Source organism: Perissodus microlepis, chromosome 7 (genome assembly GCF_051167445.1).
Source record: "Perissodus microlepis isolate ML-2025 ecotype Zambia chromosome 7, ASM5116744v1, whole genome shotgun sequence".
In the NCBI taxonomy this organism is placed as follows: Eukaryota; Metazoa; Chordata; class Actinopteri; order Cichliformes; family Cichlidae; genus Perissodus; species Perissodus microlepis.
The window spans coordinates 24,603,973-24,727,025 of NC_140467.1; the positions used below are offsets into that span (position 1 = coordinate 24,603,973).

General features: G+C 39.4%; 2 protein-coding genes and 2 long non-coding RNA genes across 10 annotated transcripts in view; 2 read left to right on the forward strand and 2 right to left on the reverse strand.

Moving 5' to 3' along the window:
- pard6a (par-6 family cell polarity regulator alpha) overlaps positions 1 to 5,748 on the reverse strand; it is a 16,553-nt gene extending 10,805 nt beyond the window's left edge. Inside the window, exon 1 of the mRNA XM_084934319.1 lies at positions 5,639 to 5,748. Coding sequence (XP_084790445.1) covers positions 5,639 to 5,716 — 78 coding nt within the window. The 5' untranslated portion in view covers positions 5,717 to 5,748. The remainder of the gene's footprint in view (positions 1 to 5,638) is intronic.
- A 161-nt stretch (positions 5,749 to 5,909) lies between these two features.
- On the forward strand, positions 5,910 to 13,619 carry LOC146383142 (uncharacterized). Of its 5 annotated transcripts, XR_014800728.1 has the most exons (5): positions 5,910 to 7,068; positions 7,824 to 7,938; positions 11,604 to 11,655; positions 12,690 to 12,833; positions 12,939 to 13,619. It is a non-coding gene; the product is annotated as an uncharacterized LOC146383142 (long non-coding RNA). The 5 variants fall into 5 exon arrangements; XR_014800725.1 differs by having other exon boundaries at positions 11,604 to 12,833; XR_014800727.1 differs by lacking the exon at positions 11,604 to 11,655.
- Positions 13,620 to 23,407: 9,788 nt separating this feature from the next.
- LOC146383143 (uncharacterized) lies at positions 23,408 to 30,279 on the reverse strand. Its single transcript, XR_014800729.1, has 2 exons — positions 26,559 to 30,279; positions 23,408 to 26,435 (listed from the first exon to the last, which is right to left on the reverse strand). It is a non-coding gene; the product is annotated as an uncharacterized LOC146383143 (long non-coding RNA).
- Positions 30,280 to 30,849: 570 nt separating this feature from the next.
- ntrk3a (neurotrophic tyrosine kinase, receptor, type 3a) lies at positions 30,850 to 109,242 on the forward strand. Of its 3 annotated transcripts, none has more exons than XM_084934320.1 (19): positions 30,850 to 31,106; positions 49,908 to 49,982; positions 56,036 to 56,107; positions 62,101 to 62,172; positions 67,904 to 68,058; positions 73,452 to 73,594; positions 76,451 to 76,592; positions 80,091 to 80,203; positions 81,620 to 81,800; positions 83,162 to 83,176; positions 84,422 to 84,436; positions 84,587 to 84,633; positions 85,082 to 85,187; positions 91,095 to 91,283; positions 93,161 to 93,291; positions 94,951 to 95,123; positions 96,472 to 96,715; positions 99,278 to 99,436; positions 103,320 to 109,242. In XM_084934320.1, the coding sequence occupies exons 1-19, from the start codon at positions 30,850 to 30,852 to the stop codon at positions 103,503 to 103,505; spliced, it is 2,475 nt and encodes an 824-aa protein (XP_084790446.1). In that variant the 3' UTR covers positions 103,506 to 109,242. The 3 variants fall into 3 exon arrangements, with proteins under 3 accessions (XP_084790446.1, XP_084790447.1, XP_084790448.1); XM_084934321.1 differs by lacking the exon at positions 30,850 to 31,106 and adding an exon at positions 54,148 to 54,282 and having other exon boundaries at positions 49,920 to 49,982; XM_084934322.1 differs by lacking the exon at positions 30,850 to 31,106 and adding an exon at positions 54,148 to 54,274 and having other exon boundaries at positions 49,920 to 49,982.
- Positions 109,243 to 123,053: the final 13,811 nt, after the last annotated feature.

Genomic DNA, 123,053 nt, shown 5'->3' on the forward strand with positions numbered 1-123,053 from the left:
CCCCTCATAAAAGCCATCCTCAGTAACCACCTTTGATATGGATGTAAAGGTACAGTGCCCATTTCATGAATGGAAACACAAACAAGGAAAAATCACAGGGAACTGTAGGGACAGTACTGGTACAGGAGTTTAAACATATTTCAAATATTATGGAATATTTGTTATTTTTATGTACTGTAGTAACAAATCTTAAAAATTATGTCATTCTATCAGTCTTCTTGTATCGTGACATCTCCAACTTGCATGATGTACTGACAAGGCACATACTGTTTGTGTGCTGTTTGGGGCTAGTGATGCCTGGCGAAAGCAGAAATGTTTAAAAATTGTTTAATTAAAACTGAGACATCACCTAAAACTCAAACTCTGGAGTTTAATTTTTGTCCCAACTGTATATTATAACAGAAACTTTCAAACAGTAATTACACAATGAGATCCACGCTGACTTTGTTTTGTCTCCCAACATTATGCTTCTTCCGGTGGATATTAACACAAATACTGTGTCTCCCTTTAGCTCTATAATTAACAGCACAGAGTATTAGACCTCTCACTGGCATGTTTGCCTTGAAAGCTATACTGGGCGTACTCAGTGTGAAGAATGTGTGCTTTATCAGAGCATTCATCTGTATCTTGGACTCTAGGGTGGCATGCTACTTTACCAGTACTGTCATATGATATATGGAAATGTTGACGTTGCTGCATTCAGGGCCGTAATCAGGTTTTAGGGATTAGTGGGGTACAGAAGAGTCACACTGGTGCTCTTTGTTTAAGTAAAACAATAAGGTTATTTTTAAAGTGCTTTTCACATATGTGTTGGCATAAAGTGCTCACATGTTCTTATGAATAATAACAACACGATTGAATGGAAAATGGAAGCAGAGTTAACAGGAATATAAAGCCAAGTTCAAACACAGCATGAAAGAAAACATTATAAAGAAAGTTATTAAACAATAAGAATGAGTCCACAGAGTTGGATAAATGAAGTCAAAGTGGGACTTCAGAAATCCAAAATTTCTTTTGCCACCGGCTGAAAGGCTCCATCCCCACCCCAATCTCACACGAGTAACACATTCTGAGATAAAAGATTGCTGCATTTCCATTTAGTGCTCTGTATATAAGTAGCCGGTGTTGAGTATAAAGCAGGAGTAATATGAGCTCACTTAGGAGAAAACATAAGTATTCTGGTGGCAGCATTTTGTATTGCTTGAAAATTAGAAGGAGATGATTTCCTGGATGGGATTGAGCAGAAAAAAAGCTGGGATCCAAGGAAAACTGAGGCTGTGCTCAGTGACAATGCATCTGACCACTTGTTCCCTTGCGTGCCCCACTGACTGGAACTTCTCATCTATAGACTGATTCTCCGGGTCGTGCTACCTCAGGCTGCTTCACCCTGTCTCTCCTTGTCAGCTGGTCTCTGATCCTGCAGTCCACAGCATTCACTGACGACTTAGAGTCAACCTGCGCTTTCTCTGCTGGCTGCTGCTGTTGATAATTGTGCAACTTTACAGATGGCACTCTGTCATTCTGGAGCCAATAAATCATTTGCATTGAATGATTTTGTTGGTTTCATGAAGTTTGACTTTTTTATTTTGAACTGAATCCTGGTAGTGCAGGACAGACTACAGAGGCCTCACTGGGGTCGGTTCAGATGGGTACTGGGACCCTGGCAGAGGAGGAGGAGAACTAATATTAGTGTTTGGAGTGTTTCACCAGTTAGCATCGCAGTGGATGCAGGACAATTTTATATCTTTGAACTTCAGCTTGTTAGAGTTGGAGGTAAAAACTAATCTACCAACCACCTGGTTCTATCAGCCCTGGTCAAAGAAAACAGAGCTGTCTATTTTACAAGGCTGGCTTTTAACAGTCAGCACAATCCAACATTATTATTTGATACCATTACCATGATCATATCACCTGCTTAACCTGCTCTTTCTGTTTTTTCTGATGACAATAGCAAAAATTTTCTTCATTTTTTTTTCTTACACAGGTGCAAATGAAAAATACAATATGTTATGCACTGGCTCTCCATCCATTCTGTCCCAGGCTCAGCATAGAAATCTCTGTAGTTTATACACCTGTGGCCATGAAAGTGATTAGAACACCTGAATTCAATAATTTGGATGGGTGAATACTTTTGGCAATATAATGTATTTATATCTGTTCCTTTTTATTGGCAACTTTGTACAAAAGAGGAATTTGTTGCTGTGTCATTGTGTAAAACTGTTCTTATGCCATGACATGTTGTTTCTAAAGGACCACAGCCTCCTTCCAAAGGGCAGTGTCACAAACAGTTTGAGACAGGCAAGCAAGATCCATGCCGACCCCCCACTTCATAGAGTCCTGGAGGTGTCCTAGAGGTCCTGGAGGTCTACAAGTCTTGTAGGGAGGCAGATTGCTGCCAATCACCTTCTCAGTGGAGGGAATGACATGCTGCAGTCTGCATTTGTCCTTGGCAGCAGCATGGTGATGGAGGAGGTGAGAATAGATTCATTGATGGAGAAAAACTGCACCATCACTGACGTTGGCAGGTTGTATTTTCTCTGTTGTGTCTTCTTGATGAGGAGGCTGATGTTTGGGAGGGGTGTCTGGTTTCCACTGTCATCTCCACTGTTTTCACAACATTTAAACTCCAGGTTGTTGTCACTGCACAATGTCACCAGTCAATCTCGCTCATATAGACGGACTCATCTCCACATGAGATGAGCCCAACAGGGTGGTGTCATCTGCAAACTTCGGGAGTTTACAGACTGGTGTCTGGAGGTGCAGCTGTTGGTATACAAGAAGAAGATTAGAAAAGTAAAGACAGAGCCCTGAGGGGAACCAGTGCTGATGCAATGAAAGACAGGAAGTCAATGATCCACCTGCAGGTGGGAGCAGACACATTCAGCTGGGAGAGCTTTTCCTGAAGCAGAGTAGGGATGAATATATTGAAAGCACAACCAAAGTCCACAAAAAGTAGCCTAGCATAAATTCCTGCAGAGTCCAGATGCAGTGCCATGTTAACAGCATCACCTACTGACCTGTTGGCTCTGTAGGCGAACTGCAGGGGATCCAGGAGGGGGACAGTGATAGATTTTAGATGTGATAGTACCAGACGGTCAAACTCTTCATGACTACAGAGGTCAGAGCAACAGGTCGGTTTGTGATCCCTTTTTTAAAAAAATGGAACAGGAATGATAAGTCCTGTGGAAGCAGGCTGGCACATGACATGTCTCTGATCAGCACAGGGCTTCAGGGTGGATGGAGACACTGAGCCTGGTCCTGCTGCTTTCTGGGTGTTCTGTTTTGAGTTTGTTTACATCTCTTTCAAGTAGGGAGAGAGGTTTCTAGGGAGATGGAGAAATTACTGAAGGGATGAGCATTTGAGTCCAGATGAGGGGAGCAGTATTGCTGAATAACAGTCACATCATTACACCAGCCACTGTAAGCAGAAAAACAGATACCTCCACCTTTGTCTTGCCGGAGAACTTCATGTGGCAATCCGCTCTGAATAGTTGGAGTTCTACCAACTGCACCACAGAGTCCAGTATAGATCCACTCAGTCAAGTTTCCATAAAACACAAAACAGCCAATTTAGAGCAGTCTCTGTTTTTCCCCATCAATAGCTGGAGTTCATCTATTTTACTGCCCAATGAGCTTATGTTCCCTGTAGTGGAGTATGGAGGCGGTGGAGATGCAGGAGCGTACCGGGTTGCTTTCCTCTCCTACAGCGTCTCACTTCATGAACCTGAATGGCCAGATCAGGCAATGAATGATGGAAATAAGTCCTCAGGAGTTGTAGCCCTGTCGTTCATCAGCTCATTTCTGGTGTAAAAAGTTCTGGTTGTATGGCAAAGCACAGAGTAAAGCTGAAAGACTGCGCAAAATATTCACGAAACTGTTCCCACTAAAAATGTAAACAACAAACCGGTTGCAGCCAGTACAGCAAGGCTATGAAGGCATCTGAGCAGGAAATATGATCAGCTGGTGACGTGTGACCCAAAAGTAAACAAATGACTCAGCCATCATCACTGGACCAGCAGCTAGTTATACTCCATACAACCAAATGACAAATCACAACTGTCATCTTGAGCTGACAGTTGTTGTGAGTTGGTGCTATATAAATACAACTGAACTGAACTGAATGACAGGAAGAGCATAGATTGGACAGTGGGTAAGTTACTGATCCATTCTTCAGAGGGTAAGTGTGTGACTGATAGACAAAAGCACTAGGTGAATGTGTGTGTGTGACTGCGTGAATGAGACAAGTAGTAGAAACTGTTGTAAATGATGAAACTGAGGAGAAAGATGTTGTATAAGAACCAAACCATGTACTGATTCTAATAGGTGATAACACCGTCCCGCGTTACTGAACTGTTAAGTTACTTCAGTTACTGCTAAAGAGTTAAGCAGTGTTCTTACATTCGACTCACTCTTTGTCACTGTATATAATGCTGTGTCACTCTTACTGCACTATAATGTGTCATCACTGACAGTAGCACACTGGAATAAAAGGAAAATCTCCCTCTTTTTTTGCACTAATCAGTGCTGCTGTCTGCAAGCTGCACTCTCTGATAAAATGTTCATTTAGAACATCATCAAATTCATATTATTGGATTTCCTTAAAAAATGGATATCATTTTGAGGCTATGTTGCCCATTCTAGTGTCAATTCCTTTGGATAATCATGGGAAACACAACTTGCTTATAAAAGATGAACGTTGCCACTGTGACATGACCCACTGGTTAGTAAATCCCATTGTAAAGCTAAAAATGTTCCCTAGCGCTATCAGTTTGCAGGCGGATGTCATGAGCACGGCACAAACCTGACTGTGAAGCAGAGGAAATCACAGAATTCTCTAACAGGAGCTTCATTTACTAAACTGCCCTTCGTGTTTTTTAACTTTAAGCACGTCACAGGACACAGACTTCTACAGAACCACAGGTGTTTCTGACACACCCCCTCCTACCTACTAAAAACTGCGTGGGTTTGAGCACTGACTCAGTCTACATATTTCTATACGTGGACTGGTCCACATTCTTCATGTGAAACCAGTCTACAGTCTGTGCGAGGCGGCTGAAGGGCCTGTGGAAGGTTTTATCTTTAAACTATTTTTCAGGCTCTTCAAACATTAGCAATAAAAAGTACGTTGAAAATGCTGCCAATATTTGAGTTTATTTGAGACACAGCTTCACCTAAAAAATATTTTGGTTTTCATCTTCATGAAAGCACTTACTATTACAGACTAATCACACTGTAATTTTATGTGTTCGGTATGCTTATTTCTCATTATTTCTCTTATTACAAAAGCTAAACCTCAGAAACAACTAAAATGTAAACACCAAAGAATAAGCCAACAACAGCTTGGCACCACACACACACACAGAGAGATCGAGTTAAACACAGGACTGGGATTATCGAGGCTGAGCAGGCTGACACGATGTGTTGGTGGTGTTGGTGGGGGGGCTGCGGGCGGCAGCAGCCAGGCCGCTGTCAGCTGAACCCGGTCGGATTTCGTTTCTTCTAAATATCGCGTGAATTTGCAGCGGCCAGATATTTGTGTTTGTTACATCACGATCTGGATGAGAAGAGCGGAGGGCTGGGGTCCTGATAACGCACACCCTGCATCGCTAACAGCATCAGTCAGCAGCCCATCACTTACTTTGCTCTTGACCTCCACCAGGTTGTCCGACAGTCTGAACGAAGTCCGCTGCTGCTGCTGCTGCTGTTGCCTGGACATTGTGCTCCTCGGTCGGCTGCTTGTCTGAGGCACTGCGGGTAAAAATATCCGCTGGAGGTCTGACAGCCTGGCAGCTCCCTCCTCTACTCTCGAGCGTAAAGCTGCTGAGGGGCTGCAGCGGTAATGGTGTTGTCCTCGGACAGGCTCCTGGCTGCCGTGCTGGTGCGGGGCCTCCTTTCGTTCCTCCCGACGCACAGAAACAAACCCGGCTCCTCACAGGTGCAGTCCGGTAAATCCAGTATGAGATCTGAGGTACCAGCGAAACCCGCCCTTCTGCTCCCCACCCCTCCTCCTGATGAACACAGGGGGCGGGACGTGATACTGGAAGAAGAAAACACAACATGACCTGTCTATTACTCTCTCTCTCTCTCTCTCTCTCTCTCTGTGTGTGTGTGTGTGTGTGTGTGTGTGTGTGTGTGTGTGTGTGTGTGTGTGTGTGCTGCTCCATACTCCAGTGGACAGATTCATATTACTCCTTCTTTGCTTTTGCTGGCACAAGGACAGAAAGGATAATACGCTGTTCTAATGTCAAATCACTTTTACTTATAGCCTGGTGAATATAAAATGTTATATTTCAGAGAAAAACTCAACTAGTGCAAACAACGCACTTTTAACCAGTGTGGAAACACCAAGACAGAAATAAAGAGGGTATTAGACAACCAGCTGTAACAACCATAAGTTATGTTGCAACCATATAATGTTAGAGCACAATAGTACAGTGCTGTGACAAAGTATTTGCACCCTTTATAAATATGCATAGTTTTATGCATATTGGGTACATGTTTCAGATCACCAAACACATTTTACTATCAGACAAAGATGAGAACATTCAAAATGCAATGTTTAAATTATGATTTCATGATTTTCAATCAAAGAAGGCTATCCAGACCTACCTGACCCCATGCAAAACAGTAATTCCCCCATAAACCTGAGTGTGCTGCACTTGGCAGCTGAACTGCAATCAAGTGTTTGTGGTAACTGGCAGTGAGTCTTTCACATAGCTGTGGAGGAGTTTTGGCCTCTTTTTTGTTGAATTGTTTTAATTCAACCACATTGGATGGTTTTCTAGCATGAGGTCATGTCAAAAGCATCTCAGTCTGATTTAATTCATTTGATCATTGGTTTTTTGAGCCATTCAGAGGTGGACCTACTAAATGCATGTGGATCATTGTCCTGCTGCATAACCCAAATGTGCTTGTGCTTCAGTTCATGAACTGGTGGATGAACATTCTCCTTCAGGATTTGCTGGTAGAGAGCAGAATTCATGCTTCATCAATTACATCAAGTCATCCAGGCCCTGAAGCAGCAGAGCAGCCCCAGACCATCACACTACCACACCACCATGTTTATCTGTTAGTATGATGTTCTTTTCATGAAAAGCTATGTTAGTTTTATATCAGATTTAACAGGACTCAAACTTTCCAAAAAGTCCAGCATGTGTCTCCATTGTTCAAGTTTTCTCCATTTGTGGATAATAACTGTAACCATAGTTACCCACGCCTTAGCAGTGGCTTCATACCCCCTGTTCAGACTAATAGATGTCAGTGACTTTGTTTCTCAGCTGTTTCCTTGGATTAAAGCAGAATTTTAGACTATTTTACTTTGTTGGATAGGTTCTATTTAAGTGATTTTGTCTGTCAAAAATTCTGTCAATAATCAGGCCTGGCTGTGGCTAATGAAACTGAACTCATCTTTCCAAAAAAAATGTGGTTAATCACAGTTGATTTGTGATTCAACAAGGATTCAATCCAATTTTGATTATATAGAAGCAAATCACAACAGCAGTTGCCTCAGTGCCCTTTATACTGTAAGGTAAAGACCCTGCAATAATACAGAGAAAACAAAGAAATCCCAACAATCAGATAACCCCCTATGAGCAAGCACTTTGGCAACAGTGGGAAGGAAAAGCTCTCTTTTAACAGATAGGGCTACCTGTGAAGACAGGATAAAGAATTATAGTGAGTGAAGAAGACTGTAACTACAATATATGTAAATCACCAAAACTAGCTCAATTAAGGCTGAAGCCATTAGTGAGATCTTGTACACTGTGTTTGGTAACCTAGCGGAGAAAAAAAGTTCTGCTTTTGACATCACTGCATCTCTCCAGATTGCCAAGTAGGACCAGATGAGAATGCTATTTGACAGCAAAGGCTACAGTAAGGACACTTCGCCGATGTCTCCCTAGTGTGAATTGAAGCAACGGGTGACCTGGTGGGATTCTGGTGAGTATTAATATAAAGCTTTGTCTAATCAGTAAAGTCTTAAACAAAATGCAATGGAAAAATTCATTACATGAATCAGCATAGCAATTATTCATCTGCTTTGGTGGGAGTAACTAATTAATAATTATATATATTAATAACCATTAATAATAACCAATGATGAGATTCAGAGCCGTATATAAACACACAGTGCATCATGGGAAGCCTCCAGCCAGTTAGGCCAGTGTGTTTGTGTGTGTGTATCATGGCAGGGCCCCTGCTTATATAAGAGACTGTTTGCCCTTTAGCCTTTAATTTGGTTCGGTGTCTTGCTCATGGACACTTTGGCATGTGCATTTAGTGGACAACCCACACCTCAGAAATGCTCAGAAGGACAGAGAGATGGACAGAGAGGTGGACAGAGAGATGAATGGAGAGATGGACAGAGAGGTGGACAGAGAGATGGACAGACATGTCTAATCCTCTCTTGTTTTCTGTGCATCACCAACTTGCCACTCCTTTAGCATTATGGTTTGCTTTAATGTTAGCCTATGAGTTAGGGTCATTCAAATAAGGGTCATAGTTGGAACATGTTGATCAGAAGGATTGTTGAAGCAGGGATATCATGGTTATGTAGTTCATATAAATATATATGCCCCACAGGAGATAGCATGAGTATTAAAAACTAAAACTGTGAACACCAAAAGATCATGATTTTTGTCCCAGGTTTGAGTCAGACAAAAAATATAAGTAGAAGTTGCTATTATAGAGTGGTTGGTAATAGTGGGGTAATAATTTGGAAACAAGAAAGTATCAAGAAGGTTTATGCTGTAGTCTATGTACAAAAGCTTGAAAAGCTTTGGGAGACAGTGGTCCCTCGTTTATCGCGGGAGCTGCGTTCCAAAAATAACCTGCAATAGGTGAAATTCGCAAAGTAGCCAACTTTACTTTTTACAATTATTATAGATGTTTTAAAGCTGTAAAACCCCTCACTACACACTTTATACACTTTTCTCAGACAAGCATGAACATTTTCACACTTTCCTCTATTGTTTAAAGTTCAAACCTTCGTGGAAAAATAAGTCCAGTATTATAGAATGAAACCAAAGGCACCTGCAGGTGCTTTTGGCGGTGCAAAACGCTGAATCAACATTGTTGTTATTTGTTGGGGAGAAAACTTACCAACATACAGTACAGCACTTCAGAGTCACACTGCTAGTGATCGAAGATTTATGTCAATTTGACAAGCTGCACGCATTCTGTGCTGTACAGAAGACGAGATTGATTCACAATGGTCTACAGCTGATCAGGACGCAGAACACAAACTTTTATTCTTTATTCCCATTAGGCCCTAATGGAAATAAAGAAGAAAGGTGTTTATAGTGTGCCACGTTTTTCATCTATTAACCTGCAGCCACACCCAGGAAACCAGATGAGTCAGGTTTAATGAATCTGAGCTCAGTGAGAGACAGAGTGAGACTGAACCAGATAAAAGTGTGCATGTGATCAGGAATGTCAGCTATGTGAGCTGACCTGCAACTGCTCTTAATCCAAAGCTCTTCTTTATGCCTTCATATTTCATGTCTCTCTGCTTTTCATTTTCTTCCTAATTCCACGTAACAAGTATTCTCCTTTGTGGCTCATTTTTATTCTTTCCTTTTAAGTTTTACATTTCCATGTTTCTCTCATGAAACCTGTCTGATTACTAATACACACTTCTAATCTGACCTGCAAACACTTCTGATTTTATTGCTTTTTTTTTCCGCTCAATTACACAACTCTTTTTTACTCCACTCTTTCCTTCTCGTGCTTCAGCCTCAGGGGTTTCAGTTTAATGTGTTCTTCTGTTTAATGGTTAGTGCTTTTCCTTTTTCTTCTTCACATTCGTCTTTACTATGGAGACAACTTTTTTCCCCCAAAGATAACATCTGGCATACTTTAGTGAAGTAAGACATGCTTTTAGCAACACCTCACACACATTTTTCTGCAGGTCCTGCTCTTGTATGTCTGATATGTGTGGTATGTCCCAGCTTCAAAGGTAAGTTCGTTTTGTGTATTGAGGTGTGACAGGTGGTGATGCTGTAGAACAGGTTTTTATCTGTGTCACGTGGTTTTCTGGTTGGTTTCCAGTGTAACAATACAGGGTGGAGGTCATACGCGCACACATTCCAGCATACAATGGGATGTCACTCAGGCCTCTTGACTGCTAGTCACAATAGGATCTGCATACCAGTGTCTTGTCCTACGTCAGATGATTTTATGATTGCTTTTACTTTACCCTACTGTTTGTTCAAAAAAGGAAAAATCTGGATGACTTTCAGCCCATACTTCAAAAATCACTGATGCAAATCAAAATGAGAATGAGCTTTATTTTTTGTATTGTTTTTGTTTTTTGTTTATTTTGAAAATTTTTCCATTTTTAATAAGTAGATTCATGTTACGACTCTGAATGAAGCAGAAATTGAGACTTTTCAATGTAAAATGAAACTGCAACTTCACAAGATGTGATTTACTTTTACTATGTAAGCAGTAGCCTAGTGAAAGTTCTTCATCTTTGTATTATAATTCAGTAAAAAGGACTAGATGTTACAGTCCCTGATAATGCATTGCTTTAGATGGAGAGACTCTTGAGGGATGGCTGTTATGAGGAAAAGCAGCCCAGAAACTTTACCAGCAGCACACATCGTTGTGTGCATCAACTTTCGGTCTTTTCCCCAGGCTAATTTTCCTTGGTTAGGTTTAGGGATTAGAGATCAGATCTAGATTAGATATTAAGATTTGGGACACATCGTCAGTAGTGGACCTTGGATTCATCGGGTGTTTCGGCCATTATCACTAGACACCCTCATCCAAGGAGGCCCTGCCAGGGTTGATCAGGCCCTGGAGTGTGTCACTGGTTTATGTTAAATTGTTATTTCTTCTTCTTTCTTCTGTTTAGTTTTCTACAGTTTATTCTATCTATTCACTACAACTGAGCAATAATACTTACCTCTTTAGCATTTATGGAGTCTCACTTCTTCAAAGGGATAGAAAAGGTGATAGAGAGAAGTAAGACAAAAGGGACAAGATAGGAGAGAGCAGAGAGGAGACCCGGAAGGGCCATTAACATTAACACAGCAGTGTTAAAATAGTAGTAACAGTAATTTCCCTGCATGTGCAAACTTATCTTTTTGGAATCAGAATCAGAAAACTTTATTAATGCCTGAGGAAATAATGCAAAAAGCTGGCAATTTATTGTCCAAGCTGACGTGGTTGAAGTCACCCAAAATAGAATGAAGGCACTCGGGTGCGCAGTCTGTTACTGGGCCATGGCAGAGTGAACAGTGTCACATGCAGCTGTGGGGCTAGCAGAGGGAGCAGCATAAACAGCCACCATGGGTAAATTCCCTGGGCAAATAACATGGCCTGAGTTCGAGAGCGCACGGTTCAATGTCAGGGCAACAACTCCGCTCTTTCATTGTTATGTGAACAGGGTTACACCACCAGTTGTTAACAAGAATAGCAAGCCCGCCTCCTTTCTGTTTTCCGCACGTGAGGTGTGAATTCAACAAAAGTTCCATTATATTTGAACATAGTAGTGAAAAACATTTTATACTGCTACAACCTCAGCTAATCTTAGCACAACATACCAAAATGTCATAGACTGGTCCATCTGTGGCACAGTCACTTTTATATTGTCATTTCAGTAACAACATGGAATCCCTGAAGATGACGAAGAAGGACTTTAGGGCAAAATGTGTAAGTGGCTGGTGATTAGTTCCTCACAGGAGCTAGCAGAACTCAGTTGTAAAGAGGGTGCTGCAGCAAAATCCTCCTTGTGAGAATCCTCCATCCATGAGAATCCTCCATCTGGTCTCTACACTCATCACACCTGTTACCACCACTTGATTAAATGCATTACTGCAAGAGAAAAATTTATTAAGATACATCTTCTAAATTGCAAACTTTATTTTGTTAGGTTGTGTTGACTGAATAATTTTGAGAAACTCCATCAACTTAATTTTTTATTTAATTTGAAATTAAATCCCAATTTTAATGGGTTTAAAGTGAAATTCAAGGTGCAGTTAATTAAATCAGGTAGATAACTATGTGTTGCATGTTTAAGGTAAGTAACATTTGTTTTACAAATAACAGTTCTACTAAAGCAATGTTATGAGCAGTAGTGGATTTGTTTATGATGTTACGCTCAAGTTACAAATGTACCATACCACATGTAAGTAATGCTAATATTTAACACTGTATATAGTCATTCTGAACTTCAGCATAGAAGTGGATAATACTTATGAGAGCAAAGCACGATTAAAACGTTGCTTTTTAATTATATCTAATTTCAGTCACAGACTCTTTTTTGTTGTTTGTGTGTTTAAAAGTTAGAAGCCTTCAAACTGTGAATACTTCTGTGAGAAGGATACCTGCTAGACATGATATTACATTGTAAATGATTTTAAACAGCTGCGTCTTGTTCTTGATCTTAAGAGCTGTATGTATCATTATTACTTTTTTAACACATCAAGTTTTGTGAAATATTGTTGATATGATTTTGGCAGTAGCATCCTGGCATACAATATGTGAATGCCAGGACTTTAAGACTTTACGTAAGCAATTTGCGCATAGATAAACATTATTTAATATTTTAAAAAATATATTAAATTATAACTGTGGTGGATTATCTGTCTGCAGTTTTAAGCAAGTTTAAATTGTGAAGCCTGACATTTGTTTGTAATAATGGTTAACGTTTCTTACAGCAATTTTTCTGTATGTGTTGTCTACAGATAAAAGAAGAGTTCAAGAGAATAACCACTGTAAGCTTTGAATCTACCTTCATGGCTAAACTTGACCATTGGACCCAAAAACTGATGGATGCAGTTTCATCAAGGGGAGGACCTAAAGGAGTGAGAGTCAGGCAGGTTCCTGATGTATGATAACTGTTTAGACTTTGGTTAACCTCAAAATGCAGTTTGTTGGCAGTCACCCATATAGTTTATACTCATTTCAATACTTTGTCTATTTTTTCTTGACAGCTATGATGGCATTTGAAACAACTTTTCCTAGATTATGAAGTGTCTGTGGTTTTCTCATCCACTTAATTTAAACTCCACGCACCCAGTCAAAGAAGAAGAAGTCCAGACCACAAAAAGTCATCACAGATTCATTTTGTTGGACAGTGATTGCTTAAGGTTTGCATAATTTATCCATTCTGTAGCAATATTTGTCACAGTCTTTACTTATATGCTAATCCAACTGTGTTTTGACATTTCTAAAGAATAATAAAGTAATCAAAAACAGAATAAGTGGAGACCCTAGCTTTGATGAAAATACAGTTTTGCTCTATTTAAACTAATGTCAGTGTATAAGGCCTTGAAATTACATTATTATCAACAGTGTGACAAGATTTTTGTGTCAAGATAAAGTCGTTTTTCCTCTTTCCTCATGCACATATACAAACCAGATATGCAGTTTGAAATCAAACCTGTACAAGTGATACATTTCCTGGCCTCTGGAGGGCACCAACACCTCAACTAAACAACAGAGGTGGAATTTGAAAAGTGGTCATGTATTTGTTTGCTTGTTTTGCTTCTTTTGTTGGTTATGAGTCCAGATTGTACACCATGGTTTTTCTCCATGTACAGCACTTCTGTCTCTCTCCAGCATATCTGCCTGCCTGTGTTCCTGTATTTTAAAAAAAACTCATCCTGCTTTGAGATGTATTTAAGATTTGTATGTCTCTCCGGTCCAGGAACTAAGGTTCCAAGGAAGTCTGTTCTGTGTCTGTGCACTACCTTTAATAGAGGTCCTGTTTGAGCACATTGGCATGGACCTCATTGAGCTGTTTCACTGGAGTGCACAAGGTTATCACATTGTATTAGTTTTGGTGGATTATGCAACTCAATATCCAGAAGCAGAAAGCAGCTAAAAAAGTTACAACTCTGAGTTAAGCAAAAAAAAGTTGAAGGGACTGTAAATAAACATTGATTGCAGGTGTGCAGTTGGGACATTCTACTACAAGATCATAGTAGCATACAGAGCACTGACTGAAATGAAATATTTTGAGATGAACAAGGTTTTTCATGTTTTTCTACATTTATGCATAAATATTAGGTAAGATATTATCAGATATTAACACATCCTATAAGTAAATAAAGATGTATTCTGTCAAATCCTAAGTATCATAATCAGTCCTGAGCATGATGTCTCTCTTCCTTTTTTCCTTCAGCCTACACTGATAGTGAATTCATGCAATCAATTCCCTAGATATGCCTTCAGTGCAATCCAGTCTGTTCTTAGCATTGATTCTTACTTTTGGAACTGGATAGCTGAAACAAATCACTCTGTAACAGATGGAGAAGGTCAAGGGCCGAGGGTTCTCATGTGAAAAAAGCTCAGTGATACTTTTATAGTTAGCTTATCGTCTTTTTGGTGATCTGACAGAGTGTGAGCAGCAGTCCTGACAGATGCTGGGGGTCGTGGTCTCATGGCTTTCAGGACATTGTCTTGATAAATTGAATCTGCACTCAGTAATAGGCTTCTCTAGACTGCATTTTGTCTTTGAGTGTTGAACCACACAGTACATTGAATTAATAACTGTGACTGTCTGCATGTGGATTGCAGTGCAAAGAGCACTTTTAGTGGTAAATAAGTTTAAAACAAAAAGAATGCAAACATCATTTCTGATTTTTTATTACATTATTCAGTTTAAATCAGTTTTATTGACATGGCACTAATTCACAACAAAAGCTGTCTTTATGCAATATAATTAAGAATCTGGAGGATGTCTGTCTCCTGAATAAAACTGTGAGCTGGTTTTAACAGGAGGGGCCTGAAAGCTAAAGGCTCTTCCTCCCAAAATCTAATAACCACAAATGCACCAGCAGTCTGAGAGAAAAGTGCAATATTGGCATAAAACGATACCATGGAGTCTTTGTCTGAATCTGTATTATTGTAGGGTCTTTACATTATGATATAAAAGCAACTGTTGTTGTGATTTGGCACTATGTAAATAAAATCAAATTGAATTTTTAATGAGATGGGATCTGGTCATTCAGGACTCTGCCAGTCAGTGAAAGGATTTCAAATTCAAATCTAGATGTAAAAGTGAAGTTTGTATTCCCTGTTACTATTCTCACTGCACCCTTTCAGATACACCTAAATAAAGACTTTCAGGGAGTTTTTAGAAAAACTTGATAATAAATGTTGGCATACATAAATCAGTGTTTGTAATTAGTGTTGTTTAAAAAAATCCAATTGGGCATGCACAGAAAGTCTGAAGGGAGAAAGAAGTTAATAATAATAATAATAATAATAATAATAATAATAATAATAATAATAATAATAATAATAATAATACATTTTATTTGAAAGCGCCTTTCAAAACACTCAAGGTCGCTGTACACAGTAGAATAAAAGCAACATAAAAGCAAGAAGTTTACAGAATCATAAAAGCATAAGACATAAACAAATAAAATAGGAGAGTGGAAAGGTTATGTGGGATAAGCTATTTTGTACAAGTGGGTTTTGAGTTTGGACTTAAAGAGAGAGAAGGAAGAGATGTTTCTTAAATCAGGAGGTAGGGAAATCCAGAGTCGTGGAGCAGAGCAGCTGAAAGCCCTGCTCCCCATGGTTGCAAGATGGGGGGAAGGGACGGAGAGTGAAAGGGAAGAAGAAGATCTGAGACAACGAGATGGGGCGGTGATCTTAACCAGGTCAGAGAGATATGGAGGAGAGAGATGATGAATAGCCTTAAATGTGTACAAGAGTATTTTGAAATTGATGCGATATTTGACCGAGAGCCAATGAAGCTGCTGCAGGACAGGAGTGATGTGGTGGGCAGAAGGGGTCCTGGTGATGATACGGGCAGCAGAGTTCTGGCAGTTAATGACATAATGTGTCATTCTAGACTAGAATAAAAATATATAGATAAACTCAAGCAGCACACAGACAGTTTCTACAAATGTTAGTGAAAAATGGGTTGCTCTCAGAGGCTCAGTGAATTCCAGCATTGTACTGTGATAGCTTGTACCAACATGTCTTGTGTCTTCATCACAGCCTCACTAACTTCCTCTTTGCTTTATATTATTACCACTAGATGGTGCTGTCAGCTGACTGTAAATATATGCTGCTTTTGTTTGTTCAGAGGAGGTTGGTTGCTGCAGCCATTGTTTGCATCTCAGCTGTTCTTCTTTTGATCCTGTTTTGTGCTTCTGTTTGCATTTCTCTCCTCATGTTGAACTTCATTGCATCTCACTTTCCCTTTAAAGCCAACTTTTTAAACAATCAATCACCATTTGTCACCTTCATATGCTGTCATCACAGTGACAATAAAGGCATTATATGTGTGTGTGTGTGTGTGTGTGTGTGTGTGTGTGTGTGTGTGTGTGTGTGTGTGTGTGTACATAAAATCACTGAAAATTCCCATAATCCATTACAGAGGATTCCGGACTCTGTTGTTCAGCTGGATGTCGGCTGTCAGCTGCGGCAGAGAAATGAAAGATGTGCACAGCTTCAGAGAAGAAGAAAAAAAGCTGACCGACAGTCAGCAAACGGTCGGCACAGTGTATTGTGGGACATCCGACTGTTTCTCCAAAGGTGCTAAATTATATTCAAACAGCTCAATAACTGAGAACACCTTGTATTGCCACAATGTGGGCCTCTTGAAATAAAATCAATTACGTTCATGATTTATCAAATGAAATGTCAGTATCTTGAAGAAAAATGACAGAATTCGCCAAACACTGCCTAGACTCTAAGAGAACAGTGGTGTTTTTTTTATGAAACCTGCTCCTGTTACAGTGGTTGTAATTTATCTCCAATAAACAAGAAGCAGTGGTGATCTGGATATGTCCCTGTAATAACTTTAATAAGACAAAGGCCCTGTGGCATATCCATTTAGCGCGCACACAGCACACACCACACACCACACACCAGATGTGATTTCTGTAGTATAGAAGGAGGCCTTTACTGTTATAATTTCTGAAATCTCTTTCTCGTTTTTTGGCTCTGGGTCCTCATGGATTCCTTCCTTGATGTCTCTTTCACATGACTCCTACTGTTTTACTCCACTAGCTCTCCTTTCCTTCATAATCCAGTTTCTTTGTTCAGTTTAGTATTGTCTATTAAGCGTCTGAGCATATTGTATTTGGTTGCCAGAGTGTTTCCAAAGTAACCTACAACATAATTTGTCAGGACATTTGTCAAGGTTCTTTTTATTGGAAAAATGATTGCAACATTTAAGTCTAACATAGACATGATATATAACTCATTCTCTAAGCTCACATTCTATGCACAAAGAGGTTTATACACAGCTTCTGATATATTTGTACAGTATTAACACTGATGAAGAACATTTCGAACAGGCTGTAGACTTTGTCGAAGAACAGAATGAAGTTTCTTAGAATCTTCAGCAGTCTTCAGATTGCAGTAACAGGCTGAGGCTTGGATGGAACTCTGACTGAGGTGTCTGTGAGCTGGAGATGGGACAGAGGTGGGCTGCACAAACAAGAGTCTGAAAGGGAAAATGACAGATAGCACAGATTAAAACCTTGTAGAGTGGAGGCTGATTGGCTCCAGGGGTGGATGATTGGACTACTGATGTCTTTTTCTCATTATGGGATACAGTGTGTAGAATTTTAAGGTAAAAAAAAAAAAAAAAAGGGAATTAAATTTTTTTTGGAATTTTGTAACATGGCAAACTGTGGGACAAGTGAAGCACTGTGAACACTTTCCAGATGCACTGTAAGTTTATCTAAAAAGTTGCCACAGCTATGAGTTGTTTTCTTGTTTTTGTTCTTTGCTAGAGAAAGAAATCAGCTTGTTTTTTGTTTTGGAATTAAAAATTTATTTCAAAGTTTTAAAGTGTCAAAATCAGTTTCATTAAGGCCGTACTGGGAAAATTGAATGTCAGTCATTATTGATCACTCAAAGTGCCCTTACACTTACAGGCCTATTACCCATTCACAGTGCACTTTATCAAGTTTATTTGTCATATACAACGGCACATCATTACTGGGATCAGAGAGGCTTCTCTGGGCCTTCCACCTACAGCTGTCGGGGGCATGGTCTGTGACCCAGCTCTTTGAGCTATTTAGAATTGTTGATGTCTTTTGGTAAAGTATTGTTTAGTTCGTGTGTTGTTCTTAGTTGAGGTTGAGTTGAGAATTTTGTATGTTTGATTACTTATGAGTATTATTTTAGTTTTCAGTATTATTATTTAGTGTGTCTTAGTTGAGTCTGGTCTATGTTTCTTCTAGTTCTCCGTGTTCTCCGAGTCTTTTACTGTCTTCTGTGTAGTCTGTCTTGTCCCCTGTGTTAATCGTGTAAGTTATGCCCGTGTCTTCATCTATCGATGTTTCCTGTGTTATTTTGAAAGGTCTAGTGTTTCCATGTTCGCTGTGTTTAGTTTCACTTCCCTTGTAGCATCATGTTCATTTATGTCAGCTGTGTTTCTCCAGGTGTTTCCACTTCCCTCTTTACCCTTCTGTGTATTTAAGTCCTCTGTCTTCCTCTGTTCAGTGTTGGTGCGTCTGTTTTCCTCCCTCCCTGTCACGTCAGGTTTCAAGTGTTTCATGATTCTGTTCTGTTCTGTTCTGTTCGGTTCTGTTCATGTTCATGCTTGTGGTACAATCTGCTGCTTTCAGTTCATGTGCAGGAGGAGGAAAATAGTAAAGCAGTACTGTGATGCAACTTTTGAGGAGTGTGTATATGGACATTACATTTATTTTTATTCTACAAAAGGACCAGAGCAAGGGAATGTGTGTCCAGGACAGAAACAACTGTATTATATTGCTAACATAACTGCTGCTCTTTGCAAGGACGTGTACAGACAGGAAGCTAATGCAGAGCTAGCCAAGAACACAGGGTAATGATAAAGCTGCCCGTATGTGACCCCAGTCCAGCAGCTAGACCCTGTGTGGTGCCCAAATTCTTTTGAACCCCTGAAAAAGGGGGACTATGTATATAAAAAAAAAATTCCTAAACAGCTTATGTAATAATTTTGTTTCCCACTGAATTCAAGCTTCAGTCACAGAGCCCAAAGACACCCAGCCCAGGGCAAATACCACATTGTGTCTTCTGTAAAAACATGTACAGGTAATTCATTTCAATTCAATTTTATTTATACAGCGCCAAATCACAGCAACAGTCGCCTCAAGGCGCTTTATATTGTAAAGTAGACCCTACAATAATACTTACATACATAGAAACAGAGGCTACAAACCTCACTGCTCATCATTACCATGCCTTGTACCATGTTGAAGATCAGGCTCTGGCTAATGGGCTGGGCTTTTACATCACTCTGGATACTGGCTTTGTGTTACCGTGTTTTTGGTGCAGATTCTTGTGCCAACAGTTTAATGCAGGTGTTTCTGTTCCAGGCACAGTTTATGCTTACTATGCTTACTTACTATGCTTGCTCTTGTCCTTTCTCGCAATAAAAATGACAGTGAAAATTTCATTTATATTGCACTTCCAATACATGAAAACTCAATATGCTTAACACAGGAAATGAAGAAACATTGCAAAGAACTGTACAGGTTTAAAGTAGTAAAAGGGTAAAACAGCACAAATGTAAAACAATTTTTAAAGGCAATTCTATAATGATAAAGGATAAACTAATTTCTCAGAGTCAGTTTCAGATTTTTAAGTGATAGAAAACAGTTCTGGTAACATTGTTGATGTGATTATCGAAACTGAGGTTACTATACTTAAATCACAAAATTACAAGAAAAATGTAGCTGTAATTAAAGCAATTAAAGTCAGCGACAGCATATTTTTTTTCTTGAGTGAAGGAAAATACAGTGAAACAATCTTTTCAAAGGACAATGTATGTCCTAGCAGGACTGTTGCCTACATTGTTAGGACATAAAACCATATCCACATAGTATTACATAGTCAAAGACAGAGAAAAAGAGAATGCAGATGAAGCAGACAGAGTGACAAGTATAGATGTTTCCAGGTAACGGTCTGCAATATGCTGTAATATTGTGAACTAGTGCATTAGCAGTAGTTTTTGATGTGAAATGTGTGGTGAGACTTAGAGTCTTACAGGGTAACTGTGGAATGCTACTTTGGTGCCATGAAGCCAGAATAAGCCACCAGAAAGAGGCTCTAATGCCACTTAATGGGCAATCGTGGTTTGTGTGTGTGAGTGTGTGTATGTGTGTGTGGGGAATAGGTTGTTGAGGTCTGCTGACTCGTGGGCTTTTGTGGTGAAGGAGCATTAGTAAAAAGGAGAGGAAGCATTTGTGAATCATAAGAACTTCGCAATGGGATTTAAAACAGCACTGGATGTGTGGTCTGCTTCCATTAACGTGGCTGAATGGGTAGAGATCAAGTCATAAAGTTGGTTTGGGAGTGTATGTGTGTATGTGCTATGAAACAGGGTTATGAAAGTGTGTGTGTGTGTGTGTGTGTGTGTGTGTGTGTGTGTGTGTGTGTGTGTGTGTGTGTGTGTGGAGGTACAGGAGGACTGCTGACATCAATATAACAACATAAAATCATAAACAGCAGGGATAAAATGCCTCTTATCGATGACTTAAAAGATAAAGTGACCACAGGTAATTGGGTTGTCCGGGATTGGTTTACACCTTCATCTGCACTTTGAGCAGTTTAGTAAAAAAACAAACAAAAAAAGATCAATTTAAACGAGGCAGATTGTTTGCCATCTTATCTGAAAATCAGCAAGAAACCAAATACATTAATGGATACAAATTAGGAAATATTGTCCCGTAATGTGCTGAGATAAGAGGAAAAGCCATTAGAAAAGATTAAGTTGTATTTATTTCAAAACCAACTGGCATTGGGTGTGCTAAAATGCTTGTTTCTCAACTTAAAATGAACAATCATAGTCTGCAGTGAGTGAAGTCACTGAGGCAAAACATCAGATAACACATGGAAATGGGGTAAAATATAAATCTTCTGGCATCCAGACAGTTTGTGCTATTTATTCAGGTCCACATGATGGACAGCAGTCTAAGCAGAGATTCTCAGTACTTCATCTTTACTGCCACCTCCTCCAGCACCTCCAGGGAAACACTGGGGCATTCTGAAGCAAGCCAAGACGTTTTCTCTCTCATGTGGCGTGACTCTGTCTCAAGGCCTCATCCAAGCCCTTGAAACTCTTCACCTGGTAGAAAGGTGAATTCCTCACATTATTTCAACTTCTCCCTGATGCAAACTTCACATTTTTTGGCTGGGAACTATGGCCTCAGAAAAATTAGTATTCCTGCTGCTTCACACTTGGCTACAAACTTCTCTAGTGAATCTTACAGTGCATCTGAGATGTATTCACAGCACTTCACTTGTTCTTTTTTGTCATGTTGCAGTCTTATTAAAAAAAAAAGATAGGTTAAATTCGTTTTTTCCTCAAAATTCTACACACAATACCCAATAACAACTAAGTTAAGTGTTTTCTTGAAATTCTTGCAAATATTTTCCAGAGGTGCACTGTTCCATCACGCTGCCTATGCTCCACCACTATTGGGCCAACACCTCTATCAGTGAAGGTACAGGTGTTTGTCTGGGTTGCTGGTGGTGCCCATCCTGTCAGGTGTGTCAGCAGGTGAACCAGCTGGCCATCCCGGGAGTGCCACAAGTTACTGCTGATGGAGAGTCAGTTTGAGCGCATGGACCTCAGGCCATTTTACAAGAGTGCACGTGGACATTGCTTGATATTAGTTATGTATTATAAACTATACTATATTAGTGCTGGACCTAAATAAAGAAAACTGGGAGGAAGGTTTAAGCCCAGGGAAAAATTAAACTGACACATAGGTGGCCTAACTTAGGTTGGACGGCTACCGAGCCTAAGTCGGGCAATGGAGGTATGCGGTGGGCTGTGGTCTGTGGCTTGGCTACAGGAAAGGGTGGTGCAGTGGGTTCAGGGGATAGTTCGAGGGGAGGCTGGCCGACTAGAGCTAGGACAACTAGAACTAGTGCTCATTATTTCAGCCATGTCGGAGCAGCCAAAGGGGTGGGCTGAGAAGAGTAACATGGCAAAGCTACATAAAATGTGTACTGTTCCACAACGCAGCCTATGCATCAGTTTCTTTTGTATCACAGATGCTACAAACTTGGGACCCCCCTTTGTGTGCGGTTTCTGTCATTCTCTCTCCTCAAGCTCCATCAGGTTGAATGGGGTGATAAATTTTGTAACACTTGTGGCAACTCAGTTGTAAAGAGAGTGCAGCAGCTGAAACCTCCTTCTGGTTGATCTGTGCTCTAGCAGTTTGCTGAGGTCACCAGTATTTTACATGAAAAATCTTGATTTTCTGTAATAAATAAATTACCCCAGGTCATGAACAGCATTTCTTACACAGCATGTCTCTTTAAACACGACTGGTTTAATTAATGCCAAAAACTTAATTTTGGCCTCATCTACTCCACAGCATTTTCCCCTAAGGCTTCTCTGAATCATTTAGATGTTCACAGGCTAATTTAGATTAGTCCTGTACTTGAGCCTTCTTGAGCAGTAGGACCTTACACACACTAACTTTTAGAATCACCAATTAACACTAACAGAGTGTCTTTGGACTGTGGGAGAAACCCAGAGTACCTGAAGAGAACCCATCCAAACATGTAAACTCCACACAGTAAGGCCCTGGTGAGGTGGTGGAGTTGAACTCGGGATCTTCTTGCTGTGAGGAAACTGTGCTAACCACTGCCACTGTGCTGGCCCTCAACTGAATACTTTAAAATATTTGCTCAAAAGAAAATGAGAGAGGAGATGAGAGAACAAGCATTTAGCTAAAACATCTAAAGCAATCTGAAATTGCTTTTTCAAAAACATAGGGAAAAAAGCTAGACCTGGAGCTAAAGTGCATGAAAATGAAGCACTGAATTTTTTTTGAAACCACCAGTTAAATGCAGGCTGTTTCTGATTGGTGGCAGTTTTTTTTAACACCCCCTCTGCCCCAAACATACCCACAAACACACACATATATAAACAGGTACATGTCCCCGAACTATAATGTGTGCATACACATTCAGTGATGTGGTGAATTGCCTTCAGTTTGACGTGTGTGAGATTTCACAGTATAAGATTTGACTGTAGCAAATGGTTACAGGCTTGTTACGTGAATATGTGCCTTGATCATTAAATCATATTGCCCTATGTATATGTGCTGCTGTTCTGTGTGGCCTTTGACCACAGCACAACAAACCACCATGGGGTTTTTTGTGTTGTCAGAAATTGTTGTGGGACTGAAACATATGTTTTGAAGTTATAACTGGAAACAGCCCGAGGGAATAGTGCACAAAGAGGAAGAGGATGCAGGAAGACAGGAGTATAGGAGGCTGAGGTTGGGATATACAGTCAAATATGAAATAAATGAAGATGATCCTGGTGGGCATTAAGAACATTAGATGATTTAGTCTGTGAGAAGAGGAAGAGATAGGCAGTAAGAGCTCTGGATGACGGAGATGCTGATGTTAATTGGTAGATAGAGGGGGAAGGGGCAAAGCTAAAAAAGGAAAGAAGCGGATATAAAAAGGAAAGATGTCAAGTCACATGAAGGCTTTAATGGAGCACAAAGATTGCTGGTGAAACTCCTTTGCAGAGATAACATGATTATTAGATAATATTACAGATATTACAACAATAATATCACAAGATACATTTAATGGAAGAATGTGTATAAACTAATATCTGAATCAAAGACACAACATCGTGAAAGCTATCCATTATTACAAAAACAAAAGGCTAAAGAAAAAGGACGGACTTATTGACAACCATGGGTTGAACTGTGCATTTCCACTTGAAATCAGTGTGTATTTCAGTCTTGATACCAGTGTGGAATCTCATTGTTGTAGTTAAAACATTAACAGCTGACACCTGATTACCTAACACTTTCTTCTCATTTTTGACCTGCTAATACTTTATCTGGTGTTTGTTCTGTCCTTCAAAGCCATTTCCAAGTGCTCTCCCATGCTCTCACTCTCAAATTCACACACTTTTGAAAAGCACTCATGCCGGACATGAGCATCACTATTTTAGGTATTTTATGGTTAAGTTAGCATTTTTTATAGTGTACTACATCTGGTAGATAGGCTTGGGTTACCAGGTTTCATTAGGATGCACAGTTACGTATCATCTGTGTAACATCTGTATGAAGAAAAAAGGAAGTGGTCCATGAGTACATGTGTCTGTGTTTTGATTTTTAAAGATTTGTTTGTGGTCTGGTCCTTAAAAACCTTCTTAATGGCTAAAGGCTAATGGGTTATACTGCCAGGGGCACAGCACAGTCTGTAATGGTGTAATAGTGTAATTGTGTGTGTGTGTGTGTGTGTGCGTGTGTGTGTGTGTGTGTGCTTGTATGTTTTGTTTTTCATAGAACAAATAGGGACATTACTTTCCTAAATGGACTCATCTGTCCTTCAGCTCTGTGAGTCCACAGATAGAGGGTGAAATAATTCAATAGGGAGGACATAAATATATTTGTTAGGGCTAAAATGAATATTAAGAAAGCTAACCAGACTGAAAGGAGAATTTGTAGCTTTATCTCACTCGTCAGTTTATAGCTGCACTGTGACACTCCCAGTCTAGTGGCCCACCAGAGGTAATACTGCTCAGTTGTTATGGGCTGAAGCTATGGATAATGTACCATAACTACTGTCTTTATTAGGTATAACTTTTTGGAATAGATTTTGAGTGTCTGCAATAGAGTGAGATGTGAAGATTTATGATAAACAAACATGAAAGCATATGACAGACTGGGGAGACAAAGGATGAAACACAAGGAGAAGAACATGGGAACAGACGAAACCCAGAGACAAGGAGGGCGAGTGAGCAAGAGACACAGAGTAAGACACAAATGGGAAAACAAACATGGTACAGAGAGGGAATAAATAAATACATGACTGAGGAAACACACAGAGGACATGACAGACTGTCACAGGAGACACGGGGATGAGACTGTGGCAGAGGTGTGGTCCCGGGCACGGCTGCAGGGGAGGAGTGGTGCAGTGAGCTCAACGGGGCGGTGCTGGAGACGCAGGTGAGAACAGCTGATGGCGTTTGGACTGATGATGGTTTCCTTCCCCTTTTATAGTGAGACGGGAGAGGAGCGGAGGGGAGGCTGGAAATCAGCTGAGACCGGAGCTGTCAGACTGTGGACTATCATAATAAATGAAAACTAGAAATAAACGTGGCATCTGGCGACAAACAACAGTGCGTGTGTGTGTGTGTGTGAAGTGCATTTCACAGAGACAAAGACAAGAAAACATAATAATTGAATAGTTGGTTGAGTCAGCGTGTATTAAATAAGTTGATAGGTTTGGATGGAGTTTGATTGGCCCATTCTTTTTATGGACAAGGTGACAAGCAATACACCAAAAGACAAGCACACAGTTTAAAGGAGCCAGTATGGCACAACAAAAGCAGATGCTATGAGGCCAGAGATGGTAAAGTTTAAAAACTGAACTAAGTACTGTCATCATCATTTCATCATCTTTAAGGTTTTATTCCTGCTGCTTAAAATAAAAAAAATGATAAGAAGAAGAATTCCAGTTGCACAGGTGTTTGATTTCAGTACTCAGTATTCTGTGTCTTCAACCTTTAGGAAGCACATAATGTTTGATGTTTTCTATTTATAGTTATATGAATTTTACTATAAAATATAATAAATAACAATTAAAATGTGCAGTTATCAAGTGATGCCCTCAGTGTTTCAAGAGTCTAGCAACACCCCTGTTTTTGCAAAACATATTGCAGGCCTGTGTTGTGTGTGTGTGTGTGTGTGTGTGTGTGTGTGTGTATAAGAACATGACAGAGGCGCTGAAAGACCTAAAAACAGAGAGGTTTGTTTCTATCCATCTATCATGAAACCACAGCCTGGTCACATGCTCTACTTTAACCAGCCATTAGGAATCAATGGCTCATCCATAATGCATTATGGTCATAGGTACATTAAGAAGTCATGACATTAACATCTGATTGATTTCATCAGAATGGGTGGCACCAAACCCTTTTAGCCCAAAACCTAAGTGGAATAAATATAGATATATAGTGATTTACAGTAAGAACAAACTAAAATTAAATTAAATTAAAACAAAAAACAGGTGCACAGCTTATAGTATGACATTAGCAAAGACAATTTTTCTTTTCTTTTCTTCCTCTTAATTTTTCAAAAGCCAGAAGCCGAGCAAAAGAAACAGAAACAGGAAATTCTACTAACGTGTGATTTAAATTTAAATTTAATTTAATTCAAATTTTAAAAACTCCTCTTTAGAAAAATAATAACGGTGAAACAACACCAAAAAGTCAATAATACAAATACCTAAGACTCATAATACACTAAAATTATCAAGGCTAATGGGCAGGTGGGACTCAGATGCAGGGTTTAGAAGACCACAGTTCAGGGCTTTTATTTCCAGTGAATAGATATTTACACCGTGAACAATGCAACAGGGGAATAGTGCTCCAGGCGGGTCCAGGGAGGTAGGGAATCCACACATTCAATATTTACAGGTAATACTCGCTCTCATACTCAGCGACAAGCTCAGCACACCAGAGAAGGGAATCCGGGGATCTGTACAGAGTAAAACACATGGTAAGAATTCGTGAGACACGAGAGGCAGACACACACATAGAAGTAAGAGCCAGTGTTTAACTGAGTAGTTCAATGATGCAAAGCATGACTGTCAGCTACTACCTTAAGTAGTGGCTCCCTGATGCGACCTTCAGGAATGGGTGGTTGATTGTTGCATTGAGTCTCGCCCACAAACACAGACACAAACAAACGAGCACAAAGAGGAAAAAAATCAAGGGGGAGAAATATAAAGAAGACAAACCTGGAGGACTGAGGGACAATGACAACAATAAGGTATCAAAAACTCCATCCATCTATCGATCCATACATCCATTTTTTTCTTATGCTCATCCAGGGTTGGGTCGCGGAGGTAGCAGCCTAACCAAGGACGCCCAGACCTTCCTCTCCCCAGCGAACTATTCCAGCTTATCGGGGGGAAACACCAAGGCTTTCCCAGGCCAGCTGAGAGATCTAATATCTCAAGCCTGTCCTGGTTCTGCCCTGGGGCCACCTTCCAGTAGGATATTCCCAGAGCACCTCAATCAGGAGTTGCCCAGAAGCCATCCTAGTCAGATGTCCGAACCTCTTCAACTGGCTCCTTTCGATGTGGAAGTGCAGTAGCTCTAATCTGACCCTCTATTGAATGACCGCACTCTTCATCCTATCTCTAAGAGAGAAACCAGCAATCCTGACTAAGCTCATATCTGCCACTTGTATCAGCAATCTCATTCTTTCAGTTGCTACTCAGAGCTAATGACCATAGGTGAGGGTGAAGATATAGATTGACCAGTAAACCAACAGCTTTATTTTATGCTCAGGTCTTTCTTCAACAGGAAAGACTGGTGCAACATCCACATCAGACTTGGCTCCAATCTGTCTCTCAATCTCCTGCTCTCCTCCCCCTCACTCGTAAGCGAGAGATCCAACAAGATCCAACTATTTGCAGCAATGTGGGCCTAGTCTTGCAATGGTTATACAGTGACTGAAAGGCTCATAGCAGTTCAGTGTCTTCTCCAAGTCCACAAAACACATGTAGACTGGATGGGCGAACTCCCATGCATATTTGAATATCCTGAAGAGGATAAAGAACTGGTTTACATTCCTCAACTAAGATGAAAATGACATCGTTCCTCCTTAATCTGAGGTTTGACTAATTAGCTCTCCTTTCCTGTACCCTACTATAGAGCTTCCTATTAGTAAAACAGAGTGATGGTAACAAAATTAGTTAATTTTATTATTTCTAGGCTGAACTATTATAATTGATTATTATTGGGTTGCCTTAAAAATCACTAAAAGCCTTCCCTTGATCCAAAATGTTGCACTAAGAGAACTGAAATAGACTAGAAAGAGAAGAGTATATTTCTATACGGGCTTCTCTTCATTGGCTCCCTGGTAAATCCAGAATAGAAATTAAAATCCTACTTCTTGCATACAAGGCCTTGAATAATCAGGCTTAATCTAATCTAAAAGACCTCATGGTATCACCCCAATAAAGCACTTTTCTCTCAGACTGCAAGCTTACTTGTGGTGCTTTGGGTATTAAAAGGAGAATGGTGGGCAGAGCCTTCAGCTTCCAGGCTTCCTTTTGTGAAACCAGCTTCCAGTTTGAATTCACAAGACAAAAACCCTCTCTACTACTCTACTCAAAGAATAGGGTTAAAAACTTCCTTTTTAATAAAGTATATAGTTAGGGCTGGATCAGGTGACCCTGAATTGTCACTTATAACTTTTTTTCCATTAGTACCTAATGGCTTGACACAGTTTTTAGGGTTTTCCATTTGATGATAGTCCCTCATACCAGCTACTTTTTTAGTAGCTACTTAAAGTGGTTTGAACGATCCAAAAAACGTGACATTCACAGCCTACGTGCCGATTGGCTAGTCAGTGATGTCACTCGATGAGTCATGAGAGCGTGTCTTTGAGAAAAATCAAACCACCATTTTTGAAACTCGGCAATGAAGGAAACAGCTGCACAAAAACAACACTGTGGTCATCGAGCCTGACCAAAAACAACAGACCAAGCAGCAGGTATACCGTTGCCTCAACATCCACCTTTGTTGCGGCATTCATGTCGCATACAAATATTTCGCCGCATTGCTGTAACGAGCCAATACACATTAGATGGTACTCGATTGTAATGGAAGACAAGTCAAACTGACTCGACTTGTTTTTAAATGCGAGTAAATTGGGCAATAAGTATGCTTTCAATTCTTTTGCATTCACTTCATGTCTGGAAATTTGCTTCATAGCTGCAATGAATCCACTCTTTTAAGAGCAAGACAGATATTGAGGTTGTCCTGTAAGGCCAGAAGAACTCCTGTTGGTAAAATAAAAACACAAATAAAATTCTGCTACATGCCTTAGTCTGTGCCACAGTCTGTTATCCAATCTGGCATCCAGTACTTTACTGAGACAGTGAGACCTGTGGTTGTGCCTGCAGAGCAGAACTCTCCATCCCTTCACTGGCCCTAAGCTCTCTTTGAAAGTATTTTGGACATTAAAAGATACACTATGGCTTCACAGAAATTCATCACACTCGTGATTATTGCATGAACTGGTGCTGCACTTTTCCTCCAGAGTTGTACTCTTCACCATTTTTAGCGTCCATACCAATAACAGACCAGTTGAGCATTGAGAAACTGCCTATGGAGGTCAGGCTCCCCCAACACTCACACGCACTGCCCTGCCTATAGTTGTTGTTGAGATATTTTGATCAGAATTTATATCGTTGATACTCTATAAAAGAGAGAGAAAATTAATTTCATAAATGATACTGAGATTTGATAAAGATTTATTCCAACCAGGTTGTTTTTTTAAAATATCTTTTTGACCTCCTTTATATCGATCAAAAAATAGAAAAGGATTAACAACTTCTTGATAACTGGACCAGTTATCAATGCCTGAGATCAGTTGTGTACCACTCCAGCTGAAGTGCAGGATGATACAGGATGCATCATCATTCTGTTTTGTCTGCCCCTGATATCAATTGCGAGTATACGTGGAATATATTGATATACAAATATACACCACTCCTAGTGTTGGTAATTTTTTCAAATTTTATACACATACCAGTGAACATGACTGTGCCATCGGGTAGACAGAGCCCACTAGAGACACTGTGGTGGCTCCCACACAAACTCTTCCCCCTGTGTAAATTTGCCATCTGTACATAAAACTAGTGATAGGTCTCAAACAGTCATTAAAGTGGATATCCTCCTTATGAGTCCTTTTAATATTACAGGCCAAGTGACTATGAGATGAAAGTCACATTTTCAACTGATATCCCTGGATGGAGGAAAACTGACTGACAATCAGTTTGATAAGCTGTGATTAAACTGAGACAGAGGAAAACATGAATGGAAGAATAATGGTCAGCAGGCGAGGAGAATCTGTGTAACATCTCCTTGGGATCCAACACGTATGCAGACACATACACTTACACGTAGATCACAGTATGTTCCAAAACTGGAGCTACACATTATGTTAGAAAGGAAAACTAAGCCTGTATGATCCCACAGCTACACTCTGTCATTCAGCGACCTCTAGTGGTCACATAATGCTATAGTTTCAGTCAGGCCAAACAGGGAGCGCTGTGGCTCAGCGGTCACAGCGCAGCTGCCTCAAAGGCCAGCTTTCATCCACCTAACAAAACCTTTACTCTTGCACCATCACCTGAGAAAGAGTAGCTGCTCATTTTACAACAGTTCGAGAGCTTGATGGAGATAATATAACACACATATGTGTCTGATAATCGCGAACTCGGCGTCATATTTATCCCAATTGCTATTTAAACTGTTCTTTACTGTAACTCAGCCTGATCAGAGCAGTGTGAATATCTCTCTCTTTCTCTCGCTCGTGTGTGTGCGTGCGCACAAAAGCAAAGCTGACGCGTGTCCACTGCGCTCCTCTGCCCAGCAGGTGGACTCAGAGGATGTGGTCTCTCTCTCTCTCTCTCGACCCCTGGCGGAAGAAACGCCACGGGGAGCGAGAGAGAAAGAGAGAGAGAGTGTGTGGGAGAGACTGAGAGATGGACAGATGACTCAAAAAGGAGATGAAAATGAGAAAAATGCTCACTGCGACGGTACACATCAAACAGCGGGAGAATATTCTGGATTTTTCTTATTTTGTCCTCTTTGTTCCATCCAAACGTTGTTGGTGTGACGAGCAGGGAGGGGGGCGTGACTGGCATCATTAAAACCTCTGATACCCCCACAAGCACGCGCACACTCAGACACGCGTGAACACACGGAGGGAGATGTTTACAGCTTTGACCGTTTGGACTCCACTGAGCGGAATAAGGCGAGCGCAGCGTTCACACGGCTTCAGACTCTGACGGACTGAGTCATTTTCATTTTTAGTCATTTTCATTCTCGTTCAGCTTCAAAGTTGGAATCTGGGACTGAATCGTGACAGCATGGATTTGTTCGGCGCGCGTCGCCTTCTCGGGATCCGGTGCTGCTGGAAGGTTTCTGTTCTGCTCAGCGTTTTCTTTCACAGCTGCCCGAGCTCCTTGTTGGACTGTCCCCCCACCTGCACCTGCTCTCCCACTGAAATCTTCTGCAGTAAGTCCGATAACAGCCAGTTCTTCCCGCTGCTGTCCTTCCAGGGCACCGGGAATGCTGGGAATAATACCGGGAGCATCGAGGATCTTTTCCAGAACATCACCTCCATGTGAGTGCTGCTTCTCTAGATCAAAGCTTTAAGGATATTTAAGAGAAGTTTTGTCCTTTTAATTGGTGAATTTATTATAGTATTTTTTATTTTTTATTTTTAACAAGTGGACTAAAAACCCACGATAAGATCCAGCTACAGAAATGAGTGATGGTTCCTCGGTTGGGGCAAAAAGGCTAGATTCCTGGTTCAAACAGTTCTGGTGTTTTTCTTTTCATAAAATAAAATTGAAATCACAGAATTGTTCAAAAAATGTAAACTTTTTGAAAATCTGGCAAATTTTAAATATAATACTTAAAATATATAAAAAAATAAATAAATAAATAAAATGAAATAAAATAAAATGATTCTTCTTCTTGTTAATGATACTATTAATAAATATTACTATGAATAACAGCAACATCAATAATGATCCAGATGACTCAGGGATCCAGGCTCAGAATACCGAAGAATGATTATGCAAATAAATGTCCCACTTGACTCAAATAATAAATGTACCTGCTTTATTCAGGACTTTATAATGAACCATCTTAAACATCCTCTTAAACATTTTTTGAGAAACTTCAGTCTTCTCCAAAACTTCCCTTCATCTGTGCACACGTGCAGTGGTTCCTCACTTTCGGGAACCGTACACTGAGATTAATGGTGATGGTAAAACCCCATCAGAACAAGCAGAGCTGGCAGGTCTGGAGTTACTTTAAAAAAAAAATTACATTCTGTTATTAATTTCTTGTAAAATAAATGAGTAATCTAAATGTAAAAGAATTGAGCAGGTCTAAAAAGATTAGAATGATGATGAATATGGTTTATCTCACATGAGGAGGCTTGATCTTTGTCTGTGTTTAGGGTAATATACAGGTCTTTGGTATGCCACAAGTGTTCAAGTGTTCAAATTCCAAATTCCGAACTGATCTAAAAGATGTGAATGAATCGATTTATATAGGAAATGGAAATCTGAAATGCATGAATATATTTGATACTTTTAAACATAGCCATCTGTTGATGGAAAGTGTGCCTCTCCCTTAGCTGTTCCTGCATAACATTGCTAAATGCCATGGTTTTATACACTAGGAAACAGTCCAGCGTGAGAGGTAATAGGTCCAGATGTTTCCAAATAGCTTTTTTATTGCATTATAAGAATAGTCATGACTCAGATAATATTAAGCAAATTTTAGTGCAGAAGTCTGTTTCTTTAAGATGAAGAGCCAACCAGCCATCCAGATATCCATGAAAAATGTTATCTGGGCAGATACTGAAAACTGACCACATCAGACCACAAGTGAATTTTTCTCAAAAACTTTCTTCTTGCTTTGGAAGAGAGTGGCAAGCAGTCCTCAGTATATCATAAGGTTTTAATATAACTAAATTTATATTCATTTCTTTGGTGAGGAAATGTTGTGGGATGGGGCAGCTGGAGGCAGTTCAGGTTGTCTGCTAATCAGAAAGTCAGTGCTTCAATCCGGCTTCTTCAGTCCGCAATTCAAGGTGTCTTTTAGCGAGATACTGACCTCTAAATTATTTGAATACGTCAAATAGAGTGAGATTGTTAAAAAGCTCTTAAAGGCATTGACTAAATAATAATAATAATAATAATAATAATAATAATAATAATGGATTGCATTTATATAGCGCTTTTCAAGACCCTCAAAGCACTTTACAATTCCACTATTCATTCACTCTCACATTCACACACTGGTGGAGGCAGCTACAGTTGTAGCCACAGCTCCCCTGGGGCAGACTGACAGAAGCGAGGCTGCCATATCGCGCCATCAGCCCCTCTGGCCAACTCCAGTAGGCGGTAGGTGAAGTGTCTTGCCCAAGGACACAACGACTGAGATGTGTGTGTGAGTGGGTTAATGTGGCTTTTTGTATAAATAAATAAATGTAGCACTCTGTCTAAGTTTAGGGATAGTGTTTAGTTACTGGTCTGTGACTAAACCAAAGTCCAGTCTTCTTCTGAGCCTTTAGTCTCTTGTTCAATATTGCTCGTGCTCTTTTTGGTCGCCTGCTTAGTTCAGCATATGCCATGGCTGCATTTGTCAAATCACACTGACTTTCGCTGTACAGTATGTTTCCTTACTGTGAACTCAATCAGTCACTTTGCCCAGGAGGTAGACCAGATCATCCATTAGCTGGAAGGGTGGTGCTTTAAATCCTAAGTCATTAAATCAAATATATGTTGAAATGTCCGTGGGTGACATACTGAACCCCAAAATGGTGTGGTCAAAGTCCTCTAAGGGTGAGTGTGGTTGTAGTGTCGGGGTTAGTATATAAATGGCCGTCATTTCCCTGATGCTCTGATAATTTCTTCCTCATTAACTACAGATTGGTTTTATCTGAGAAGATGTGGTGTCTTCTCTCCTTGTCATATTCTTCCAGAGCCTCTTTGAGAACGTAGGTCATGCTGAGTGGACATCCTGCTTTGGGAGTGGCACTGCAGTCACTTTGATCAGAAGATCCAGATCATTACTTCCTCTTGTCTCCTGTAGTTGTCAGGAGTGCACCTGCTGCAGCACTGACAGTTTATATTAGAGCTTTGCTATAAACCCTTTCCTTTTAATATAAAGTCCACTCTAGTATTAGGCAATCGTAAAGTTTACGTGGACAGTCCTTATCTCAGTGACCACTCAAAGTGATTTTAAACTACAAAACCTCACCCCGCCATTCACACACATACACATGTGCTCAAGGGCTCAGGGATAATGCACATACACATACACGCGTGCGCACAGGCTGTGGTCCATCATGTTGTTGTTGTGGACTGAAGTGGACCTGACTGTCACAGCATCTGTAGGTTCTTTGTTTTTATCTCTTATGTAGCCAACAAAACACACATCTTGTACACACACTACAGTAAAACACACAGTAATTAATAAGAACGGGAAGAGTTTGTAAACTGTGGCCAGTCTACAACAAGATGGCAGAACACGTTGCTACACGCACAGATTATTTTGTGAGCACAAAACCTCACTTCATTATTAACCTGGTTTTCTGAAAAATTATTACTGATCAAAGGAGCTGCTGAACATCGAATTCCCTCCTCCTTCTCCAACACTGATCGCTACACCCAGAAAAATAAGAGAACCGTGTAAAAAAAGCAGTTTTACTTGCAATAATAATAATAATAATAATAATAATAATAATAATAATAGCCAGGAAGCCTAAGCAGAATAAGTGAAGCATGTGTAGTGTCAGATGTCAGCTCCATTGTTCCGTGTGCTCATCAGCACAATAGTGGAAAACTGGTTGAAAAACACAGGATTGGTTTCAGTTGCATATCCCACACAGTTAAGTGAGGGGTTGAGTTTTAACATGTAATAATATGAGATAAAGTGTGTGTAAGTACAGGAAATAAAGTTTATTTGAAGTCATGTCAGGATATTAACGTGAATAAAAGCATCTTTTCATTTCTGAAAGGAGCTTCGTTTAACTACGAGACCACCAGCATATCCTGGGTGGTTACGGTAACTTGATTAATAAAATGATCAAATTGGCACAAATCATTATGAATAATTGTATTTATTGTGTAAGAATGTTCCTTTTAGTAGGTTTGGGTTATCTTTAATTTGAAGTAAATTCACGATTTAATATATTTGGCTTTGAATTTAAATTTTTGGGGGGATAATTTTTACTTTGGATTTTTGTCTATTTAATTTTAAGTTTAATTTCAGAGAAAAAGTATTTAAGGTTTAATATAATTCGTTGCCACTAAATTATCATGGTTTCTGGCACTTTTTCCCCTTTAGCAGACATTGTTTAAAGTTAAAATAAATTCAGTGGATATATATAGTAGATTTCTGAAATTTATGATGATGGAAAAGTGCCAGGAAAATCAACCAAAGACTAATTTAAAATCATTAATCATTTGCTGTGAACAAACCAACATGCTGACTTTAAGAGCTGTATTCATTAAACAGTCATGCTGACAATAAACATGTGACTGTGTCCTCTTTTTCATGTCTTTATGTATTTAACTGAGCTGTTTTTGAAAGACATTATGACACAACATCAATACCTGAGGATCAATACTGTGCTGACATCAATATTAAAATGCTGTCATTTATGACCATGAAGATAAAGTCAATAAGTTCTTCACTAATGCACTAACTGAAATTACAGATTACGCAGAGAACAGAGAGATGTCTGATATGTCACGGTAAGTCAGAGAGTAAATAAAGTGTCTGTTATCTGGAAAATATATATTTTTTTAATTGAATTGTGATTTAATAATAATAATGATAATAACAGTAATATCTTGGCATGAGTAGGATGGATTAGGCTTCGAGGACTACAGACTGGAATGTACAATGTGGCCCACATAGGGAGTACAGTTTAAATGTATCAAATTCTGTGAACATACCATCTTACCAACCATGGCTGTAAGACAATTTAAAACAATTAAAAAAAAATAACTATAATTTAAGATATTATTATTATTTTAAGAAGAAAACCTGAATTTCTGAGGATGGGGACAAACTGAGGAGAGCATAGTACGACCTAAGGGTGAAACTGAGCACTCCTGCAAGAGGAAGCTGGACAGTATGAGCAGAACAGTGTGAGGGATGTGTGGAGTGAAATGAAGAAAATCACTGGTTTTAAGGTGACGGACAATAACCGGCACCAGCAATGAAACCTGAAGGGAGCAGAAAAGCTGAACAATTTTTAAAACACTTTTGGTTCACACCCCTCTGCTGCTTTTCCCCATAACACACTCTACACACATTCATTGCCTTCAGGGGTATTAAAAAAATTAGGCTAGATTAATGCTTGCCATCCCAACCCAGTACACACTCACAAAGGACATTCTCTGTCTCCAGATATTCACTTCCTGATTAAATAAAGTTTAAAAAAAAGAAGTGGATTAGCAGACTCTGTTTCCTAAGTACACTGAGCTCCTTTAATGTAAAAAACATGGCTATTTCCTGTCAGTCAGTTGTGGTGTGTATACAGTGTACTCACCAACAGACTAATAAACTGATCAGGACAGCTTTTCTGTGATTGGCTACAAACTGGAGACTTCTGAAGTTGTGGTGTAAAGGAGGTCACTGAACAAACTGTTATGCATAGATAGTTCTGATCACTACCAAATATTTTTACTATTGTACACCATGTTTTCTTATTTATTTATTTAATTTTTTATTATATTTCAAGTTTTAAGGTTAAGTCAAGTAAAATAAACTAAGCCATAAAAATTACCTGAATTTGTTCTTCTTGGAAAACTGTCTTACATTAATAGGAGCAAAAAGAGTTCTGACAGTGTTGTATTTCCTGGATGATGTGGATTTAGTGTGTGTGTTTCTGCATATTTAAGTGTGTAAGTGAGTTTGTGTCTGTACGCCTTTAAAGGAGTATGTGGCGGCTGCAATAAACAAAAGCAGCATCTGAAGTCTGCCTGGTGTTTTAATGCAACATTTTTGTGCTGAAAACAGACATTATGTTGGTGTAGATGTTAGTAATTAATGTTAATAATAGCTAAGTGTCCAACCCAACAGCCCTGAGTCAGTGGCCCAGAGTTTTACTGATCCATGTAGAATTTTATTGGCCTGTGGAAAAAAAAAGCTTATATTTTTGAATTTTTAAAATATTAAAACAATTTAATAAACGTGATATTTACATTATTTTACTTTATATCTGAAAAAATGTTTCAAAAGCTTTGAAATAAATATGGTCTAGTACACCCAGTGCTGCCGTTTATACTCACTCCTCCTTGTTCTGCTTGCAGGTATCGCTGCCATGTAAAATGCAATTAGGCATGCAAGCTGCCTAATTTAAATATTTTATTAGACTAAAGTTAACAGTTCTGTATATTTTAATGTAACTTCTGTAGCTTTACTGTAGATTTTTGCTGTGTATAACAAATGAAGTTCACTTTCCTTCACATTAGAGCTTATTAAACAGGTGGTGTGATGAAGCTAGCTTTTTCCAAGTAAACATTTTAATGGTGATAGCTGTGCTGCTCATTGGGAAAAAACTTTTCTTTCACTCCGCCTGAAGTGACTGTCTCAGTAACAGCTCTGCGTCTTTGCTTTTTACGGGGTGTGTGCAGACACACTCTGGCTCCATGTTCAACTATGACGGCATGATTGTCACTGCTGCCGTTTTATCTGTGTTATCCATCTTTTTGTTTAAAAACTGGGGGCTACATGGGCCTAATGTTGTTCACACACTGCTCCTTGATGCATGTCTAATGCACATCTCTTTTTAGTTGCAATGGAAAATGAAATGATTGCATTCACATGATGATATAGAGCTGTCCGTTTAACAAAACATCAAAGCAAAAACATTGTTGAGGATTCTTTATAATTGAGTTATTCCAATGACTCGATAAACGGTTGCAGTCCTTTATAGTTCTAATTCACATTTTGTTGCTGACCCTTGTGCTGCTGTAATGTGAATATCCCCAATATCCCCATCGTGGGATTAATGTCTAAAAAGGTCAAGTCAAGTCAAGTCTATATACAGGGAGTGCAGAATTATTAGGCAAGTTGTATTTTTGAGGAATAATTTTATTATTGAACAACAACCATGTTCTCAATGAACCCAAAAAACTCATTAATATCAAAGCTGAATGTTTTTGGAAGTAGTTTTTAGTTTGTGTTTAGTTTTAGCTATTTTAGGGGGATATCTGTGTGTGCAGGTGACTATTACTGTGCATAATTATTAGGCAACTTAACAAAAAACAAATATATACCCATTTCAATTATTTATTTTTACCAGTGAAAATAAATTAACATCTCCACATTCACAAATATACATTTCTGACATTCAAAAACAAAACAAAAACAAATCAGCGACCAATATAGCCACCTTTCTTTGCAAGGACACTCAAAAGCCTGCCATCCATGGATTCTGTCAGTGTTTTGATCTGTTCACCATCAACATTGCGTGCAGCAGCAACCACAGCCTCCCAGACACTGTTCAGAGAGGTGTACTGTTTTCCCTCCTTGTAAATCTCACATTTGATGATGGACCACAGGTTCTCAATGGGGTTCAGATCAGGTGAACAAGGTGGCCATGTCATTAGTTTTTCTTCTTTTATACCCTTTCTTGCCAGCCACGCTGTGGAGTACTTGGACGCGTGTGATGGAGCATTGTCCTGCATGAAAATCATGTTTTTCTTGAAGGATGCAGACTTCTTCCTGTACCACTGCTTGAAGAAGGTGTCTTCCAGAAACTGGCAGTAGGACTGGGAGTTGAGCTTGACTCCATCCTCAACCCGAAAAGGCCCCACAAGCTCATCTCTGATGATACCAGCCCAAACCAGTGCTCCACCTCCACCTTGCTGGCGTCTGAGTCGGACTGGAGCTCTCTGCCCTTTACCAATCCAGCCACGGGCCCATCCATCTGGCCCATCAAGACTCACTCTCATTTCATCAGTCCATAAAACCTTAGAAAAATCAGTCTTGAGATATTTCTTGGCCCAGTCTTGACGTTTCAGCTTGTGTGTCTTGTTCAGTGGTGGTCGTCTTTCAGCCTTTCTTACCTTGGCCATGTCTCTCAGTATTGCACACCTTGTGCTTTTGGGCACTCCAGTGATGTTGCAGCTCTGAAATATGGCCAAACTGGTGGCAAGTGGCATCTTGGCAGCTGCACGCTTGACTTTTCTCAGTTCATGGGCAGTTATTTTGCGCCTTGGTTTTTCCACACGCTTCTTGCGACCCTGTTGACTATTTTGAATGAAACGCTTGATTGTTCGATGATCACGCTTCAGAAGCTTTGCAATTTTGAGACTGCTGCATCCCTCTGCAAGATATCTCACTATTTTTGACTTTTCTGTGCCTGTCAAGTCCTTCTTTTGACCCATTTTGCCAAAGGAAAGGACGTTGCCTAATAATTATGCACACCTGATATAGGGTGTTGATGTCATTAGACCACACCCCTTCTCATTACAGAGATGCACATCACCTAATATGCTTAATTGGTAGTAGGCTTTCGAGCCTATACAGCTTGGAGTAAGACAACATGCATGAAGAGGATGATGTGGACAAAATACTCATTTGCCTAATAATTCTGCACTCCCTGTATAATGGCTGCAGTAACCACTGCAGTCTCAAAGTGAGATGGAAGGAGGTGATTCAAATATATTATGTAAAAAAAGGTAAATGCCATCCATCTATTTTCTTTTGCTTATCCAGAAGCAGTTTGTGATGCCCAAATCTCCCTCTCCCCAGCCATCTCCTCCAACTTATCTGGGGTAACACCTAGGCTTTCCCAGGACAGCCGAGATATGTAATATCTCGGCTGTCCTGAGGCTGTCCCAGGACACCACGGAGTCCTCAATCCAGGTTGGTCCTTTCAAATTCTCCTCCCTCCAGTTAGCTGGGGATTCCAAATCGGCACCAGCCTGCATTCTGTGTACCTATGGAGAAACGGAAAACAAAGGCAGGGAGAAAACAAACAGTCTGCAAGACACATGCCCTTACAAGTCCAAGCAAGATGAGATCAAGATCATAGGGCACATGACAGTGCATCAGCCAAGACTCACCCTGTACAAGTTCCTCGGGCTATGGGTGGACAAAAAACTGAACTGGTCATGCAACACACTGCACCTGTATTAAAAAAGCCCAAAGCAGACTGTACTCCCTCAGGAGACTGAACTACTGCAGGAAGCTCCTGAGGATGTTTTACCAGTTAGTGGTTGCCGGAGTACTATTCTATGTTGTGGTTTACTGGGGGAGCAGCACAGCAAAGAAGGACTCATCCAGGCTGGAAAAACTAATCAGGAAGGCTGGCTCTGTGGTTGACATGAAGCTGGACACTCTGGTGCCAGTGGCAGAGCAGAGGACATTGAAGAAACTGCAGGACATTATGGAGAAAGCTGGGCATCCTCTGCATATGGTCATAAACAACCAGAGGAGTCTGCTCAGCAACAGGTTGCTTCTCCTAAAGTCTTGGACCAACGGACTTAAAAACTGCTTTGTCCCATCAAATTGACGCCATCAAATTGTTTAACTCCTCGCTGGAGGGGAGAGAGAGGGGAAACAGGAGGACAAAGGAGGGTCGGAACAACCTCTTGAAAGTAGCAAGGTGGTCAGCCCAATGATTGGAGTGCACGATGACCTCATAAAGATATACTCTGCAGTTTGGCACATCACACAGTGCTTTGTTTACAAGCTTGCCAATATCCTTTCAACATGTCAAGTTTACTGATATATGTGGCAGGTCCAATGTCATCAATGCTGTCAAGTGACATTTTGCCCAAGCTTGTGTCAATAGGTTCTTGTATGGATATAGTGACTTGATTAGTACTAAATTTGGAATCATGTGGTAATAATACCCAAGAATTTTCTCACCAGCAGCTCTTAGAAGCCTGTGTGGAGGGTTGCTGAAAACCAGCACTGGACAGCTCTGCTGACAGTGTTTCCTGTGCAAAGTAATTTTAGAGAACAGCTGATCCCAGGCTCTGTGGGTGTGTAGTGGTTGCCGTGGCTACTTTGGCTTCAGCGCTTGGAATTTGTTTGGACCACCAGCCTTTTAAATTTAATTTTAAGTCAGACCACAATGCTGTATGTAATCTTGTGAAAATATTTCAAAAGTAGTGAAATAAACAAATTTGCCTTGTTTGGGGATTTGTGTTCAGTTGTATGGGTGGATTCTTGAATCTTAAGACTTTTTAGTGAAAACACTATGTTAAGTGATCTTGATGACCATGTTATCATGGCTCATACAATTGAATGCCACAACTAAAAACTAGAGGTGCAACGATACACAAAATTCACAGTTCGGTTCGGTTCGATACTTTGGTGTCACAGTTCGATATTTTTTCGATACAAAAAAAATGTTCATGCCTTTTTAATTTGTCATTTATTAAAATTATAAATATATATTTTAACTCAAAAGTACAGTTTTTAAATTTAATGTTGCTGAAACAAAAAAGTAATAAAAAAAATAAATATATCTCAGGGCTCGCAAAATTTCAAAATCCCTGGTAGCCCTTCGGGCAGGGACTCTTCAGTTTTTGGTAGCCCAAAATAAATTTAAGTAGCCCGAATAAAAAAGAGAGCAATTTTTTGATTGATGTTTTGTTTCCTGTTTTGTTTCCTTTACAATATTATACTTTAATGTATAATATTGTAAAGGAAACAAAACATTAATCCAAAAATTGTTGAAACACAAATTACAACATTGTATAAAAATTACAATCATCAACTCAAATACTTGGTTCTAATTGAACAGCAATTTCTATGAACTTGTAAGAACTGTGTAGGACATGAATCAGTCTGTGTCAGATCCTGAATTTGAAATTTCCACTGAAGTCACGGGTAAGAGGCAAGTGGAACCAAGATCGAGGCCATTTGCTTTTTGAAGTTTGCAAAGACTGCTAAATTGTGCCAGTGGTAGTTCACTCTTTGCAACATAGTACGCTGGTCTAAACAGATTTTTCAGGTTTATTTTTAGTATGTTATTTGCAATTGGTGTTTGTTCTGGGAAAGATATTGCAGACTGAGCAATAATGCATTTCTTGCATTTCTCATGGGTTCTAATGGGGGCCTTTCTTAAAATGACTGGTCCCAGTAACAAAGGCGCTTGTCGACTCAGAAATCGAGGGAAAACCAATGACACACCCGGCAGAACATTATGTTATTTACACGGGTGCACATAAGTGGTCCGCACGTGCGCATTTGCTGTCAAAATAAAAGACGCGCACCAGATAAGAAGTTGCAACACGCGTTTGCGTCCATATAAAAGACACTGTTTTTGTCCGCTAGAGTGGGATTTTCACAGCACATTCTGCACCACATCTCTGTGCGTTCATCATTTGTTTGAAGCCAGCTCACCTCCTGCAACCACTTTTCCGAGAATACGTGCTTCTTTTGTGGTTCGGACTCCTTCTGACATTTCTTTGGAGGTGGAGGAAAACCAAAGTAATTGCTTAAAGGAGCTTGCTTCTTCGACATCTTTAAGAGTTCTAAACAAATGTCTGTCCTCCTCCAGAAAATCCTATGTACGCAAACACGCGTTGCAACTTCTTATCTTGTGCGCGTTTTTTATTTTGACAGCGAATGCGCACCTGCGGACCACTTATGTGCACCCCTGGTTATATAGCTCGTCATATTGCAGCCACAGAAATTCTTTTGTCCATGAAACTATGAAGCTGCACTTTCTTTTTGCCTTATAGTCTGATTTGTCATAACTTTTCCGTTTTGTGGTAAGCTTTACTTTGGCTGTCCCTTCTTCACCCTGACCTGTCTTATTTGGCTCAGCAGAACTAAAATATATATCCTGCTGCTTTTACACACGCACTCACATAACGCTCAGCGATTCTCTGCGCGATCAACCTCTCACATGTTTAAGCTTGCTGCCGGAGATTTCACTTGTCATGTTTGCATAGTAAGCTAACGATTGATAAGACGATGTCAGAGGAATTGGTGCGCAAATTATCATCACTCACCAATCAGTGCTGTCGCTCTCTATACACAGTTCGCGCGATTGCAAAGTGAAAGCAAAAAACAAGCTCAAATTCAAACGCGATTTCAATATGTCACATATTGACAGTGGCTCACCGATGCCAATGACATAATTACCCAGCTACATTTCCGAAAGAATGCAAAAGCATTGACATATATTTTTCCTTCCTACGATAGCCCGACGGGCAGGGCAGAGATAGATTTTGGTAGCCCGACTGGAAAAATCGCTAGCCCCGGGACGTCGGGCTAGCGATTTTGCGAGCCCTGTATCTGATTGAGGAATCACTCATCTTTGGAAAAGAGAGTTTATTACAGAGAAATGGCTCTTTCCAAAATAAAAGCTATACTATACACTTCTTCTGGGCTATATTCTCAGCAGCATATTAAACATATCAGGTCCCCATAAGGAGAATCATGTGCTAACGGCTGTCTAAATGACTCGGGTAAAGTTTGTAGCAGGCGTGCTTGTTGTTTTTGTCTGCTTCCACTTGTCTTTGCACTAGGATGATGTTGGCGTAAATGTGCAGTCATATTCGTTGTGTTCCCACTAGTGCTGTCAGCGTTAATCTCGTTGAAATGACGTTAATGCCACAACACGGCAAATCTCCGTTAACGAGCTACCGCGGATCGCCCCATGCATGGGGCTGGATGGCCAACACGTTAACGAGCTAACTGCGCTAACACACTAGTTCCCACCCATGTAATTTAGCATTGCGTGGCACATCCAACATACTGTTTTACTTTAGTCCATGATGTGCTTACCTTCAGGGTCATACTTCACATGAAAACCAAAATAGTTCCAAACGCCAGATCTGAATGAGGGTGGGGGAGGTTCAATTTGCCATGTTGCAAGGAGAGCTTAACTTCTGTCTCGCTAGCTTGCCCTGCGCTCAGTGAATCTGCGTTCGACTACTCCGCCTAGGCTGCACTGTCGAGCACAGATCCACTGAGCGCTCAACGCAGACAGCATCGTCAGAAGGAAAGTTGATAAAATAAATTAAAAATTTTGTATTGTTCGATACATATGCGTACCGAACCGAAATCACTGTATCGAACGGTTCAATATCGATACGAGTATCGTTGCACCCCTACTAAAAACATATACCGTGGCCTATAACTTTTCTCGAGATTATGTGATGGAGATGTATCTGAGAATGCAAATGGGTATTAAATGGTCTTCAAAATCACTATGATATTCAATTTGCAGCAGTGTGATAATAGATAAGATAAGATAGATCTTTATTGTCACTGTTACCAGAACAATGAACACAGTTTGGCATCTCTCCATTGGCAGCTTGTAGGTTTTTACATTCACATTCTTCAGATAAGAGTATAAGATAAGTATAAATAAAGATAAAATAAGTGCAAGTTACAGTCCAGAGAATTCATGCATGTTATTTGTAGCTCCTGTCTTATGTCTTGCCCAGTCTATCCAGGCAGCACTTTTGCCTAAAATAGACAAAGTATTTCCAGGAGTAGGAACATGACTATTGTGAGCTAAGTGCAAAAAAAGGCAACTTCAGATAATGTTCTAGCCTAGTTTCCTCTAATAGTCATGTGTGAAAAGACCTTTAGAGTCTTGTTAAGCTGGTGAAGTCGGATGAAGTCTAAACAAAATCTTTAAATTAATACTCAAAGCAAATGTATCTTTCTTTAGCATACTGATGACCATTTACATTTACCATTTACTGTGTTTTGAACATTTGTCTTCTTCTTCTCTTCAACCCATAATTTAGAGCTTTTTAATTATTAATGGAAATTATTGATTTAAGTCATTAATCCCCTCTTCTGCTTTTTTGTTCTTCTTACTCTGTTATGTGATCACTACCTGTCAACAGGTAAGATAATTGACACTCATTTCAAAAATGAAAGTAAAACAATGAGCAATGGATGAACCCATAATATTTTGGTGTCAATCGGGATAAAGTTTTTTAACTTTGTGAGTCAGGACTACAGCGATGGTGGATGATATACTCTGAGATGTTTCATTGGTAATTGATATCTAATGCTAAGAAAAGACCGCTGCCATTTTATATCACTTTATTAGTGATCGGATTTCCGGCTCTTTTTAGAGAACCGGCTCTTTCGGCTCGGCTCACTATAAAGAGCCGGCTCTTTCATCTCCCATCCGGCTCTTCAGGTTGTTTTGTTGCTCTAATTAATTTATTATTAACAACAATATAAAATTATGCACAAAAGGAATTACTAATGTAAAAAATGCGGTTTTATTTATATATGTTTATATATAAATACATATGGTGTCCCCTAGAGACAAAGCACGTACAAACTCCGAAGCACGGAGTTTGTATGTGCTTTGTCTCCCATATAAGAGACTTTTAGTTTCTTACATGGGGAAAAAAAATCACAAGATGGGATCACTGTGCATGTTTCTGATGGAAATGAAAGACACACTGATGTATTACATATTATGTAAACAGACTGATTTTTTGCTAAATTAGCTCTAACAGGACAGAGGTAATGCAAACATATAGCATCCTTGTGAAACATGATATAGAGATAGATTAACTTACCTTAAAATTCATACATGATATGAACATCTATAATATGTACACTATATTGCATTTAACTTAACATGAGTTGGCATCTTATTCTTAATCCATTGGGTTTAAAAGGATGTCAGCCCACCCTGCAGCTATAACAGGTTTAATTCTTCTGGGAAGGCTTTCCACAATGGTTTAGGAGTGTGTTTATGGGAATTTTTGACCTTTCTTTCATAAACATATTCGTGAGATCAGACAGTGATGTTAGACGAGAAGGCCTGGCTCACAGTATCCACTCGAATTCATCACAAAGTTGTTCTATAGGGTTGAGGTCAGGACTCTGTGCAGGTCAGTCAAGTTCTTGCACACCAAACTGACTCAGATGTTTATGGGCCTTGCTTTATACACTGGTGTGCAGTCATGTTGGAACATGAATGAGCCATTCCCAAACTGTTCCCACAAAGTTGGGAGCCTGACATTGTCCAAAATGTCCTGGTATGCTAAAGCATTAAGAGTTCCATACACTGCTAGTAGGGAGGTGAACTCCTGAAAAACATCCCTCACACCATAATTCCACCTCCACCAAACTTTTAACTTGAGACATTGGGGTTAGTATCTTGCCCTAGGATATTTGTCATAGCCAGGGAGTAGCCAGGGATCGATAGTAGATGACTTGCTGAATTCTAGCCTTCATTACTTTTTCCTTAAGTTCTCTGATGAGCACTGAGTGTTTTAATTTTTAAGAATATGGCTTAATCATTTATTTCTTACAGTTTAAGCACAGAGAGTCATGCTGACAGATTTAATTCACCGACTACAGCAGCATCCTTTTTATGATTTAGAAAAAAATAGACATACTCGTGCAATTATTTCTTATTCTGAGATATCACGGGGATTAAATGTGTAATTGAAGTTTAAAATGACAGACAGGGAAGTTTCCGATCTTTCCCAGTTGGCACTGTATGGATGATCAAAATCTGACGGTACCTGTCTGTGTATATAATTACATCAATTTTCACAACGCTGACTGAAATTCAGCCCAAAAACATGTCAGCGCCTCCATCGTGTTTTACAGATGGCTACAGACTCATTGTTCTACCTTTCTTTTGAACACCTCCGTACTAAATAACAAATTTTTGAACCAAAAATTGAGAAGTGTTTTTGAGATGTATATGCTTATTTGTATATTTTGCACTTTATTTATGCTGATACGTGTGAATAAATAACAATTCCACAATTTTAAAAAATCTCTGCCCTGTTTGACCCATTCAGCAAAAATCATGGTTATGATATGGCATGATTCAGCTTTCTAACAGGAAATAAAGGTATATTTAATGTATCAGTGTACACTTTATTTTATCACAAACATACAATTGATCACAGCTTGTAAGTGTTCTTTTTAAAGTCATGTTAAATAGAATTTTCTTGAGTTTTTACTGAAGCTCGCTATTTGAATTCAATTTCACTACTGTAAATTTAGAATTAAAAATATTTCATATTATAATACAATAAATGTTGACCATATGCTAATGTAGTATATAATACAACTGTTGTTTACTAGCTAATACTAAAATAATAATAATGGATTATATAGCGCTTTTCGAGAAATAATAATAGAGTGAAAAAGTCCAAAGAAAAACTTTGACAGACCTGGAGGACTGTTACTCAAGATCACTTGAATTATTTAATTAAGAGTCTGGCTCCATGTAAGTAAAATACAAAGCAATGGGGATTGCTCAAGACTTTTGCACAACACTGTATGTGCAATAAAAATGTGCTTTTTAAAACAATATATTGATATATATTTGTTGTAATTACATCAAATAAGAAGGGAAACGAATAAAGACTTTAGCAATAAACTGCTCTTTCAGCTCCACACTTGGCAGTCATCATCCCTACGACCAAAACAGATGACATTCGGTCTGTGAATTTCTTTCCAAATTTGCTTTCCCTCTCTCTACGGCTGTGTCTCTCACACTTTGGAGGCAGAGTGTGTAGGAGGCTGCTGTAACATTGCAGTTCCTTCTGGCAAGCAAACATTGATGGTTTGTTTGTGACTTTTCAAACAGTGCCAAGTTGAGGAAGGAAAGAGGAGAGGGGTAGAAATAGAAAGGAGGACTAGAGAGAGGAGGAGGAGTAAGGACAGGCAGTAGTAGTACTGTTGGGCACAAAAATAGTTGGTTTGAACATTTTCTGTTATATTTAGTAACCTCAAGACTACAGTATGTGCATGCTTTACCTGGGGTTACGTAATAGCACTACTGCTCAAAATGTGGTTGACCACTTTTTTAACTGTCTGCTGTAAATATGCAATATGGAGAGAAATGCTCAGAGATATCTGGACTGGTGTTGTGTCTAGCTGATCAATTTCTAGAGTGCAGTATTCACTGATCTCCACCAAATCTTGAACAAATATTCATCTCTTTAATTAAGTCTGTGTTCAGCATTTTCTCTTTCTATGTGCTATAGCTTTGTAATTACAGGACAGTTTGGGCAATGAGCTACCAAAACTTCTTCTGCAGTTTTACACCTTTATTTCTTAAAATTAAAGCCAAAAACATCAAACGGACACTTTTCATTAACTAAAGCAGTATTTTCTAATCTTTTGGAAGAACTGAGACAACCAATTGAAATTAAATTTATAAGTAAACTTTAAAATGACAGAAAGCAGAGTTTCACTGGTCCAGTCAGTCTACCATGGTGAGTCTCATCAACACCGGCTTAAATCAGTCTCAGTTCATCTAATATGGTGATACCCATAGGGATATAGAGACTCTGACCCGTTAGATGGAGAGCTGGTCCAGACCTCCTGTACAGGGGTAACTGGGATCTAACCGACTATTTAAGATCAAAGTGGGCTGTATGTGACCTACCATGTAAAATGAGTTTGATATCCCTGCTCTAATGTATTTATACCATGTCATATGGCAATCATCAGTTCAATCACTCTGCTCAAAGTTATCAAATATTTATTTTGCTACAGCAACGTTAGAATCATCAGTCAACTTAACATGTCACACTTCAGTGTCCTTGGACTGTGGCAGGAGGCCAGCATAACTGGAGGAAACCAACTGGGCTACAGGGCTAACTATCTGACATGTTATAGAATAAACTAAGGTGACCATATTTTGATTTCCAAAAAAGAGGACACTTGGCTCAGTCATGAAGAACTTGCTTAAAGAAACATAAAATCGTCCCCGGCATTTTGACTAGAGATCGGCCCACCAGGTATTATAGGAAAAGCCATAAAGCCTTTGAATAAAAACAAACGCTGTTGTCACAGTGATGTACGGTGTCTTGTTGGTATATGTATGATTTCTATACATTTTACATCAGATAAAAACTTTGGTTGTAAGATTCAGATAATTATTTAATAAAAGTGAGAGATTTTAAATGAGAATAAGAAAGAAAAGTATTTCTCTGTGCCCCCCTTTCCCTGTTAATGCCCTGCCTGGGCCCCTGGCAAAACTTTGCTAGACCCGCCCCTGCACAGTTACAGGATCCTGGTGTTATTTGTCTCTCAGAAACAGTTCATAACTTCCCTTCAACTCATTCATGTCACCTAAAAGGTAAACCTGTTTCTCCATCACCTGTTCAGCTCTGATGATTCAGTAAGGACATCTCCTGGTTTCATCTTCATGTTTCCCTCTCACCAGATAACCAAACCGATATCATGACCAGCAGCTTTTACAGCTGTGGCTCCAGCAAACCTCAGCTGATACTAGAAATTAATGTTAAATAAATTCTAACAACAGCTTAAACGTGCTGCTGTTGTTTAGCGCGACATCTGCTGGTTTCCTCTTTCTGGCACAAAGTGGGCGATAAACAAACAAGAGAGAAAAGCCGATCAGCTGATCATTGATCAGTTTCATGATTGAAGGAGCAACAGGAGAGAGAGGGGGAGAGAATGAGAGGAGAAGAGGCAGCTGTGCAGCGTAAGGAAGCAGAATAACTCCAGCTTTGTCTTCTTCCATTCTAGCTGAAGTCCGGGACAAACTGTGTTCCTTTTCAGCTCAATACGAAACGCTTAATATTTTCTCTGAATACGGGACGATTCCGTTTTTTACAGGACGGTTGGCAACTCTAATAACTAACCTTATGAATAAAGTTCAACATCAGTAACATCAAAGCACCCACCCAGCTGTAGAAACTCCGTCATTCTAGCTAGTACGCAGTATGAGTTATTGTAACTGACTGTAAAAGGTCAACATAATGAAAATAATCTCCACCTAAACTTGGTTTATATCTGACTCAGATACACTGCAGGTCATAACTTCTTACCTGAAGTTCAGTTCACCTGACACTCGGACCGGCGGCCGCCTCGGGTCTCTCCCCCTCTTGCCTCCCCTTTCCCTCATCCACCTGCTGGCCTCTGTGGAAGCTCCGCCACAGCCACCACCAAACAACTGAGTTATTTTTACACATCGGCCAGCATCTGGCCAATCCACCACCTTTCATTGTTTACACCGTTACAAAAAAAACCCATTGGCTCATAAAAACGAAACATCACCATCGGGCATACCGGGCAAATGCCCGGTATGCCCGATGGCCAGTCCAGCTATGGTCGGTACGAGGGAAATTTCTTTTGCAGTTCATCTGAAAGATGGACTTGTGCTTTGGGATCTTTTAAACATCATTAGGTGCATTGCTGCGCGCTGTCTGTCCTGTCTGTGAGCGCAGAACAAGCGCTCACAAAGCAGCAGTTTGGAGGTGATGTCACACACATGGGTCCTCTGTCAGAATATAGGAAAAGAGGACGGTTGGTCACCCTAGAATAAACAGCCCAACAAATCTGATCCATGAAATAAATTGTTAGATTATTACATATAAGAAATTTGTAACTTGTTACATTATACACCCTACTACAGTGTCTTGCCTGTATTCCTTTACAGACACATCGAGAATTGGACTGGTCTGCAGACCTTGAGGGATTTCGATATGGAGCTCTACACCGGCTTACAGAGGCTGTAAGTAGTAAGGCATTTTCTACAACATGTTATCGCTGAAATGTCTGGCCAGTGAAATTTAACTTTATTCTTGGGGATCAGACCAGTGCTTTAAAAACACATGTGCAAAAGCAAATGTTTCCTCTAAAGAGGTTCAAGCTGCCCTGCACACTTCAAAGATCCACTGACCCAAGCATGTGGTTCTAATAATATTTGGACCCAGAGATATCCCAATCTCAGGAACGAATCTGTTCACAATTCACAGTTTAGTCTACAGCAGATGAAAGGAAGCACCTCAGCATACTTTGGAGCTGGACCACTTGGGAAGTAAACAATATTGTCAGTAAGGCTGTTAGCAGTGCTTTGATACATAGTTGTGTGTTGAATTTCAAATCCTGTTTCTTATTAAATATCTTCAATTTGTTTTAATCTTTATGGAGTCCCTTAGTGTTTTCCAGCCTTTCCCTTCTGTGTTGATTCCCCCATGTTTAGTTCTGTCTGTTTCCCTCACTTCCTGTTTTATTGTGGTAGCAAAATAATTTGTGGTGCAGATTACGTGCAGAATTCAATGCATACATGCACACAAATGGCTAGTCTGGAGTTGCCTTTGTCATTTATTTCAAATCTAGGTAAGAGAGGGCGTCGAGGAAAACAGCATTTAACAGTGCATGAATAGGTTGGTTTGCTTTCACCCCAATTGCTGGTGACTTACTTAAACCAGCTTTTCTTTGTTTTGTACTTTTACTATTGTCAAAGCTATTAGGACTTTATTTCACTGATTCCATTCAATTAGATATTTAATTGTAATTAGATTTACTTCCATAAATACAGGTAGACTAATGACATAAACATTCTTTCACTATCATGGTTTTAGAATTTCCATAGGAAAACTAACTTAAAGTAACCTGCATAGCTTTATAGTTATTTTTCTTCCAACAATAGGTAATAGATGTGTTTCTTCCACGTGCAATTGTTCTGTTGGTATCAGAAATAGCTAAAGTTTTTCAAAATAAATTAAAGCAAAATCTGTAATTTTTAAAATAGAAAGGAAAACAACAAGGAGCTACATATTAAAAAAGAGTGAGCAAAATTCCTTTGCGATGTGACATGCTGAAAGTCCACAAGCTCCACAAGTTATTGTATTACAGGGTGTAGTCATTGGTTAAATTCAATTGAGTAATTACATCTGATAGGCAGTTGACTACAAAATAGGGTAATGTGAAGTGAGAATTTTTCATGGGCTGCAGCCTGGTAGTTGATGCTAAACTGAGTATTTTACAGCACTGTGGTACAGGACCATCTCTGTGAACTAAGCCTGCTAAAGAAATTGTTTAGCTCATTTGCTCTATACTGAGTGAGTGTATGAGTTGTAAATAGTGAGCATGACTGTGTAAAAAACTAGAATGCTATTAAAATAGAGGGGACAGGTGTGACACCAGTCCCAGCAGTGGCCATCTTTGTATATTGCATATTTGTACATTGTATAAGTTGTAAGAAGGGCTTTTAGTCATTTTGAATGTATTTAAGCGTATTTGTGTTCAGAAATTGTGATTTGAATTGATGGAAAGATCTCACTCTCACTTTGTAGTCGGAAGATTGAATCATCATTTTTTAATAAAAACTTACTGTATACAGTAAGTTTTTATTACAAATTTTGATATACAGAAATGTAAAAATTCTGTTACCGAAGTAGGTATTTCTAAGTTCAGTTGATCGGGATTAAATCTTTCCTGTGTGATACATTTCAGTTGCTGATAATCAAGAAACTTACTGTTGCTGATTCCATGTCTTGATGAGAGTTCCTGAAATTAAATGAAATGGCATTAAAGTTTTCCCCTTGAATAACATTCCCTACGTGTTTTATCCCCTTCTCGTTCCATGGTGAAAGGTTTATGCCTTATGAAAAGCACTCTCTCTTTTCCACAGAGTGCTTGTCCTAGGTCCAGCCATGGGCTGTCTAGCGAGCTTGATTTGATGCATTTTGAAGCATATAAGCAATCTATTGGATAAGAAATAATAATAAGAATTTGGTAGTTTTAAACCACCATTGTGTTTTGGCTTTTGTAGAGTTTTCAAACTTGAGATGTTTGAGTCCATTGTCTTAAACCAGGCAATAAATGGTTTGTTAGGGATCAGTGAGAACAAGTAGTTTATTTTAGGCAGAACCATCATTTTAATTGTGACGACTGATCATTGAGTGCTATAGGTAAAGTTTTCCAAAACGTGAGATTATCTTCTACCATTTCTACTAGAGGGATATGGTTCAATCATACCGAGAGACTGGGGGGAAAATTCATACCTAAATACCTAATGTTACCCGACTGTAGTGTAGTGATGTAGGTCTTCTGAAATTTACAGTTCAGAGGCAGAACTGTTGATTTACTCCAGTTAATGGAGTAGTCTGATATGGATGAGAACTTATCTATGAGTGTGATTGTCTTCAGAAGAGAGGTTTGTGAGTTCCCAAGGAACAGTAATGCATCATCAGCATACAGGCTTATCTTGTGGTCTATATCTATTTATATCTACATTTTGTCGGATTGCTGCTAGTAGTGTCGTGGAATTTTGTAAATAAAGTCTGCAACATGGAAAGAGCTGTGATCAAGCTATTTATTACTGCGCAGGAGAGCCAACACACACATCAAACATCACAGTTCAGTCATGCCAGCTCTGCCCTTGGGATGTCTCAGCTCCTCTTTTATACCCCTCCACACACAACTCTCTGCATCTTTTTAGTTACAACAGCTTTCTGTCCCACGGGCTGTTGCTGGGCAGAGAGCAACTCCCACTATCTTTTCCCAGGAAGCTCCTGACACCGGTCATCTTGGGAGTTTCGTCCTTCCACAATATCGTTAGGCCTAGCTAAGCAGTTCTTTGCGAGGTCATACTGACACACACTTGCTTCATCTTAAGCAGGCAAAGGTTTATACAAAAATCATACAGTAAGATTGTAACATATAAATCTAAATGTGAGGATAAACTAGAATTTTTCCATAACAGTAGTTTGATGAAAATAACTAAAACTGAGGTTGAAAGCAGACAGCGCTGTCTGGTGTCCCTCTTTAGATTGAAGCTTTGGAAAGTAAGGTCATTTGTCCTAACACGTGCATTTGGAGAACTGCTTAGAATTACTTGCAATATATGAAGAATGAACCAAATCCAAATTTTTGTAGAACTGTTGACATCCTATGAGAGAGCAAATGGACATTTTGCGCTCAAAGTTGATGTGTTAAGAACAGGAAAAATGGGCAAGCATGAGGATTTGAGTGATTTTGACTCACTGCACTGCGACGCTGCAGCAGTGTCAGTTCTGACAGAGGGTCCAGGGATTTCATCCTCATACCTAATGGCAGTCAGGGTGCCTGTAGAGGTCTGTGTGTCCCTCCATGGACATGTCTTCCCAGACCGTTGCTGACCCACCACCAAACCGGTCATGCTGAACAATGTTACAGGCAGCATAATGTTAACCGCAGCTTCTCGAGACCCTTTCACATCTGTCACATGTGCTCAGGGTGAACCTATTCTCGTCTGTGAAAAGCACAGGGTGCCAGTAGTGGACCCGCCAATTCTGGTACTCTATGGCAAATGCCAGTCAGGCTCCACGGTTGTCTTATTGTTTCTCCTCTAGTGCACCTTTAATTTAATTTATACCAAAGAAGCTGAAACCAATCAACACCCCCCTCTGCTTATTAACTTACCAGATCAACATCCTAGAAGTTTGACTGACTTGATGCTGTACTAGGATTAAAAAGTGATCATTTTATATCTTTGAGCTTATATAAGATGACAGTCCCCTGAAGCAGTACATATCGGCTTCAATTTTGCATAGTGGGAGGAAGTGGAGCCAGGTCGTCCATCTTTTGTACAGTCATTTTGTTTCACTGATGGTTAATTGCAACCAATACCACTGCAAGCACCTGATGAAGCCGGAAGAGCTACATCATCCCCCCCAAAATAGAGGTGATCCTGAGGCCACCAAACCAAAAACCCTTTGTCACTTGGCCACACCTAAAATGTGGCTTTACTGTGCCTTAAAACAAACAACAGAGCAGCTTTTCACTGGCCTCCACATTGAATTTTTCTTCACTTTGTTAAATCATTATGATTTACTAGCAATAGGTTACTGTAGTTACAGTTTTTTTAAGATTCATTTTTGGCCTTAAATTTTCATTTATTTTTTTGGCAGGACAATAGTGCAGACAGGAAAGGATGGACAGGGAGCAAGTGAAATGATCCGCAGGGAATGTCCTGGCATGGGGACTCAGATCTGCAGTAGCCGTTCAGCATTTGGGTCGGCTGCTCAACCCACTGGGGTATACTGGTACTCAAATCATACTTGTTTTTTAATGAACCATAAAACTTCCAAACAGGAGACACAGCTGCTCTGTTCTTTCTGTGCATCTCTGACCAGTCGATTTTTTTCTTTTATCATCCTCCATTTCTTTCTTTTCTCTTCTTGTTATACTAAACATTTGTTGTCTCCACAACAAGATGCAAGTTATAGATGAGATTTGTTTCGTCCCAGCTGCCATAACTCCTGTATGCTTTTGAGTTCAAAATGACATACTGCTGTCTAAAATCAGTGTGTATCGTAACATGTATTAAGAGTTAAGGATTAAGTGGCACTTCTAGGGAAATATTAGAAAGGCTCACTATCGTTTGGACTTTCCTCCTCAGAACTGTGGAAAAAAGAATCTTTCCATTGAACTTTTGTTGTGATTTCCTTTCTCTTTGGATCTAATAGAGGCCACACAAACACACGAGAAATCAATGGAAAACCCAGGTTGTACTCTTTTTAGTACATCAAGACTTAGTAGAGTAGCTCAAATAAGTCAAACGATAGAGAACGAAAACAAATGTCCATCACAGAGGACATCAATGAATAGGCTGGTTCTCTGGAGGCTATTACTCTACAACCATTTCCATTAATGTTTCTCATAGAAAACACTAAATAGCCTCTATTATAGCTTTATTTCACAGACATACATAATACTGTGCTGATATATAATTTCCTATTAAATGATTTTCAGCATGTTCTAGGTGAGCAAATTGTTGTAAATCTGTTTAGTTTATTATTTAGTGGCTTCTAACACTGTGGAATAGCAAAGACCTCCAAAAAAAACAAAATCAGTTACTTTCGATCACTTTCGTATCTTGATGAAATCTTTGCCTTAGAAAGTCAAACTGTGATTTCAAAAAGTGCATCTTCACTGACATTCTGTCACTCATTAGCTGATGTGCTTTCATGTTATCCAAAGCTCATCGTAATTGTGTGCTCTGATTGACATTAAATTCTGGACAACCTGTATGAATGCTTCCCATGCCACTCATTCAGTTGACTTGAATTTCCTTTTTAACTCATCATTAAATATCAGATCATGGATTTTTAGAACCAGCAACAACACCTTTCTTAATTTTGGCCTCACTTTTCTTGAGACCAAACTTATTTCTTTAAATGTTGTAAATAACATTTGTTACAGTACAGGTGAAAGAGTCCGAGTAGCAAAATGTGCTAGTTGTTGGCCATTGACCTTTAAAAATAGTCAGATTTACTGCTGCCTCAATGGTTGGGCAGTGCTGCTTATTAACTCGCACAGCCTACTTTTTCCACCCGGATTTAAAGTGGACCAGAATTGGCTGAAATCTTTTGCTTCTACAGGTATATGCTAAATGTTGGTTGTTGTGCAGCTCTCTTCATACCCTTTCACATGACATATATATAAGTTGAGCAGAGAGCAAATATACAGATGTACTACGGGCAAAAATGGAAAATAATCCATTCATTGGAGCTGTTTCAAGCAAGAAACTCACTGTCAGAAGTGGGATAATAAGTTATAATAATAATATACTTTCACTGATTTTCACATTTGTTGTGTAGTTGACCTGATTTTGATCCAACTATAAATCGGCTCGAGTTGTTAAGTTGTCATCTGCTCATTCGTTCATTCATTTTTAACTGTCTGTTTGTCAGAGTAACAGAACTGAAAGTTATTCAAAGTGCTTTCTCTCTTCTTTGTGTGTGTGTGTGTGTGTGTGTGTGTGTGTGTGTGTGTGTGTGTGTGTGTGTGTGGTAGAACCATTATGAGGAGCAACCTACATACAATCCAGGCTCGCGTTTTCTCCAAGAACCCACACCTGCGCTACATGTGAGTATACACACACACACACACACAAAAACTTGATTGCTAATACTGATACTGAAACACATACACACCCTTTGTCCTGCACATATCGACTGTCTCCTTAACACAGTAACACAGGACACTTTTGAATTGGACTGATAAAAAAAACCTAATAAACTAGTAGCAGAGTGTATTAATGGAAATAAACATTGTGTCCCTTTAAAGTTTTTTTAGTGTTTACAAGCAGGGAACTCTATTAAAACTGAAGCACAATTAGTGGTTTGGTGAGCAGAACAGACAGAACTTAGACTGACACATGAAACAACCACACACTCAGTATTGTGTCACAGACAGAGTGAATGACTGACCGCAACAACACCTGTCATTTCACATCTGTCACTTCTGAAAATAGCACATACTAATCACCAGTGCTTGTGTTTAGTATTGTACTCAGATAAGATTTCACTACAGTCACTACAGATATGCATTACTGTAATATATGCAGTCATCCATGGATCCATGAGTATAGGGAGTGTTGCACTGATTCCACTACCCATAAACTCCCATCACAGATTCAGATGTAGATCACATGTAGATACATTAATATTACAGCTGTCCTTATTTATGTCTCAGGAGCTTGGAAAGAAAGCAACTGGACTTTTTTAAGTTTTGTGAAGATGTTTCACCTCTCATCCAAGAGGCTGCTTCAGTTCTAAAATCAAATGGTTTAAGGAGTGGCTGTTTGGTTTCACCAAGGAATTGCATGCTGTGTGGACAAATGTTTGTGCATGTCGGAGGCATTTCCCATCTTTGTTGTGATCAGTGTTAAGGTCATTACTCAAAAAAGTAATCTATTGCACATTACTCGTTACAGTACTTATTACTCTCCAAAGAAAGTAATTTGTTACATATTACATTACTTTCTTGTTGCTTTGTAAAATGACCTGAAACATATTTACCATTTTATAATATAAACCTACAGACTATCGTCCCACATACCAACACAAATCCCTGTACTATGCAGACACATACTCTTTCTCTTAGTATTTACGCATGAACACAAAGCTGACAGCCACAGCGATTCTACTTTAGAAACATGAACAGTTAGAAAGACAGACTGTTTAACCTCTTGTTATTTGTTAAAGTTCAGGGTCAGACTGCTGGGCTGAGGTCAGCATTCACTCAGCTTTAACATCAGTCTGGGTTCTTGGCTAGCTGGATGCAGTTTGCACTTTACCATCACACACTTATGTTCTTGAGCAATATAAATTAGTGTGTGTGTGTGTGTGTGTGTGTGTGTGTGTGTGTGTGTGTGTGTGTGTGTGTGTTAAGAAGGTTGAAGATAAATCTGTAGTCCCACCATCCTCAGAGTGCATGACATGCAACATAATGGCTAAGTCGTTAGTACAAACATAAATTTGAGAATGGTAGAATATTAGTCTTATATGATCAGTTGTAGTGATTATGACACTGTGGTAGTGTCTGCAGTACTGTGAGTGAAATACTTTTTTTTTTCTAATTTCATGTAATTTTTATCCTCTAAATTATTTTAAAGCAGGAAATGCTGCCAGTAAGATCTGTGATTACTGGTTTGTATAGAGAAAGGCTGACAGGAATAAGGAGGGTTTTATAAAATGAGACCTGGATTTTTATCATCACTATATTTTCTATTTTTACCTCTATTGTGAATCACTGGGTACAGCAAAATACATCCAAAGATCACATTTAGGCTCTTTAAGGCTGTTTGTCAAACAGCATTAAAGACTCATCAGAAATTACATAAAAAAATATGTATTTTATATTTCTTGCATGCTTTTTCTCTCCCAATCCTGAGTGGAATACTGATGAGGTGTTGGATCTCAGCAGCTATGAATAATAAACACTCTTACATCACCAGCTGAAAGAAGAGGAGAGGAACAAATAGAACAAAATCAAAGAATTTGTGACCACAGAAGAGAAAAACAGAGTTTATTGTTTGTGAGCAGTGGGCATTTTGGTTTGTTGTAGCAGGAAATGGACAAGTTGATGACACTTAAAACTGAATCCCATTTAAGAAAGCTAATTGTCATGTGCACTTCATTTACTCTCACAGAATCTGAAATGAAAAGTTTTGCTGCACCTAGAACTTTGCTGGAGAAGATGGAGAATTATATTTCTTTTCTATATTGGGTGATTAGAATTAGCTAAAAGCTACAGCTGTCAGATAAATGTACTGGGAATATTCAAGCACAGTCCTCAACAGCAGGTTTGCAGTAAATACACTACAAGTCAAAGGTTTTAGAGCACCCCAAGTTTTCCAGCATTTTGTTGCAATTCAAGTCCAATGGATAGCTTGAAATGGTACAAATGTAAGTGGTGAACTGCCAGAGATTGAAAAAAAAAAATAAGCTAAGGTTACCTAAAACTGAAAAATAATCTACATTTCAGAATTATACAAAAAGGCTTTTTTCAACGAACACAAAATGGGTCAGCAATGTAAAGCTGTTCTGCAGCTATGAAGGTTTATCAAGTCTTGAAAGCTGGTGCTACTAATTCCTACAGGTGTTCCAACTTTTCAGGATTACTTACCACCCCCTCTGTCTGCATACGGGTTTATGTTGGAACACACTGTGGTAGCATACCCTCATTAGTATCAATTGAACATTATTGTACTGCAGAACAATAGTTCTCTGTGTTGCTACAAAAATGGCAAAAAGAAGGCAATTAACAATGAAAGAGAGACAGACCATCATAACACTTATAAATGCAGGTCTTTCCTACAGAGAAATTGCAAAGAAAGTCAAGGTGTCAGTGATTCCAGTTTCCTTCACCATAAAAAGGAAAAGAAACTGAATCAGAAGGTGAGTTTTTGAGAGTTAACAGGTGGCTCAAAGCACAACAGCTTCAAGCACAGCTTAATAGAGGTCGTAGTGAGCAAGTTTCATTGTCAACTGTCAAGAGAAGACTTTGAGCTGCAGGTTTGACAGGATGAGTTGCAGCAAGAAAGCCATTGCTAAGATGTCAGAATAAGACAAAGAGGCTTTCCTGGGCCATTAAACACCATCATTGGACTACTCAAGTCTGGAAGAAGGACTGATGAATCAAAATTTGAAATCTTTGGTTCGTCACGCAGGATCTTTGTACGCCGTAGAGTAGACGAGAGGATGGTTCCACGGTGTGTGGCATCAACTGTCCAACATGGAGGAGGAAGTGTGACGGTCTGGAGCTGTTTTGCTGGATCCAGGGTCGTTGACTTGTACAGAGTGAGAGGATCACTGAACCAAAACAGCTACCACAGCATTCTGCAGCGCCATGCAATACCCTCTGATATGCACCTAATTGATCAGGGGTCATCCTACAGCAAGATAATGACCCAAAACATAAGTCTATGCCAGAACTACCTTAGGAAAAAAAAGAACAAGACAGTCAGTTGAAAACATGGAGTGACCAGCACAGTCTCCAGACTTAAACCCCATCAAACTGGTTTGGGATGAACTGGACAGAAGAGTGAAAGCAAAGCAACCTACAAGTGCCACACAATTATGGGAATTTCTGCAAAAGATATGGGAAGAAATTTCTTAATAATATTTGTTATTATTAATAGTTTTATTAATGTTAATATTGAATATTTATTTCTATTGTAGAAAGAATGCCACGGGTGTGTGCAGCTGTTAAATCTGCCAAAGGTGGTTTAGAATACATTTTGGTCTATAAATTTATTCCACAATTTCTCTTTTTAACTCAAATTGCTTATTTGTACTATGCTTTCATTTCAGAGTGTAATGAAATGTTAAACTGTATAAATTTCAATTAAAAACTGGAAAAATTGGGGTGTTCTAAAACTTTTGACCAGTAGTGTGCATTCAGTGGGCTGCATATTCTTCATCACTGCTTATGGTGTGAGTGGTAGTCTCTTTTTCAAACCGTCAGCTTCTCTTTTTTTACTAATTTTTCTTCTTCTCCTCCAATTTTTTTGTTCCTCTTTCTGTTTTTTTCCTTCTCTGTGTTTTCTTCCACCCTCTAATTTCTCAGCTGAAAAGGACAAAGCACTATCAGCTGCTTTAATCCTATCACTATACAAAAGTTCAGATGAAAGCAAGAACATACTGCAGAACATCTGATTTAAGTGTGTGTGTGTGTGTGTGTGTGTGTGTGTGTGTGTGTGTGTGTGTGTGTGTGTGTTGTTGTTGTTTTCACAGTTTTCTTATGGAAGCAGATAAATAAGATTCAAACCACTGCAGGGTGATTATTTAAATACCTGTGCTGTGTTCTATCAAAGGAGGTCAGGACAAGTAATCAATTAGTACATTGACCATAAGCTCACTAGTATTTGTTTTCAACTGAGTTCAATTTTATTTATATAGCAGCGAGTCACAACAACAGTTGCTTCAAGGCACTTTATATTTTAAGGTTAAGACACTACAATAATACAAAGAAAACTGACAGAACCCCAAAAGTCATATACCCCCCTTTGAGCAAGTGCTTTGGTGACAGAGGGAAGGAAAAAGTACATTTTAACAAGAAAAAACCTCCTGTAGAACCAGGGTTGGGGAGGGACAGCCAGAAGCAGAAAATTAGAGGTCATCTGTGTCTTTATGTCTTCAAGACATTCCTGCAGTTTAACTAATTGGTGTGTGTTATCTGGCTTCATTGATAGATAAAGTTATGTGTCATCTGCACAGCAGTGAAAATGTTATGCTATAACTTTTAATGATACTGCGTAAGGGAAGCATGTATAATGTAAACAGAACTAGTCCTAGCACAGAACCCTGTGGAACTCCATAATTATCCTTGGTTTGTTCACGTACATGGAGAGTCCTCTTCACACACTGAGCCATAAGAAGATAAGAAGCCATAAGAAGCCAGCAATTTAAGGAGAACATGCAGCTGTGGTAAACTCTAAATGCTGACTGTAACTCTTTGAATAAACTGCTCTTTTGTAGATGATCAGTTAATTTAAAAAGCCTTTGCTTTTTAAAAAAAGTGGTGTAATTATTGCAACCTTAAAAGCATGTGATACAGATATCTATAAAGATTGATCATATTTCAGATTAAAGAAGGAATTAATGGTTAGATCTGGAGTCAAGTAGATATGTTAATGGTTTGGAGGAAGTAATTGAAGTGATTGAAAAATCACTGAGGAAAGACAATACAAGTAAATATCAGCAGTTCTTTATTTTAAAAGTGGTTGTACTTAATGATATATCTGAGGAATGGTTGGTTCTTTTCTTTATAATGGTTAAAATTTTAATTGTGAAGAAATTTGTGAAGTCCTCACTATTTCAAGTTAAAGGAATACTCAGCTAAACAGAGCTCTGACTCCTTGTCAGCCTCTTTGCAGCACTGAAGAGAAACCTGGGCTTATTCCTATAGTTGTGAGGGAGAGCTATGGGCTCAAATTGTGGTCATAAATATTTTGTACTTGTAAATCAGGATTTATATGTGTAAAAAGAATTTGTGTGTGCGTAAAAAAGATTTGTGTGTGGACATAGCCAAAAAATACATGTGAAACGCTGCACTCAGGTTTCAACTTACAAGTATGGATTTTGACCCGATTTTTCTTCCTTTCAGCTGATTGGTCAATGTCATGTCAATCACAAATTTAACTATCGAATCAGAGAACAGATGGGTTTGGCTGTCGGAGGGGCGCTTTTCAGAACTGCAGGTCCTTAAAGGGTAATACAGTTTGAGGCTGGAGGATCTTTATATAAATATCCCATAAGGCTCATACAAGCTAGGTCCTTTAACGTTTCGTAGCTGTTGAAAGGGTACAGTTGTGGTATACCAGTGGTCAGAAACACCATTACTGTTCACATCTGCTCAAACAACTTTCATTAAGTGGGAAAATGAACCAGAGTCGATTTAAACTGACTAAACACCCTAAGTGGAATTCTGCTCTTTTATGAATTTCACTTTTCCCTCGTGTTTTGCACTCATTACAAAACATCATGTAGAAAACCTAACATCCATGAGCTTTTATTGTCACGTTGAAGTGAGGTTTCTGACACTCTCTGTTACTTTCTTGTTCTCTTTCTTAGAAACCTGTCCAAGAACCCCATGTTGACCACGTTGTCCTGGCAGATCTTTGAACATCTGCCGCTTTTGGAGCTGTAAGTAGACCCATGTCTTTTTCTTAGTTCATTGCTGCTGACACACAGTAGACCTGAATACATCTGCAAGGAAATGGGTTGATGTCTTTTTCAACCGAGTTAATATGATCAGTGAATTGTGTTATGTCCTGAAATGGCACCTCAGTGGCACCTTTTCTACTCTAGACTCAAAGCACTTTAAACAACACACTTCATTCACCCATTTACAAACATTCATACAAACAATTTTATCTACACCTAAGTGCTTTCTAGCTAACATTCATGCATTCAAACATTGCCCAAGGATATTTGGCATGCAGAATGGAGACTGAAGCAGCTAGAGATCGAACTACCAACCTTAAAGGGAACATGAAATGCTCCACACATACAGGCTAATATACACCCTTAAGCTCTGCTCTCAAAAATGAACAGTGTCTGTGACGCTGGATTTAAGAAATCAGTGCCCGAAGTTAAAGTTTGAAAAACATGCATAGCGCCATCTTCTGTCAGTACAACGCCACAACATGACGTCATGCGGTTGGTTGGTTGTGGCTAATAGACTTACATTAGTTTGTTCGCTAACTAGTGACATAATCGATAACTCAAAGTAAGAATTCTTCCTTTTAACTGGCTATCCAAACATTCATTAAAACCATCAGCATAATAAACAAAGTGGAGTCGATCATGTTCGTTATAGCTGCATTTTCCATTTCATGCCATAACCTGATGATAAATTTAGAGGTTTTCTTTTTGTTTGTTTGTTTTTCGTTAAATGGCCTGCTGAACTCTGAACATTGTAATGCTGGAATAAAAACTACTTCTTGAGTAGTTGCTGGATGAAGGACAGAATGCTATATAACCTCGAGATTATGATCTATATTAACTGATAAAAATGTGCTTAAGTTTCTGTATAATCAGTTTTCATTAGTAATGTACTTTGTTGTATTGCAGTCTTTAGGATAACCATAATTTTTACTTCAGGTTAGCTGGGATAACTGATGGATGGAGGAAATTTTTCTGCAGTCATAGAAATGCTGAACATAGAGAAGGAAATGAGTTACACAGCAGATTAATAAAGGAAAATAAGAGGAATTTAAGTTTTTATATGATAGTCAGATTTACTTAATGAGGCAAATTGTTGTGATGTCCCAATCACAGGGTGATATACTAACAATGCACTATAATTTACTGTGTATACAAAGATGCAGGGAGTTCACTTCAGTAAAACCAGCATTCTGCAGAGAGAATACAAATTAGTGGTTCAAAACTCATCCAAGACCCACTAAAAGGTCTATTTCGGTTTTTTGATCAAATCCGATTTTTTTTGTCTGGTTGTTCACACTACAAATAAAATGTGACAGCAAACGCGCGCTAGTGTGAACGGTTCACGGCCCTCAAAGCGGCCCACATGAGGAAAAGAAGACGTCACACACAACGCGCTCTGTTTACAGAAGTAAAAATGGTGGCTACAGAGCTAGTAGGTATTGTAACCGACAGAATTTTGACAAATTAATTAGAGAAAGAAGGACACTGAGAAAAAAGTCCGTGCTTTAACAATGGCCTTGTTTGGAGCAGTGGCTGCTACCTCAGAGGTTTATATGGACACGGAGTCATTTAGCTTGAATAGAATTGTCTCCCCATACGCTAATCAAGTCCAAAACCTCAGTTTCTGTCCATTGACTTGCTCCATCTCCAGTTTCCGCCGCCATGCTTTCTCATTTGTCTTCTCCGGCGCTGATAATTGGCTTCTGTCTTGTGTCAGTAACATAAAGGACGGATTTAATGCGACATGACCATTCAAACCGCAGTCGCTTTCTAAAACATCAGATATGTATCGGATTCAGTACCACATACGAAAGTGACCCAGGTCGGATTTGAAAATATTGGATTTGTGCTGTTCAAACTGTCATACCATGATCGGAAATGGGTCGCATAGGATCAAAAATGTTTGATTTGATGCACTTTTGCCTGCAGTGTGAATGTAGCCTTTGTCTGATCCTGAGACACCAGCAACTTAGACTTTAAGTTTGCAGATGATACAAAGGCCATGTTTTATTACATTTTCATTCTTCTCAGTGGTTGATCCTCCTTTTGATTTTTGACTCTCTCATTTTATTATCCGAATCATTTTCAGTTTTTGAAGTTTTTTTGTGTTTTTCTTTTTGCGTTTAAGTTTATAGTAGTTTATCCAGAACTTGTCTGCAATATTTTCAGAAGGTTTATTTGTTTTGGAGAGAATTGATACATATCATGCATTTTGTCTGCTTACCACAGATAGCCATGGCAAGCAGTATTTTCAATAGTGCCAACTTTTTACCCCTCCGTCATAAAAGACTGATGGTGTCATCACCCCATCAGTGGCGTAGACACCTAAATTCTGAATATGATAACTGGAGAATGCAATGTAGGAGCTTCAAATTGATACCACAAGTGCATCTAAAGAAAAATCTCTAGATGGTGCAATACTGCATCCAGTAAAATAAATATTACATTATAATAATAGGAATATAGAAGATCAAAAAGTTTAAAGAACAGATTACAAGCTTTTGCTGATTTGGCCAATCTTATGTTTGAGGCTTTGTGAGAATAACCCAATATATTATCTCTCCCTATTTGCTTCTCTCTTATCTGTATTCTTATCTATAAAGTTTCAGCATGGCAAATTTGGTAAGCGATGAACAAAAAATAGTTTTTGTACGGTGTTTTTTACAGTTTGCTCTGAGATAGGCATGAGATGATGCCATACATCATTTCCTCTGAAGGTTCTCCCTCAGACATCTTAGAACATGACATTAGAAGAGAACACTGACATTCTCACTCTGGGGGATAAGGTCATGCTGCACAACCCAATGTTGAAAAAAACCAAAAGATTTTAAAAAAGAAACTGACCCAAATATGGTGTAGAGGATCATCATTGGTGATGTTGGTTTAAAGCAGAGGTTAATACAAATGTATTCAATGTTTATTCCCATAAACAAATAATGTATTGATAGTTTCCTTTTTAACATTCTCCATTTCTTTTAAGTGTAATATAGAAATGTTTTCAGACAATAATGATAACTAGTGATCAAAAGATTTGACAATGATGCACAATTATTGATATAAATATACCATTTTGTAAAGAACTGGCACCAAATAAGTAGCTTTTGAGCATCAAACCGGACACATCTCCCCATCTGTTTTGTAGTGCTTGTAAAAAATGCAGCCGTGTATTTATTATTTAATAGCACATTTAATTCAATTTTATATAGCGCAAAATCACAACAACAGTTGCCTGAAGGTGCTTTTTAAGATAAAAACCCTACAATAATAGAAAACCAAAACAATCAAGCACTTGGCAAAAGTGGGAAGGAAAAAATTCCCTGTCAGATGAAAAAAAAACCTCTGGCAGAAGGTGCAGACATCTGATGCAAAAGACAGAAATTAATAATAACTAAGAGTAGAAAGAGGCAAGTAAAGAAGAAGCGCCCAGTGCATTATGAGAAACCCCAAGAAGCCTGGGAGGATTCAGAGTCACCTGATCCAGCCCTAACTATATGGTTTAGCAAAAAGGAACGATTTAAACCTAATCTTAAAAGTTGAGAATGTGTCTCCCTCCCACGTCTAAACTGGGAGCTGGATCCACAAAAGAAGAGCCTGAAAACTGAAGGGCAAAATATTTCCGAGCATTTTGAATACAAATTTTTCAAGTGATTTCAAGTGAAGGAGCTTCAAGAAAAACCTGATAATAATGAATTACAGTAGCCCAGCCTAGAAGTAATAAATGCATGAACTAGTTTTCCCCACAGCTGTCAGACTCCTGAACTCTGCCTCCTGACATCTGACCCATGTTACCACATGGACTGGACATACACACACCCACAACCACCTACACACACAATGGACAACTGTACCCTCATACACACAATAATAACATGGACTGAACCACCACTCACAACCACTTGCACTTTATATAGCCTCTGTAGAAATTATCCACATATCTCACTTATCTTAACTGCACTACTGTATAATTCTGTGTAAATAATCATTCTGTACAATACGATAATTTTTAAATCTACAACTGTTCATAACCTGCATAGTTCACATTTCTGTATAGCTGTTTTTTTATTTCATATTCTGTATAGTTTTCATATTTATATCCTGTTCATAGCTTGTACTCACTATAGCCTGTACATACTTATAGTTATAGCATATTCATAACATACTTCATACCGTGTACATTATAACATACCATAATAGACCCATTTCTGTAATATACTCACATATCTATATTATTGCTAATATATATTTGTAATATATCTATATCATGGCTAAAGCACTTCTGGATGGATGCAAACTGCATTTCGTTGCCTTGTACCTGTGCATATGCAATGACAATAAAGTTGAATTCTAATTCTAATTCTAGTTTTTCAGCATCTTTTTGAAACATGATATTTCTAATTTTAGAGATATTACGCAAATAGAAGAAAGTAGTCCTACAAATTTCTTTAATATGTGCATTGAAGGACATATCCTGGTCAAAAAGTATTCCAAGATTCCTCACAGTGTTACTGGGCCAAGGTAATGCCATCCAGAGTAAGTATCTGGTTTCTAATAAAGTTGGGTATCATCTGTAGAGCAATGAAAATATATCCTATGCCAGGGGTGTCGAACTCCAGGCCTCGAGGGCCGGTGTCCTGCAGGTTTCAGATATCCCCCTGGGTCAACACACCTGAATCAAATGACGAGTTCATTACCAGGCCTCTCAAGAACTTTAAGATATGTTGAGGAGGCAATGTAGCCATTTAAATCGGCTGTGTAGGATCAAGAACACATCTAAAACCTGCAGGACACCGGTCCTCAAGGTCTGGAGTTCGACACCTGTGTCCTATGCCAATGAATGGAGGAAAGATTGGGTAACAAAAGGTTTTTAAATACCGTATTTTTCGGACCATAAGGCACACAGGATTATGAGGCGCATTAAGCAAAACAAAACAGACAGATAAGTCAAACTCAACTCATTTTTCTTGCTTCCTCCACTTCCGTACCATTGATTCATTAATGCTGAATTCTCTGGCAGCTGCTCTATTCCCATGTATAGTATATTTTGACTAACCTCGTATTGTGGATGGATTATCTCAGTTGTTCTCCTGACTGAAGTTTGGTCCGTTTACAGCATCCTGCCATGCGATTGCATTTGTCCCTAACCATCGGGAACCTTCACATTAACTTTCATCGAGTAGAAAAAAAGTTGGCGTTCATCCTCCAGCTTCACTGTGTTATGCTAACATAGCTGTGTCGCTAGCGATCACGTAGCACATCATTATATACCAGCTAGCTGATTTGTACTGATGTTGGTAACATTCCAGTAAGGCTGTCTTTCTCTAAATTTATGCCAGAAGTTTCTAAAAATATCTTAAATACAAGCTGACTCATTTATTTTAATATAATTACTTGGCTGACTCATTTCATCAGCCTGCAAATGCACAGTTCAAAGGAAATAGACCCAAATAGACCCATTAATGTTCACTGTTACACCAGTCTTTGTTGCCATGGATTCCAGGACTTCCAAACTGGAGTGTGTTCGGCTTAGGCCCGCTGGGGAGCAAGTCACCTCATGGAACATTGCACTTCTTGGTTAGATGGTAGTTCTATAGAACCTTCTTAAAAAGTTTTGAAAATGACAAACGTTCTTGTTCCGCTGGCAGTGAGTCTAAAGGTGAGTATGAGATTTAGAGCATTGCTAATACTGTCGGTGCTCTTCTCTTTTCAGGCATTTGGAGGATGTGGTGTTCACCTGCGGCTGTGAGATTCGCTGGCTGCAGCTATGGCAACAGAGAGGAGAGGCAGGTCTTAGCAGCCAGCAGTTATACTGTGCTGACAGCTACAGGAGAATATTGCTTCAAGATATGAACATCAGCAGTTGTGGTAAGCTTGTGTGGTTATATTTATACTCTAAATATACACATTTAACATGGTATTCTGACTGCTGATTCCATTTAATTGCAGCCAGTAAATCTCCAGTAGTTGATTCTGTTCATCTGGACGTAGCGTTTTGTAGGAGAAACGTTTCGTCACTCATCCAAGTGACTTCTTCAGTCTCAGCTGACTGCAGGTTTCATCTTATAAACAGTACATTTGCATAATGACTGAAACTAGCCCGGTGAAGGAACAATGGGCTGGGAGGTCAGTTCCTTAATTTTAATTATGCAAATTCTCATGACCATTGATCAACAACCACTGACCAAAACCCACTGATCAATGGGTATGAGTACCCTTCACCGAGAGTTGGGGAATGGCTGCAATCACAGCATTGTAAGATGGCGAAAGATGAACCCTTAGGCGCTCTCCTCGATTCAGAGATGGTCTTTCCCTTTTCACGTAAATGGCCTCCTTGACTCCGCACTCAAACCAGCATGATGTACATCCTCATCATTGAAAGAGTGTCCACTGGCCTGTAGGTGTAAATAGACTGCAGAGTCCTGGCCTGACGAGGCGGCTCTTCTGTGTTGTGCCATCCACTTCGCCAGAGGTTGTTTTGTTTCCCCGATGTATAAATCCTGACAATCCTCCTGGCATTTAACAGCGTACACTATGTTACTCTGTTTGTGTCGGGGGACCTGATCCTTGGGGTGGACCCATTTTTGGCGCAGCGTGTTTTGGGGTTTAAAAGCCATAGATACAGGACATTTAGAAAAAATGTGTCACAGCTGTTCCGATACTCCTGACACGTACGGGATCACTACAGGTTTTTGCTTGGGCAGTGGTTGTCCTTTTCTCCTGGATCGGCTGGAGCTTTCTTTAGGTGTCTTTCCAGCTTTGACAAAAGTCCAGCTGGGATAACCACATTTACTCAGGGCCTTCTTGAGGTGCTGTTCTTCTGTTTCCCTGGCTGCTGTGTCTGTGGGGATGGTGTTTGCTCTGTGTTGAAGCGTCCTAATGACACCCAGTTTGTGCTCTAGTAGATGATGAGAGTCAAACCTTAAATACTGATCCGTATGCGTAGGTTTACGGTACACGTCAGCTTTTAGATGTCCCCCATTGCTGATGGAAATCTCACAGTCTAAGAAGGCTAACCTGCCACTTTTCATATCCTCCCTGATGAATTTGATGTGATATGAACAGAATCAGCTATTGGAGATTTACTTACCTGGATGATTGAGCATGCATCAAGATGCAGCCAGTAAAATGATGGAACTTGGGTCAGAGCATTTGTCTTTCTTTCAGTAATGCTGGGCATACACTGTGCGATTTTTGGCCCATTTTGAGCCGATTTTTCAGTCGTGCGACCATTTTGGGGATTCGGCCCGAGTTTCGCCTTCATCGTGTGTCGTGCATCGTGTAGTATACATGGGTAACGAGAAGCGATTAACACCTCACGTCCAGCTCCCGATCATCAATCGTTTGGTCATAAGAAAATCAAACCTTTTTGAAATCTTGTCGGCCTCACAAAATTATCACGACTACAACAACCGTGAAAATAATTGGATGGACATTGCTGCTCAATCACAGCTGCCTGATCAATGTTTTTTATTAGCAATTTAGCAAAGTTGATGGTGGTGGTGTGCGTGTCTGTGTGAGTGAAAGACGGAGAGGAAGAGAGAGGGAGAGCAAGTGACAGATTTTCTGTTATAACCTTCATGTTATGGATGCACAGTGTGAGCACTCAGGTCACATCAGAGCCTCGGGCTGTATAGTGTGAGACTCTGCATCGTGACCTACGAACTTCTAACCCCTGCGAATCAATCGTACAGTTTGAGCAGGAGCTGAATAATGCGACTGAAAAAAATCGCACAGTGTTTGCACAGCTTAAGTCTGTCCATGCTACTGAGGTATCCCTGTCAACCTCATAAAATCAGCAGAGAGAAAAACTGAGCACAGCACCTTTAAACAAAAATGGATAAAAGTCACTAGCTTGAGGATGATGATGATGATGATTATTGTTGTTGTTTTTATTGTTATTAAAAGATAATAATAATAATAATAATAATAGTTATAATAGTAATAACAATAATAGAAATGTTGGCAGAAATGTTTTTTACACACACACAAACATACACCATATATACTAGAAATGCTAGTTGGTTAAATTATTCTTATATCTTCAGTTATCAGTTACCTGTTGGTTCAAAGATCAAAGAAGAAGGCACCTGCCACTGACTGGACCTGCAGCTCCAGCAGATAGCTGTTCTTTTTTTTCCCCCCTTTGTACACACACAGGCACACTCTTACTAAAGTAATCAAGCAAAACACAATCGTCTAAGAATGTGTATCTCTTTGTTCTTCTTTGTTCTGTCTCTCTGTATTCATATTACCATGGTGCTGTGTTGAGATGCAAGCTGTTGCAGTAGCCCTTGTGTTTATGACTTTGCTACTTAAACACATTTTTTTCTCATTGGGCTTTTTTTCTTTAATTTAGGGGTTTTTTTTAACACTGGTGAGCAAGACCTGGTATTCTAAGGAGAATAATCTGTCTCCTGTCTCTTCCAGAGGAGACAATGGGCTTGCATGGGTAAAGCTAAGTGATTCGAAAATAAGAGATGTAACCTGTCCATTCCAGCTAACATCATGGGGAATGTGAGTTCCTTGAGCATAGGATAGATTAAAGAGGGCTGATTATGACACAGACGGACTACTGTGAGTTTAGAATGTTGTGCATCATCTAAACATGGCTGAACTCACACATCCCAGATGACAGCATTAGTGACTGAAAAATGGTGCAATCCTGGACATGTTACTATGTGGGCCAGATATTGATCTGGAAGGTGTTAGACTGCATTCATAGTACTTCTTATCGGTTATTGTTGGTGTTGTTTACATTGAACCATCAGCTGATGAAGATGCAGCGTGTAACATCACTCTTTCCTCCGTAAAATGCCTGCCAGCCCTGAATTATGGGGTTTTTTATTGTTGTCACTGCAATCCCTCTTCTGACCATCTGACCATAATGTAGTCCTGCTGACACCAAGGTATGTTCCTCTTGCTTAACAACACATTGTATCTACAAGAGTTGTTCATGAGGCTGTGAAGACACTGCAGGTCTGCTTTGAGTCTGGAGCCTGGAAAGTACTTTATAATCTGCATGGAGGAGACATTAACAGTTTCCCTTTCTGCATCACAGACTAACAAAATGAACAATAAGCCTTGCATTGCTAGTGACCAAAAGGAACTACTTAATTAAAGGGTTAAATCAAACATCTTCAGGTTCGGGCACAGAGAAGAACTGAGGAGAATGCAGCATGACCAAAGGGTGAGGCAAAGGAAATGCTAGGACCCTAGGAGAGCTGGACAAGGACGTAGAAGGCCCTTAACCAATCAGTAGGACCAGAACCTGCTGCTTTGTGCAAGGAGGAACAGGATGAGCACTGCCAGAGCTACAAAATTACCTCCATCAAGCAACTGATGTGAATATCTTTGACCAAACTATCAGAAACAGAATTAGGAGGGTGGCCTCAGGGCCCAACATCCCCTAGTGGGCCCTGTCCTCACTGCCTGGCACCATGAAGCCCAATGAGCGTTTGCCATTGAGTACCAGAATTGGCAGCTTCACCTCTGGCATCGTGTGCAGATGAGAGCAGTTTAACCCTGAGCACATGTGACAGATGCGAAAGGGTCTGGAGAAGCTGTGGAGAGCATTATGCTGACGGTAATGTTGTTCAGCATGACTGGTTTGATGGTGGGTCAGTGATGGTAGGAATAGGAATTTCTCTGGAGGGACACACACACCTCTACATGCTAGGCAACGGCATCCTCACTGCCATTAGGTGTGGTGAGAATATGCTGGCAATTGCTCAAGGATGAAGGAATTGATACCATTGACTGGGCCCACGCTTGCCTGACATAAATCCAATAGAACTCCTTTGGGACATTATGTTTCAGTCCATCCAATCCCACCAGGTTCCATCTGTCCTGGATCTTAGTGATGCCCTGGTCCACACTGAGCTAAGTCAATTTATTTATAATCACATTTAAAAACAAAAAGGGTTAACAAAAGTGTTGTATAAATAAAAGGAATAAAACAGAGCAGGAAAATGCAGAAAAAAACTTAAGACAAACAAGAAAAAAAAAACATAGCGTCACATTTAAACACAAGGGCGTAAAGATATGGGTGTAAAGATAGGTCTTCAAGTGTTTAAAGGTATTAAGTGTTGGTGAGTTCCTAATTTAAAGAAGCAGACTGTTGCAAATTTTAGGTGCAGCTACAGCAATGGCCTGATCTTTTCTATGCTTTAGTCTGCTTTTGGAAAACCAGAAGAATCTGATCAGCTGACCCTAAAGTTCTATTAGACGTGCATTGTTAAAATTTTGGAAAGTTGAGAGCGTGCTAATCTATTTAAAGACTTAAAATGACAAAAAATTCTAAAATGTACTGGAGGTCAGTCTAAAGAAGTCAAAAAATCAGAAATATGGTCTTACTGTATTTACATGCACATGTCAGGAGGAGCCCCCTTCAAAATTAGTTGCAAAGAAAAGAAGACCTGACTGATTCCAAAATAAAGGCTATTGCAGTAATCAAACCTGGATGAAATTAAGGCATGAATTTCTTTCTCGAAGTCAGGAGAGAGAGTCAGAAGGAATTTATTGCGTACTTGAATTCAGCCCAGTGTAGGTTGATCATTTTCATTTCCAACCAATGATGTGACATCCTTTTGTTCCTAACACATTATCAGTCGATATTACTGTAGATATCCAGCAGGGTTTTTTCCTCATTAATATCTGATGTTTTTACAAAGTTTTTTGAACAGTGTATTAGTGATGAGCAGTACAGTAGGAGGTGGATCAAGCACATGTGAACGATTTTGTGAAGTGTTCTTGGAGTAATCATCTGCTTCTGAATGTGAACAGCGCTAGACAACCTAGTGATCTAGTGGTCATTTCAGCAGGAAGAGGATGGCTGCATGGCCTGTGTCTGTGCTGGGACAAGGTGCTGATGTGGTGGGGCAAGTACCTGGACATCCACAGTGACAACTTGGTGAACTTGAAACCTAACACAGTTGGAAGTTTTAGCCATTTTCAAACATTTAAAAAAAAAAAAAATCTCTTTGGGGTGGTATCAGATCAGTTTCAGTTTGAATCTCAGTGGTAGAGCATACCCAGGGTGGAGAGAGCAGTGATTAGAGCAGACTTTAATAGACCTGTAGCTGAAGGGAACAGAGGTGATGAGGAGGTATTAGGTAGGTATGGTGTTACGGAGAGATTGTTCAGATGATGGTAGGTTTTGTGAAAAGGATGGAAACGACTTTGATGAATACATACTTTAAGAAGGAGGAACATAGGATAACATATTTTTCTCTTTCTCCTTCTCTGCATTCCCCTCTCAGACCTACCAGATATCAGCGTCAGCCACAGCAACCTCACAGTTGTCGAAGGTGATCAAGTAACGGCAATCTGTAATGGCTCTGGTTCACCATTACCTGAAGTGGATTGGCCTGTCACTGGCTTGCACTCCATCAATGCACAAGAGGTAGGGAGGGCATGCACAAATTCACAACTTCACAGAGAACGGACTAATCCTAGGCTTGAAATGACGGCATTCCGGAAATTGATACCAAACAGCAGCAGGACGTTCCTTCATAAATAGCTTTTCTATGTCTTCTTGGTATCATTTATTGACATAATTATTACTAGAAAGAGACCACTGTACTCTTTGGATTTATTTTAAAAGTTAGCTTTAGCTACTGATATGAAGGGGTTAATTAACAAAGCTACAACAACTAATTGTTGTAGCTCAATCACTTGCCTGTTTTTTATGGGAGTTGATTTTAACAATCATGTAGAAGCTTGAAATAACTGCCTCAAGACTACTTTTAATTTAATATTAGAGTCAACAGGCTGTCCTCAAAATTAAAATAAGCTTACTCACAAGTTTAATCGCATTCTGATCTTGTCCTGGGATAGGACATAAAAACTGATCGTATAACAAAAAAACCCTCCTTTTTTAATGACCATTTTTTGACAACTTTTAAATTTACCATAATCAATAGAATCAGGGGTTTAGAGCAAGGGTTCCCCACAGAGAGCCTTCTTCACCAACACATATGCCACCTAACACTGCCCCGTCTACCGAACCAGACCCGGGGCACCCTTTTGGGGGGCTGGTCAGCTCTGTGAAGTTCAGAACGAACCAGCCGTCATAGTCAGCAAGCCCCCAAAAATTGCCTCACCTCTTTGTTAGTCTTCAGCTGTTCTACCAACCTGTCAGCCGAGGGTGGTAGACCCTGGTCCGAGCAGATTTTATGCTCAGTAATTCTGGCGACTATACTGTATATTAATACAAAAAGGATTACAAATGGAAGCAATGGTTTCTACAATCTTCATTCTCCAGCTTCGACTTTATCTCATTTCAAATAAGTCGCACTAACCCAGTTTTCTGTGCTGTCATCTGCAGCCGCCTGAAATACAATAAGAACTTCATAAACAACTTTCCTGATTTTTTTTTTTTTTTTGTAGCTAGGATTATGCCCAACTATGATCGTGTTCTCATTGTTAGAGATTTTAATATACATGTGTGTTGGCTCGCTGGTCGATGGCAGCAGACCTACTGTGCAGTCTCTCCAAGAAGGCACTGAACAAATATTTTGTAGACCACTATCTCCAGCAGCCACACCTAACCCCTCAAAAGCCCAGGCTGCAACTAACTTGCTGCTGCATCCTGGAGTTGCAGGGCAAATGTGAAGGGCAATCCTCTGCTGCCATCTTGCTGTTTTGGAAAACTGGCGGTGATTTTCCAGAGAGAGGCCCAGGTGGTCCAGGATGGCTTTGCATGCAACAGGGAAGCTCCTTCTCGAAGCTGGTGCCAAGCTTAGGGCAGCCATCTGGTCCTCCCGCAACAAGAGCAGCAATAGCCATAGTGACCACTCCTCTGTAGGCTATTGGCATTCCTCTGTCATGTCCTGTAACAAGTCGAGGAATGTCTGGGGATCATCCTCTGCCCCCATCCGGTGCAGCATCTCTCACAGGCCTGGGGAGGGCAGCCGTGAAGAGGACCCAGACTGACCGACCAGCGTCTCCAGGACATTGCATCTGGTGCTCAGCTTAGTACTGCAATTTTTCCATTTATTTAGTGCAGCTACACTCCAAAACTTGTGCTCTTGCTCCCAACAACTTTCCGGCCATCACTTCTCCAGCTCAGCTCACCCCCCGAGGGAATTAATTCCGGCTGCCTTGCAAGCCTCCCTGGCACCGCCTCCTGAACCCACTACACCACGCCCACTCTGCAGTGGAGCTGGAGACCCCTCACTGCCACATAGTGAGCATCCTCACTGCGTACGATGCTGGATACCATGACTACTCAGATAAAAAAACAAATCAGAGAGGTTTGAGTTGTAGTATAATTCTCAAACGCACTCCTTAAAACAGATAACCCAGTAGCTCGAAAGTGTTTCCCTAATTTAGTAGATATTTATTAAAAATGTTTTGTTACGCTAAGTTTTTTTTTTTAAAAACCTTTGTAAAGAAAAGATATCTTACTACTCGTCACTGATAGAGGAAAACTGGAACAAGACCAAGTTTCTTTCTTCAGATTAAGAACTCTGTTGAGCTGTGTGTTTTTAAACTAGCGATGAATTTCTTCATAAATAAAAGTATAACTAACCGCTGAGACCGTTTCTCTTCGATTGGTCTTGCTGAGTATAGTTCATTAATTGCTTCCTCTGTCATATTTAGGCTGTGTGCAGGCAGGATGAGGACCCAAACGCAAACTCACGGGAGAACAGGACTGAACTCAAAATACCGCTTTATTGCTGATGGAAGTTAAGGCGATACAAAATAATATGAAACTAAACTGGGAAGTCATAAAGGAACTGACTCACGAGGAAACACACGGAGGGGCACACAGTCATGAGGGAGAATGCGACACTGAACGGAGGGAGACGTGGACATAAATACACAGAGGGTTAACGAGGGAAGTAGGAGCACACGGGGAACACAGGTGACACTGATAATTATAACAAGACACGGCAGGAGTAAACAACACTGACGGGAGACTGACAAAGTAAAACAGGAAGTGCACAGAGGTGCAGACAGGAGGGGAGAGAGAGGACAGACATAACGGGCTGGGGAAAACATTGAATGAAACACGAGGGGAAATGAGGGCTCACAGATACACAGAGGGGCACACAGGGGGTAATCAAATAAGGAACATTTTAACAGGACAACCTGGGAACCAAGGCATAAATAAAGAAAAATACAAGACGCATGAAAACTGAGAATGCTGGGCCAACATGGCCCAGGACCATGACATCCTCTAAACAATCAATGTTTCTATTGGACCATATTTTTGTTGCTTATGCTTGTTTATTTTATCTTGTTGTCCCTCCAGGCTAGAGTCTACGACAATACTATTCACTCCATCAACATAACCTTGGTCAATGTAAGCAGAGATGACAACAACTTCCTATTAGTATGCACTGCCACCAACATAGTGGGCATGACCAACGCTTCAGTTCAGCTAACTGTTCACTGTAAGTAGATACACCACAGACACAACGTTATACACAAAACTGCACTCCATGAAAACTGTGAAAAGTAGCATTATAAATAGTTGTGGAAATGTGAGTTGGCTACTGTATCCATTTTAAGCTCTCTTCTTTTAAATATATAAATCTTAGCAAGATGCACTCATAAATTAAAACTCTAGCTTTACTTTACGAGATTGTCTTTGAGATTTCTATGAGGCAGTTAAGTGACTGAAATACTGTGGAAGAGATTAATAATAGTAATAACTAGTTAAAGATGGGAGCTGACAAATTCATTGTTAAAATTTTGACTTTACATCTATTTTTGTTTTAGTTCTATTTTAGCTGCCAAATTTTGTAATTGTCTTGAATCAATATTTATAAGTATTAGTATATAGTAGTATATAATATATTAGCGTTATTAGATAGCTGCTTCTTTGTACTTAGGTTAATGTTTGTGCAAATCTTAGAATATTGCAGGGAGAAATTACTGTGGTATCATTTGTCTTCTTTGAGTGCATACTAGTGGTATTTAAGGTTTATTGCAGCCAAGGATATATGCAGAGGGCTAAATAATGTCACACAGTGATTAATATGTTGCAGCTGTGTTTGAGATTGTAGGGTAGGCCTTGGATTGTAAAGGACTGAAGCGGCTGCAAGAATATTATAGCAATAAAGGCCTATGCACAACAGACATGTAAAATCAGTGGACATATTTTATGTGTTAAAACTAGTTTTCAGACTCAACTATTCTTAATGCAGCTGCTTACACCAACCGTGTAATTTCACTGGAAAATTGACGGAATTTATTTTTTCAAACCAAGCTCGATTCTTTTTATATTTTCAGAACCAGTACTGATAAAAAAAATGATTTGGGAAATAGTAGAGTAACCCACAGCTACAGTAGATGCTGCTCCGGGTCAGTGGGCACTCTAAAATGATTTCACTGCCTCCTAGATGTGGTCCCAACTCTGCTAGCAAGAGCTCAAACTGTCCCACTGACATCCTGAAATGTGTATAAAAGCCATTATACAGCTTTAACTCCTGGATCAAACCAGTCTCCCTGCTGCTGCTTCTCCTCAGAATTGGATGGAACGGAATCTCAGTTTCTTACATTTCTTGTTTAGAAACATCACGGCCAGCTCATGATCACTACATGTTGACTTCATTTTCTTACATACTTCTGGACTGGCAACGAAACTGCATTTCGTTGCCTTGTACTTGTGACATGTGCAATGACAATAAAGTTGAATTCTATTCTATTCTATTCTTGGTACCTAGTCACACACTAAATGTTGTAGAGGCTGTGTTCAACTGCCAAAAGACCACTTTGTTTTTGTGATGTATACTATAACTATTTTGGTTATTTTTTATTTCTATTATTATTTAGCAGTGTTTAAAGTGGGATCTGGCAGGTGGAGAAACCGAGATCAGGGTTAACAATGCAGTAATACAGGGAGATGACTCACCTGGAAATAAGTTGCATAATTATTTTTTTAAGCTGCAGTAGATTTTTTTCCCTCATCTGTGTCAACAGCAGGTTATTGTAGTATATTGATCTGGACCAGTCTGAATAACCCCATGAGGGGGCAGCAAATGCAAAGCAACCAATAAGCTGTCTCCCAGCATAGTGTGGGGGCTTTTTTGGCAGGGGTCATGCACTGGGTCATCCTCCCTTTGATCAAGACAGCTGTGTGATTCCAGTCTAAACATCTGTGTAATGCTATTCTTAGTAACCATTAAAAGTGAGGAAGGTCTCCATTGTACAGAGATCTATATATTTATTAAATTTCCTGACTTGCTTTGGCTCACTCTGCTGAGCTGCCCGGGACCTCTGACCATATAGTTTTTATTTTGTATGTATTAATTTTTTTTAATTAATTTTTGTATTGCTCCAATTTCCAGGTATTTTCAGGTATTTAGGGATTACCCACTATATTTCACCCATTTACTGGGGTAGCTATAGTCTAGTCTAGTCTGCATGCAAAAGTGTCCTTGGGCAAGATACTAACCCCAAGTTGCTCTCCAATGCATCCATTAATGTGTTAATATGTGTATTAATCTGTGTGAATGAATAAAAAGAAGTGCTTGTATGAATCGGTGAATGAGGTACGTTCTATAAAACACTTCGATTACTCAGGTAGAGTAGAAAAGCTTTAGGACAAGGACACGCCCTAGAGATGAAAAGGAATACAGAAATGAGAGTGACTTCAGGACAGGACAAAACCAGGACAGACTGGACACAAAGGGGAATTAACACAGTTAAACAAGGAACTAGAAACAAAACACAGAGGCACTAGCAAGAGCTATACTCAAGACTAAATAATGCAGAACTAAATTTAAAAGAAATAAATTATGAGCCCAAAACAAAAACTCAAAATACTTGGTAGAAACCCGGGGACATGACCATTTACCATTACCACCCAAACTTTTTTCTTTTCTTTTTTCATTTTTTTAATGTGTTCATTACAGCTTTAAATATCTATATACAATCATCCATTTATGTATAATGATATTTGTTGTTATTTTTATCATTATTATTGTTATTATTATAATAAACTTTGTTTAACTCAGAAGTCCCACTGACATCAAAACCCTTTTTAATGGAGACCTGTCCAAGGTAACAGCCATATAAACTCAGTACATCTAGAAAAACATCATCTAATATTATCACCTCTTGAGACATCTCCACTGTGTTCCTGATGATGTATAAATTCAGCACTAGATATAAGCATGTTTAAGTTCAAGTTCATCCCATACACAAGCATAGTTACACACAAAGGGATCCATGAGGAGGAGCATAGAGGATTATTATTGGTACTAAAACAGAAAATGTTACAAAGGTAAACTGGTTTATGTAATTTACTCAGTATTAGTTTATAGAAAAAATTATACCAGCTATGGCCAACTGATCAAATCATAAAGAACATGTAATGAACATGAGTCGAGTCTGGCTGTGGAACTTGCTGCACTGTCTCTCTGCTATCTTGGTGTTGTTAAAGGCAAAATTATTTAAAATACCTATAAAAATAATTTCATACTTGAAGTTTTGTCCACATGCAAATACCCTTTAAATTTGTCCTGATGTGTAGTTTGCTTTGATGAGACTTTCTGGAGGCTGATGGTGAAGTGGGATTTAATTTTTGACACAAGCAGATCAGGTGGTAGAAAGGGTAGAAATACTTCTGTCATTTTGTTGCTTTCTACAAGACAGCCAAAATCATTCAGCTTTTCTCAATCTTTTTTTTAAAACTGCTACTTTAAAACCTTAAAAACCTTAAACCTGAAAGGAAATCCGATTACAGTTTCAGAAGTGCACATTTCAGTGTTTTAAGGTTTTTTGACAGTAAAAACGATCAAGTTTATATGGGAAACACAAAAATAGTTTACTTCTTTCTTTGGTTTAATTTTAACTTGGGCAGGTGAGTACCTGTTAACATGTGCTATACAAGTGCAGATTGTTTACATTTTTTTCTTTATTCTTTGTCCTCTTTGTCTCTTAAGTTCCTCCCACCATTATTAGGCTGAAGGAGCCAGAACGCCGCCATGACACGTGCATTGAGTTTACCGTTCGTGGTTCACCCCACCCAGTCTTACGATGGTTCTATCAAGATAAGGTATATTTTTAATTTCATGCTCGTAAATCTATTGTGCACTATTTTTTATTTTTATTTTGTTTGATAAAAATGTGTTGTGTACTTGTTACTCTCTGTAAAAGGAAATGTCATTTATGAAAAAACTGAATTTCTGTGCTCATCAAAAAAGCGGTTACATTTACAGCCCCTTAGTATTTACTCAGTAAATTATAGTAAACTGTTGGGTAAATGCCACTGGGAAGAAGTAAATATTTAAAAAAAAAAAAAAAAAGACATACTCATCAACTCTAATACAAGTACTGCGAGGTTGTGACTGGTTTAGGTTGAAAGTAACTCAGCAACCATTTATTAGAAACATATTGTCTGTAAAGCTTCAATTCCACTTACAATTGTAGTTATCCAAGGTTTATTTTGGTAATTATAATAACCTTACTATGGATTATATAAAGTTGAAAATAGTCCTTTCAAATTTTAGTTTTTTGGTTTGTTTCAACGTACCACAGAAATGCTAAATTTGTTTTTTGTAATCCTAAATGGGGATGAGATAGGATTAGAACTGAGCATATGAGTGGGACAGTTCAGGTTTTGAGGCAAGACTGATGAGGGGTACAGGGAACTTTCATGGATTAAGTGGAGGAGGACAAGCAGAGGGTAGGTGTGACAGAGGAGGATTCTAGAGATAAGAAGAGATGGAGGCAGTTGATCTGCTGTGACTTCTAAAGGGAGCAGCTGACAGAAGAAGAAAAGTTATTTCTGATTAAATATTCATATTTCTTGTGGCACCCCTCAGACTTGTTGCTGTTTCCCCATGTGACAAGTCCTTTGAAAGATCCTGGACACAACCGTGCTAGTATGTATGTGGCATTGCAGTTAGAGTTTAAAAACAGGAGGGGACTGACACTAAGCATAAAAATACAATTTGGGTCCACTGAATCGTAATGCAATATGAATTAGCAAATGCTAGATATGTTGCTCTATTTTATGAAATGCAGGAGAAAAGGTTTGTTTAACAGTCCAAATGTTACACAGAAGCTACCATAACTGTTTCCATGTCATTTTCTTCACATCATTACCTCAAAACAGCCAAAAGGGCAATGTTTGGAACATAGGGGAAGATGAATTTCAATTAATATCAAATATTATCCATTGTTATCAGCTTATTAATATATTTTATTTAGACTTCTATCTAGCTTTATCATTACATTTCTGAGGGACTACTATTTGCTGTTTGGTTTAAGAAAAAAACTGCTTTGTTAACTACCAACAATAACTACTAGGGCTTTAGAAAAAAATATTAAACTTACTTTTAAAGTAAAGGTTTCTACAAAGTTTTAGAAGAAATGTTACAGAGCTCTGTATACTGTATCATGCACATAAGTTTTCAGGACTGTAGCTGATCTCTTTCACATCAATCCTTGTCATTTTTTCACAATGTAGGAAATTTCCCACACTGAGTATGTGCGTCCTGACATGGATATTTACCTGGACTACATAGAGGGATGCCTAACCTTTAAAAACCCAACACACCACAATAATGGCAATTATACTCTGGAGGCCAGAAACTACCTGGGCATAGCCACCAGTACTGTGTATGGGCACTTCCTGGAAAAGCCTTTTGGTAAGTTCAATCATTTAGAGTTATACTAAAGTAAATCAAAAGCTTTGCCTTCACCCCAGCTGTGTCTTCACCACAGCACCTGCATCACTGTCTGCACTACATCAATCTGTCAGTCACCTGCTCCAGTTTCCCCCTACTTTTGAACAAGACTCAGAGAAAGGGCAGTACATTTTGAGTGGGCACTCCATCCTTTTCCGATTGAGAGCCATGGCTTTGAATGTCGAGTTCCTAATTCTTTTTCCTGCCAGTTCAGATGAGCTGCAAACCATCTTAGTATTGGCTGGAAGTCAAACCACGGTTCTCCGTCTGGGAATCCGATAGTTTGAATTGTTTCTTCTGAATCTGAGGTTTAACTAATTGCATCCAGTCCAATACCCTGGCATAGATCTACCTAGGGAGGCTGAGGAATGGGATCCTCTTGTAGCTGGAGCACATTTTCCAGTCCCATTTCTTAAAAGGTTTAAATGTCATCCATTTCTGCCAGTCCAGAGAGAAATCTACATGTATCATTGCAGATGTGTTCCATGCCATTTCTATTTTATCAAAATCTTTCACAAACTGGAACAAGAAGAATGTTTATCCTGTAAAAGTTACACAACCTTTTTGGGCTCCATAGGGTCCCACTCTTGCAAGTGCCCCCTGTTAAAGTGAACATGGAAGTTTCAAATGTATCAGTTGTCTGAATCAAGGAAAAATCTTTACTCTTGAACATGACCCTGAATTATTAGTCTGCATGGTGATCGAATGTTAAACAATGGCAATAATGAAACTCAAAAACTACTTTGCCACATTAAAAGTAATATTCAAACAAACAAAACATGAAATGGTCCCTGTCTAATTTAGCCTTGTACCACAAGGAACCACTGCATTATTCTGCTGCTTTCAAGCTCAGTTTTCAGTTTTGTTTAGAACCTTTGCAGGAAAAAGTAAAAAAAAAAAACAAAACAACAAGTTTCTGCTAAAGGGACATTTTAGTTCCCTGTGCTTTATCAGAGATCACCATCAAGCACACTGTCATGATTTAGCATTCGGTTTGACTTAGTGTCACAGTTTTCTTATAAAACAAAACATGCTCTAATCATCATTAGTACTGGATGTAGTTGTGAAATAATGCTTATATTTAGCCTAAGTGTAAATTAGATGCGGAGAAATTAGAAAAGTCATACAGGATATGATAAGCTTCTTAGTAATGTTATTTATTTCAAAATTTTTCACATTTTCAGTTTTAAGTCATTTTCAGTCATTTACACCTGCTTTCTTTGAAGTGATGCCGTAGGTTGTTTGATCAGATTCCTTTGTAGAGTATGCCTTACAGAGGATCTTTTCCAATCGTCACTTTTTCTCTTCTCTTTCTTTTATAGATGATTACGATTATGGTGAGTTTTATTATCCGTCAATACATTATCAGAATCAGAATACTTTATTGATCACTAGGGGAAATTATGTAGTTTTCCATTTCATTTGTTTTCCTTAAAAAAAATAAAAAAACAATACAATGAAAAGCCCAACAATCATTTGACCCCACTATGAGCAAGCACTTTAGTGATGGTGGAAAAGAAAAACTCCCTTGTAACAGGAAGAAACCTTCAGCAGAACCAGGCTTACAGAACTGGCAGCCATCTGCCGTGTGAGGGGAGGAAGACAAAGACACACTGTGGAAAAGAGTCAGGGATTATTAATAAATAATAATCACTGAATTCAGAGAGGTGCATAAACACAAAGTGAGTGAAAAAGCTGATTGAAGAAGAAACACTCAAGGCATCATGGGAATGGCCCAGCAGCCTAGAGCTATTGCAGCTGATCTAAGGGAGGATTCAGGGTCAAGCCCTAACTAATTCCTTACTAACGCTAATAACATTTACAATAATAGATTACAGATTATTTGGGAATACATTTCATTGGAGTAAATGTCTTTCTGAAAGTGGTCTAACTAAATTTAAGGATATAATTCCCTCACTGTCAACTTGAGTGTCATGTGCTAACACAATACAGAACAGCTTCCTGAACTCGACTCCCACAGAGGTAAATTATATTACTAATAGTTTTACATCTTCACTGTGTAAGACTCCATACTGTGGTTCCTCTGAGAAAGACTACCAGTACTTGAATCATTGGTATAAGTCTTAAACACGCACCTTAGAGCAAATAACTCATATGCTGAAGATGAAGTGGTGCTTGTTTATGTAATTACAGACCCCTCTTCACACACCAAGGATTAATATGGAGTAATGCAGGCCATGGCAGATAGTTGCTCCTCCATGAGCCTGGTTCTGTTTGAGGTTTCTTCCTGATAAAGGGGATGTTTTCCTTCCCAATGTCACCAAAGTGCTTGTTCATAGGGGTTCATCTCATAGGTGGGTGTTTCCTCTGTTTTCTCTGTATTATTGTTGGGTCCCTTATCTTACAATAAAAAGCCCCGTGAGGAAATTACTGTTGTGATTTAGCAGTATATAAATAAAACTGAATTGAGTTGAATTGTTGCATGTATTATTTTTTTGTTGTTTTGTCTAACATTATGAAAAAAAACATTCAACAAACGAAACTGTTCAGCAGCAGAAATCATATCAAGCAAAACTGCAAGAATTTGTTAATAATGTGTGATTTCTTTCTTTTTCTTAAAGGACCCACAGAAAAAGGTGAGTGGAATAAGATGCCACTGCCTAAAACGAGTCAGTTATTTTGCCCCTAACACTAACCAGCTACACCCAACAACTAAGAGATGCTCCCACCTGTACTTTACCTCTGCCTGGGAAAACAAACTAACATTTTTTGTGTTTTTCTTACAGTAATTCCAACTGCAGAGACTCACATACCGGAGGAAGATACTTTTGGGGTAAGAGAAACTGTCTGCCGCCTACAGTGCAGTTTTTAGACCCCTTCCCAGGCACCTCAACTGCCATTCACATCTTGCATCAGGTGATTTCAGTGGGTCAAATAATAGGGTGAGCTAAGGTCTCCCAATCGTTTCACCCGAAACCTCTGCTGATAATGACCCACGCCTTTTTTCACACCTTGGCATGTGGTGAGGCACATGATTAATAGTGGGCTGACGACCCTCTTATCTAGGGATTAAATACTTGGGACTCTTCACCATTTGGTTTTAGAACTTAAAAATCTTACTAGTTCAAAGATTACTGCCTGCTGAAGACAGTATTTTGTGATGTTTGTGGGTCTAAAGATACTGAGTCCTCGCTCCTGAAAATACTTTAGAATTCAGGTACTTTCAATTCAATGCCGTTAAAATGTGTGACTGTGACATTTAGACTTCATGTGATTTACAGGTATCCATAGCAGTGGGCCTGGCAGGATTTGCCCTAAGTTTGATGCTGGTGGTTCTCTTTCTTCTCATCAACAAGTATGGTGGACGATCCAAGTTTGGCATGAAAGGTAAGAGCGAATGTATTTTCAGTCTTTCTGCTTTGTCTTTGATCTGGAATAAAAATCACATGTGTGACTTGTATGAAGGTGGGCAGCAGAAAGATGAGATCACAGTGCTGATTGTAGTCGTTCTAAATCTGCACTATAGCAATAAAATTGAACTGAATCCTTAGAAGGAAATATTAAAAGTGTGAAATCTGCTTTGCTCGTTTTTTCATTGTGTGCACACACTCATATGAGTATATAATGTGGTGGACTGCAGAAAATTGCAGATAATATTTGTGACATACTATGCAAACATGGTACTATACTATGCAAGCAATACAAGTGCAATCAAGACCAAATGGAGGAACAATGGAAGAACACATAGGAGACAACAAAGTGCCAAAAAAACTGTTTGACTGTTTGGCCAGTCTGGGCGTTTTTTCACCTTCGACCTCTACAGCATCTTTCTTTTCCCTCTTTGTCACTTGATGCATGCTGGGATGAAATCATTTTTTTGGTTGGATAAGACTTTTATTTTATATTATTTACTGACTAGTAAGGAACAACCAGCACAGCATTCTGTTGAAATCTATATGAACTGATTATGATAACATATTGCAAGACTAAGCGATACATTGTGTTGTATGTTATTTGATTAGCTATACTGCTGATGGCAAAGATATTGGGATTTTTAGCTTGCTAAATGTCACAAGTGTGTACAAAAGCAGTACAATTCCTTGGAAATATTGGGAAACAGATGTTTCCATACATAATTTATTCTCCCTATTGTTATTCTGAGAAGCAATTAGAAACGTGCTCTGTATTATTGTAGGGTCTATACCTAACAATGTAAAGTACCTTCAAGCAACTGTTGCTGTGATTTGGCGCTATGTAAATAAAACTGAATTGAATTGAAATCAAAATGTTACATTGAAAATAAATGGGGAGACACTGGTGGTGAAAACTTGACTATAAAAAAATCAACAAAGAGAAGCATGCTACTGGCATGCAGTATGGGTGGAACGGGTACACTGAGTAGCATGTGGCCTTTGCCGTGCAGCAGTACACACTCCTAGCTGAGTGTCTGCAGCAGAACAGAGGTTTAAAGCTTCAGCATGTCAACTCACACACTGCCATCATGAGGTGGCATCTAGAGGTGGGTGTTTGCACACATCAAATCTAGAAATAGTGAAAGTAAACTGTCCACAGAATGCTCATGTTTACCAGCCTAGCTCCCTTATGATGACTCATATCAGTGGATTCAAAAGGGATTAGAGTGGGAAAAGGTCCAGGCATGATGAGTCAAGCTTGGATTTTTCTCAGTTTCACATTGTCACTCTGTTTGGTTGGAGAGTTTATGTGCTTCAGTTCAAACCAAATTTTCTTTTTAGTGTCTTGATGAGAATTAAAGTTACTAGACAATTTTTATTTCTTCTGTGCACCAAAACAATCCATAAATCAAACAATTGAGATGTGATTGAAGTGCAGCTTTTACGTTTTTAATTTAAAGGGTTTCACAAAGGTGTAAAAGAGAGAGGCAACAAAAGCCCTATTAGATGAATGTTTTCTATCCTGAAACTGCTGTCAGGCAGCTTTTTCTGAAGAGAAACTGACAAAAAAAATGGTGTTTCACCTTGCAGAAGGCACAATCACTTTGTGACTTGTGTGTAGGTTCATTCTTAATAAAACTAAAGGCTGTTAAATATTGGAGTTGCAAAGATACCCTGTGCTCTCTGAGGTAAAATGAGTTGAACTACTTAAGGTGATGATGTTCTTACACAAATGAGAAACCCCATAGTTGCAGTTATTATGATAATTATTAGCTTTGACAGTATGCACACAGGTCAGAGCTCAGTGATGGGTGACCATTAACTGTGATACTTATAGGGACAATTTCTCATCAACAGAGAAATACTGAGTGTATCACTTCATCTTCACATTGCTGTACTGCAGTGTAGTTAGATGACAGTTGTTTCGTAGTCTCCACAGAGAGATTGAAAATTTCAAGAATATTGTGCTTCTCCAACATTCCTTAATTGTGTCTCAAACTTTTGGGCACATATTTTGGCAATGAAAGGAAGTTTGGAAATGGGCCTGTAGGTTTTCTTCAGTGGTGTGTCAATGTTTGTTTTTCAGTGGTGGTTGGATAAACCCGTTTAAAGCATCTGGCGACACAACCTGAACGCAAAGAGCAATATATCAGACTGACTACAGAGGACTGAGGTTTCATTTTGGTCAATATTTCAGATATATCTTCTAAGTCATTTTAAGACCTCATAGGGGTCTTCAAAAGACTTCAAAAGACCCCTATGAGTAGAACATTGAGGGAACAGTTTACCCTGCCTGGGATAGGATTACCAGGGCTCCCAACCATGGAGCCAGGCCCGGGGAGGGCAAACGTCTGGCGGCCAGGCCTTAGTCCATTGGGCCCGGCCAGGTACAACCTGAAAAAGTGACATGAGCTCATCCTCCTGTAGGCCCACCACCCACAGCAGATGCCGTAGGGTTTGGGTGCAATGTGTGTCGGGAGGCAGCCAGGAGCAGGGGCCCTGGCAGACTGATAACCGACTACCAAAACTAATGGGAAATGGAATGTTACCTCCCAGGTGGGGAAGGAGTCTGAGTTAGTGCCTGAGGTTGAGAAGTACTGGCTAGATATAGTGGGGCTCACCTCAACACATGGCTTGGGCTCTCAAACCAGTCTCTTGGAGAGGGGCTGGACTCTGTCTCAGTCTGGAGTTGCCCATGGAGAGAGGTGGTGAGCCAGGGTGGGTATCCTAGTATCAACCCAGTTTCCTGCCTGTACATTTGGGTTTCTCCCAGTGGATGAGCAGGTTTGTTTCCTGCACCCTTCAGGTTGGGGAACGGGTCCTGACTGTTGTCTGCGCTTATGCGTTTTATGGCAAACTCCCCTAAAACTGTGGATGGATTCAGAGATCCAAGAAGGAGTGCTGGCTTGACTAAAGTGGCACTTTGCTAGTATATTTAAACACAGTGAAAGCAGCACACACTTCCATATCATCACAAAGATATTTCTAGCAAAAAGTTCTCCAAATTTTCTCCACCAGTAATGTGTCAAGAGTACTTGGTATGTGCAATAGGCAATGTCCAGACCAAGTGACAGAATCATAGTTGGTTGGCTGGGCCAGCTATGTGTTTACCGAGTCACATGTTGAATAAAATGAAAAGATTCTAGAAGATTATGAAAGTCAGAAGCTATGGAGCACAAGCTGTAATCAACATGAAAATTTAAACTCCTCAACAGAATGATTCTTTCCAACTTAATGGTGGACAATAAGAAATCACCAAAATACACTAAGAAACTCACAGCTGATCCTGATGGTCTACAGATTAAAATGACATAGAAAGGATGAATCCAACCAATCGTCATCATCTGTATCTCAAAGGATTTAAAAGAAGAATTATTCAACATTTGACAAAAAAAAAAAAATTGCTAAAAATGACAGCCAGCGAATGGCAAACAGCATTAATAATTTTGTAACTAATTGTTACAAAGCATAATTACTTGTATCTAATTGATATAGATTATGAAAACAGATTGTTAGGAGAGTAAATTCAATTCAATTTTATTTATATAGCGCCAAATCACAACAAAAGTCGCCTCAAGGCGCTTCATAGATACAGAGAAAAACTCAACAATCATATGACCCCCTATGAGCAAGCACTTTGGCGACAGTGGGAAGGAAAAACTCCCTTTTAACAGGAAGAAACCTCCGGCAGAACCAGGCTCAAGGAGGGGCGGCCATCTGCTGCGACCGGTTGGGGCGAGAGAATGAGATGATAAATGAGATGCCAATTTTACTTTACATTAAAATACATCAGTGACCTATGTCTGGCCCTCAGTGTGATCAGTGTGGCCTGAGTGAAGCCCTAGAGAAACTATGTTTTAATGGCCATGAACACACAGAAACCCAATATGAACCATCTGGCTGTTCACGTGCATGCACGCTCACATTTTGAAGACATTTAGCTTACAGTGAGATGAAGTGTACTGATATTGTGTCACTGTTCACTTCCATTGCTCCAAATGCATGGTTTGTAAAAGAATAAAAAAGGGATGATTCCATTAGGGCTTCATAAATCCTGCTCCTCAGAGACTTTTTGGGGAGAAACTCTCTGGTTTCTTCTAAGAAAGAACATTGGCATCTTTATGTCACTGTACTCTCCTTTTGGTTCCAATAGGATTATTATGTCCTCAGGAGACTAAAAAATGTCTGTAATTGAATGTGTTATGGTCAGTCCAGTCCATTCTTTAGTATGACCTTTTTTTTAGTTGTTTTATTCTACTGTAAACCTTGAATGATACCATGCTCTCCCCCCCGTAACATGTTGGTGGACAATTCTTAACTCGCAAAATATCTGAATTGTAACTTTATTGTATTGAGAGGGTTCTTTTTGATTGTGTTTGAGGGATTTAATTTTAGCCCCCCCCCCTTTAACAAGCTGCACATGTTAAAACTATATTCATCTGTGGATTAATCACATATTCTTTTTTTTTATTCAGTTCATTTCTTCAAAGAATGTCATGTTTGCAGTTTGTCAACACTGCTGTAACATTCAGGGCACAAAGCAGCAACCAGCATCACAATGAGTTTGTTGCTGTGACAACTGAGTGTTTTCTCTGAGTTTCCCACCCAAGCCAGTGAAAAGGCTCTGAGTGTTTTAGCCATCTTTATATAGTCCGTCTGTGGCTGTACACTCACTTTTTCGTGAGCGTACAGCCTTTTTTGGCAACTATGACTAAAAAGAGAATTATCTAATAAAGGATAAACAGTTTCGAACTCAAATGTTCTTAAAGGTCAGGAAGTGAACTCACAGCCAAACCTTAATTATAAAAAACAAAAAATGATACAGCAGTCTAGCTGCGTCATTGGTCATATTGTAATTGTTTACACTGATATCTGCGATAGAGATCCAAATATTTGAGTGAAGATGAGGCGGAAATTATTTGAAGTCAGTAGGTAGTGATTTCAAATCAGTTGATCTCGAATCTGCAGTGCATGTTACTATGGAGATTGTACTTCGATAAGTAATCAACCACCTTCATAGTACAGAAAACCCAGGGTTAACCCTGAAGTTACAGAGATAAGGTGAAATCCTGCTTCGTAGTACAGTCCTCTGGGCAGCACAGATACATAAAAACTCTGGACTGACCTACTGAGTAAACAGGTCAGCCCAACTTTGTGTGACAACTTAGTAGGATTGCTAATAAGGCAGATAAGACAAAGCTGTAGTACTGACAAAATTATTCACTCACCCATCTGAATCACTGAATTCAGAAGTTCCAATAACTTCCACTGCCACAGGTGTATAAAACCAAGCACATTGGCATCCAGACTGCTTTTGCAAACATTTGTGAAAGAATGTGTCGCTCTCAGGAGCTCAGTAATTTCCATGATACTGTGATAGGATGAAATGTCCTCACTACTAAATATCCCACAGTCTACTGTCAACAGAGAGAATTAAAGCACTTTAAACAACTACTGTCACTAAGACAACAATATAATTCATGTTTGCCTTATTTTTATATTTGTCATGTTTGTGACATAAAGTATATCTTGAACTGGCTTTGAAGTACAAGCTGTTTGGATTCTAGTTTGTTGATTGATTGTTATGACTGATTGTTAAGGTTAGCTATATCGTCCTAAAACACAGCCTATTCATTATGTCCTCTGTAGTGCATAAAAACCGTTGAACTGAAAGATACTTTTTTCCTCGGTTCTCAGGAGGATAAGTCACACTTAATCAATGAAGAAACTCTGCTTTTACCCTTGCATCACATCCCTTTGTTTCAGAGACTCTTCTTATAATAGGAAATATTTGAGGAAGTGTCCTAGACTTAGAAACAGTTAGTGACTGACAGTATAGAGATATTCATCCAATCTAAACACTCCATTTGTGTCTTTGTAGGTCCGGTGGCAGTGATAAGTGGTGAGGAAGACTCTGCCAGTCCCCTTCATCATGTTAACCATGGGATCATTAGCCCCTGTACACTGGATGCTGGACCAGCTGCAGTGGTGATTGGAATGACTAGAATTCCTGTTATAGAGAACCCACAGTACTTCAGACATGGCCACAACTGCAACAAACCTACCACCTGTAAGTGAAAACGTGTATTCAGTTTTCAATTCCATTCACTTCAGTTTTACCTATATAGCACCGATTCACAACAACACTCTTGGAGTATTTTATATTGTAAGGTAAAGACTGAGGAAACCCAACAATCAGACGACCCCCTATGAGTAAGCACTTGGGGATAGAAAAAGTCCCTTTTAACAGGAAGAACTGGTTGCAGAACAAGGCTCAGGAAAGTGAGTCCATTTGGCGCGACCAGTTGGGGACGAGGGGAGGACAAAGACATGCTGTGAAATAGAACCAGAGAATTATAATAACTAATGTCTTGATGTATGCTCAATCAACCAGGTAAGTAAATGCCAGAAGCTTGATTCTGTTCATCTAGACGAAACGTTTTCAGTGAGAGAAGTGCGCTTTGACAGTCATCCAAGTGACTTCTTCAGTCTCAGCTGACTGCAGTTTCCCCCAACCTTATAAACAGTACATTTGCACAATAACTGAAACCAGCCCACTGAATGAACATTGGGCTGTGAGATCAGGTCTTTGATCATTAATATCCAAATTGTCATGACCATTGATCAACAACCATTGATCAGACCACTGATCATTGATCGGAGACCATTGATTAGTGGCCATGAGTACCATTCACAGAGAGTTGGGGAATGGCTGCAATCACAGCAGCCACTGTGTACTTATTGTTAACAGTTCGATTACTGTGCTCTTAAAAAAATTGAAAAACAAGCATGGCGGCATCACTGCATATCAATATGGACTTAAAACAGAGGTAGATTTAGTCTGATATATTTGTCTCTGAATAGCTTCCCCTTGAAAATGAGGGAACTGTTCAGATGCAGGTATTCAGATTCTCTCTCTCACACACACACACACACAAATTTTGAGAGGAGAATATTTAAATGAATCTTACAATAATTCACTAAGGCAAACTGTGCTTTGCGCTTGATATGGTTCTGATGGAGCAGAGCTTCACACATTTCTGAGCATTAGAGGCAGGGACAAGAAACAAAAGGCCTTATACCCCTGACATTAAACGGTCAAATGCCAATAAACTGGTTCACTGTTAAATAAAATCTTGATGCTGATGTTTTTGAATAATTCCACAAAGTGCTATTCAGTCATGAAACTCATTGATTGTGTATGTAACAATGTTATCTTTATTATCATTTTATTCCGATGATTATTATGATATGCACTTACTCTGCTGCCATCACCTTCCTCAGCTGTGGTAGCAGCTGTGTGTAAGAAACTCAATGATGATGAGTCCCATGGTATATTACAGTGGCATTAATTGTGACCCAGTGGTGGAACAGTTTTCAGTGTGTGTGTGTGTGTGTGTGTGTGTGTGTGTGTGTGTGTGTGTGTGTGTGTGTGTGTCTTAGATAACTTCCTCCTTAATGACAGTAACTGTACTAATTACCAAGCAGCCATATAATCACATAAATTTATATTAAAATAATTCCTTGCATAAATATACGCTATTTGAGATATAATATTAAGGTGTAATAGAAGCCCATTTTAGTCTCTGAAAATGTGTCATTCACTGCTACAGGCAGGAAAAATATCTGTTGTAAATAAAATCCACTTGTGCTAAATCCCAAAACAGTGTGTTCAAATGAAAAAAATCTTTTTTTTTAATCCATAAAACACATGTAAAAAAAAAAAAAAACAAAACTATTTTAGATCATCCACAGAGAACAGTGTCAGTAATCTTCTGTTTGATCAGTTTAAAGTAGATCTATTCATAAGTTTTGCAGTTTTATTCAACTTCATGATGTAAACTGTAGCAGCGGGAATGAATACTTGGGAGGTTTCATTTGAGTGACTGTTTTGTAGTAATAATAATGGCTGAAAACTCATTTCCTCCTTATCTTTGTCTTTTTCAGATGTTCAGCATATTAAACGACGGGACATAATTCTGAAAAGAGAGCTTGGTGAGGGAGCCTTCGGTAAGGTGTTCCTGGCTGAGTGTTACAACCTGAGTCCCACTAAGGACAAGATGCTGGTAGCTGTAAAGGTAAGCTACATAGATATAACTAGTGTGTGTGTGTGTGTGTGTGTGTGTGTGTGTGTGTGTGTGTGTGTGTGTGTGTGTGTGTGTGTATGCTCAGAGCAGTATAGAAACAGGGCTGTAACAGGACTAAAAAATTGGTGAGGTCTATACTTTTCCTTCTTAATATACCATGTCTAAGGTGTAGCATTTGTGCTCCGATAGAAAAGTCTACACTTACGAGGAGACTAGGTCAGAACTTTTGAAGTGACTTACTTGATTACACTTACCTTGCTGTGCTTCCTCGTGCCTAAACTAATTATTCCCAAGCTCTTTAGACCACTGTCTAAAGAGGCTGTAGCTCAGGTGGTAGAGCAGGTCATCTACTGATCGGAAGGTTGGTGGTTTGATCCCTGGCTTCCCCAGTCTGCATGCCAAATATCCTTGGGCAAGATACTAACCCCAAATTGCTTTCTGATGCATCCATCGGAGTATGAATGTGTGTGTGTGTGAATGTTACTTAGAAAGCACTTAGAAAAATGTGCTGGTGTGAATGGGTGAATGTACAAGTTGTGTAAAGCGCTTTGAGTGCTCAGAAAGAGTAGAAAAGCGCTATATAAGAACCAGTCCATTTACCATTTACTATGACCTGGATGACTGAGAACCTACACAGATTAGTCAGACTACACTGTCTACAGTGTCTTTTAACTTGACCTCTGATGTTGCCCCTCCCAAAACCCTGACTTCCTTAAAATATTTCTGGCCCATTCTTAAAAGCTGGGTCTGTGGCAGGAAATCAACCAATTTAAATCAACTCTACCAATTCTGCCAAGAACATTGGTCAAATATCCAGCCAGAATTATGTCAGAAGCTTGGTGATGACTACCAAAAGCATCTGGTCGAAGTTAAAATGTATTAGTGAAGGAATCTAAGCACTGTGTTGATTCAAACTGAGTTCAAAGAGCAATGGCAATACCCCTTCACAAACAGTGCAGTCTCAGCACATTTCTCATTAACAGTGAGGTTATCATCCCTATACACTCAAAAAGTCAGTGTGAGTGTGAACACATCTCCATGAAACACTACAAACTGCATTCACAGTTTTCCTTTATTCTGTTAATAAGCTTACCTAGCTCGTCCACCCTATTTTCCAAGGACTTTACATCAATTACAACTGGTACATCCTGTTTATATTTCTTCTTAGCTCTCCACTTACTTCATGGTCTGTGACTCCTTCAGAATTACAAGTCTTACTCCAGGCTGTAGGACATGAGATGCAAAACAATGAGTCATCTCAACTTAGTTGTGCAAAGAAGATCAACCTTATCGGGTGATAAAGTCATTAAAACAGCACAGCAACAACAATAATGGGAAGTGCTGTAACAGGCTGCCACTTAACAGGGTGCCAAAAAATGGAAGTCTGTGTGACAACTCACCGGTGTTAAGTACAGAAAATAACTGGCATTTGTGATCAAATACTGGCAGAATCTGGCCCAATTTAAGGATCATTTACTGTAAGTAATTAATGAAGTTTCTGTTGAAAAGTTCATAAGTGCATACAACTCCCTTGCTTTGAAAAGCTTATGGATATACACATGAGGGAGGACTGTTACCATAGCTATCCGAGTGTAACATTTGTGCTGTGATACCATTGTATGACAACAGAATACTCTCTGAATCTCCCAGACGCTGAAGGATCCCACACTTGCAGCCAGAAAGGATTTCCAGCGTGAGGCTGAGCTCCTCACTAACCTTCAACACGAGCACATCGTGAAGTTCTACGGAGTGTGTGTGGATGGAGACCCTCTCATCATGGTCTTTGAGTACATGAAGCACGGAGATCTCAATAAGTTTCTCAGGTAAGTCAAGCATTGAAGCAGCAGGTGTGTCTTTCTTCTTCTACAGGGTTTTGATGACAGACAGTTTTACCAGTAGAATTAGATTCTACTTGTAACAGTGCTATTCACTAATGTGTGTCTGTGAGAGATATGATGAAATATATCGAATGACAATATTAAAACATCTATTGTTTCATATTATACTCTATTATTTATTTCGTGATGTTGCAAAACACACTGTTTACTGTCAATATTTTTCATTGCTTTAGATAACAGTAATGGTCACCAAAGAACTTCCTAAATGAGGGGCTACCTCTGTAGCATGGACATGGTTTATTATGGAAAGTCTGACACTAAGCAGAAAACTGTATTGAACAAATTACGCAGCAAACAAGTCCTACAGACATTAACACAACAAACCTCTTCCACAACCTAAGCAAGACTCATAAAAGAATATGGACTCAAAGGTTAGAACTGGCTTTTCCCAGTAGCAGTAAAGACTCACGAAGATAATAGCACCCATTACACTTCCATCTATAAATACAGTTATGGCCAAAATGATCGGCACCCCTGGAAGTTTTCCAAAAAATGCACAATTTCTCCCATAAAATTGTTACAATTACATTTGTTTTGGTGTACACATCTTTATTTCCTTTATGTGCAGTGGATCAACATAAACAAACTTGAATTTGACAGCTTTTCCCACAAAATGCAAAAACTGGGCTGGACAAAATTATTGGCACCTTCAACTTAATATTTGGTTGCACTCTCTTTTGGTACTGCAATCAGTCACTTCCTATGACCATCAACAAGCTTTTTACACTTCTCAACTGGAATTTTAGACCACTCTGCTTTTGCAAACTGCTCAAGGTCCCTCAGATTTGAAGGGCACCTTCTCCCAACAGCAATTTTGAGATCTCTCCATAAGTGTTCAATTGGATCTAGATCCGGACTCATTGCTGACCACTTCAGAACTCTCCAGCGCTTTGTCTTCAACCGTTTCTGGGTGCTTTGAGAGGTATGTTTGGGGTCACTGTGTTGCTGGAACACCTATGACCTCTAATGCAGACCCAGCTTTCTGACACTGGGCCCTACATTGACTTCCAAAATTTTTTGGTAGTCTTCAGATTTAGTGATGCCTTGCACACAGTCAAGGCATCCAGTGCCAGAAGCAGCAAAACATCCCCAAAACACCTTAGAACCTCCACCATGTTTGACTGTGGTAGGTGTTGTGTTCTTTTCTTCGTAGGCCTCATTCCATTTTTCTGTGCAGAAGATTAAGTTTTTTAAGTTGAACCGTCTTGCATTAAAATTGTCCTGAATGTCCTGCATTTCTAACAGTGCAACCCTCTGATGATTTTCTCATCAGAGCCCATGGGCCAGATGCCATGATCCTAGTGGATGGACAGCCTTTGCAGACGAGTGGTGAACTCGGTCTGTCCCAGATGCTTCATATAGCCAGCCAAATTGCAGCTGGGATGATCTACTTGGCATCTCAACACTTTGTGCATCGTGATCTGGCAACCAGGAACTGCTTGGTGGGGAATGGTCTTCTGGTCAAAATAGGAGATTTTGGCATGTCCAGAGACATTTACAGCACAGATTATTACAGGGTAAGGACATTTTTCTTCTTGTATTTTTGTCTTCCTCTTTTTTATCAAAACTGGAAATGTTTTCAAAGATGAGCAATGAAATGGTTTCATTAAGTGCAGCTCTTCACATATGGTACACTTATACTATGAGGTGTTACAGCAATAATCTGTGGAATGTTTACATTTGCCTTCAAGTTATATTAGTAAAGCATGGTTATAAATCAAGTCAAATAATCAAATCTTTAAAAAAAAATCATGGACATTGTGCCTATACTGTATTAGTTTGGTTAAAAAGTCCATCACTCTTCCCCTCACACCCCCTTCTCTGGTCTGTGGATTTTTGAGTCACTAATTTGGCCTGCTCAGTCAAAATGGTGGTTATTACTGAGGCGAACACGCTTTGCCCAGAACAATCTAAATTAGTTTTATTTGCAGATGGGCAACATTGCTAAATTGTAGACTTGTAGTCAAGACCGCCTAAACCAAGACCAAAACAATTCCAAGACCAGAGGGTTTCGAGACCAAGACGAGACCAAGACTGAGACCGAGACAAAAAAGTCTTTAAACTGCAGCCAGATGCTGCTTCGTTTACGGGTGTCAGACATATTTATGTGTTTTTGCGATGCACTCACACAGCCCTCCTCACCGCTGTCTACTGTCTCACTCACTTACTGAGAGGACAGACACACGCTCCACTTGACTGTCGCGTCTCTCGCGCTCTCTGTTTTTCACATAATGATATTGTCCTATATCCTCGCATGTGATTGGCTATAATATGGAGGGATTGGAGCATAGCTGAGCCACTGTGTGAGAGCTGAGCAGCGAAAGGAAATTAAGTGAGGAGCCGGCTCTCGCTCAATGGGAGTTGACTCTTCTGACTCACTACAAAGCACTCTCTAAGCACGGCTCTTAGAGCTGATGCTTTTGTGCACGACACATTAACGAACGTTACATTGTGTGTCATGGATACTGTTGACTCCAAATCTCCCGACCACTATGTCGATCTGAGACTGCAAGACCGAGACAGCAAGACCAAGACAAGACTAGGACCAAAGTCCGTCAAACCAAGACAAGACAAAGACCACGTAAAAGTGGCCTTGAGACCGGATGTAGAGTTGGATGTCTCGAGACATCCAACTCTACTAAATTGTTCATCAGTAATGTAAGACCTGTAGTATCAAAAGCCTTTTTAAAAGGCAAGAAATACACAAAGTGTTTCTTCGTGAGTGCCATTGCATTTGATATATCTTCTACACGTTTCATTACAGTTACACTGATGTGTTTACTCTGAAGGCATATTGGTAATCGCTTAATGCCAGTTTATAAAAACAGCTTTTCTGAAATCTTCAAGAGATGGAAAAGCAGAGGAATTGTTCTGTAACTGTTCTGTAACATCTGTTTTATGACAGGGACCTTTGCAAGTGCATCCAGAAAGCGTTGACAGCACTTCTTTTGTTCCACATTGTGTCATGTTACACCTTTATTCCAAAATAGATTAAATTTATTTATTTATTTTTCACCTCAAAATTTTACACATAATAGCCCATAATGATGAAGTGAAAAAACTTTGTGTGAAATTCCTGCAAATTTATTAAAAACAAAAATGTGATATGTTCTATATATTTTCTGAATACAGGGTGGGCCATTTATATGGATACACCGTAATAAAATGGGAATGGTTGGTGATATTAAAGTCCTGTTTGTGGCACATTAGTATATGTGAGGGGGCAAACTCCTCAAGATGGGTGGTGACCATGGTGGCCATTTAGAAGTCGGCCATCTTGGATACAACTTTTGTTTTTTTCAATAGGAAGAGGGCCATGTGACACATCAAACTTATTATTGTCACAAGTAATGTAATGTAAAGTAATGTCACAAGAAAAACAATGGTGTGCTTGGTTTCAACGTAACTTTATTCTTTCATGAGTTATTTACAAGTTTCTGACCACTTATAAAATGTGTTCAATGTGCTGCCCATTGTGTTGGATTGTCAATGCAACCCTCTTCTCCCACTCTTCACACACTGATAGCAACACCGCAGGAGAAATGCCAGCACAGGCATCCAGTATCCGTAGTTTCAGGTGCTGCACATCTCCTATCTTCACACCATAGACAATTGCCTTCAGATGACCCCAGAGAGCCCACTTTCGTTGTACCCCATATACCACACCAAGCCATCACTTTTGTTGTTCCAACAGTCTTGGAGGGATCCATCCAGTGTGGGTTAGTTTCAGGCCAATAGCGGTGGTTTTGTTCATTCTTCTACAGCCATTGCATTGTGAAGTCAGCATTTATTTTATAACGTGTTAAAGCCAAGAAAATGTCTTTTGCTTGTTTGAGTAACTAAGTGGAATGTGTTACTTTGTTATCTGCAAAAAAGACTACCAGTGCCCAAAATTCAGTCCAGCATGAATTCATGTATTTACTTTTATATTCAAATGATTATCACAAATGTATAAGTCAGATTTGCCGTGTTGATTCTGACTTGTTTGTGTAAGTTTTTGAAGTTATCATACTGCTTATACCTTTCCCATAAAGCATTTCAACTTGTGCATGTGTGTATGTATGTATCTGTATGTTCAGGTGGGAGGTCACACCATGCTGCCTATCCGCTGGATGCCCCCAGAGAGCATCATGTACAGAAAATTCACCACAGAAAGTGATGTGTGGAGCTTTGGCGTTATTCTGTGGGAGATCTTCACTTATGGAAAACAACCATGGTTCCAGCTCGCCAATAATGAGGTAAACTATTATTTCAACACTGTCATTTGTTGAGGAAATGACGTAATTACCAGGAACAAAACATTTGAACATTTTACTCAAATTAGCTTTTTTTCCCTAGGGACCCAATTTATTAGTCCAGCTTTGTGAAAAAATAGAGGTGCATATATCACTGTAACTTAATGAGCAGAACTAATAGCCACTCTCATTTTACCTAACTTCTCCAAAAACTTATGAATTTCCACAAAATAATGTTGTAGGGTCTTTAACTTACATTGTAAAGCACCTTGAAACAATTCTTGCTGTGATTTTGTGCTATATAAATAAATTTCAGTTGGACTGAATCTGTCTTTTGGTGGTGTAATTTTCTTGGAATGCTCAGTTGGTGCCCTGTCTCTGACATCCCCTGTTATATGGAACTGGGCCTTCAATTTGGAGATGCTACTAGGGCTCACTCCAAATACTTCTGCCACTTGGTTTTGCAGAACATCAGCTTATGGTTGCCCTATGGCACGAGTCCTAGCTAATTTAGTCAAACATGGCAAGTTCAGAACAGACACCAACTGACCACTGTAGCAGGGTCCAAACTCACAGGTATCCTTAATCAGATAACTGATTGTCAGTACCTTGGGTACCAGAAGCTCAAAAAAATTGTCAACAGCAATTGACAATAAGCTGTTTGTTGTTGTTTAAAGTCTAAACGGTGTTTGATTACTACAATGTCAAGTGCTTGATGTAGTTTACAAGATACTGTAACCACTCCCTTTTGGATATAACAAATAAAACCAAACACTCTCAACTTAGACCAGAAAGTTACAGAGATACTCCAGGGCCTGAGACTTCTCTGCTGGATTACCACATCAACGGACTCTATCTCGCCCAGAGAGGAGACACTGGGGCAGTGTGAGAGAGAGCACAAGTGGGACAAGTGTGAAGGTATCTAGATTAGGCTAGCCACTAGCCTAAAGAGGCCATTCTGGCCAATGTTCACTCATTAAACAACAAAATTGATCCAGTATATCTTACACACAGTGCAAGATGTGCTTTTATTTTCATGGAATCCTGGACTACATCCTGGACTCTTCCATTCAGCTAGATCAGGTAACAATCTACCATGCCAACCAAGTCTTAATGGAAGGAGGAAGGACTTGTGGCAGGGCAGTGTTGATGTTTACATCAGCAGCGCTTGGTGCTGAAATCTACTGCTGTGCACAAATCCCCCACATCCCTCCCACCACTAACGCCACAGCTAGGACCGTGGAAGATAACTACTGGACGCTGAGTACACCAAGTCAGGCTCTCTGATCACATCACCATCATTCTAAGACCTGCATACAGACCCAGAGTGAGGGCCATCAGACCAACACAAAATCAGATGTGTGTAGCCAGAGGGGGCCTCCTCTGCTCTGAAGGATTGCTTCAGCACTACAAAGTGGTACATCTGACCGGTGATCAGCATCGCGGAGCACGACGTCCGAGCGGCATTGAGGAGAGTGAACACAAGGACAGCGGCGGGGCCAGACGGCGTCACCGGCCGTCTGCTGCGCTGACCAGCTAGCAGGTGTGTTCACTTCCATCATCAACGAGTCCCTGATGAAGTCTGTGGTCCCCACATGCTTCAAAAGATCTACCGTCATCCCTGTGCCCAAGAACAGCAAACCCTCAGTAGTAATGAAGGTGTTCGAGAGGCTGCTGAAGAACATCATCTCATCCTCCATCCCAGACACCACAGATCCACTCCAGTTCGCCTACCGACCCAACAGATCCACAGAGGACGCCATCGCCCACGTCCTGCACACCACCCTCAGCCACGTGGACAAGAAACAGGGTAACTATGTGAGAATGCTGTTTGTTGATTACAGTTCAGCGTTTAACACAATAGTGCCCTGCAGACTGTTCACAAAGCTCAGGGATCTGGGACTCAACAGCCGTCTGTGTGCTTGGGTGTTGGACTTCCTCACTGGCAGAACTCAGGTGGTGAGGGTGGGTAGATGCGTCTCTAACAGCATCACCATCAACAGACCACAGGGATGTGTCCTCTCGCCACTGCTCTACTCCCTCTACACTTCAGACTGTGTGGCCACCCACAGCTCCAACACCATTGTGAAGTTTGCTGACGACACAGTGGTGTTGGGTGCCATCTCCAACAACGATGAGGTGGCCTACATGGATGAAGTGAAGAATCTGGCATCATGGTGCCAGGACAACCACCTCCAGCTGAACATTGGCAAAACCAAGGAGCTGGTGGTGGACTTCAGAAGGAGTCAGCACAGAGACTACAAGCCCATTATCATCAATGGAGCTCCAGTGGAGAGGGTGCAGTCCTTCAAGTATCTCGGTGTCCACATCTCCTCAGACCTGACATGTCTGCCCAAATTCAGGTCCAGACCAAAAAGGCTAGGCAGCGCCTGTACCACCTACGACAACTGAGGAAGTTCAGGGTCTCTCCAAAGATCCTCAGGATTTTCTATACAGGCGCTGTGGAGAGCATCCTCACACAGAACATCACATCCTGGTTTGGGAACAGCTGTGTTAAGGACCAAAAAGCTCTTCAGAGAGTGATCTGTACAGCAGAACGCTGCTGCAGGATTGCTCTCCCCCCGCTTCAGGGCATCTACACCAGGAGATGCCGGACTAGAGCAGCGCAGATACTGAAGGACCCGTCCCATCCTGGCAACAAACTGTTCCAACTTCTGCAATCCAGTAGAAGGTTCTGCATCATCCGGGCAAGGACAGAGAGACTCAAAAGGGAGCTTCTATCCCCAAGCCATCCGAGCCCTAACTATGCATGTGACAAATAAAAAACCTTGGACCTTGATCATCAAACAAGCACCCACCTAAAACAGACATTAAGGAATACGCTGACGCTGTTGCAGCATACATCGCAAAATGCACTGATAATGTCACTCACTGCAAAACTGTTACTGTCCATGCTAACCAGAAGCCATGGCTGACAGGACAGGTTCACAGGCCCCCCAAGGCAGCCTTTAGGGCCAGTGACACTACAGGACTTGCAACAGCTATAGAAAACCTACCCTGTGGTATCAGGAAAACAAAATGACAGTACAGTAAGAAAATCTGGTCCTTTCACAGTAACAACAGAGGTCTTTCTGGTGTGGAATCCAATCCTCAGTGGACACTTGAGTGCCCATTGAGGTCATTACTGGTGTAACAAGGGAAGAGTCTGTTGATGATCTACAGATGAGGACACAATTATTAGCCCCCCTATTAAAAATTAGGTCAAAAATATTACCCCAATCATGCTAAAAGTAGGTTGTGTATCCTTGTTGTAAGGTTTCATACATGTTTTCTGAGCAATCCCAGGCTATTTTTGTTGGACCTTAGTCTTCAGGTCACCCTGTGGGTTTCCAGTGGAATTTAAGTCAGAGTTTGAAGCAATAACCCAGACCCAGTTTTGCTGCTGACTGCGTGAGGGTTTTTGTTTTGTTTTGCTTCAAAATCTTCACATATCCTTATTTCTTTCTTATGATGCAGATGACACAAACAAGTACAATCACTGGCTTTAACAATGTTCAGATTTTCCTCATGCTCCTGACATTAACAGGAAAACTCAGTAGATGTACTGCTTGGTTTTATTTGTAAGAAGGGTATTTAAAAGAAGTCTTCCTAAGGTTCAAACATTTTAACATTATTGTTAAAAGGCTGTTTTGTTTTCTAAAACTGTACTCTACAGGATAATATGTACCTGGATTATTTGTATGATGTAGTCATTATATACTGTGTGCATCACTTGTTGCCTGTCAGTGTAATGACACTCCACAATACAGCCATAGGCCTGGCCAGTGCAGTGCACAACTGATGCAAGTCTGGTTGCGTAGCAGTCCTTTCTTAAACAAGACAGTAAAGTATCTCTGCTCAACTACTGGTCTCTGTGTCTTTACAGGTGATAGAGTGTATTACTCAAGGCAGAGTACTGGAGCGCCCAAGGCTCTGTCCTAAGGAAATCTACGATATTATGCTTGGCTGCTGGCAGAGGGAACCGCAACAACGTCTCAACATTAAGGACATCCAGAAGATGCTGTTTACTTTGATGAAAGCCACACCAGTCTATCTGGACATACTGGGATAATAATAGCCCCAAGGAGACACTAATGGAATATATTCAAAGCACTGAATTGCCCCCGAACAGAAGTGATCTGTTTGCATACTCTGTGGATTAGGGGCTGAAAATACCCTGTTTTCATCTGCCAGATATTTGAGGACTGCAACTAACACATTGTATATTATGTTTATTTAACTGGACCAAAATGATATGAATTGCATCAGTACCTAATAATCTGGAACCTGCAAATTCTATACCCATTTTGTTTTTTCAAATGGAATTGTAACTAAAAAGACTTAAGTATAAAATATATATTGCAACAATGTGGAGTGATTATGCTGATTGTGCTGATGTGGTATAGTTAAGGTGTCACATCATAATAATGTGGGTTTCACTCTGTTTTGATCATAGCAGCACTAGTTCTAATCAACTGTTAATAAACCCTGACCTGGACTGGTAGTTTACTGGTAGTAATCCCGCCCAGGATTACATTGATCTCAGTTGGTTTCACAAACCTTAAGTAACCTTCTAGTCTTCCTTTGGCTTATCTTTGCCAGGTCTTCATTTGTGAAATGTTAAAAGTCAGAAAGATTAATTTATTCTCTTTTTAATTATTTTAATTTTTATCTGTGCCCAAGCTGGTCAATTTCCCAAAATTTTTCTCATACCTTGGGTTGCAGTGGTAGCCATCTTTAATCTAAAATAATGATGATGACTATAAAGTTTCAAAGTACTAACATTTCTGTTTTCTGTTTTTAACTTTTGGCTACCCCAGAAACCAATGGCAGAGCCAAAATATTTTAGGGGTGGCCAGGCTGAAAGGCTGAGGTTGAGCACAGAAAATTCACTTTCTTTTTAAAGCCCTTTCCCTTCCCCACTTTTTCAGAGAAACAGTATTCACAGTTTCGTGGATTAGCACATGGATCCCTAAAAGGTTTTGCTGTTGGTTGTTTATGTTACACTGTGGCCACAATTTGGCTCTGCCCCTGCCTGAAACCACCAACATTCTTGTGACGTGTGACACAGTTGTTCTGACACAGGTATTTGGTGAATAGACCACAGTTATTGAGCATTTACAAAGACCAGATAGTTGTATCTTAATGTCAAGGAAATGTGTAGTTGTGTGACCATGTGCAGATTATATTTCTTGACTTTTCTTTCTGTTCATGTATAAATTAAGGAATGAGGTGAAAAAATAGAACAATGCACATAAATCAAATATTTCATGTACAGCAGCTGCTACACATGACTGCTGTTCTTAAGTGCTAGTTCAGTGGCAGCTTGCAACACAGTTTTTATCTGAAACATCATTGTTACAACACTTTTAAGTCCTGAGCTCATGATAGCTCACTGAGCTGCTTAGCTTTACAAGAACCTGACCATACCTTCCAATCCTGAGCCTGGAAGCATGGCCTGAGTGACTGTCTGCCACTATAGAAATGGACCTAAGTGCCTCCTACTTCTTTCTGAACACTAGGAACCAGGAAAGTAGTCTTTCAAAATAATAGCACTTTTACATTTTGTTTACCTGCCTAATGGCCACTAGCTGTAAACTCTTGTTTTTCTTATTACCTAGTTTCATAAGTATCTACTGTATTTTAAAAAATTAAATTTAAACCAAAAAAAAAATTCAAAAAAAATTAAAAGCCAAACTACCCAACGTGAAATTGAAATTACATTACATATACACTAACCAGTCAATTTATTAGGTATACCTGTTAAACTGGTCATTAGCATAAATATTAAATCAGCCAATCACATGACAGCAACCCAGTATATTTAGACATGTAGGCATGGTCCAAATGAACTACTAAAGTTCAAACCCATCATCAGAATGGGTGAAAAATGGGTGATTAAAGTGACTTTGGACGTGGCATGGATATCAGTGCCAGGTTGGCTGGTATTTCAGAAACTGATGCTACTGGGATTTACCGACAACCAGCCATAGAGTTACATCAACAAGGCTGAAACTGCCTTGAGCTGATAACAAGGGAATAGGAACTCGAATAATCACTCGTTACAACCAGGAAGCATCTCTAAACGTACAATATGTGGGTCCTAATAGAAGACTGGAAAAATGTTGCCATCAGTGCCTGATGAGTCTTGAATTCTGCCATGAGAGTTGGAGGGTAGGGTCAGAATTTGATGCTAACAACATGAACCCATGGATCAAACCTACCTTATGTCAGTTATTCAGGCTGGTGGTGGTGTGGGATATTTTCTTGGCAAGCTTTTGGGCCTTTAATAATACGCCTTCATTGTCACAAATTACCTGAGCATTGTTGTTGACCATAACTATGATCACAGTATACCCATCTTTTGGGGTGTGGTGAGACCACAGATTCACGTTGTGGATGTAGAACCAAAAAAACTGTACTAACTGTGTCAGCATGGATCAGAATCTCTGAGAAATGTTTGCGGTACCTTGTTGATTTTATGGCGCAAAGAATTATAGCAGTTTTGAAATTAGAAACTGGCCCAACTCACTATTAGCTAGGTGTGCTACTAGACCGTTTACAAATAACCTTTTGCCATTTTCCAAAGCTAAAAAAAAAATGAATGAACTGATATATGTGTGAACTGAAAGGATAATACTTGAGACACTAGGATGTATATACTGTAAATCTGTCTGTCTTAAGATATTTATTTTGTTTTTCTATGTTGGATTTTTTTTTGTTTCTCAATATGTTATTATATGATTAATTTAAATCTAATAGATCTTTTGATTTGCTTTCCAGTTGTAATTTACTGTCACGAGTTGCATTTATCTCATTAGAGACTGGCTAAAAAAATCTAGATTTAAGAAATGTCAATTTGTTTTGTGTCATTTTATACTATGCATCCATCGATTCATCCATATTCTTCCTCTTATCCAATTCAGGGTTGTGAGGCATTTCATATAATTGAAATAAATTAATAAAAAATAATAAGTCAGGAAAACCGATTAAAACTACAAAGTTACAAATGCTAAAAAGTCAATGTTTTATTGCCCTCTTCAAGTACTGTTCAAGGATCAAATGCATTCTTTAATTTAAAAGAAATAGTTTGTCATTCATCGACCACAGTCAGAAAATGACAACACTTTCATCAGTGTGTCTAATGATGTGTCGTGCACCTAGTCTCTACACTGTATTTGAGATTTTAACTGTTTTGTCCACACTGGCCTAAAGAATTTAAAATCTAGTCTCACAAGGAATTCAGTGCATAAAGTTGTTAACTTCATATGCTCTTGGGTCAATGAGTGAGTACTGGGTTTAGCATTGCCTTACTGACTCTATACCTCAGTTTTCAGCGAGCATCTTGAGATGCAGGAATCGGTATTTTTCTTTATTTTACTTGAATCAACAAAGGGCAGCAGCATGCTGTCCATTAGCTTGATACATGAAACCCCTCCTAAGGCATTAGAAGAGTCATCTGAAGAGCAAAATGAAAAGCCTTTGATTAATTATTTATTGATATTTGAATGTATCATCAGTCTACAGTGAAAGACAGACTTCATTTATTCCGTCCCTTATTGTTAAATGAGACAGATTTACAATACTGTGAGTCACTGTCATCCTATTCTGTGTGTGATGTTTGAGTGTCACGTATTTGGTGTTGGTTTTTATAAGATTTTGTTTCTCAAAAGTGTATTTATTCTAAAACAGTTCATCTAAAATAACTGAACATATACCTGGGATTTGCATTGATATATAGGTATATTGTATAAACATTAAACAGGTGCATCACCTGCATTGCCTGGGTAGTATGAAGAAATCTGATTCTGTATCTTTTCTAAATTTAGATTAGAGCTGTGTAATTAAAGATATGTGCATTTCTAAACTGCAATCCTAATGCTAGGATAAAACATGATCAAAGTTATCTTACAGTAGACTTGCTTACCAAGTATCACCCATAATGTGAACTCTTGTTTCTAAGCCATTCATTTCATTTGAGCAAATTGATTATATTTGCATTAGTGTCAGTGCTTTAAATTGTGTCTTTCTCTCACTATGAGTGTTTGCTTACTCCAAGTCCTCCAGGAAGTCAGGTATTACTTAGTGAATTACAGAATTAAATTTTGTTTCATTTGTTTTCTACACACAAAAGAAAATCCAGATTTTAGAGAAATTTCAACACATTTCTAGAAAAAGTCGGTTGCACAGAACTCTAAACATAAAATCAAAGAAGTTAACTCTTTCAACATGAAACACAGCACTCTCAAAACTGACTCTTTCCAACTAAACAACACAAACAGCTATTATATGATTAAGAGAGAATAAAAAACACTGATCGGATCAATTCAAAACCTACCATCAGAGGTGTTTGACTATGTCTTGGCTTGGCTCGGCCATGGTACATACTTTTTCTTGTTTTGGAAAAGGATACATGTTTATTTTTATTTTGTCCATAGATACCATTTACAGTTATCTAGTGCATTATAACCTTTGTAATGGAAATAAATGAGAAACAAAACAAAGCAAATCAGTGCACAGATTTTTAGAAAAAACGTAACAAACAAAACATTTATTTGTTACCACAATACAAAGTTTTCAGATGAACTGAAAAAAATAAAAGAATGCCTTCTTCCTCCAAGGCTTTTTTCTTACCTTTCCTCTTCCTTTGTGTTTTGGTTGCTTCATCTTCTCCCTATCACTTGAAGCTGATGCTATCCTCTGATACAGGATCGTTCCTCCGGTTGAGTGGTTCAAAGGAGGAGCATGAGCGAGATGATTTTTAATAGTCAGAGTGTACTTTGAGGCCATGTTTCTAGAGCAAAATGTGTTTGTGTTCAGAGATTTGCAAAAATGTGATTTAGATTTGAGTGAGAGCAGTGGAACTCTTCCTAGCAGCTTGGAGTTATAATGATGATACATAAACTTTATATTTTTACAATTTTGTACATAGTTCCACTTTTTGTTTGTAAGAAACGGGCAAAAGATCATTCATCTCAATTTTATTTTTATGCTCAAGTCAAAATTAGGGACCCAACAAGCCATGTTAGAAGAAACTGAAGAACAGAACCATATTCAATTCAGTTCAGTTCAATTTTATTTATATAGCTCCAAATCAGAACAACACTCATCTCAGGGTGCTTCATACTGTAAGGTAAAGACCCTACAATAATATGGAGAAAACCTTTACAATCAAACAACATCCTTGGTAACAGTGGGAAGAAAAAACTATCTTTTAACAGGAAGAAACCTCCAGCAGAACCAGGCTCAGGGAGGGGCAGCTATGAGTGGTTAACCTTATCCTGTTTTCTCATGAGACCTTCCTAAATGCTGCAAGCATGCTATTTTGATACATGCAAGCTTCCTGGAGGACACAATTGGCTAGCAAAATACATCAAATTGTATTACAAAACAGAAATCACCAGATAAATGTTTCCTGTATGATCAAGCCTTAAGCTTTCACAGACTGACAATCTTGGTTGTTTCTAATGATATTTGGGTTAAATGAAATCTTTCTCTCTGTTTGCTCTTGATTTTACATGTATTCTTCTTTTTCGTCTATTGTGTTCTTATTTATTCTCTTCCCCTTTCCCACTGTCACTTTACCATACAAAGTTTCTAAGCTGAATATGTAAGAAACATCATTACTCTATTAAGAATCCATGTCTTTTCTAATTGTTGTATATCCATCTCAACACATATGTATGTGAATCATTTGACTTATAAAACTTGTATAACATCTTTCTGAAAAGCTTAGACGTGGTGATTTTTTTAAGGTGGCTCTGTGTATCATTCTGACTCTCAATTCTCATTAAAACTGACTTCAATGACGTTTGCGTCCACTTATTTTTTTAACCAGAAAAAAGGGGAAATAAGTGACTCATAATCATTATGTAACATCAATTCCCCACTTCAAAATTATATTATTCCCCAGACATTTATATACATATCTGGAAACTGTGGCTCAGTTTCTCAAAGCTCTGAACACAAACCATGTTAATTGCTTTGTTTTAATTGTTAATTGGTTTATCAAAACTTCCCATCTTGCGAAATGAAATGCAGCACTCAAAACCATAGCAAAACAATTGATGCAATACACTCAAAACCCATACAAGCATGTGCAAGTGTGTCTTCCTTCCCTTGTTTTGGCATGGTCTAGGGTTTTTTTAATATTAGATTTGTGTGTGTGTGTGTGTGTGTGTGTGTGTGTGTGTGTGTGTGTGTGTGTGTGTGTGTGTGTGTGTGCATATGTGAGCTTCAACCTTAGCAGTTTTGTGTGTATCTGGAGGAATCCAGGAAGATAAGAAGTGTGCCAAACTGGGAGCTGGTTCCACATAAGAGAGGTCTGAAAGCTGAAGGCTCTGCCTCCCATTCTACTTTTAAATAACCTAAAAATCACAAGTAAGCCTGCAGTCTGAGAGAGAAGTAATATATTGGGGTGATACAGTACTATGAGGTCTGATTAGTGTGTGCTTTGGGGCGTAGCCGGGCAAGCCAGAGTGTCTTAAAGAATTATAAATAAATACATGCACATATGAACATACCCTGTACATATGGAAAACTGTCCCCCTGTCCTCATTGGTCGACTCACCATTTTTTATGTCTCTCTCTCTCCTTCTCTCTCTCTCCTTTTCTCTCTCTACTCTGTTGTGTGTGTATTCTGGTTTTGGTGCAGAAGTGGGACTTTTGGGGTTCCTGGCCTAATCACACACCTGCTTCTGATTACCTCTTTGTACCTTCTTCCTACCTGTCCAGATGCTCTACGGGCTAAGGAAGGCCAATTCTTCTGCATCTTAACCATGGGGACAAAGGACCTCAGGCCTCAGCTAGAGACTTTTCACAGGCGTAACTCAAAAGTCCTCCAAGCATTATTGCTTTCCAACTGGAGAATTCCCTGCTACAGAATGGTCAGCTGTGTTTGGATTGAAAGACATTCTCCAAATAGTTTAAAAACTGTGGACAGCCATATTAGAGTCTCTGATTTTTATTGGAGATTATGTATCGGAATTTCAGGAGCAGGACCACGCCTCCAAACACGCTCCTTCCGGTTGTCATCTATATAGGTTCCCCCAGTTCTGCAAGCTGTTCATTCTCGTTTACGTGCCCCACCCTCCCTTCCTCCCTCCTTGTTCTCAGTTCTTTAACTTCTTCATTTCTGTTTAGTACATGGGGATCTGCCAGGCCTGGGAGCCATCGCCAGTCCCCTTCGAGGCCTTCCCCAAACAGCAGCTCAATTCATGTCAAAGCATTTACTTTTACCTACTAAAACGCTGTCAAACCTAAAATGAGGACGTGGGCCCAGCTAGTGAATTAGCACACTAAACTTTGACTTGGAACTCCATGTGAATCCAATTTGTGTCCATACCTTGACAGAATGATCTGATGGACCCAGCCGGCTCGGGTCAAGTGAGTTGCGCCCTTGCAAACCAACAAGAACAGCTGGGCTGGCACGAAGAAATGCTGCAGCACATTTCAGAAGAAATGAACACAATCACCCTTCACTTGGGTGAAGTGAAAGGTATGATGCAAACACATGTAACTGAATTTCTGGTTAAGCTACCTGTTCGTCACAGCCCCGCACCACCTGTTGTTCTGCAGCCATCGCCGCCACCCAATTTTCTGAAAAGGCCTTTACCTACGCCTGAGTTAGTTAGAGAAAGATGGTGAGTTAGAGAAACATGGGGGTTTTCCATACCAAAAGTTGTGCCCACCAATAACGATGGGGATCTTGGCGGACAAAGTCTCTAGTGATTCATGTTTTCTGGAAACATGCCAAGACTCATGCTTCTAGCTAAAATCTCAGTCAGCGGTCAAACGTACTTCCTCAAAGCTTTAATTGATTCCGGAGTCAAATTGTATTGATCACTTTCTTGCTGCTCATTCATATTTATCTCCCGTTCCGCTTCCTGAACCTTTCTCCCTGTCTGCTGGACACAACACATAGAACTCAGGCCATAACTCAGACTAATTTCCTTGACATCATTACTGGGGTAAGTCACTGCCAAACTGCCAAGCACTGGGTCCCTCTTGCTACAGTTTGTTTGTTCAAAGCTCCACACATGACTTTGGTTCTCTGTCACCCCTGGCTCAGCTCCCACAATTTAAATACTAATTGGTGCAAGAATAGCATCTCTGAATGGAGTTTAAACTGCCATCAACTGTGTTTCAAATCCACCACACCTCTGGTAGAGCACACCACCATAGCAAGGCCACCTGACCTGCTTTTTCTCTCTCAATGCCTAGGTTTTTATTGTGATAAACTATCCCCAAGTTTATCACAATCTCCCAAAAGTCTTTTGTACGGACCTAGCTCTCTCACTTCCACCTCACTGTCCATATGGCTGCACTACAGATTTGTTACTTGGTGTCCCATTACCTATGACCCGACTGAAAATGAACATTACTGACTCACTTGCTGCAAGAATAGTTGGTCCATCTATGGGTCTTTTGGGACTTGTTCTTTGTAGAAAAGAAAGATAAATCGCTCCATCCTTGACTTTCATGACCTAAATAAAGTCATGGTTAAAAAATATCCACTTTCCCTACTCTAATTCCTCCAAGGTGCTACTATGTTCACGAAAATTGGACCTCCATAATACCTACCATTTAGTTAGGATAAAGGAAGGAGATGAAAGAAAAACGGCATTTAACACACATTTATGTAACTTTGAATATCTGGGTATGCCCTTCAGTCTAACAAGCACTCCAGCAGTCAAAGGTTTGAACACACCTTCACATTTAATGGTTTTTCTTTATTTACATTGTAGATTCTAACTGAAGGCATCAAAGCTATGAATTAACCCACGTGGAATTATGTAGTAAACCTAAAGTGCAAAATAACTCAAAACATGTTTTATATTTCAGATTCTCTAAACCACCGCCATCTTTGAACAGAGGCGGTGGTTTACGACACCAACTCTCTGCCATCTATAATCCAGTTTTGAGTTCCCTCCCCAGACGCCTTAACGCCCACTCACATCCTGGGCCATCTGACCTCAGGAATTCGCATGATAAGGTGGGGCCAGGTTTCACAATGAGCTCACCCGAAACCCTGGCTGATTGGGACCCACACCCAGTTTCACACCTTGGCTCAGGCGATTAGAGGATCATCAGGGGGTCCTTTTGTCCCTCTGTGGGGGGATACTCCCACTAGGTTTAAATCTGGGACTCTCCACCATTTGACCTTAGAACTGAAGAAGCTTCTCGGATGAGAGGTGAAACGTCTTCAAGTAACTTAAAGAAGTCCAGACGCTTTTCTTTGCAAGCTCCTTTGACCATGTGTTATTGAGTTATTTATCAATTTTTTCTTTGCTACAAGATTCCATATATCTTGCTTCATATATCTGATGTCTTCAGTATGTGTCTACAGCTGGGGTGGGCAACTCGAGGGCTGGTGTCCTGTAGGTTTTCGATATTACCCTGGGTCAACACACCTGAATTTAACCATTTGAATCAGCCGTGTTGGATCAAGGAAACATCTAAAACCTGCAGGACACTGGCCCTCAAGGCCTGTAGTTGCCCACCCCTGGTCTACAGTGTAGAAAGTAGTCAAAATAAAGAGAAACCATTAAATGACAAGTTATGTCCAAACTTTTGACTGGCAATGCACCTTGATGATATACTCATTTTTATTTTACATAAACACTCTTAGGTTGGATTCACAGGCAGGGCTCTAAATCAAAGTTGTGTCCAAACCTTGAAATATCTAACAGTGTGAACAGATAGAACCAAGGTTTCAATATCACAGTAAGTCTCAAGCAGGGAACTTTCAAACATCTTCAAGCACCTTGCCTAGTGACTCCAAGAAGTTTGGGTACACTGAACTGTTATTTGTCACATAAGCATAAACAACAGTCTTGACCTTTTCGCCAAGCCAAGGGCGTGGAGAATACACCAGGGAAAACAGATTCAGTTGTTGAATTGAGGTACAGATACAACTCTACCTAAGCTTGTCATCTGCATCTCAGCAAGGGCAACTCCAGATTGGTCCAGCCCCTCTCCACCACCTGGTTCCAGAGCTCAACCTGTGCATTTAGACAAGCCCAACTTTATCTATATGTATCTAACTAGGGGTTGCCAGCTACATTTTACACCTTATTACTGTAGGGTCTTTACATTACAATAAGCACTTTGAGGTGACCATTGCTGTGATTTGGTGTGATTCAGCACTGGTCTTTTTGACAGCTGTGCCAACTGTGATAGCATTTATGTATTACAAGGGGGACACATTATATTATCATTTTAATTTTCATTAGGTTTTTTTTTTCTAGATTGTCAACCATGAAATTTGATCCTCAGAAGGGACATGAGCCAAGTCACACACAGACACAGCAAATCCATATCATTTGTTAACTGAAGCTGGAATCCTTACTGCATAGCACACACCACACACAGGCTTGTACTGCTCTTTGTGACCTTTAAGTATAGAGTTGCATGGTAAATGCTTGCCTATCAGCCTCCACATGGTCTAGAGTGAATTTATCAGCAGTAATAAGGGAGTAGTCTTTTGGTACCAATGAATTTTTAAAGGAGACATGATACAACTGACTGACCACATACTACAGACTGCTGCTCTCTTCTTAATGTTTTTTAGAGGCATGTTTACTGCAGCTCATGAAAGCAGCTTGCTGCTATAATAGTAGTGGGTTAGGTTGTGTTCTTGTATGTGTGTGTATTTTATTAAAAGAAATTACAAATTATATTAATTCTTGTGTTTAGATATAATTTTTACAATACAGGAAAGCAGAACTACATCATGCTGTTGGACCTCGGTTTGATGTTTGCACAAGGACACTTTTTAAAAAATTATTTTGGACTATTTTGGAAAAACAATTTGGTTTGAGATGTCAGTCAGTCTCTGTACTGACAGCAGAGTCACTCACCGTTCTGTTCTAGTGTCCAGAAAAGGTTACATAACAATGTGAACATTTATATTGTGTCTGTTGACAGAATAAACATTTCATTGACACTCTTCATGGACCCACATGAATACACCTTTACAAATCATCTTTGATCAGCTTCCAAACTACAGCGATTTCCATGTCTCCTTAAGGCCATGGGGCAGTAAGCTTTGATGTTTAATTGGATCCAGTTGAAAGCTATCATTTTTAGCCATCACATTATAAACAGCAGCATTAAAAGAATTAGCTCCCATTAATATATATATATATATATATATATATATATATATATATATATACATATATATATATATATATATATATATATATATATATATATATATATATATATATATATATACATACATATATATATATATATATATATATATATATATATATATATATATATATATATATCCTATCCAGGCAGGGTACACCCTGGATAGGTTGCCAGTCTAACATAGGGATAACACAGAGAGACACACAACCATTCACAGTCACATCTATGGGCAATTTAGAATCACCAGTTAACCTAAGCAAACATGTCTTTAGGTTTTGGGAAGAAGCTGGAATACCCACAGAAAACCTACACAAACACGAGAAGATGCAAACTCCACACAGAAAGGCTCTGAGCGGATGGTGGAGTCCATCTCTGGACCTTCTGGCTGTGAGGCAGCAGTGCTAACCACCATGCCACTGTACTGCCCCTATATGTAACATGCATAAAAATGTAAATACAATAAATATACAATTCTTTAAGCGAGTAAGTGACCTGAACGAGAACTATTGGGGTATTGTTATTCACAAACCCCATGAACCAATGTTAAAACTGGGATCTGAATGTTCAGAAAATTCAATCTATTGTTATGCATGAACTGAAATTCTTTTCAATTAGTTTCACTCTACTTACGTCAAATATTTGTCTTTGTTTCTCACACTCACCCCATATTTGTATGCTCCTTCCATTTACTGCATTTATCGCTCCATCTCCTGCTCTGTCTTCTCTTTCTACTCTACATGTGTGTAAGTGTGTGTGTGCTTCTGAGTGCCTTGTCAGTATTTTAATCAAATTTTCTCTCTTTTATCACATCATCCCACGGGAGTCTCTTTGCCTGAGTGACACACAATATGCCATTACTTAGACCACCTCTCCTGCACACACACACACACACACACACACACACACACACACACACACACACACACACACACACACACACACACACACACACAAATCCAGTTTTCCAACATATTGCCTTTCTTGTTTTGTACTGTGCCGAGACATTTATCTCAAGATACGTCTGTGGGTCTGTGATCTAAGAGGGGTGCTGGTAAGATGTCAGATTTGATTTTGTTATTTGAGCTGATATTAACCAGAACTTCTTCATAATTGGGTCAGACGTTTGGTAAACAGCCCTATATTGTTATTATTATAGATTAAAAATAGCAAAAAAAATAAAACTGATGTAATAGCAAAAATGCTAATTAAACTTAGTAAATAGAACAGAATGCCCTTTTGTCATTGTACATGTACAACGAAATTTTGGGAGCTCCACATCAGCTGTGCAGGAGTGAAATATAAATAGAAAGACAGCAGGTATAAATAACAAACATGAAAAATATGTACAAAACAAGACAAACAATAGAAAAGGCACATTAAAGAACAGGTTGCAGAGTGCTTGGAAGTAGTGCAAGGGACTCAGTCTGAGTAGCGTCCATATGTGAGTGGTCTGAGTGATGAGGGTTACGAAGGTTGTCTCAGATTGGTGGGTGGGTGGCCCAGGGGTAGTGTGTGTGTGTGTGTCTCTCTCTCTCTCTCTCTGTGTGTGTGTGTGTGTGTGCGTGCAGGGTTGGGTAGGTCCGGTGTGCAGGGTGCAAGGGGTAACTTTTGTTGGCCCTAGTTTTCCTGAGACAGGAGCAGCTGGCAATGGAGGCCACCCCTGGTAGAGGGCAGCCAATGAATTTTTGGGCAGTGTTAATTACCCTCTTCACAGCCTTCCTGTTTAGCCTCTGCTGCACTTCGTCTTTACCAGGGCATTGGTGACCCACAACACCAGTGTTGACATTGGCAGAGAGTGGGTGGCCAGAAACCTAAAGGTGGAGACAGATTCCACCCATTCTCCATTTATGATGAGGGCAGTGCCTTTTGAGTCCATAATAAGTTCAGTAGGAGGGTTTGCATCAGGAATAGTGTCCAGTGTAAAAATCTCTTAAATCTATGCAGAGCTACTGTGGTAGTAAACCCTTGTGTGAATAAGGGAGCAACCAAAAGTAGTTTACAACCAGTAGAATATAATGAACAAGTGCATTTAAGAATGAAAACGTTATCACTGAAATGATACTATAATATTGCAGCTCCAGCAGACAGGTTAGAACCTTGCAATAGCCCAATAATGTTTCTGAAAACTTTGTGTCATTTAGGAAAGATGAAGGGATTAAGACAGGCTCTAGGGTGGGGAAGAGTTACCAGATGACTGGGAAAGGACTACTGAAGTGATGAGAGAAAGTGCCAAGAAGGTATTTGGTGTATCCTCTGGACAGAGGAAAGAGGATAAGGAGACGTGGTGATGGAATGAGGAAGTACAGGAAAGTATTCAAAGGAAGAGGTTAGCAAAGAAAAAGTGGGATACCCAGGAAGTATACGCTAGTACTTGGAGTTAAGATGTACAACAAAGAGAGATGTGGCAAAGGGTTATAGTGAGTTTGAGTGATTTTGAAAGGATGTGCAGCAGGTTAGGGTGATTAAGGGTAGAAATAGAAATGTGCTAAGAAGATAGAAGGACTACTCTGAGAAGCTCATGAAAGAAGAAAATAAGAGAGAGAGACGAGGATGCCCAGAAGTATATGGTTTGTGCCACAGCTGCCACATTATTTTTATTTTTTTATTTAATGTTTATTTAACAAGAAATAAATAAAACTCTGCTTGCTCATAGGGGGTCATCTGATTGTTGGGGTTTCTGTCTAATATTGGAAGGTCTTTACCTAACAAGATTATGTCCCTTGGGGCGTCTGTTGTTGTGTTTTGGCACTATATAAATAAAATTGAAATAAATTGAATTCTAACCATTCTAACAGCATGCTGAAGTATCCTGGGGCATGATACTGTTCTCAAAGTTGCACCAGATGCATCTATCAAAGTGTGAGTGTGTGCAAGTTAGGCTGAAAGCACTTAGCCATAGAAAGAAAATGCGTTGGAAATGGGTGAATGAGGCTTCCAGTAAGAAAGCCCTGTGAATGCTCAAATTAAGTAGAAAAGCATTATATAAGTACCAGCACATTTACCAGTTAACTTTGAGGGATGGTATGAAGTATTGCACACACATTGCATCTGTATACAATGAGTTTTGCCAAATTATGTTTTTTCATATTATGAAACGTGAAAGAAAGCATATCAAGTTTGTGTTATTCAAATCTTGCATGAAAATACTTTGTAGTCTTGTGCATGATAAACATGTTAGATTATCGTACTGTAGTGAATTTATAGTAAAGCACTGTGTTGGACATTTGAACACTGGCTGTGAGGCTCATGGTCAGTGTTTGGTTACATCAAGTGTTACAGAATAATTTGCATTTTAAGCTGACGACGCTTAATTATTTCACCGAATTCCACCTTTATACTAACTGTATTGGTCTAGTATAAAGTGTATAGGAAGTATACTGTTAGTGTAGGAAATGGAAATCAGCCAAGGTAGCTGTGACATGTCCTCCTGTTTCTTGCCTGTATGCAATAGCATCCTGGAGTCTTCTCATCACCATGAGTTTCAGAGGAACATAGTGCAGATATAAACCTGTAGAGTAATTCTCAGTCAGTGTCTCTGTCACTGGTATTAGGCAGTATTACATATACATGACTCACAACCCCCCTTGGCAATAGGTCTTACCGTAGTTAGAGGGGCTTTCAGACTGATAAATAATTTACTACTCAGAAATCATAGAACAGATTTCACTCCCCATGCTCCAGTTTCATATTTTGATATGTTAAAAATCTGATATAGTAGATGATGGTCCTCTGAGGAGCAGCCTCCTATATCTCTTTCCTTACTCTCTATTGTTCTTCTGACTCGCTTTTTCCACCTCACACGTTTTCCCTGCAGTCACACATTTTAGATGTATTTTCATTATAAATAATATAATATAATATAATATAATAATAATAATATATGAATAGCAGTACAGCGTATAATGTTTACGTGTCAGTGAGTGAAGCTGTTGTGGGACAGTCCTCTGATTTTTACACATTATATAATAACTGATTTAAAAGACAAATGATCAGCTAATTTATTGTGATAATGTTTAAATTTAGCTTTATTACTGCAATGTTTTATTTTGCTTATGCATGCGACAACTAAGTTTGTTGACTCTGCATGCTGAGCTATATTTAAAAAAAATATTCCATTATTTAAGAAACAATGACTTCAGAGGACTGAAATGAAATTAAATAAAATTTAGCCTAAAAAAAAACAGTTTCCAATGCCAGCGAACATATCGGTTAGTTATTATTTATGTGTAAATAATTAAATTTTTTTCAGCAAGTTAACAGAAATCCATTTATTTTTCCAAGAGTGAGACCTGTCTTCTGCCATCTTACTGATCAATGGCAAAGTCCAAAAATCCAAGAAGTATTAACCCAAAGTAACTAAAACGTGGCCTTTGTTAACAGTTTATCTGCTCCATGTTTACAGCACTGTGAAAAATTCTTTTAAAAAGCATTCAGTATTTACTCAGGTTATGTAAGTATGACTAAAATGCAAAAAAACCCAAAACCCATAAATAAATTAAAAAATAAAGAGGCCCAAATACTTTTTCAGAGCACTGCACCTTTGTCAGAAGCTGGTTTGTGAACTGAAAGGATCTTTAGGCTTTAAAGTTGAAGTTCTTTTTCTTGATACAAACATTTTTTCATGGCAAACAAAAATCTTGTCTTTTACTGAAAACTTGGAAGGACGGTGGAAGTAATGCATGCTGTGATTTGAGATCTAAATATTCAGTGCATAAATTATGCATACAGCTTTAAATCATTACCATTGACCATAAGGCTTTAAATGGGTTAAAACAGGTCTAGTTTAGGCTGGATTTAGGTTGCTTGGATGAATAAAGCTTGCAGTAAAAAGTGCTTAATGCAAAGTTAGAGTAAATAGTATTCGCCAGTCCAGTCCATGTATTCATAATTATAACTTAGACATCAACAACAACTCTGTGCAAAAATAAGAGCAGTGAGGCAGAATATTAGTAGCTTAAAGGCATGAGGCTGCTTTGGGTTTCCTACTATTTGTTGTATAGGCTTACTCTTACAAACACAGACACACTGCCAAACACTCTCTCACACACTACCTGTAACACTAGCTGTGTTGAATGGGCCTGTGGGATTGCAGAGTTAAATGACCAATTAACTGAGCCAATCAATACAGCTCCCACTCCACCAGCCTAATTAACTGTTATTGTATCAAGAGAGCTATTATAGCCCTGTGTATTGTTTATTGTGTTTCAGAGACAGTCGTATCACGCTCTGTGATAACACATCTCCTCCTGTATATAATTGTAGCCACACAGTCAAGCCACACAGTAGCACATAATAATGTCACGCTATTAAGCTTTAATAAGGTATTAGCAAGTGCTTAAGACATCATTTATATGGCATTACCTCTCCTTAGTTTGTAATTTATAAATACCGACATGTTTATCCATCTGTTACTGTTACACAATGTACTTAATATGCATAGTTAGAGAGTTGTTGCCTTGTACAAAAAATAGCCCCTTATTTTACAGTTAGGCTCACCTTAGTGCTTTATCTCTCTCTCTGTCAAAAAGCGTAGAAGTGTGTGTGTGTGTGTGTGTGTGTGTGTGTGTATAGATAGATAGAAACGTGTATTACACTATGCATACTGCATTGTGGAGTTCCATGTGCTTGCCTGTGCGCGCGCGCACACACACACACACACACACACACACACACACACACACACACACACACAGACATAGTGTAGAGCAATAGAAAGATACTTAATTCAGAGCATTAATAATTAAAATGTCTGTCCAGCATTATTGATGTCTGTGGGTGCAAGATGATTCCCTGAACCACAGTCTCATGTGTATGTTCATCTGTATGCCTCCATTGTGCCTGTAAATGTATTTTCAGTGTTTGTGTGTCTTTTTTGTCACAGTGATTGATCACTGTTAGAACATTGTTGGCAATAATAACACAAATTTTCACTAAATTTGCTTTCTGAAATAGGGTCCATGGGTTTGTCATTTAAATTGCACACTGTAAACCTTGTTTGCAGCCTGAAATCTTGTTTTTACATACAGTCCTCTTCAAAATGGATCTAAAAGTGGACCAAGATAAATTTCTATGTTCAGATTGTGAGGTGAAAGATAGTGAAAGATAACCAAGTTCACTTGCTTTTTATTTATGCTCCAGTGGTTCCTCAGACCTATTTTTGTTCATGCTGTTGTTGTACTCTCACACTTCTGCTCTTTTAGATTTAGACATTAGAATTTCTCATTATTTTCAATCAGTCTGTTACCTGGGAAATTAATCAGCAAATTAATCCACTGTGATTTGGCGCTAAATAGATAAAATTGAATTGAACTCATATGAATTTTAAGCTTATAAAAACCTTGAGCTCAGCATTAAGGTCAGAGGTCAAGTTTTCTGACAATCTCGTGAACGTGATAGTTCGAGAACAAAGCGACAGGATTTTCAAATTGATACCATTTGTGTATCTACTAAAAATCTTGAACGAGATCAAATTTCAGTGACCTTGAGCCTTTAAAGGCAGCGGCAAAAAAAAACATGAAAACATTTTTTCACTGTATTTTTTCCTCATTTGGGGCCACAGTAAATATAATCTTTATTCTTTTATTCAAACAACCCCATTGTTTTTTTAAATAGAGGTCTCTACCAAATGGTTGAGTCACCAATTTATGGTAAAACTCAGAATACATAACTAGATTAGAGACAATCAAATAAAATTCTTGGACTCTCTTAAATCTCCAATGCAAAAGTCATAAACCTTCCTAAAATGTTTGTTAGTTCAACAAAATCAAGTGTCACAGCCAGTTTGGGGGCATTAAAATCCCTTTATTTCTGATGGTATTTTGCAAATCAAGGAACATGCTTTGGACATAGCACAATTGCAGCCTGTCACATTGAAATAGCAGATTTTTGTACTTGTGCTAACACACATCTGGTAGTCGTTTTGAGGGTCTTGGGATGTAGATATGATGGATATATTCAAACAGGGATGTATCTTGACTATGCCGGAGTCTTGAACATGTGTAAGAGCATGTCAGAAAGATCAGCACATCCTACAGTCCCGACGAATGGCAAAAAATCATGTTTTGGGAGTGAGACAAAACTGTTTTTTGAGCATGTAATTTATTGAAAACAATGCTTAAACTGAAACAGGCTGTTTTACAGCTGATCAAAAATTTAGGACCACATTGTCATTTTCTGTCACACTGTCATGACGTTTTGATGGCAAAGGCACAAAAACGTTCCCTTTTTGAACGTGGTCGGGTTGTTGAACTGCATAAGCAGGGTCTCTTGCAGCACGCCATTGCTGCTGAGGTGGGACGCAGTGTGACAGTCATTTGGAATTTCTTAAATGTTCCTGAGGGTTATGGAACAAAAACGTCAAGTGGAAGACCACAGAAAAATTCATCAGCACTGAGCCGGAGGATCCAATTGGCGGTCTGTCAAGACGCTGGTTATGGGACTGCTGACTGCAGTCCCATAACCGTCAGACGGCATCTGAGACTGAAGGGCTTCAAAAACAAAAAAACGTCTTCAGCACCACATGACAAAGGAGTCTACCACAGCCCACTACTCTGGCTCATCACCTCCACTGATGCAACCAACCACTGCAGAGTGGAGAGACATCCGCCCACATCGCTGTCAGCTCAACATCTTCTCCCCTATCCAGAAGAGTCGGGCTGATGGCTCCAATATCATGCAAAACCATAATCAGGACACAAGCCTCCTCTTTGCCCATCAAAAATACAGAACCTGTATATAATACAGAAAAGTTGGCAACTTTTGCTCTTTGCACTGGAGATAGGGACAGTGGGCAATGAGATGTCCTGTTTCATGGCAGAAAAAGAATTCACAGCTGGGAGGAGGAATGGGATTTAGGTGTGATAAAAGTTTCTTCTACTTCTCCCACCTAACTTTGCCCATAACCAATAATTAAATGAAAAATCTCCCTGTAAACTTTTTGACCACTTCTGGCATTGCTGCTTATTCATCTCCTGCAAGCGCAGTTTTGACCACTTGTATTTTGCATCAGCAATTTCAAACTTGAGCTCAAATGGATGGATATCAACTGATCTGGCTTCCTGCGGGTGATCCTCTTTTCACAATAAAATTCTAAAGTTCAAATTGTTTTGTCAAAGTGGAAAAGATCCAGTGTGATTTAAAGGTGCAAAATGACTGGAGGCAGTCAAAATGGAAATTCCACAGAGTTAAAAATAGCAGGAGTACTAACAGCAGTACAACATGTGCAGTATATATAGTACAATGTAAACAAAGAGACCTTGTATGTTCTTTCTATTTTACCTTGTTCTGACTTCCAAGCTTCTCATCTATAATCTTTGGAGTATTTTTAGATTTTGCCTTTCCCTAGCTTTGCTGAAGTTATTTGCTTGTTTGCTTTTACTTGGATGTCTACTTTTGGATTTAAGATTTGGATTTGGGGTTTTATTGTGTTCCCTGTGGGCTCTGTGTTTGGATCCTCCAT

Bases quoted from the DNA above. Each gene is read 5' to 3' on its own strand.
- ntrk3a (XM_084934320.1), top strand. From the start codon at position 30,850: ATGGATTTGTTCGGCGCGCGTCGCCTTCTCGGGATCCGGTGCTGCTGG. The intron at 73,595-76,450 runs GTAGGGAGGGCA...TTGTCCCTCCAG, and splicing joins ACTCCATCAATGCACAAGAG to GCTAGAGTCTACGACAATAC. The intron at 96,716-99,277 runs GTAAGGACATTT...CTGTATGTTCAG, and splicing joins ACAGCACAGATTATTACAGG to GTGGGAGGTCACACCATGCT.